General features: G+C 40.9%; 1 protein-coding gene across 1 annotated transcript; it reads right to left on the bottom strand.

The window, feature by feature from the left end:
- Window positions 1-244: 244 nt before the first annotated feature.
- On the bottom strand, window positions 245-88,754 carry CLVS1 (clavesin 1). The gene is given in 6 exon segments (XM_030230635.2): window positions 245-548; window positions 17,598-17,833; window positions 18,967-19,077; window positions 64,794-64,968; window positions 88,302-88,699; window positions 88,701-88,754. Coding segments are annotated over 6 exon segments (1,062 nt in total). The 3' UTR covers window positions 245-460.
- Window positions 88,755-121,896: the final 33,142 nt, after the last annotated feature.

Below are 121,896 nucleotides of genomic sequence, written 5' to 3'. Positions count from 1 at the left end.
TCTGCCCTCTAACTCAGATTACACTTGCTGATTACAGCGTAAAGTTTAAATTTGAGATGCTTTTCTTTAAAACTTTTACAACCTTCACTTCTATAAAATGAACATCCCTGATGGAGTCTTCAGAAACACTATGAACACACCCTGGTTTCTTTAAACAGAGAATGCAGTCCCACCATTTCCAATATTTTAATGTCACAAGTCAAAGAGAAAAAAAAAAAAGCCAGAAATCCAATTCTTTGTATATGGACAGACTGCTGTGTCAGTAGAAGTTTCTCAGATCTTGTTCAGCACCATCCCTGGGGACAGATGGCTGGTGACAGCTGTTACTGCTCAGGAAACACGAAGGACTTGTTATCGGGCGGAACGCGTGTGTGCGTGCGTGTGTCTGTGTGTGGTGTGCTCCGTGGGGTTCTGCCATGGTGGAGGTCTGTTCCTGGATCTCCCTGGGGCTCCTGAGAGCTCAGTCCAGAGCCAGCAGTGGCTGGGTGTTCTCACTTTCCCCCTGGTCTTCGTGTTTCAGCGTGCCGGCTTCCACCACAGACTGGGACCTGAATGCAGAAAAACACACATGAGAGCAATGACTGCTGCAGATGCACTCACCTCCCTGGGGTCCCCGTGCTTCTTTTTATGATCTTTGCTTCTGTCCATTTTCATCTTTATGGCTTTTTAATTCTTTTCTGTGGAAAACATAAGGAATTCGGGAAACTCCTTTAAATACAAGCAAGGAAGGGAGTTGTTGAAGTTCTCAAGTTCTTTCAAAATATTTAGTGCTTGCCTACTATCCCTAGTGCTGCACGCACTCAGCAGCTTAAAGAGCTTCCAGGACAGATCTTCCACGAGGTACCCAAGACCAATGAAGAACACGGGGTTACTGTGATGATGAGGGAGCTTCTGGTGTGCCCAGTCCTGCAGTTTATCTCCCTGCCTACACCCTTGAAGTATAACTTTATTTAAAATTCATTTCTGTCTCCAAGGTGGGAAGTGTAGTTTATACCTTGTTATTAATGGATTTTAAAAAATCCCAACACAGAAAAAATTAGTAAACATTAGAGAAAAAGGAGTATCATGATTTCTTGCAGTAATAAAAACTGAATGGGATCAAAATTGTGAGAAAATTCAAGACTATGAGGTCTGTGGGCTATAGTGTTTGCTTGCTGAGCTATGGAAGGAGGATTAATTTATTGTTACAGAGATTTGTTATCCTCCATTTTCTCTGTTTTGGGCTAGGAGTTGCTTCCCAATTTGGAGGTGGAGCTTCAGAGCAAGGTCTCTGAGTAAATCTGGTACTTTTAGAAAGGGAACTTTTTCATAAGTGATGATAGAGTCATCCAGACCAGGCATTCACATCGTGCATAGTATTGTTATAGAGAGCCAGTTTTCTCATGGGTAGCTTTTAGAATTAGGAGTAGCTGTCATTCCATGCATGACGCATTTGTGGTTCCCAATTGTTCATTTATGCTTTAGGTATTTTGTGACATTAGATGTCACCTCTCTTTTGATAAGAATCCTTAATAAATTACATCCTTTGGTACTGCAGGACTGAATATCGTGACTGTGAATAACTTGTATGATAATTATTCTTATTCTTATGCCTGGAGCTTTCATTAAAGCATAATAAAAAATTTTCATTTAAAAAAAATCTCAGAGGAAAGATAACAAAAACTGAATGCTCAATGGGAAGATTTTGTGCCGTAATTTTCAAAGACATTGTTTGCCAAAATGTTTTCACTGCATATTTTTTACAGATATGTGACATGAATAGTGATTTATGATTGCATTTTAATATGGAAAAGCAACTGATTTGGGAGATTATGCTAAATGGCAATTTACATATTTCTAGTATGAGGCAGCAAAAATAATCATGTGGCATTCAAACTGTTACGGAATGGATTGAAATTGCAACATCACCAGGTTTATAATTTCTTTTTGACTACCAGATTAAATTATTAATTAATAATACCTGATTAATACTCCTCACCAGTGTATTGTTTCTGTCTGACCCACTGCCCTTCAATGGATATAAAACGTTGCGTATCCTTTGCAGCATTTCCCAGCACACAGCTGAAAGTTTCTGCTCTAAGTCAACTGTGAAAAATCTGAAAATTTTTCCTTTTGTGATCACTGCTAATCATCTCTGCTTTCATCTTATTACACACTCAAAAATTCTTGCATTCTGTAACAGCAAGATACAGGGTTCTCCACCAGAATGGTACTTGGATGCACACCACCTTGGGAGCAACATAATCCCAAATTCTGTGTTCAGGTCCTCTGCTGTTTCTTTTAACACTGAAACAAAACATCCAGAGGACTGAGTAAATGTGTTGTAACCCACCTGACCTCCAAATTCCAAAAACCAAATGATTTAAAACTGCTATGCCCAGCCCTTCTGAATAATGTGGGGAGGGATCCAACTGAGATTTTTTGTATCTAATAAGCTCTGCAGCAACAATTTCTTTTCTGTTCTTGCTTAGATTACTATCCTGAAATAAGCAATTCTGATATCTATCCCTTGGGCACAGTCATGGTTTGAACAATTGTTGCTATTTTCTAAGACACCACAAAAAAAAAGGGTTTGTGTTTGGATTTCCATTTTCCAAATACATCAGGGTTTTCTCTGCTGAAAAGCGTTTCTAGTTTTATTTTTAACTTACTTTTTTATGTAGAAAATAAAAAAGTCAGTCAATTCCAAAAAATATTCCAAAATTATTTTTTTCATATTTTTCAGTTATGGTAAGTATTAAAAATGAAGATGGTCGGGTTTTGACGATATACAGCTCATAATCTAGTGTAATAACTTAGCATGAGATATATATTTCACTGGCCTAAAACATCCTGGATGCATTCTATAGCTTTACTTTATTTAATGACAGAGAAAAGATGATTTGCAGTAGGCCACTGCTGCAGAAAGCATTTTCAGCTGACCAGTAATTGTAGAATCACAGAATCACAGAATATGTTGAGTTGGAAGGGTCCCTCAGGATCCATCAGGATCATCAAATCCAACTTCTGGCCCTACACAGGACCATGCCCAAGAGTCACACTGTGTGCCTGAGAGCATTGTCCAAATGCCTCTTGAACTCTGGCTGGCTGGTGCAGTGACTACTTCTTTGGGGAGCCTGTTCCAGTGCCCAATCACTCTCTGGGTGAAAAATCTTCTTCTGATATCCAAAATAAACCTCCCCTGACTCAGTTTCATGCCCTTTCCTGAGGTGCTGTGACTGGTTAGGAGTGTAAAGGTATCACTACCTTCCCTTCCACTTCCCCTCATAAGGGTGCTGAAGACCACAGTGAGGTCTCCCCATCTCCTCCAGGCTGAAAAGCCAAGTGACCTTAGCTGGTCTTCATGTGGCTTCCTGTCCTGTCCCTTCACCATCCTCATTCCTCCTTTGGACACTCATTATTAGCTTAATAGCTTTATATTTTGGTGCCCAAAACTGCACACAGCACTGGAGGCGAGGCTGCCCCAGTGCAGAGCAGAGCAGGACAATCCCATCCCTTGCCTGGCTGTGATGCTGTGCCTGATGCACCTCAGGACAGGGCTGGCCCTCCTGGCTGCCGGGGCACTGCTGACTCATGTTCAGCTTGCCATCAACCAGGAGCCCAGGTCCCTTTCCACAGCACTTTTCCCCAAGGTCTCATTCCCCACGCTGTTCACACAACCAGGGTTGCCCCATTCCAGGTGCAGAATCCTTGTTGAACTCCATATGGTTGGTGATTGCCCATCTCTCTGATTTGTCAGCATCTCTCTGCAGGGCCACCCTGCCTTCAAGGCAGTCAGCAGCTCCTCCCATTTATTGCTGTAAGTATTCCTTCCAGCCCTGCATCCACCTCAGTAATGAAGCTATTGAAGGGGACAGGGCTGGGGATGGAGCCCTGCAGAACCTCACTAGTGACAGATTGCCAGTCTGATGTCACCCCATGCACTGTAACTCTTTGTCCCTGACCCGTGAGCCAGTTGCTCACCCATCACATGGTGTGTTAATCCACCTGAGTATTGGATATTTTGTCAAGAAGGACATTGTGATAGACAACATCAAAAGCTTTGCTGAATTCCAAAAATCTCATTAACTGGCTTTCCTAGATCAGCTAGGTGGGTTGCTCTGTGGTAGAAGAAAATCTGGTTTGACAAGCCAGACTTTCTCCTCATCACCACCCTGAATGTGACCAACGACTGCATTATCCTCCATGTGGTTTTCAGTACCACCCACAATAATTTTTTCTGTGATTCTACTGGGCACTGAAGGGAAACTAACAAGCCTGTAGTTTCTTCCTTCTTGCCCTGCTTGAAAACTGGGACATTTTCCAGCTTTCAGTCAGCTGGGACTTCTCCAGATCACCGAGACCACCCAAAAATCATCTAGAGAGGCATTGCAGTCACATCAGGTAACTCTTTGAGGATTCTCAGATTAATCCCATCAGTCCCCATGGATTAGCAGGGATCCAGCTGGAGCAGCAGATGCTGCACAAGTTCAAGGTCAGCTGGGAGTTATTATTGTCACAGTCATGGTCCTTCAGCTTTGGGTGCTGAGGTTCCCTGTAATTTTTGGCTGTAGAGATTATTGTAAGACAAATACTATTTGGAAGAAGCACCCTATCTATTGGTTTCATCTGGTTTTTGTGTATCCAGCACACATGTTTAGTTCAAGGGAAGCAATCACATTCTAGGTATGTGCAAGTTTACACACTATTTAGGGGGGTTTGTATGCTGGCTCTAGCACTGAGCCTAGGACTTGATTAGTTTTTATTTTAAAAGTACTGCTACCTGTTTTATCTGCATTAATGTTTTTTTCAGAGGACTTCACAACCACATTTCACATTTTTGAGACAACCTGTTCATGGTTCTTGAAAAGGTGTGTGTGTATCTAATTGCACCTTAACCTCCTATTGAAAAATAAATTGCAGTAAGACACCAAAGTACCTTTGCCTTGACTAGTCTTTGTAAATTGCATCTTTGCATTCAAAGCACCCTCTTACACAACAATTTAAGCCATTTTGATTTAAAATGGTAAATGAGCAGAACAAAACTTCTCTTGTTTGGCAAGCAGGGGTTAAGCTTTGGCCCTGTCAATGCAGTGGACACTGTTCTGGTGGTATCCCATGGCCAGCAGGAGTTCATGGCACCAGACAAAAGCATTTCTGTTTTGCTGTCTTTCCACATCAATATGTTCTGATGGGGTGGAGTAGTAGAACACAAAAGAATCATCTCATTGATACCCAGTGACAGAAGGAGCGACAGACATAGATGGAAATACAGGAACTTGCATTTTTTACTGGGGAATGCCTAAACACTGAAACAAATTGCTCAGAGAGGTTGTGGAGTCTTCATGCTTAGCGATAATCAAAATCCAGATGGACACAATCCTGGACAAGCTGCTCTAGCTGACCCTGCACTGAGCAGGGGATTGGGTAGAAGATCTCCAGAGGCTTCTTCCTCAACCTTTTTTTGATTCTGTGCCCACAGAAATACCAACTTTTCTGAACCACCCCAATTCATCTTTCTTTATCCTGACAGAGCAACTATTTTCTTTACAAGTCAATTATGCCTTTGAGGTGTCAGCCTTCACAGAGTGGATGACATTCAGCTGCTAAACATAGATATCTACAGCCATTTAAGGCACTGTAGGGTATCCAAAACAACTGATTAGATAACTGAAGGTTATGGCTCTCAGTTTTATAAAAGACTTGTAGGGGATTCATGTCCTCCTGGAGTAACAGATGGAGGCCAAGAGGCCATCACAGTGCCTAAAACCATTTAATTATACTTTGCAGGATGGATGCAGCTACTTTGTCATGTTCAAGAAATGTCCAAGTCATTTTGACCTGAGCCAGAGACGAACTAATCATCTAAGCAGGAAACAGAAATAGCACTGGCCTTCTCCTGTCAATACATTTTAGTCACTTGTGTTTTGATTCATCTCATAATCAGACATCTATGGTCACTCTGTGCTACAAATGGCAGAGAAATAAACATTCTTGGGGTGCTATTCATCTGATTTGTTCTAAACATATGGTATAAACATATGATTCATGGGTTACCTACACTCAAGTCCCTGCTCTGATGCGTTCTCATCTGTTAAAACCAGGGAGAACAGATTTCATGATTTATGAGGCAATGTTTCCTACTATCACAGCCACAACTGCCTCACACCTTCATTATTCACCTTCACTATATTACCTTCAGTACTCACCAGAAACATGACACTTGTCCTGTGTGTTCTGCAGCTCTGGAATGATTTTATGTGAATTCAAAACCTTCTGGTTTCCTTCCTTTCTCAGCTAAAAGTTCTCAGTAATCAGTTTGAAAGATACTTGGCTGTGGAGAATCTGTTTGACTTAAATTTTAACGCAAGTAGACAATTGTTTGTATCACACAGATAGGGTCACTGTCCTCAGCTGGCAGACACTGCCTGTCTTTCTTTAACGTGATCCCTTGATGAGAGACTTTGCTCCTGAAAGAGTACGTGATCACAGTGGACTAGGACCTAAATCTGAAGTAATTAAAAGATAAGTCAGTGCCCATAGACTTTACTAATCTAGATTCCAAGGCTAGGTAACCTTTCTTAGGAGAACAAAATGAAAATGGAAAGAGGAATGAATTCTCAGTCTCACTTCTGAACCCTAGGTACCACTTGAGTGTGGTCCATTTAAAGTGTCAATCAAACCCCCCATGGTTGTTTTACTGTTCAGCAAGAATATTTGGAAGTCTGGAAAATCAACAATACCCAGCTGTTTCTCCAGCAGGCTGGCCATATATTTCAGATGACAGCACTGCATAGGTATGTACATCAATGTCTAAGAGAACAGATGGCTTTATGTGTGTGGCCACTTTTATGCAACTCTCTCCAATTCAGGCAAAAACCATGTAAGAAGACTGGTTGCAGACCTCCTGGCTGTGCTGTTTTCAGAAGGCTCTTCTCAGAGTATAGCTGCAGTCAATCAGCTCACAGGAATTGATGTTTGTTTGGTACCGGGTTTGTTTCCCATAAAAAACACAGTACAAAATCCTGGGCTGAGCCAACAGTAAGTGCCAGTGTATCACAGCATGTTTGTCTTTAGAGATACCCTCCAATTCTCTGATCCCTCACTTTATGCTCTTCGTCACAGGAATGCTGATGTGCTGCAGCCCATAGGAGTGAGGACATCTTTGTGCTGGGCTTCTTTTCAGGGAAAGAAAAGAGGAGGAGAGAGGAAAGAGGAGGGTGGCATGTCTTCTTCCCTAAATTCAGGAGGCTTCAAGCTCTCAGAGTGACATGCTGCAGATCACATTGAGTGACTGTTTTCTACCTCTTGCCTCCCATCTGCTCATTTCACTTAAATTCCATTCAGATTTCACCAGTACCTTAGGGCTGTTCATCTCCCAAGCACTCATTCCCTTTACAGAACATATTTTTTTAAATCACACTCATGACTGTTTGTGCTGACAAGGTCTGAGGGACATTTTTCTCTCTGCCTTTCTCCCTCCATCAGACTGTAGAGGTGGGTGCAGCACCTCAGAGTGTGTTCTGCAGCACACCTCACTCAAGTGTATGGCTTCACTGCCCGGGAAAAACAAGGATTTCTCCTCAGTATCACAGAAACAGTGCAGATGTACAGGTGTGAAGTAACTGGGGCAAAAGGTGCTCTTTTGTTATTGAAGGTGCTAGGAAAGGAAATGCTCCCCAGGTGGCATGGGCAGATGAAGCCAGCCCTGCTCAGCAGTGCATCATCCCAGTGCAGCAGCCATGGTGTGGAGTTCTGCGCCCAGGCTCGCAAGCACTGCTCAAATCTCTTGCCAAAGCAATTTTACAGCTTCTACACTGGTGTTGGCTCGCAGTTCTGCATTAAGACAGCAGAGTTTTTTGCCACAGAGACCTGCCAGAGGGGCAGCTTGGTACACCAACCTCAGCACTGCAAAGAGATGCAGCAGCACCAATGTGTTGGGGGCCCAGGTGGGCTGGGAATGATCCACTGGCATGATGAGTCAGAGGCAAGAGCAGTGTGAAAACTCTGGCATCATCTTGCTGCCAAGGCTCAGCCCTCAGGACAGTGGTGCCAGGCTGCTGCACTTCCCAAATGGAAGCTGGCTTTGTGGCCACTCTGGCAGCAGTGACCATCTTTCTCCGTAGTGGTGAGCACACCCTGGTGAGAGGTCTCGGAGTAGTTGCCTCACTAAAGAGGCAACCACTGCAGAGTGACCCCCAGCACAAAACCCCTGATCCTCCCTGCACCCACCAGTTCTTCATGCCCCTTTGTCCCTGAGAGCTGGCCCCAGCTGCTTCTCTCCACACAAACCCTGAGCACAGCTCACTGCAGGGTGTGCACAGAGAGGGTCAGGGATGACTCTGCACAACACTTGACTCTAACCATGGCCTGGCTGTCTGAGCCCCCAGTCCTGACCTGTCCCTTAGCCCACACTGCTCTCCAAGGCTGCGGTGTGTATCCTTTGGCACTTGCTGTAAGGTTCCTGATGAACTATGAGAAGTTCTCAGCTTATTGCAGACACTCTGAATTGTATAAACATGCAGAAATGCTTAAGTGTGTGACACAGTGCACACAATTTCATGCCTTCAGGCCACTGAGACCCAGATGGAACCAGAGCATATGCAGGGAAAATGCAGCCAGACTCCTCTGGCAGGGTCTATCCCGAGAAATGAGGACAGGAGTTGGTCTGTCTGCCATCAGCCATGGAATTAGGGTGCACATCTCAGTCTTTTTTCATCAGTGAGGACTTGCCCAATATCTCCTTCTCCTAAGTGTTCTGAGCTTCTGGGTCAACATCTTGCCTCGGGCCAGGGCAGGGGAATGGCATGGGTGGGAGCTTTCCCTGTCCCTTTCCTTTCTCTGCTATAGACTGAGTTTTCTGCATGCTTTTTTTCTCATAGAAGGAATAGCAGCACCTGCTTCAGCAAGGATTTCCTGGAATACCCTTAGTCCTTTGGAATCCAATATGTCACCCATCACATGATAAGCCTAGTCACAGGATCAAAGACAACCCTGCAGCAGCAAACACCAATTTACATCAGATTCAGCAGAGCTGTCACGAAGCATGTAGAATTTGATATCTAAAAAAAGAAATTCAGACCAGGTAATGAAAAAAATTTCTTCTCACACTTTATGGATATTCACACATTAACACACATGCACTTGTCATGACCACTCATACTGTTCTTGCTTAACCCCATTTCCTTGCCCACCAAGCTCTCTGTCAAGACAAATGGCTTCCTTTTTCCAGACAACCCAGTGCTTCACTCCTGCCTCATCTTTCAGTCTGCCTTTTTAGCTCCCATTCCAGTGACTCCAGTTCTCAGCATCTCAACCAGATCTGCCACTGAGTCAGTCTCTTCACTGCTGTTGGCTACAGCAGGGAGGACAGAGTGCTAAGAGCAAAGGGGATAAGTCTTTCTACTTCCCCATCATACATCAAAATTTTCCTGTCCTTCAGAAGAGCAGCTCTAGAGCATGAAAGCAGCCCTGCAGATGTACTATTTAGAGTGGAAAGTCAAGCACCACTGCAGCAGGAAAAACTAAAATGTAGGTTGTGGGAGCAGCAGTCACTTGGCCAGGTGTGTGTGGGTGTTGAGACCTGTGTGTTGCACCCTGGCCCCAGGAGCACTCTGTTCTTTCTCAGAGGGCTCTTTGCTCCCTCAGTGCTCAGCGCACTCAGTGCTGTGCTAGTCAGTGGCTTTTCATTCTGCTTTCTTGTGGTGATTCAGCTCTGTGACACATTTGCTGCATATTAGTCCCAAGCCTGCTCTGAAGAGAGTCTTTTTTAATTCTCTCCTGAGCTTTTCTGTGGAGTTTATCAATGAAGTACTTATGTGCCTCCCAAATGCTCGTTCATTTACTGCCATAGCATGACTGTGAGAATTGGTGTTCTTTTGATTTTCATTTTGCATGTGGAGAGCTGAAACACAGTGAGGTTGGGTGCAAGTATTCCTCCAATGGGGTGCCCAGTGCTGAAGGTCTGATTTTGCAGAGCCCTCAGCCTTAAGTGGCAGCTTGTATGTTCAGAGCACATGACCCATGGCACTTGTTGCAGGCAAGTTCTGAGTATTTCTGGAAATTAGACCCCACAGTCTATAGCTTGGCATGTTGAAAATAAGCAATGTGCAATCTCACAGTCTGTGTGAAGTTTGGCTTGAGCTGCTTTCCAGGCTGACACAGGGGCTCAGGGGGAGAGGGAGAGCAGGGTCTGCTTCTCAAGGGTTGTATCCAACAGACTGAACCTGGTCTCCATCAGCCATTTGTTGCCCACCAAGTGTGTGTTCTAGTCCATCTTCTTCCCCCCCTTTGTGCCCACCTCCTCTTTCAGTCTGCCTTGTGGCTCCCATCCCAGTGACCCAAGTCTCCAGTACACAGATGGGTTCACCACTAAATCCTCTTCTCTCCAATTCTCCTGCCAACAGCAGGGAGGATGAAGCCCTGCAAGCAAAAGGTGTTAGTCTCCCAAATCCTGGCTCCATGCCATGGATTGGCCTAGTGCAGAGACAATTGTGATCACAAGCAAAATTGTAATTACAAAAGCCCTCTACACCCTAGGCAGGAGATGCACATTGTGGGCATTGAACCATCAACACAAGCTGAACAAGTTTATTTATGTTGGGAGGCTAAGCTAAAGCATGAGGCAATCTGTGAGGCCATTAAATGCTAAAATTAAATATGTTTCTACAGGGCATGTGTGAATTGCGCTTTCAAAGGCTTGTAACAGCCAGATGTAGGCAGATTTTTCACAGGACAGCAAAAGACATAAGCAGTGTAAAACCATTTGTTTTATTAAGTGTCATGTCTCTAATCTAAACTACTAAACTTTTGGCAAATTTATAGCCAGTTGAAGACATAATTTACAACACAGTATTTTAGCCAGCCTGACCAGCACTGGTTCTGCCATTCTCACCACTGGCCCGTGTTCATGCACCCATGCACTGGGAATTGAGTGCTGCAAACAGATGAAATGAAGCCCACACTGTCAATGCCCCCAGAGAGCAACTGATTTCCTGCCTCAGGATCCCAGGGCATCCCCAGTACCAAGGTACCCATCCCTCCTGTCCTTGGTTCAGCTGTGGCTGTGCAACTCACTTGGCTTCTCTCGCTGTGTGTTTCAGAGGAGGCTGCAGCCTCCCCTGTAGCTTCCCTAGGACCTGCCAATGTGCCAGATCCACCAGCTGCTTTCCACTTCTTTCTGAGGTAATCACTGGATTCTGTTTAAAAGCTATAAACTTTAAACAGAATATATAACTTTAAACTCTATACTACTAGATAATGCGTACACTACACGATATGCATATCCCTTTACTGCCAGTCCATGTCTCATTCATCATCTGGGGGTTGGGGAAGCATTGCTGCAGAAGCATTCAGAAATTCTCTTTTGTTTGAAATAATTTATAATGAAATAGTGAATGTAAGCCTTATGTTGTAGGTCTTGTGTATTTTAGAGTTATTTTATCCCGAGTTTTTCCCTTTTGCCCCAACTCAAGTAGAAATGCACCCCAGCTACAAGCAGAGCAGCCCAGCTGCCATCCATGGGCAGTGGGAAGTGTTCACACATTTTCATACTGATTTTTATATGCTGGTATTTTACTACTTCTGCAGTAAATTGGTGCTGACTGTGAACCGGCATAAAACATGACCCATAAAAGCAGAAACATATGGCGAAGGAACATTAAGGTCACACTAAGGATAACAACTAGAAAGGCCTGCCTTGCAGAGCCCAGCTGGGCATATGGAGAAACAAGTCTGAATAAATAAAAACCTTACATAAGTCACCCCCATGAACGGCCCCTTTTGGTTCTAAAACTGTTCCAGTCGGCATTAGTGGGGACCAGTTGTAAAATCCTTCTTTCTGGAAGCAGGATCCCATTTCTGAGAAACAGCAATTAGTTTCAGCAGCGAGTTCATTTGAATATCAGGGCTTTTGAAAACACACATGTCAGGAGGCAATAATGGCTAAACCCTCATCTGTACTTTAAAATCCTTTCACTCTAATCTGGGACATATAAATCCACATGCTATAACTCAACATCATGCATTCCAACAGACTTTTTCCACTGCATTTTCAAAATGCTTAATATGGGGGCTTTTGATGAGCCACTGGTCAGGCCATCGAGTCTTTGGGTGCTGAAGTCCTTTAGAAAACAGACTCAAGTTGTACCAGGAGAGGTTTAAATTAGATATTAGGAACAAATTTCTTTACTGAAGGGATTGTAAACATTGGAACAGGCTTCCCAGGGAAGTGGTGGAGACACCATTCCCTGGAGGTATTTAAAAGATGTATGGATGTGATGCTTAGGCACAAGGTTTAATGGTGGACTTGGATTAACTTGGACTTGGTGATCTTAAAGTTTTTTCCCAACCTAAATTATTCTACAGTTCTACAATTCTTCAAGTTTTTATTTTACAGTAAAAAATCATAATTCACAGATTGTACATGTTCATAATTAGTGTATTTGGCTCTACTTTAAAACTTTTACCCTAACTCTGAATTTACAGAGTCTCTGATAAGCCTGGCTCTGTGCTAGTAATGCTCTTGCAACCCATGTTATCCTAAGGATAATTTTTAACCCCAAATTTGAATAAAGTTATCATTAACTATATTTTGATTAAACAAGTTTGATTAAACAAGCCAGGTTGTTTAGCCAGACTATATATGTAGTTATTAGGTACAATTTTCTTCTCTGCAAGGCAATTTTAAATTTTCAAACCTGTTTGCCCTGGCAGCAGGTTAAAAGATAGTGCTCTTTTGATGCCTGGGAGGGCAGAGAAGGAACATTCAGCTCCCAGGCTGTGCTTGGTGCCTGTGCAGGGAGCAAGCAAAGGCAGAGAACAGTGTTCATCAGCTGGACTGAAGAGCAAGTTCAAACATCAAGAAGTGACCCAGAAGCAGCTGAGGAAGGGCAGTTCTTGTAAAGAAAAGTGAGTCACAGAGAGGGAGCATGCTGCTGCAGCGTACTTGCTGCTGCTGGACCCAAGTGTAAGAGCAAGGAGACATTGGAAAATAAAGGAAACTTCAAAGAACTGAGCTCTTTCACATCTTTTGCAGTCTCTGAATCCATCCCTCCGCCTGGAGAAGCTCACCCACTGCTTTTAGGTACCCAAATAGCTACAGACAGGGATGTCCTACTGCTGGGAGAATGGGGCTAAACTATTGTGCCCTATTGGCACAGTGATATGCTGAGAGCAGTCTCTGGCTCTTTAACTGCTAGGCTTAACCATCCACCATAACTATTTGTTAAACTGCACACCCAGATAAAACCTCCAGCTGCTCCTAAAAACAACACTTCATCAACAAAAGCCAGCGTGAATGCCTCAGGCAAATGCTTTGCTTTTGTGTGAGCTCCCTGTTGACTAAAGGCCCCTTTCTGACCATCAGAGATCACAGAAGAGTTGGCCACAGCTGAAAGGGAGGTGATATTCTTCCCTGTGCTCCATGTTTTGCACCATTTACATTACTCTGAAATCCCAAAACTCTTGAGTGACAGGATTACTGGATGGATGTGGACCCTTCAGAAGAGATGGCTCAAGACAGGGGAAGGGCCTGCTGCCATTGCTGCTCCCAGGACTGTCTATGGATACAGCCAGGCTCTCAGATTAAACTAGGTTTGCTGTATTAATGCTGGGTTGCATGTTTAGTACCTTGCACATTTCAGACTTCACTGAGCTGAACCTTAACAAACATACATTCTGAATGGATTTTTATTATTGTTGCTCCCCCTCCCCTCCCCCTGGTAATTAAGACTCATTATGTGGAGTCATCAGCTGTTTTGCTTTGTTTCCCATCTGTTCATACAGTCCTTGGGATTCCAGACAATACTGCAGATGGAAATGCCATTTCCACTGGTTTGGTTTTGCTCCATTGGGACTTCATGTGGCCACTGGTGGAAAAATTGCAATGGCTTTGATTAAAGATTTTCCATATTATAGACACTCATCAAATCTCAGCATTTTCAAGATTATGCCACTGACTAGAGTCAGTGGCAGCCTTTCTCTAAGAGGATTTTCAATCTTTTCCCCATCTACAACTTCTCCATTCTCTGAAGTCAACAAGGACTCTTTCTTGAGAACAAATCTTGTGCAAGTCACTGGGAAAATCACCCCTGCCTGTGGCTGGGAAGAAGATAATGTTCTGGTTCCATTGCTGTTAAATGGAGCAGAAGTTGGATTCTAACGAGATTTTGCTATGCAAGTTTAATCTCCTGTAGCTCCTCCACATTATTCTTTCACTCCTGCATCAGTCAGATTGTCATACTGGGCACACTGTTTCTGGCCTCTGATGGCTAGCAAACCAACTCTGATTTGTAGCCAAGGTATACTTTGATCAACTTATACCCATTTGATCTCATGCCTAATGCCTAAATTGTCCTTTTTCTCAAATACTTGTTCTCTCTCCCCAGATTTTATTCCCTTCAAATCCATTTCAACCTTTGCATTCTGAAGTTAAACAAACCACTGTCAGAAGTGGTTTGTTTGCTATCTTCTTTCCAGCAAGAAGATAGCTTCTTGCTGGAAAGATATGCTCTCTGCTTTCTTCATCCTCTCCAGAGTTCTCAGGTGAACCTGTTTCAATTTACATGTCCCTGCCATGGTGACAGGAGCCAAAGCACTGCTGTCAGTCCTAAAGCCAACCTACAGACAGGTACCTGCTCCAGCTTCTCTCACTGCTGCTTAGTGCCTCATTTTTTCCTGGTCTGCATTTAGAGATTTATTTTAGTTCTCTGTTTGGTCTCAGGAACATCTTGGAAATGGCCTCCTTCCCCCCCTGCATTCATTTGCTAATGTAGGTTACATGGCTATTTCAGTATTTTGGTCAGACATTCTCTGATTCCATTTCCTGGCAGTTTTCTTCCAGATCTATAATTCTTACCTTGATTTCTCAGCCTCTCTGCTACTAAAATTGCCAGACACTATTTTTGGAGAAGGTGTCAAGGGCCAGCTTCTCTCCAGGTGTAGAGAATGGTGGCATTTCATTTCACAGGGACACTCCTCTGTGGTCACAGTGCAAGGCTCTCAGCTGTTACAGCAGCACTGACCTCAAAGATTCCAGGTGCTTTAACACTCCTCTGGTCCAGTGGCAGCTTTAGCAAGGATGGGCTCGTGTGGCTTTACAGCAAGTGGCCACAGAGCTGGGAGGGACTGCAACCCTGCACCTTGTCACACAGCAGGACAGTGCCACAGCTGGGAACAGCCACTGCAGTTTCAGCCTCCCGGGTAAGCCAGGTCTCATCAGCTGTCCTCCCCTGCAGCTGGAAACTGGCCAGGTAAACCTGCAGTGATCTCTGGGCAGCCAGAGAGGAAAGGTCCTGTAATTGCTCAGGCTTTTCAGCCTTAAATTGCAGAAACCTAAGAAGGCTCAGCCTTTGCATATTTGCCCCTTTCAGTGGAATGTGATTGCTAAAGAAAAAGTCAGTGACCTTTACCTTTATTTTTTGTTAAACCAATCATTTCATCAGAAAAAACACAAAATTAACATGTTACCTGAGTGTATGCCAGGGCAGGAGGACCAGAGGAGATATTTTCAATTAAACTAGAAATTGTTTTAATAAGGGAAAGAAATGATAGAACATTTGTGAGGGAGTTATATTTAAGATGAAGAATAATGTCAGAAGATCGCCTATGCCCTAGTGCAAACCTCTCTAGAGTATCCAGAAATCTCAGTCATGGCCTGAGTTTCACATTGTGTTAGAGATAAATGAACCTAAAGAGGCAAGGAGGGGAGATATATAAAGACAGGTAATGCTGGTAGAAGTCTGGAGACCTTTTAAGATGTCTTAGATATAAATCTGGTAAAAGAAAAAAAACTAACAAAGCACACAATCATGCTTTTTAAACATACCTGTGATTGGGCCAAACCATAATTTCAGGAGAAGAAGAATCAAAGCAAATACTCATAGGAGAAAATCTGTTGAAGCTGTGAACTTTTCACCTTTGACAGCAAGTAGTGACCACGGGGTGCAAGATCAGATGGTTGACTTAACCACTGAGTAACGAAATTAGGCTAAAAGTTATATCTAGTCTGCCCAGAGGCAACATGACAAATTAGATTCATCTCCTCCCCGTATTTGTATTAGTGCACTTTTTTATTAGTGAACAGATTATAAAAGAAGGCTTTGCCTCAAGGCAGGGTTTTCAGGCACTGAACTAATTTTCAAGCTGAGGTTCTCCCCTGAGGGCACAATAAGACCCTCCCTTCTCTGCAGCCAAGGATCAGATCCTCAGCTAAGATTTACCTGTGAGCAGCTCTTAACATATTTGGAGCTTTAAAAAACTGCAGATTTCTTTCTATAAAGCTACGTAAATGGGGATATGGTTCATTAATAAAGAAATATTTTGTAGTTTTCTAATATAATTGAGTGTATTTCACTGACAATATTTATTAAAAATAAATTTGTTTAAACTCAGCTCTCTGGGGCAGGCTTTGTAAACTCATGGTGGCTCCCAGCCTCAGTTGGTAGTCAAGAGTGAGAACTGCTGACAATGCAGGTGGCCACCCCTCTTCAGGACAGGGCTGCAGGCTCATAGCCTGAAAGTCTTGTGGCCCTGAGAGCTCTTGCAGTCAGTCCTAAATAAGTGTTGGTGCTTCCAGCACGAGGCCTCACTTTGCAGACACAGCTGTGTGGCATCCCTCTGACCTGGAAGGGAGCTGTGAATCAAGAATGCATCTCTTTTTCCTCTGAAGATGAAAGACTTTCGAAATTAATTGCATGACATTATGGCCTGTCTGTGTTGTCAGCTTTGATTTTGCTGTGACGAAATGATGGCCGCTGCCTGTCACGGAGAGCGACGCCGTGCCTGTGAGCACCGCGCTCATCAAGTGGCAGCAGCGGGGAAAGCATCGCTGCCATCTGCATGGAAAGCAGCTTCGTGGAGGGGGGTGCCAAGGTGAGGCAAGTGCAGATGTTACACTCACACAGGGGAGCCTACACAGCCACGGCTCACTGCAGCTGCTGCTGGCTCAGCCATCCCACCCACAGCTCTGTGCCAGGTATCCGACTTCCTGACCCCATCCTCACAATTAGTCCAAACTACTGAGGGTAACGAGCTCCAGAGGTGTCATTCTGAGCATTCGGAGCTGAATGTACAATCACTAGAACTAAAATCAGAGCATTGAAAAGAGCAGCTCTGCAACTGCCTTTGCAGGGCTTTGCAGAGCCAGTGGGAGCAGAAACAGAGGGAGAAGACCAACTTTTTTTCCCTTTAGAGGGCAGTGGTGCTCATCCTACAAAAGCTGCTTTTTCCAGGAGGTGAATGCCTCATCGCTAGCAAGCGGGTCAGCAGCAGCAGAGCCCCAGCAGGGAATTGGGAGCAGTGCTGAAGTGGTGCCGCTGGGTGCACTGCACCGTGCAGGACAGCAGCTCACCCTGATGTACTTTCTGTAATGCTCTGTGCAGGGGCTCATTAATTTCCCCTCATTTTCATGCACAGTAATCAGACAAGTAATTACGGTTCCACCGAGAGGCTTCCCACCTCCCACCACACCATGAGCACAGCCCAGGGTGAAGCACTCCTCGCCATCAACATTTGCCAGATTACTGCCCCCCTTTGAGCCAGAGGAGCCCTTCCTGGGAGATTTAAGCCAAGCCTGTTCAGAGAGCCAAATAAGAGCTGATTTCGAAGGCAGCACCAACCTTTTCATGGGCTTGGGCGAGGCCTCCCGCTCCAGGTTGGAGGAGGCGTGCTTGACGTGCATGGCGTTGTAGGAGGTGTGGGTGTACTCGTTCTCGTCGCTGTAGTCGGGACCCAGCAGCGTTCGAGCCCACGTCCCCATGTCATAGGGAGGCAGAGTCCCCCCAAATTCAGAGGGCAGGCATTCGGGGTGTATTAGCTGGTGAAGGCTGTTCAGGTTGTTGCCGTGAAGAAAGATCTTTAACAAATAAAAAAGAAGGTTCAAAGTCATCACCGACTCCTTACTTCGTTAAGCACAATCATAGCAGCGCTAATGAGGTGTGGAGCGTCGTTAGTTGACACTGCAGTTTCAGGTGGGAATTTCAAAGCTCTCAGGGCTTACTCAGTTGGCAGAAGTAAGGGGATTAACTTCGGGGTGGGCAGCTGAAGAATTAGGCCGGCACTACTAACACTTCTGTAAACTCCCATTCGCTTGCTTTTAGCACTTGACAATTTCTTAAGTACCAGATCAGGAGAAGCAGAAGTCAGGAATTACGACTGATTATTGCTACTGTAAGAGGATAAAGGCTTACATGAAGAGCAGTGAGAAGAAAAGGGTGACAGTGGAGCTTAGTGAAAGCAGGCATAAAGAGCAGGACTTCAGCATCTGAGGGGGCCACTAGCCCTGCACCCCAGGACAGACATTTCCAAGGGTGTATCTGGCTGTGTCACCACTCGGTGATGCTTCAGCAACACTTGTGTATCTAATCCCTCTTTGCTTTCAGGTGGGTCCTACCCTTTTCCTGCCTAGTCAGACACAGCTCTGGGCTCTGGGGTCTCCTGAGGGGTTATTCAGCTGTTGCTTGACAGACTGCAGAGAACAAATGGCTGGGATGACTGCAGAACCACCAATTCTCTTGGGTTTCAGTGGAGAGGATCTGCCTCTTCTGCAGTGCGAGCAAACAGCCTTCAGGCATGGGTACTTTTGGTGGAAGCGAGCGAGTTAACCATCATGTGAAAACAGTCACCCTGATGAAGGAATGTAATATGAATTTTTACTCCTACAAAAAGAGTTGAACTGAATTTTCCCTCGCTTGCAAGTAACATCAGCCAGGCCTGATAGTCCCCCCACATTGCCAATTCTCTCTACCCCTGTGCATGTCCCGGTAAAATGTATCCATGCTTTGTTAGTGATAACAAATTTCTGGTCCCAGGCTGAATTATTGAATCAATCCAGACCATTCCAAACTCTAAGTTTTAATAGCAGCAGTGATTTTCTTGTACCATATGGAAAATGGAGAGAAAAAAACTAGAAAAAACGCCAGGCAGCTACTTGGAAAATCCAGGTCTGCAGGTTCCTCCCCAGCCCACCCCCCACCCCCATCTAGTTACCCTTTTCCTTGTCTTGTCTTTGAGGAATGGTTTGATTAGCGTGTACAGGGCATGGATGTACCAGGGCTGATTGACAAAATGGACTCCTCCAAAACGTGCAGGAAAGCTGTCCTACAGAAAGAAAGAAAGAAAGGAAGGCAGTTAAGAGATGCAGTGCTTTACTCCGGCAGTCGAAGGAAAAATCTGTCTCTTTCCATCTGCTAACGAGCACTGAGAGGGGGCAGGAGAAAAATGGAAAACCAAAAAAGATGCCTGTAAGCGTTTGTATGGGTTTCCTCTGCGGACAGAGGCAGTCCCTTCGCCCCTCCACACTCCGGCACGTCAATTGCCGAGGAGATGCTGAAGATTTAAAGTCTGGTCTCCAGCCACTTCTCATGAACATTTTTTAACTCCGTCAGGGCATCTGACTCGGCCGGCCTGGGAAGTGAGAGGGGGTTGACGAGGGGAAGCTTTCTAATTTCTCATTGTACAGCGCAAGGCAAGCCCCGGTTCCCACGCACAGCGCTGCTCAGAGCTCACCTTTTCACCCTTCGGCCTCCCTGCCTCCCCCTGCTAAAATCATCATCACAATGGCTGACCTTTCTGGGTGAGCAAGCAGCACATTACAGGGAGGAGGATGGGTGGGAAATGCTGATAAGTGAAGGTGTGGGGAGAGCGCACCATGACAGCACCATGGAAACTGCGGGAGCCGCGCTGCCGCTGCTGCCCGGCTCGGCACGAACACCCCGGGCATCATTAGCATGCAGGGAGAGTCCCGCCGGCCCGGCGCTCGCACGGCATCCTCCGCCAGCCCGGCACGCCCAAGAGAAGGCGAGGTGGCGGCTGGCCTGTCTTTACAGGTTATTGCACATTGCCAAGGGTGTTTTGTACCTACGATCTTATCTAACAAACGCCAGTCATGGAAGAGCCTAGGAGATGTTTTTCGCCTGGCATAAATAATGGGACGACCGCTGCGGCTGTGTGCAAATACGATTCCAAGGGGAGGAGAGGAGACTGTCTCTCCGCTGTGAAGGGAGATTTTGATGAAGCCGTCCTCATCCTGTGTGTGCTCCTAACCCCTACAGCTCAGCAGGAAAAGCAGAGTATAATCAGGTCTCTTCCTTCAGGGCTTTGGCTCTGGGACTCAGGCAGGTTCCTTCCCCCCACAATTAGCACAGGGTGTCCTGGGGCTTTCTCTCGCCTTCCTCCCGAGCATCAGAGATTGAGCACAGCTGGTGAGAATACGGGGTGGATTTGTGAGATGATATGAAAAAATCCCCTTATACACCTGCTCTGCAGAGCTTCTGTGCTGCTTCAAGGTCAATTTTTCCCCCAGATTTAGCAATATGTATGCATACAGCACCTCCTGCAACCCAGGGCACATCATCAGGACTCTCCGTACTCTTTAGCTGTGGTTTGTCCTGGCTGTCATCTAAAACCATACTGGGGTAATGTTTGTGAGCAGCCTCAGGCATTAAGTGATATCTTCTTCTTTTGGTATACAGTGAAATAAGCCACTTGCACCTCAGACAGGTCAGTATATCTTAAATCATTACAAATCTGCATATTGGATATACTGTGAAGGACTATGGGGTAATCAGACCAGCGCACAGAAGGACAAGCAGTGTGACATCACAGGTGATCCCATTTTAAATTCCAGTAAATGATGAATTGAGCTTTTGGGACCCACCAGGTCTGGGGCCCTTAGTCCAAGAAAGATGTCAACCTGTTAGAACGAGTCCAGAGGAGGGCCAAAAAGATGAGCAGAGGAATAGAGCACCTTTCCTACAAAAACAGGCTGAGAGAGCTAGGGTTGTTCAGTCTGGGGAAGGGAAGGCTCTGGGGAGACCTCATTGCAGACTTCCAGTACCTTAGGGAGACTGCTAGGAGGGAGAAGGACTTCTTATCTGGGCAGATAGTAACAGGACAAGGTTTTAAATGAAAAGAAGGCTGGTTTAGATTAGATGTTAGGAAGCAATTATTTTCTTAGAGAGTGCTGAGGAACTGGAACAGAGAAATTGTGGATGTTCCATCCCTGAAAGTGGTCAAGGCCAGGTGTAATGGGGTCCTGAGCAACCTGATTTAATGAGTGGCATCCCTGCCATGGCAGAGGGATTGGAACTAGATGTCTTTTAAAATCCTTTCTAACCCTACGTTTCTGTTCAGTGATTCTATGATTCTATAATTCTCTTTAAGGATGACATATGTCCTGTTGGAGTGTTCATTTTCAATAAAGAAGAGTGTGTTTCCACTGCTTTTCATGGGAGTTTAGGATCCAGATCTGACTGAGATAAAGTGCTGCAGTGCTGCATGTTGCAGTGACTTCAATTGACTGCTGAACAATTGTTTCAGAGTCTGAGCCCACCTAACAAAACACATGGACTGATAGAAGTGTGAAGCCCAAAGTGGTTTTCTACCATGTGATAACCTAAAATTGTGTTTTATAGCAGACCAGAGCCATAAAATGCCCATCTCATGCAAAATTCACAAATTCAGTTGCTTTCCTCACACATGGGAATGAAGCTTTTAAGATTTGGAGCTTTTCACAGATTATTTTTTAAAAAAACAAACAACCAAACCTAAGACAAACTAGAAAGTTCCGTATTTGCCTTTATTTATTTATTTATTATTAATTCTATATTTGTCAAGCTGTCTGCCATCCCACAAGCTGTATCTATAAGGAAGAAGTTTCTGACACCTTTGCTCTTTGGAAGTAAATTGTCACAGTTGTTCCCAGGCTGTACTGTAGCAGCTAATGTCAGTGTAGAAAATCCAATCTGAGTCTGAAGCACAGGAAAGTAAAGAAATGAAAGATTGGAAGCAGGGGAATAACTTTAAGACACAGAGATTTATACAGATCTGAAAAATAAAAATTTTTTGCCTTCCTGCTGGAATGCAAAAATTATATTAATAATTTTTAGTGAGAAACATCAGCCAGTCTTCATTTTCAAGGGGGAACATGTATTTTTTAGAACGTGTTGACCAGCTTTAACAATACCCAGAAAGGCCCAAATACTGAGAATTACAGGAACCACCCAGAGGTTCAACTTGGTAGTTGACTCAGAAAAAAGGAGCAGGATGCACTTTCCTATACAGAAAATTAATTTTATGTCCTCCCAACGTAGATTGTTAAGTCTATAAACTAGCTTCTGTCTCACACATCTGGGCTACAGGAAAGCCCTTAATGTAACAATTTTATTTAAAGGGAATTGCTTTCTTTTAATTTTGAGGGTATACCTAAAAGTGCGCAAAGACCTTGGAAAGGAGGCATGACAGTCAGAAAAAAAAAAAAAAAGCAACAAAAGAATATTTTTTTGTGTGTGTAACTTTCTTCTAAACTTTGTTCCTTGCCCTATTAAGCACATTAAGTTCAATTTGACCTTCATCCTTCAGTCCACCTGCTTTTGTAAGGCTGTCAATTAGAACAAGGACAAAGACTTTTTTTTTAAAGGAAAAAAAAACCTGAACCCAAAGAAATTTGATATGGGAATCATCCAGAACTGTTTAGAACTGCAACATACTAATTTTGTAGAAGTCCCTAATTAGAGCAGAGCTGTCTTGGAAAGAAAAGCTCCTGTCTGGAGGTCTGCCTTTTGCAGTTCCAGGAAGATGTATGAGACATTTCCCACACCCCACTTAGTGTCTCTGCTGCTTTCCCTGGGGCAAGGTGAAAGTAGCTGAAATTGATTTTCTGCTGGAGAGCTTTTGCTTTTAGGAATTCTCTTTTGATTTCTCATGTCTTGTGATTCCTTGGGAAGGTGTATTTTATAATGAGGTACATTTTTTGGAGTCTACTGTGAAATGGACTCTGGGATCATGGAGCCTTTTCTTAACCTGATTCCTTGTCAAAAATACCCAATCCTGAGGATATACCTGGGTTTTATTCCAATGGTATAAATGAAACATAGCACACATGAATTGTTCTAATTATTTTTGGGCACCACTGTCTTCTCCTCTGAAAACAAGGCTGGACACATTAGCATGTTGCTCAGCAATGAAATTACAGAGTAAATAAATGCATCCAATCCAGTCCTAACCAAGCTAACCTGCTCCTAAGCAATAGCAGGGAATCACAGAATGGATCAGGCTGGAAGGGACCACAGCCGTCAGGTCCAGACTCCCTGCTCAAGCAGGGTCATCCCAGAGCACACGGCACAGGACTGTGTCCAGATGATCCTTGAGTCTCTCCAGTGAGGGAGACTCCACAACCCCTCTGGGCAATCTGTTCCAGTTCTTGCCCTGGAGCCCAGGAAAGAAGTTCTTCCTCATGTTTAGGTGGAACTTCCCATGCATCAGTTTTTACCCATTCCCTCTTGCCCTATCACACTTGCTGGGGAGGCATCTTCCCCTTCATTAGAGTCACTGATGAATAAACCAAACTGAGCCTTGTGGGACACCAGTAGTGACAGGACCACAGCTTGGCCCTGTGACACTTATTATGGCCCTCTAGGATCTGCCTTTGAGCCAGTTCTCAATCCACCTCACTGTACACTCATCCAACCACACTTCAGTGAAAGAACTTCAGATATCTTCTTGGACAGCTGGCTCACTCCACAGTCAGACCAGGCCTTCGCCACTGGGACTTAAATTGATCTAAAATAAGGAATTTATCAATCAATGCTGCAGTGGCACCTTCCCAGAGCAACACAAGCAAACAGAGAGAGAGAAAATAGTTCAAACATAGAGCTTGAGTTGATTTAATGAAACTGGGGCCATTGATGAGCCTATTCTTTTGCCTGATTTGCCTTTGTTTTGCTTTATATATTTGCTTCTTTGCTGTTTTCAGTTATCCTCCTCTTTATCATGCCTAAAGAGAAAGTAATGAACACAGTGGAGCTGCATAAGACACCCCAAACCCATGCAGGATTTAATAGATCTTTCATTTCAGATAGAAGTGTCTCCAAGCTTGCAGGTCAGAGCAAAGTGTTATGGGGATCATCGTTTCCAGTCCCTGCTCAGACCTCCTGTGCAGAAAAATTTTTGAACTGAGCCTGGAACTGAAAACCTTTGGTACCTAATATTCCATTAATAGCTTAGGAGGGGTGCTTGGAAGCTACAAGGTCTATTAGAGACAATTGTTCTTTCTTTCTGGCTGTTCTTGCCATGAAAACACCTATTTCTTCTGGCATGAGTATGCATCAGAAACCTTTTGCTATGGTGTTGTTTGGAACTGGTGGAAGCTAAAAATCAACATGATTTCCTAGCATCTCCTGACACCAAAGTGTGTCGGGAATGCAAAGCCATCTTTGGAATATGAAAAATTGGAATGAATCCAGCCTGATGATCAAGGTCATTCCTTTCAAACTACATGAATTGACATCATAGACCAAAGACCTGAGCTCAAAATCCATATTACAGCATATTTCTAGGTTACAGAATGTCTGAATTTTGAGAAATAAACATTTTTAAAGTGCTTTCATAACCTTTACCCTTTCTAATCAGAAAACCAAGAACATACCCCAGTGAACTTCTATCTCAACCATACTTGACAGTTTACTACAAATCCAAATACAATTCCCCTGGAAGAAAAATAATTGCCCCCAGATTCAGGAAGATATCAGTCACAAACAAAACTGTTTAAAGTGAAATGTCATGTAAACTGAGGATAAAACCAGCATCTTCAGGCCCTTACATAAGCAGTTCCCAAGGTGGATTAAAGCTCCCAGTGATGGTATTAATAGTTCAGGAAGATTTTATTAATAGTTCAGTGATAGTTTCTCTATGGAGAATTTCCATGAGTGTGTGATTTTAATGAATTGGCACAATAAGGGAAGGAGGATTTCTACTCTTTGGCTTTTCAGCTTCAGATTCAAATTCAGCCTCTGAAAGAGTGACAGTGCTTGAAAGTCACTGTTCTCTGATTTTATGGCTTTGTCAGATGTTGGATAGGCTGTGTCCATCAACAACCTGCTCCTGAGCACTTTTGAAGGAATTCCATGTGATGCCCTAGGTATGGACAGAGTGGGTTTTTGAAGAGGGCATGCTAGGCAAGAAGGCAAAGTGTCCTTCCATTGCTGCAATTTCAGCTTCTAATTTTAATGCAGCTCCTAAGAGATGGATGTTTAGTTTGGCAGGAGGCAGTGGGAGGCGGGACCAGGGCCATGAGGATGCTGGGGCTGGGCTGCTCCTGCACCACTACAGGTGTTCCCTGGGGCTGCAGGAGCTGGGGCTGCTCTCCCTCACCTTCTGCAATGCCTCCACTGGTCCCAGGCACGTTTCCAATCTCCACCCCAACAAGTTGCTTGTCTTTCCGTTATCTCTTTTTGCTCCCCTGTGTTTTTGAAGAGATGGGAATGCAAAATTAATGTTGCCGGCGGCAATAATTGCAAACTGCTTGCTTCTACCTTGGCATGCCCTCAGAGTACATGGGGCTTGAAAATAGCTGCAGAGCAGGGGAAAAATAGTAAAAAGAAAGACATTAGGGCCATCAGTGTAGCAATCCTGACCTGCTTGAATATGACCATGAAAAGAACTCTTGCAATCGTGAAGAATTCACTGATTTTGGGTAAGCTGTGACTGTAACTGCTCGCACCAAAATGCTCTTTTCTTTAAAGCACATAATAGTAAAGGACTGGAGCAAAATCATGGGAAATTGTGAGTTCTTGGTTTATTTTTACATAGCATACCCATATATGTAGATGAAGATGCTCTGAAGTACTCCTGCCAGAGAACCAAAACTGCAAAATGAACACTGGGATACAATCTCCAAAGCATTTTTTCATTATGTTTGTTATCTCTCCTGCTACATTCAGTAACTTTAAAAATTCAGTCATTTGCAGTGGGTTTCTCCCAGTCATTATTGCACACTAGTGAGGTCCTACAGAGCATCTGTTCATGGGTATTGGCAGATGGCACCAATAAATCAGGTTATAGAACACAGATTTGCTCAGTAAACTTTGATTTGTCCTGATAGAATCATGCTGTCATGTCATCTGGTCTAAAAAAATCAGTTGTAACCTAGGGGCAAAAGGGGGATTTCTTCACTACCTTTTTGCAAGAAACCCTTTTCTGAACCAGCTCAGAATAATTAAGGAACAGAAAATTTCCCAGAAGCAGTAACTCTGTTGGACTGACACCATGTCCTGGTGCTACTTTTTTGCTTGGCATGTACCCCTCTTTTAGACACTAAAGGTAGAGAGTAAGGCTCCCTCCAGAAACAACAACAACAACAACAAAAAATAGATTAATAAATTGTGTTAATAGAGAAACAGCAGGTTCATTCAGGGGCTTGCTTTACAGGGAAGACAGGAATTCAAAATGTGATTTAAAAGTAAAACCTGGAGCACTGAGACACTAATTTGGAAGTAGCTCATGCCTGTATGGAACTGGGGTGCTGCATTTTGCTCTAGATTAAGTCATATTAGGTAAGGCCAGATCAGGATGCTTCTGGTGGAACAAGAAGAGTGACAGTCACCCACTAAGCTAAGGCGGGGTAGTTTGGGTCACAGGCAGCTTAGGAAGGGACATGAATTAGCTGGAGGCTATTTTTCAGAGTTAGTTTAGGAGGTTGGTGTGATCTTTGAAGTCAGCTCCAGCAAACCAGGCTGCATTGTGTTCAGTGTTCTGATTTTTGGTGTAAACTTGCTCAGAAACCTGTTTATATTCAGCTTTCCTAAGGCAGGGCGACTGCAAGCTGAGTTGCTTCTATTCCTGTATCTCACTGAATGTGAATGTCTGAAATTAGTTGTGGGGGAAGGAAAAAGCAGCAGGAAGATCATCAAAGCTGAAAGCAGGTTTGGGCTTAATTAGAAATGGCAAAACGTGCTGGGCACAGAGCAAGCCTGGCCTGGAGACCTGCTGGGTGAGCACAGCTCAGCAGGGCTGTGTCACACACCAAGCCCTGGGCTGAGTGTGACCCCTGAGCTTTGGCTGCTCATTCCAAATCATCATGGCAATGAGACCCTGTGCAAGCTTTGGGTTACTGAGAGAAGTGACCTCCTTTCAGTCCCTTCTCCCTGACACCAGGAGGTAAAGAGGGGTGTTTTATTTCCACTTGAGCTGTTGGTGGTGTTTGTGGGTGTGAGCTGCTCTCAGTTTTGGGGGTGTGGTAAATAAATAAGTTTCTTTTGTAGGCAGATTTTAATGCAGGGCATTCTGAAGTAAAATGCCCACCAGCAGAATGAGCACCTCCACCAAAGAAGGTAACAGTCAGCATTAAGACAGCTTTAATGAAGGAGCTTCCTAATTCCCTAGCACCTGGAAAAGAAATTACTCCGGAGCACTGGGGTTGAAAGTTTGGCATTGAAAACTTGACCCAAAAAGCCTTCTATTTTTGAAAAAGAATTGAGAGAATAAGGCTTTTTTTTTTTTTTTAGGTAATTTGTTAGAGTTAATCTTTAGACAAAATTAACTCTAGTACTATTAACCATTATAGTAAAGAACACCGCTGTTTTCTTTAGACAACCTTATTTGTAGCTCTCTCCTAGCTATTTCTGTTTCCATAGGCAGGCCTTGCACTGATCCTGAAGGACAGTAGATCTGCAGGACACTGTGACTGAAAGCACAGGGAATGAAGGAGTTAGGGCAAAGAAGATGGCACTGAGGCAAATTCAGCAGCATTTAAAAGGATCTTGAAAAGAATGAGTTGAGTGCATGCAAAGTCAGTAATGAAAAGCATAATATACAGCATTTATGCCTTATTTCTTGTGTTATCCTGAGATTTTAAACAAAAAACCCTGTACAGAGACTGTCTCTGTGGATATGCATTATTATGTTGAGATTCTATACACTGTCTATGTAAAACACTTTATATTTTTTCAGACTGTCACTTGTGTGTGTGTGTGTATATATATATATATATATATATATATATATATGCATATACACTTGCTCTCTTGCTCTCTATTGAAATAGCTGTGGCTGAGCAAAGGGCAATGAAGGCCAAGCTGCCATGGTGAGGACAAATGCCCACAGCATTAGTTAAAGTCAGCCAAAGAAAAGCAATTAAAAAGGTCTTGTGGCACTTGCATTACTTCTCAGGAGAACTATTGACTTTGCAGAGAAGCTTTTCATCTTTGCCCATGGAAGCACCAAGGCATTAAACAGAATTCCTAAAGTTTGCATTACACTTGTGTTGTGATTGAAAGCTGATGATGGAGGAAAAGAGATTTTGTTATTTATAGTGCTAGGAAACCTATTTGCTGCTGAACAGAAGTCTGATCTAGCCTGGCTTGAACAATGCATGGAATCATCTTAAAAGCAGCATGGAATGAGATTATAAACCATCATTGTGATGAGATTATAACCTAGTATGGTCAGAAGAAAATGATCAAACCATTTTTTAATTGGCAATTGTTGATGGGTTGAAACGAAGTATTTAATGGAAATCATTCCTTTTCCAGTAAATATCTTTGCATCTAGCAGTAAATTAAAATAATCCTTTGTGTTGACTCCTCCGTACCAGTCCTTGTGGGTATCACAGGCTCTTAGCACTCATTTTCTCAGAGCTATCTGTTTAACAAGAGCTTGATTCCTGTCTTATTACACTAAGAATTTTGTATTTTACTCCAATTCATTTGAGACGAAACCTTATTTTAAAATTCAAGGTTTCCCTTCACCTAGCACTTTCACAACCCCTTTTTAAAACAAGTTTTTTGGAACTGTCAGCTTTGATAAATATCCCATAGTGATAAATGTCCCATGGTGAAGATACATTTTCCACTTTTTATTGTCTTTCAACAGGAGTGTGTGAATATGTGTGTATGCATGTGAGAGCAAACCCCATGAGCTACTTGGTTTTAAAGGGAGTCAAAATGCCAAATGCCTGCATGCTGGGGGAGACACAGCTCTTGGTGGGTGCAACATGAGGCAGCTCACACTGCCTCAGACTAACACCTGATAGCAGCATCACCTCTACCTCATATTCAGCCTCTTATTCTTCAAACCAAGAGAAGCCTAAGGAAAAAAACACCTACCCTCTTATTTTTTGTGTGATTCAGTCTCTGTCCTTGTTCCAGTCTCTGAGTGAGATTGCTTTGCTGTCTTATCCTTTCATGCTGAAGGGAAAATTGTTTTGTGTATTTGTATTTCACAAAGTCCCACATAGTCACCAGACTGATTTAACAGAAGCAGACCAATGTGTCAGGTCTGCAATAAAATATAATCTCTTTGTGTCTGCCCTTTTGTGATCTCTTTCTCTCTGTATTTTTTTTAATAACAGAGGTAATGAGAAACCTGACTGTAATTTAATGTCCTTGGAATAAGTTTTGATAATAAAAAAATACGAGTCGTGTTAAAAATACATGTGGAAAGATTTAAAGATACATTGTGGAAAATGTATTTTTAGGAAAGCTGTTCTTACAATGTCAGACTGCAATTCAAGTTTCATGACATTTTCAACAGCACGCATTTAAGAAACGCATCATGAAGACCATTTCCTTAGTGAAGAGCCTTGTACTGTGCAGTACAAAGAACTGATATTTTTCACTGATGTTTTTCCCCTGTGGTTATAAAAGCAGGCATTGCTAATAGCACCACCCATTGTCTGATTGTCTGACTTGTTGCAACTTTGCTGTAGTTACACATTTTGGGCCCAGAAATTTCAACAGAGAGCCAGATATATTTTTATGGGAACAGTGTTGGAGATCGGGGGGTGGGATGACAGTTTCTCCATGGGCTTAGAGAGAAAAATATTGTTTTCTGCATTTCAAAGTATTTCTATGATTATTGGAGGGTGGAGATCTTAATCTCAGAGCTTTTGGAGCATGGACCCAACCTTTCACAAAAGGATTTCCTGGCACACGTGGATTTAACGACAGAGAGAGAATTTGCAACTCTGTGAATGTGTGTATCCAAACTCACACTCAAGGAAGTGTGGGGGCTGTTTCATAGGCCAACTAGTCCCAGTGATACACTCTTGCCTAAAAAGCTATGATCAGTCAAACTTCTTGGAGTTCATTAGCTATGTTTTCCCAGCAGAGAGGGAGGCTGCAGCCCCAACCCACAGGTGGGAGGCAGAGCTCTCTCTGCAGTGGTTTCTCCCAGAGATGTCATAAAGCACAGGTGTGGTCAGGGCCCCCTGAAGCTGTGTTTGACACTCAGATTTTTCCTTTCCTAAGTGCGTGACTTTGCCATTTCGATGTTCTTTTTTTGCTGTGTTCACCACCTAAAGCAATGCTAGGCAGCAGTCAGTGCAGCTCATTGCATGATCACTCAGAATCAGGGCTTTTGTCAGTTTGGCAGCATTAAATGCCACCTAAACTTTGTACTCTTTGCTACACGAAATACATGTTTATACTCTCTGCAATGGCTCTTTCATTTCTACAACACATCTTCCCTTCAGTTCACACTTCTTATTCCTCACTACCTGGATTTATTGCCACCTTAACTCTGACTACAAAGCAGCTTTAAAAGAGAGCAGTAGAAAAATGTTTTCTGATGTCTGTGTAGGTGCAAGAAAAGCAGAGCATTAATGGGTGCAGTTTCTCAGTCTTTCCAGTATCATTATCCAAGCATGGATATCAAACTGTGGATGTAGCACCAGGTCACTGTTCAGCCCTTTGGCATCCTGTATATTATCACCTGCTCCCACTGCAGACCCTAACCAGAGCAGTCTGAAAGTTACCAGTGAAGATTACTGCCTGAGTAGTGCTTGCCCTGCCTTCTCCAAAAAGTTATTCTAAATTGTGTTTGCAGCACCACAGCATCATGCAAGCTCATGATTCCTTCACACTCTGGTTCTATTCCTTAAAAATTTGCTCGGATTATTGTTTTCAGGGCCAAGAGCAGGGAAAAAGTTTCTCTGAATTTGCGAAAACTGCAGTTCAGAGGAAGGTGTGACCCCATTTCTCAGCCACCTCAGATTAAAAAGCCATACAAATTCTCATTCTCCTCTTTCTTTTTGTATTTTGTTGAAGTCACACATTAAGTACTGCTACATAAAATCTTAAATGAATTAGGTTTTTTCCATGCAGAGACTACAGAATTCTCTGTCATATCTCTGAAGGTCATTAAATTTGCTAGGTAGGTACTGGACAGTCTGTCTGTACCTTCTTTTTTGAAGGCTTCTCATCAAGAGCTCTTCCCACCTAATTGTAGGCAGCAGCACATCCTCCTTATTAAACTCCAAGCACTGGATGCCAGGGCCAATTTGCAAATTACTTGGTGTCATTAACGTTGACTTTTGCAAGATTTTTGGCACAGTGGCATGTAGTGTCCCTCTAGCAAATGGCAGGGATTTTGTTTGGAGTGGTAGTGCTTAGTTCTAATTTCAAAGTTTGCCCTGCTTTAAGCTGTGAGTGGGATCTGATCTTTCAAACTTACTTACCCCATGATTCTGTGGTATTCCACATGTTAAGGTACATGTGCATCTCAAGTTTTCAGACTGTTCCTGCCCTCTCATGTTCCACACTTACTGTTGACTGATCACTGGTTACTCAGGGCTTCAGGTTACAGCTTCCATTTAAAGCTGAAGCTTTTATCATCTTTATAATATGCCACAGAATTTATTATAGAAATGGGCAGGAAGGTAAGGCTTATTTATTATCTGCTTTGCTGCAAAGCCCATATTATGAGCATAAATGACAGCAATAAACAAAAGAAAATAACCTGTTCAGACCAGAAGAAAATCTATATCACTAACTCGCTGCATTGAACGGTTGTTCCAAGAATGAAGGATTTCCTTGCTATTAGGAATGTGCCAGGTGAAGAGAAGTTATCAGAAAAGCTGCATTCCCTATTACCTGCTACAGAGTGTTGCACATGTGCAATGCATATTAATCCCACTTACATCCACCAACTCAATTAAATCCTCCCCATTACTGAAATCTATAACTGGCACAGAGAGGTACCTGAGCTTAGCAAAGAGTGTTCATTATGCTGTTCACTGGACAGCTCTCCAATAGTGCTAGGTTGTTTCTGGAAGGAAGTAAAGTAGTTTGGCTGAATATCCAGAAATTTGAAAAACATTTGGAGATTACAACTAAGGCAAATGTTTGTCTGCAAGTGTTGGTGAGAAGCTAATAGTATTATTGAATGCTTTGCAGATGCTTCATCTGGGTGGTTTTACTTGTTTGGTTTTGGTTTTTTTTGGCAATGACACACTTTTACCATATATATATACTGTAATGTACATGTACAGTACATTTTTGCATAAAAAATTGAAGATAAGGTCCACTGACAACACACTTACTATGCAGAGGTTACTTTAATGTATTTCCTCACTTCTGTCAGGATCTGTTTGGGAAAATCAGTTTACCACTTTTTGGTAATTGGTACCATCATCTTCAAAATTTTAATTGTTGTTTCAATTTTTCAGTTGCATCATAGATGCACTGTGTTGTACAGCTTGGGAGATCTCTTAAATAGGTTCTGCTATTTGAACTGACTGAGCTGTGAATGGGTTCAGGCTATGAAAGTCTGCTCAGTGTGAAATCCACCACTGTATACAGCAAATTCCTCACTCAGGATGGTTATTGAACAAGTGACTTTCTCAATAATAAACAGCAAGAAAATCTCCTAACAGAAAAACAAAGAAGTTAAAGGATTTGTCAAAATCAAAACTCTTTCAGACCACAGAAGGCAGTTGAAGTAGTTTGCCCAGTACTTCAGTCTGTATCCATAAAACAGAAGTGCCAGTTTTAAGGTAGCTCAGTTTCTGACAGGGAAGTTGTGAAGCACCTTGATTATTGAAATTATTTTGGGAAAAGAAGGTTTATCACGAAAGATTATAAAAGCAATTTAAGCACCAAGGTCAAGATAAAGGGAAACATGTGAGATGTTTGTTTTCAAACAAATAATTCAATATAGTAAAAATAAAAAATTGGCTGTGATTTATAGAAAGGTAAAAAAATTTAAAAAATTTTGGAATTCAGTCTGTGACAAAATCCCAGATTCTGGGAAAAACTATTCAAGGAAATGCATACTGAAATACCCAGAATCTTCTTAAAACAAAGCATTCAAAGGACCTGCCTGAAATTTGAGAAGGTTAAATGCTGCTTTGAAGTTGTGGACATGAAAATATACCCACAATTTTTCTGCAAATGAGACTGAGGCAGGAAAGCAGAACACCAGCAGTGTGGGAATCCACAGAACCCATGATGGAGAAATGCAGGATGGACAAACAACCCACACAAGATAATATCTGCAGTTTGTAAAAGGATCACGGCACCTCACAGGCATTTAAAAGCATCAGCAGAGATCTGTAGAGGAAGGAACACACTTCCTCTTCATGGCAGCTAAGGAAATCAGCATAGCATCATAGAATCACAGGATAAGCTGAGTTGGAAGGGACCCACAAGGACCATCAAAATCCAACTCCCAGGCCTGCACAGCACCATCCCCAAGAGTCACGCCAGGGAGTGGGACTGAGAGCACTGTCCAAATGCTTCTTGAACTCTGTCAGGCTTGGGGTTGTGACCACTTCCCTGGGGAGCCTGTTCCAGTGCCCAGCCACCCTCTGGAAAAAAACAACCCTTTTCCGTATATCCAGCCTTAACCTCCCTGGACACCCCTGCAGGTCATTCCCTTGGATCAGGTCACTCGTTACCATAGAGAAGAGATCAGTGCCTTTCCCTCCTCTTCCCTGTCCAAAGAACACAACTGATTTTCCATGATATTTAGGTGCACCAGGGACACCAGTATGTGCAAAGACAATTCACTTTTGGTAGGAGTGAAACTCTGGTCATATAGAGGTTAACTTTCATTATATAAAATTTGTGCCAGCAAGTGCTTGGACAAGGAATAATATTAAAATATATAGAAAAGTGAAAATTTCTAATAGTACCAGAAGTAAATAAAATGCTTATTATTGAGCTAAAAAGATGCCAGTTTTGGATTTCAGAGACTCAGTTCATGCAATGAACATGTTTAGTTGTTGGCAGCAACTAAAAAATGAACCTAAGGATGCTTCTGGGAAATAAAGGAACTCTCAACAGAGTATGAAATAGAGATGAAAGGGTCAAGAGGGTCCACAGCTCATCTACCCAGGAAAGTTTCTCTTGCCATAATTTGGGCTACAATAAGAGAAGTCTATTGCTCTAGGGAGGAAAGTATAATGAAGAAGAGCAAGTGAATGCATTGTGCTTACAGATCATGCAAGCAAAACATTGAAATATTCCATTTGTATACGAATGACCTGAAAATGGCATTTATCACAATGTCTCTAATGAGAAACTGAAAAAGGAGTAACACTCTGGGAGGTGACCTTATGAAACTGAGGCATCCATATATGCATGATCATAATCTCTTCATGAAATTATTTCCTTGGAATGCCATTGGGTTGCACTTGGAGCCACAAGGCTTTTTCTTGGAAATACAAAATATTTGACAGTGCAAACAGTACTAAGTTACACACAAATGATGGGGGGAATGTCTAAAAACTTCCCATCTGGAGGCCTCGAGTAACTCAGAAATTCTGACATAAACTAAACAAATTAAATGCAAAGTGTAAAGATACATTCCAGTGGAACTCCCTGGGAATGTCTCCCTCAGCAGACTCCTCACATGAGGGAGCCATAAGGAAATTTGCACCTATCAAGCTGCCTGCAGGACCAGCTTGAGAGAGCTTCTAAGACACACAGAGGAAGGGTAGGTCACAACCCAGTCTGAATTTAACGTTGTGAATTACCGTGGCACCAATGATGCACTGGAGGCCAAAGGAACTCTGAAGACAAGATGCCTGTGCTTGTCAGGCAGCTGTCAGAGTCACTTTGGTCTCACAGGTATCTTGAGACAGATAGAGCAAAGCAGCAAGTCCAGTATGGTTTGTGGAATGTGATAAAGGTGGGGAGCAGTCATGCCAATGTGCAGTGAACTTGTCCCGGGTGCGAGTGACACTGCTGCACCAGATGGACACAAGCTGAGGTGGAATAGGTTTTCTCATCTGAGACAGCTGAGCTCAAGGACCTGGGACAGCAGGAACTGAAGGACCTGGCTGCAGCAGAAATGACAGCATGGATATTAAAACTGAGATCCAAGGGTCCGTGTGAGGCTACAGCACACTTTAGGAGTTAATTGGACATTGATAGCTGATGGTCTTTGGGATTCCGAATTACACTGGAAATCACTGATGGCATGGCTAGAAAGGGGAGTTGGGGGAAAATAGCAAACTTGCAGGAGGATCTTGAAATAGATACATGGCAATAAATGATTACTGGTTCCTTTCCTACTTCCATCAGTCCAGACGTAATGGGTTTATAGCCCCCTCTGTTGCTGTGCTCACAATTTGGAGTGGAAATGTGAAACAGCACTGTCTTTGTATTTCCTTTAAAAGCAGCAGGAACAGCCTCTTCCCTTGCAGGGAATAGGATAAGGTCTCCCACAACCGCTTACAGAAACCACATCAGTAGGAAGCAAAAGTAAGGAAAAGAATACAAGAAGGAGGCAGTAAATGTGTTCTCCCCAATGGCATTTTCACAACAGGATAATTTCTCTGGCTTCAGATGCCCTGATCATAACAGCAAACCATCTGCTTGTGGAAAGAGGACACTTCAAGAAAGGATATTTGGCTTAGTCATCCTGTCACACCACAGCTCTGCAGGGTTTCTTTTATTCTAGTAAAGAGGTTTTCATTTTTAATCCTGTTTCTGCACTCTTCAAAGAAATATTTAGATGTTGTTTTCATGGATTAATCTGACAATTCTTCTAAAAAGCATCATGAGACAAATAATCAAGCATCCTACAGAAGTATAAAGCTAGTAGCACCAGCAATTGCAGTAACAATAAAGCACAACTGCAGTTAAACTATTATGGAACCAGGTACCCCAAAAGACAGTTTAAAGCGTGCCTAGACTCTTTACAATAGGAATATCAGCCATGTTTAACACCAGTGACAACCAAGGATATGCACAGCACTGGTGTTTACAGGCGTGCAGGACTCAGTTCCCTGTGGCAAATCCAGCACCTCTCCAGAATGCAGTCCAAACTATGGCTCTGTGTGGGCTACATTCATAGGGCCAGCTCCTCCCTGTGTGATTGGATTTGTCCTATGCTCATGGATACATACACTTGCATGCTGCACAGTCCTTAATTTTCTCTCTGACCCTCCCTCTTGCCTCCTCTGGCCTCTTCTCTCTGAGCTGGCAGTGTAATGGAATGGCAGTGCTGGAGGCAGAGGTGCAGGCTGGTCAGACACTTATTTCATTTCTCTACCTTTTGCTGCCTTTTCCTACTCCTCCAATAAAATGCCTCTCTAGTAGATAAGGAGTCTTTGTTTCTGCTCTTCTCCTAAATTTGTCATAAGTTTCAGACTGCAAACAAGGACCTGATGGTAATGTTCATGTGCTTTTTTTGGTGCCTTCCCCACTGCCCATGTTGTCATTCCTTCACACTTCCTATCATTAATAGTCCTCTTCTGGCTCAGCTAAGTTTGTTGAAACAAAATCTGTGATGCTATATTTCAGTCTGCATTCTGTATTTCATTTGATTGACTTTAAGTGTGTTTTTAGAGCTGCAGGTCAAAAGCTTCATTGCCCCCCACTGCTTTATAAAGCATTCTTCTAAATAAATAGCACATACCACAGACATGCCTGATCATTCTAGCAAAATATGAAGCTATCCACACCAGCTGGAAGCTGAAGAAAACAGCACCTGCCTGCACACAGCAATTCTGTGTAAATCTAGAGACAAAATGAAAAGCCTTGCCTCTGCTCAGACATGGGAAAATTTACTGTGAAGTGAGGTTCAACATGTAAAAACAAGCATTTCTGAAAAAACAGGAGAGGTTACTGTCCCAGCACTGCTCATAACCTCCTTGAAGCTGCTGGTGACTATCCCTTGTGGAACCTGGTCCTCTGAGGGTGTCCGTAATAATTACATATTATCCTTTCACCTGAGGATGGCTTAGGTGAACCTGATATTTCTGCCCTGAGATATCAGAGAGTACTTATGATCCACAGCTGCGGAAAACTGCAAGATGAGGGGTGGATACTAATATGTGCCCATCTCTGGGATTCCTCCAAGTGTACACTCATGAGGTTTGAGTTCCTCAAACCAATCTCTGCAGAATTGTGCTGGATGAAAAGTAGCTACTCTATCATTATTCACCTTCCCCAACTAAAACATGGTAATATCTAAAGTCTTTTTGATTTATATCTGTTCAATCATCTTTAAAAGAAAATATCTTCTCCTGTGCTTGAGTACTTTGGAAGCCAGGTAACTGAATAAAATGTTAACATCTAGCACTTGGTCATTTTACACACAGAAGTATGGACAGTGCTTTCTCTGTTTAGAAGAGGACCTGAATATAACACTTGTCAGTGCATGGAGCAGTGAAAATTGCTGTGTATTAGGGGTTTTTTTGCCTGTCTGATGAGTGTCTTGGCTTTATGACAGATTTTAATGTCAGTAGAAACTGTAGCTCCAAAGTACAGTCCCGGCCCCAATGGCTTCAGTTTACAGATTTGTTTGTCAAAACAGCAAAGTTCTGAATGACTCTGGCCTTGAGGCTCTGACCAGTGAGCAGAATTAGGAACTTCTTCATCTAATTCTACTTTCCTTCTGATTTTACATATTAAGCTTTTCTTCAGCCTTGTACTGGTTTTGCTTCTTTTGTAGTATATAATACAAGTCAAGTGTGTTTTGGTGGAACTGGCAACAGAGCAGGAGGGAAGATTTGAGCCCTGAGTTTTTGTCATGCTGTTCAGCATTGTGTTGTGACTCCAGACATGCTGACAAATGCAGCAAGCAGGACTCCAACATCAGGGGGATTTCAATGGTGAGCCAGGGGGCTGGAGAAGTGGCAGATATGACTTTGCATTTTAAACATATTTCAGTGGCTCTTCCTGCAAGAGGTTCACTTGCCCTCCCCTAAAGAACCTGATATTTCTTTTCATACTTTGTGGTATCAGACTTTGAGGAAACACCTGCAATATTAAGGCAGTGTATTTTAAAAGGTGCCTTCATTGTCATGGGTTTGGAATGATGAAATAATCTGACATTTAAATGGAACTAACACCATATACTGATCACATTGATATCTTGAAGGACTGTGTTCATTGGTAGATGCCCACAAAGGAGAGCTGACAGGTCATCTCTATGTGAGGGAATATTCATCAAGCAAAATGAAAGGGATCAAACATGTCTGTCAGAAGAGTCTTGTGATGGCTTGACACCTTGGACATTTGCATGAGAATCTGCTCACCTTCTGCTTGACTTTGCATTAAATCAAAGTGTGCATTGAAAACTCTGTCTTGCCATCTTTGCAACTCCTCTCCATTGTCTCAGTGGTCTCTTGTAAGGCCATGTTCTCAGAAAATTCTGAGGCTACCTTCCTCTCTAAGATTGCCTTCTACATTTTTCCCTTGTGCTGCCTCCTTTTCTCTTCAAAGGACGTATGGCTCTGGCAACATTTAAAGGTGGGCCTGCACAGGTGATGAACAACCCAGGTGCCCTTGGGTTTGGCACGTGAATGTTACTTGGTCTTTTTGTTGCCAGGGAAAGCAGAAAATATAAGATCAGAAAATTTCAGAAGTCACACAACTAGATCTAAACATTGCTTCCTTCTCTTCCATCCTTTGACTTTACTTGCTTGTGTTAATGACTGCTGACACCAGTGTGATCTCTGATTGACTTTTATTTGCCTCTGAGTAATTAACAACAGAACAAATGCTCAGGACCACAACACTTTCATGCTCAAATTCAATTTTTGAAAAAAAATCATTCATAAAAGAATAGGAAGGTCCTTGCTGAGCCAAACCCAGCAAATCCAACACCCTATCTCTGGCAGTGGCTAAAAGAAGTAGCACAAAACCAGGATAAAATTTGGTATATTCACAGAGTACTCTCATTGTTCATTTAAGGGCTTCCTGTGTTTGGTTTTTTCCTGAAAGCTATTTTTCTGTCTCAAATGATGTCTCTTCTCTAATGACGATTAGGTCATAACTCTCCAATCTATGGATGGAAAAAAAAAATAATTAACTAAAATTATGAATGTTTTGAAGATGTTTTACACCTCAGGAGTCCAGACAGCCTGCCTGGGAATGAATTGCAAGGTTTAGCTTTCTTAATCAAAACATTTCTTACTAAAACAGAAGGGACCCAGTCATCTGCAATGCTGTCCTGGGTTTGCTATGAAAAAGGGAAGGGGACACTGTCATGATTTCCTTTTCTCTGGTTTTGCCTTTTCAGCATATTTTAGTATTGCCAATACTAATCGCTTGTTTCTTTGAAATATTCCTTTGGGACTCTTTGGATCTTGTACAAGATTTTCCACTGGAAAAAATAACAGAAAGCAATACTGTGGAGGTGGCCAAGCCTATTACTTCCTGAGAGCATGAATCAGGATCCCAAACTTTGTAATACAAAGTTCTTCCAGTTCCTCCTCCTTCATGTCTCAAGTCAGGTACCATCCTGTGAATAACACCATGTGTGCTCCAGGAATATTTCAGTGCTAGCCAGGAGAATTTTACATGCACTCCTCAGACACTAGTGAATCCTGTGAGAGCTCTACATTCCCATACTGCTTTTAAACAACAAGATATATAAACTTATTAAAAAAAAATCAAGATCTTTACTATCACATTGGTCATTTTGCATATATAGTAGATAATTTTGCAAGTCATCCTTGGAGCTGGGAGCTGCTGAGCAGATTTCATGGTGTGACAATGGCCTCAGGACCCAATAGTAGCAGATCTCCTTGGACTACCTGAGAGCCTGACCTGGCTCAGCACTCTGGTGTTGAACATTTACAAGTACAAACTGTGACTTTTCAAAACACTTGCTCGCTTTTCATTAGGTTGACATTTCCTTTTTAGATTCACTTCTGAGCCTGAGGCATGTGGGCTTTCTAAGATGAAAAAGGGTTGAACAAAAGCTGATATTTTCAGCTTTTTTTCAAGATTAATTGTAAAAAAAACAAATTTCAAAGAAAGAAAAAACCACATGTCACTTCACCTGGAAGCACTTGCCATTTGAAAGCTCAGCACCTGCCATTCTGTGATAATCTGCTGCAGTATTTCTGCACCTCCTGATATTGGTAAGTGTTTAGGAGAACTCAGCGTAAAGTGAAAGGGTTGAAAAATGTATTAAAGCTATCTCATTTTACCAAAATATGATGTATTTAGGAATTCCTTACAATTTTTTATACTAATGTACCTTGAATGGTAGAGGAAACGTTGATTCTGAAAGATCATGAAGATTACAGTAATTTCTAGAAAGTAGAATACATCCCTTATTCCAGTGCTCTTTGTTTTTGTAGCTGTCTTTGTTCCTGGAAATGCAATAAAATGTACTTTCTAAAAAGTCCACTAAAAACCACTGTTGCATTTGCAGCTACTCAACACACTTTCTGTGCAGTTTCCAAACAGGTGAAGATAGAAACAAGACGTCATTAAAAAAAAAAAAATCTATTCTTGTAAAACAGAATGTCTCATCCATAAAACCCTTTAGGTTTTGGAAAAAATCCACAATCCACAACACCCATAAAGCTTAATTCAGCCTCTTGGTGGAAGCAATTCACTGAAGCCTCCCAGAATGCTGAAGGGTTGCAGTGCTTGGTTGAGAGAAGCAGCGTGATGCAGTCTGCCCTGCTTACATAGGGCACATGCAAGCCTTCCTCATTAGACAGGAATATCCTCACCATAGGTCACCCCTCTGCCTCAGGACTTCTCTCTGTTTCCTGATCCGCAGGGAGCACTTAAATATTCCTCTCCCTTGGCCCTGGCAATACCATCTATTCTGCAAAGTAAACAATCTCCAGACTGGGAAACCACAGGAAGCCCTTTATAACACTTAAGCATTCCTACGTGACCATTTAACCCTTTAGATAGGCAAACAAGAAATTATTTTGCCTACAACATGACCAAATTGAAACTCTGCATCCCTCAGTGAAGGACATCTACTCTTCCACCCAGTGCTATCCAGTTTTTTCACAGTGCAAGGCAATACAATTTGGTACCAATTTGTTTCAGGCAGCAACAGCTAGACCACAACAACAAAAAAGCACTTATTTTGGAAGATAGCTTCTAGTAACATCGAGCATTTGCTGTCTGAGTCAAAAGCTGTTCAGGAAAGCTACACAGCTACACCAACATGGGAACATATTTTAAATAACGTATTTACACACAGCTCGAGGGGCTTTCTTAGCTCGAATGGTTGTCACCAGAGAAATTATCCCATTTTCAGACTGGCACTAGTGAGTGGGGTGATAGAGCATCTGTCTGCTTCAACTGTAGAGACAAGACCCATGTGGTCAGAATTGGTTAAGAAAGTGCTTTATTCACTAAAGTAACAAAAGATTGATGGAAACTACTTGTATTTATCTGATGAAGCATCTTGCAAAAAAAAGGATGAGGGAAAAATCAAGCAAATGCACAAACTGAATTATTTCTAAGTTTTGTTTTGATGTGTAGCTTCAGTGTGATATGAAAAGGGAGAAAGAAACATTCAAAAATGACAGAAAGCCTTTTTCAGGTCAAAGATTGAACTGGATGTTTTCTGTTTTGTTTTGACCCACAACAATTGCTTTTCCAACTGTAATAGTGGGACAACGACTTAGAAAATCAATTTGTTCATCTCTAGTCATTAAGTGTGTAATGAAGCATTCAGTGTGGTTTGTGGCCACAATGAATAAACAACTTATTCAATGTCATTAACATTTTTGGTCTATGAACTCATGAACACTCGATAGTACTCTTTGTTGTGCAGATCATGTGAGCTGCCGTCAGTATGAATCACTGTCAAAATTCAAGATAATACTTTACTTTTATTGAGCATTAGATGTACTTCTTTATGGCAGAATCTGAACAAAACAGTCTGGGAATGTGGTCTAATGATATACATGTTTTTTTGGCCAGTGGAATATTTGTTGGATTGTGCTGAACTGTTCGTTTAATTAATGATAAAAAAACAGGTATAGCAGGTATAGCAGGAAAAAATGTCTGCATCATCCTGCCATGTGGTTTTGCTGCATTATGTAGATGTCTCCCATATTAAGCTGGTGCAGGTATCCTATTGTCACCCTGAGGATGAATTTTAATTAAGCACTGTATAGAATAGTTTAATTATTAAACTTATGGCACATATTTTACATGGAAAAGGTGATATGTACAGCATGAAATTATAATTTGATTTCCAGATCACCTTCTCCATAATAGCACGGAGGGACTTAGGTTGGACCCACAATCCATCTAGTCTGGTATTCTGTGATAAGCTCTCTCAGTTACTGATTTTAGTAATGATATTAAAAATTCAGCTATTATTCACAACTCTATAGCTGGTATACATTCAAAATCTGTCCAGACACCCAACACCCTCAGCATGATTCAGGCATATGACTTGAATGCATGTTAGAGGGTAAGTGCTGTTCCTGCTATTAAACACAGTGGAGCTGCAGGCTGTGAAGTTCTAGTGCTAAGCAGACAGGTCTGACTGAAAACCTTGGAAACTGGGAAGCAATCCTGTTCCTGTTTCTCTCATTTGTCTCCGAGCACTATAGCATGGATTGGTCTAAAGTTGGAGTTATTCTGACTGGACCCTTTTTTAATATTATCCAGCAGTCTTAACACAGCTTTACTTGTCATCGGGACAAACTAACTTTGAAATGTACTGATATTCTTAAATTGGTCTAAATTTTTAAATGTGCAAAGTTGCTTGGTTGAACTGACGAGCAATCTCATAATCCCATTGGCAAATAAACTTGATTGGAAATAAATTCAAATCTGCTCTTAAAAGTCCATCATTCTCTGTTGATGCCAGAAATCACCTGCCCAGACATGAACAGATAAGGGATAAAGTTTTGCTTTAGTAACAATATTAACACACGACTTTGAATTTATCAGGCTGGTTATTATCACTTGCACCATCCCCTGTTGAGTTCAATTTCTGATATAATGAATACATATCTAAGCATCTTCATTTTCTTTCTTGTCACGGCTGTTTTGCTTTAAACTATTTTGCCTGGGACATTTAATACATTCAAAATAATTTTACAGTCTCTATTTCACTTAAGAGACAAAGATCTAAAAATCCTGAGAATTATACAACAGAGGTACTACCTAGGCACATTATTTTAATATACGTAGTTATAAATCAGCATGCTCAAGGACAACTCAATGACAAAGATTTTCCTCAAAATCCCTGGACACTGGGACAGGGATGACACATGCCCAGGATGGTTGCACATAGCTGATATTCAGAAAAATAATTTGACTTGTAAAAGGGAAGGAAATGAGTCAACAAGACAAGTCAAAGAGTACCAAAATCATCCCTACACCTCATCATGGAGTGCATCCCTCAACTACACATGGCCTAATTTAGTAATTCCACATGATGCTGTGGGGATGTGCCACACCGCACCTGAAGCAGCACTCTTTCCTTCACATCAGTCTCACTTAGCTCACAGCTAGGCCTTAAGTTGATTATCTTTTGTCCCTTCTCTGGCAGTATAGATAAGCTGTACTGTGTACCTCTCCTGACTCAGTCTCCAGTTCTAAATGACCTGTTTGTCTCTCCCAGCATCTGAAGTTCCTTAGGCTGTGTCCTGCACAGGCATAGGAAGACCTCCTGATGGGAGAAGTGCTGAGTGCTTTCACCCTGCATCATTATTTTCTGAATTAGTAGGCATAGTTTGCTCTGTGCCAGTTCAGTCACCTTCATGCTAGAATAATGGGGATTTTAATTACATGATGTTAAACCTCTCTCTCTGATGTTGCCGTGTATTGGAAGGCTCATCATCAATTCAGCAGTCGATTGAGGAAACCTTGGATAATGAGAGTTTATTAACCCAGGTTAATGAGCCTCAGGCAAAAATGAGGGATTTTGCCCAGCTGAAGAGGAGCACTGAACACAAACAAGGCTACACGAGCAGAACTCAGCCCTCTTGAGATCTGCCCAGGCATTTGGTAGAAATACCAGCAACTGGATGCTGAAAGTGGAACATCTGTGTTCTTGGGAGCTACATTTTTTAATCATGTCCTCCAGACCTCTGAGGAGAGGCAGTTATTCCAGCAAGTGCACCGGCAAACAGGGAGGAGAATGCTCAGAGGAGCAGCAAGCAGGATGAGTGTTTCTCTTAGACTCTTCCCTCAGGGTCTCCCTGAGGGGGCTCCTTCTGTTGTGCACTCTGGAACTAACAACATCTGTGCTCCCTCTTAGTCCTTGGATCTCATATCCTGTCCGAGGTGCAGAGAGGTGCAAAAAATCTGTGCAACAAGCAACAAGCTACTTCCTTCTCTGGGACATAATCTTCTGATAAAACAATGTCCCTCTCCCATGAATTCACACAGGTGCAAGTGCTGTGGAATGACTTACCAGGCACAGGGAAAAGGGAGAAATCCCATGACATCTGGAACCACTATCAGCTGTACAACTTTAGCCTCTTATGCACATCTGTCCTGCTCTTCTACCCTGACCAGACACCAATAGGTAAGGAGGTGAGAAACAAAGCATCATTGCAACAGGAAGAGCATTTATTTAATTACAGCTACCACTCTCAGTTCATAAAGAAGTATGGATTTTTAAAATTTGTTTTGGTTTTTTTCTGCACTTTTTTGAATAGTTGTATATGCAGCTGAAATAGCAATAATATTATTTCAGAAATTGTTTATATATTTGCAAGCTGTCATAAATGTGAATCACAGCTAGAAAGACAGACATTAGCCAACAGAGGAAAAATGCATGAACTTCAGTGAAGTGGAATACTACTCTTCCCTGTAATGAATGTATTAACCATTGAAAACATAAATGAGTATCTGCAGTTCAAAAAGATGGTACCAACAGTTTCCTGGATTCACATTTTTATGTCCAGTCCCTTTGCTATGAAGTCTGAGAATGGCAAATAATTCAAAATTACTTACTAGGCTGAAATCTTTGGTTCTGAAGTCAGCAAAAGATTTGCTCTTGTTGTCAGTTCTGAGAATTTGTGTATGTGTTACATTTACTTGTCAGCTCTTGCTGTTGGCAAAATTCAAATGGATACAAATTCTTTAAGCTAGTGGATGGAAGACAAAATGACCCTAGAGAAAATGACTCTCGATTGTATGAACTTAAGGAAAAGGAAGTTTCTATTTCATATTTTTGCATCTATTGCAAAATATAACTCATGAATCAAAGTATCTTACCACTTTCCCTGTAGGGAATCTTATCAATATTCAAAGAAGGAAAAAAGGACTGCCTATAATATCAAATGCTATGAAATACCTGCAACTTTTGAAATTAAAGTAGCTGGTAAATGGCTGAATGAATTGTATATGGCCTAAAGAAAAATAGTTGCATGTTATTCTTATTAATCTTAGTCTTAATGTATGTAAAATTTAAAAACTGTGATTCAGTGAAAATAATGGCAGCTATGGCAAAAATGTGTCTGAGACATATTTGAATAAGTTTATTGTAAAGTCAGCAGTAAACTTCCACTGTGCTGCTTCTTCAAAAGGCAAAATCTTGCAGTTCTTATTAAAGACCTCTGCTAAACAAAGCCCACACTCGTACATACATAGAAATGGTCCTCAGGTGTTTTCCAAAATTAGAAACTTATTCATCAGGTAAAAAAAGAATTATACAGCTTGTCATACAGCTGATGACAAACAGAAGCTCTGCAGGGGTAAAACCTTGCCTGCACAGGAAAGTTCTCTTTGTGCAATTTTTCTCATAACATTTGTGCAAATCTGTATTTGTGAGCAGTGTATTTGTGAGGACGTGACACTTTGAGATGACAGCAGATCCCACAGGGCCTTTGGGCTCTTGGAGAACATGAACTGAGGTGGCTGATCCATGTTCCTGACAGTCCTGCAGCAATTCCAGTAATGCAGAGAGAGGTCTGTGTGGAGCTCACTGGAGCTGCAGCAGAACATCAGTGCTGGAAGAGACCTCCATCGAGCCACCATCACCCTATGTATGTGCATATGTATGGATATATGTTTGTATTTATAAAAATATCTGAACAGACTGGTGTTTGTACCTCAATTACTGCTGTCAGGAAGGTGGCTACTGCTGAGCAGTGCCATTTCATGACTTGTGTAGGAGTATTTAGAAAGGCACAGGGGATTAATACTAGATTTACAGCAAAGAGATCCTGCAGCCTGGACCATGACTGCAAAAAGGGTTTTGCTTTTCACCCCTCACACTCTAATCCAAAAGATAGAAAATGTAATTGCTTTCCCATGCTGTAAGATGTGTCAAAAGCTTTACAAGCCCATGTGGCAACCATCTTTTCTATAGTCTGGGGTATGTGTGCATGTTGTAGAATAATTTTCTAGCTCTCCATGAAAGATCCTAGCAAAAAAGTATTTCTGTGAGGTAGGGGGGAGGGGGACTCTAGAGGCTGGAGTTGGAGGATATAAGGAACAAAATAAATAGAGTAACACAAGGCGTATTTTCCAAATCTAGATTAAAGTAGCCACACATATCTTCAAATCTTCTGAGGAACTTTTAGAAATGCACCTGCACCATGGTATTGACAATACAATTTATAAAATCCAAAGGTAGAGAAAGAGCTAAGGGTATTGATTAAGCTATGAACAAGCATACCATTCCTATTTTTATGGCTGTAGCTACAATAAACATAGGGCAAATCAAAGTTTTAACCTGTTTGTTACCAGCACCTGGGGAAGGCTCCCGATCAGGAGGTGAGAAAAATGAATAATTTAGGAATGCAGAAGCATATGCAGCCAATCATTAGGGGGTTTGAGATTTCAAAGCAGAAATCCTTCCAATCTCAGTAAGCAAAAGATAATATACAAAGAAATAGCAGTCCTTTAGTGTCTACATTATTAAGAGGCTTATGAATTTGTGGGCTCTTTAACTCTAGGAGGCTGACTGGTGGAGAGCAAGGTACTGCAGCAGAGAGGCATGCTCGCTTCTGTCCTCAGAACTTGTTCTGGAGCTGACACTGCTTTCAACTCCAATTAGCTTATTCAAAATCATAGCCTTGACCTTTTTTCAAAGAACTGTTATGTATGAATACACACAAACTGTGGTAGAAAAAATGATGATTCAGTGAAATGCGGTGCTGTGAGCTTTGGTACTAGAAAGGCTCTCCTAGGAGTGATGGAGGCCAGCTGGTGCTGAGCACTGTTGCCAGAAGAAGATCTGGGGAGTGAGAAACCCCCCCCGACTGTTCATAAGGATGGTAGCTACTTAAAATACTGATGACATTTTCCTTCGGATGTAGTGTTAAGATCCTTTTAGCTTCACATGCTAATTGAGAGAGTGATAAAGGGAGGGCAACCTCCATACCCCCCTCCTGTTTTAAACAACTCTTTTCTATATTTAGGGTGATCAGCAAGATCCAGATATAGTCTTCGTGCAATATTATGAAATTTTAAAGCTGACTAAATGCTTAATTGCACTTGCAGGCTTCTTGTAGACCATCTGACAGACCCTGGTGATATGGAAAAAGGAAGATTCTTTTGCCAAAAGTTGTTATGTGTGTTTCCCATTTCAAACCAGGATCACTGCAAGAACACCTGAGTCATGGGCCACAGATATCCCACACAACCTGTTAAGCTTTGCCTATCCCTTTTGGCCGAACAATCTTGGAGGCCCCTTACCCATTCCACTGAACCACAGCCCACAGCCCTTATCACACCAAAGTTCCAGTTCCTGGTTTTTTATAATTCCACATATCCATCTTGGATGGATTTCCATAAGTTCTCGGTGCATACCAGATCACCCATCCTCTTTGACCCAAAAGGCTATCTGGAGCACCACCTAACTCTGAGACTCCTCAGTTCTTCCAACCTTCTGCTTCAAACCTCCTTCTGCCTAAACCCCTCAGCTTCCCTGCTCTTCCCTTCCAGACTGCCACTGCCCCTGCCATCCCTCACCACTCCATGGTCAGGAACCCCAAACTCTGGTCTCCTGGCAGTGATGGCTGCTCAGCTCTCCGTCTTTGGACCCCTCATCTCTGCTTGAACCATCTGCCAACATCTACACCCACCACAATGAACTTCCATGGGATTTTGAGCCCACCTTCCTCCACTACAGCACCTCTTCCCCTACTACTCCCCCAGAGGGAATGACCCAACTCCTGCATCTCACAGGGAGAACCTAAATACAGGTTGCAGTTTCTAGAAATATACTTTAAAAAGATGGAAAGACTAAAAAGTAAGATCTATTTTAGGAAAACCAGATGCATTTAGACCCTGTATTTCCTTACTTTTACTCTACAATTAGATCTGGGACTTCCTTTTTTATAGGATTTAGAAAATAAAACTGCAGAAAATGAACATGTAAATTTTTTTCCTTCCCTCCACCCTTATCTCTAACAACAAAGAAAGCATTTTTAGGTTCATTTTCCTCTCTTTAGTTCTGTGTTTGTGAAGAAGGTGGGGGAGGTGAAAGGCAACTAAGACCCAAAGAATTAGAGGTTACTTGTTCTTCTTTGTAAATAATTGCCATGCCATTGACTGAGTGCCCTGAAGCCCAGCTGCCTGCTGACAGACTCCTGTGTCAGCAAAAATCTCTCTTGTTTTGCAGGAGGCTTTAAAGTCATGATGAGTGGAACACAAGGCAGAGCACAAAAACTCACTACCAGTTCTTGATAGCACACAGTTGCTTTTCAAATTAAAACATTTTTTTTCTTTCCACTTACACCGGGGGTGCTACCTTAGTGATGCTTGCTTATCCATTCTGCCTTTCTCATGGAGGATGCAGAGTTCTCACTGAACCATTTTTTTCTTCCCATTGAGATCTATCATTGCAATTCGAATGCAGCTTATTTCATTAACCACTTTATTAAACCTGTTTTCACCTTTGGAAAAGACATTTTGTTCTCTTCCATTTATAGCACACTAAGACACTCTGTAGATACAGTTATGGATCAACATCTTATTACTCCATGTTTTTTGTGATAAAATAGCTGTGTGAGGAGGTACAAGGATCTCACAGATAACAAAACCCTGCTAGGTTCCTCATTTAGACCTTTTCCTATTCAAAAACTCCTTGTTTTGGTACAGGAATTCATGTGCTTCCTTTTAAGCTGTACATGTTAATTTTCCTCCTAGCCTCACATTGCTGCCAGTGTTAAAGACTGGGACAAAAAAACTCAGGGTACAACAGAGCTTACAGCAGTAGAAGTACACTGTGCATTTGAAAAGCTATGGAGTGGAACTGAACCAGTAGAAGATCTTGTTTTCCAGCCATGTAGAGCTTTAAATGCTAGAATAAAGCAAGATGGAAACCTGGTCTGGACTTTCTGAATTTTGGTTAAGCAAAGGTCTGAACTAAATTTTCAGGAAGTGGAGGCTGAAAACTGCCCAGTAAATCCAGCTAGGGCTAGCACACAACTTCAAGTAAGCCTGAAAGCCTTCACTAGCACAGCTCAGGTGGTGGAGGATCTACTGCACTCCTAGACAAGATGCTGTAGTGGCTGATAGCACACATCACTCTTTTCTGGTCAGAACTGGTCTTTCAACAGGAAGGCTAAGGGCTCTCTAATATCACTAGAACAACTTTCTGGATTCATGGTCTCCAAAAAAAACTGTGTCCATTTTTTAATGGACAAGATGAGCTGTTTTTCCAGCTAAATCAGCAATAACATCAGGCTCTTCCCTTTTAAGTATCCCCATTTCATGGGAGTTCAGAAGCTGTGCAAGTGGCAGTAAAATCAAGCTTGATGTTTTGGTCTGATTCTTCAGTGCTAGTGTGAACAAATGACAACATAGCACTTCATGCTCAAGGTAAGCCCCATTCCTGTGATGTAAAGAGGAAAAAAATTATTTCCTAAATATTGACCTTTAAGCCCCATTCCTCTGATGTAAAGAGGGAGAAAATAATTTCCTAAATATTGACCTTTCAGTCTGAGAGAAAAAAACACCCCTCATTGTCCCTGCAAAAGTGAGTATTGAGGGTCTTGGTAGATCTTGTACACCCAAGAGAGTCCTTTGGACTGCATCCAAAGGAGGATGTCTTTTGTAATGAGCTACTTTAGCTGAAAATAAACCTCATTTCCAATTAGAAAAGACACTGATGTGAGTTTGGCAATGAGGGAAGTGATGGAGCTGATCACAAAACCTTGCTTAGGGCAATGGATGCTTTGTGTTATTTGGCTGAGAGAGGTTGTGCCTCTCCATCCATATCTCCTCTTCCTCCATCCAACCAAACCACCACCCCATTCCCATCACAACCATATCCAACACAGCTGTCTCTTCGGTGAGGCCAGCAGCAGCAGCCAACTCTCAAGTGGGCCTTGCAAAGGAGGGAGGATGTATGTAAAACATATTTTGTGGAGACACAGAATCAGCGCTGACAATGAACTTTGTGATTTTCAAAGATTCTCTTAAAGACTGAGCAATAAGTTCCTAGGATATTGCATGAAATCTTGGCTGGCTTTTGTTCAAATGGGGAGAAATTTTTTCTGGTGTTCACGGAAGCCAACAAAATCTTGAAGGCATTAACTGCAAGCACCTCAAAGACTCAAACCTAGACTGCAAATGCAAAATAAGGATTTTAAATTTTTTTTTTGCACTTCCATATCTGTTAAAAAAATCCATGGGGCTAAGGAGATAAAAGAGAGGAGGATTGTTGGGTTTTTGGATGTTTTCAGAGGGAGACAGTAAGCATATTATAAAGCAGCTGCTTTGACTGGCAGTCTCTTGCCCACCTGGAGGAGAGGACCTGCTGTGAGCTTTCCATTCACTACTCAAAGAGATCCAGGTAGAAAGAAGCAGTAGCAGGAGGGGTCTGGATGAAACTCTCTCCCCTTTGATTCCTGTGGTTTGTGCAGAACTCCTGTAAAGTTGAAAAGCACTGGGGAAGACTGTGTGGTTTTCTGCCAGAGCGCAGCTCCAGCTGAGGAATTCAGGGGTCTTTTGCTGCTCCTGGTTTTTGGTCAGAGGAGTAATAGTGCTGAGTCCACCTTTCATCTCATGGTCACAGTCTCTGGTTTCCCTGACACCAGGACACCGGGGGTGTGTGTGGGGCTGCTCAGGAGAATGGAGAAAAAGACTCTGTGGTTCTCCCCTCCCTGCTCTTCCCATTAGCAGCAGTGCTCACTCCAGCATTACAAAAGGATAAATAGACCTTCAGCTCAGCAGCTCCTGCCCCCACCCACCAGGCCTTCACTCTGTCTTCTGCAAACGAGTCACAGTGCCTCTTAGGAGCAGGTGATGGATCAGTGGGGGTGACTGGATGCTCCATGCCTTTGATCCACCAAACTCTGCCATGGTTATGCTTAGATAAGCACAGGGAGAAACACTGTCAGCTTTCCACTGAATTTCAGAATGTACTACATTTTTACTAGCATCTTGTTTGCTTGACTATGTTTATTTTTATCCCTCAGGCAAATATTTCTGCCTCCTGTGAACCTTTCATGTAAATCAACAGAGGCATTTGGCAAGCTATATCAAAACTGCAGCTTTACATATCGCTGAAGCAGAAAATAAATGGAAATAATTACTGATGTCTCCAAGTACAGATTTGTTTCAAAATGAAATGTGTAGCTTGGAGAGGGTGGGCAGCATATAGCTAATGATTTCCTGTTAGCTTATATAGCATTGGCTCAGACACTTTTATTTCATTCCAGGATTAGTTTTTTTCCCTCTTTTGGGGGAGATCAGGGAGAGATAGTAGCTGTTTGTTTGCTCATTTCAACCATATTGAACAGTATCAGATCTTCAGTTAGCTGATAAACTACTTCCCAAAAGGAAGTTTATGTTTGATGTGTTGCTGTGGAGCTAATTCACATCATTCTGACACTGAACAAAAAACTGCTCAACTAACAAACCAAAAAAAAAAACCCCAAAACTCCGCTAAAAAAAAAAAAAAAAGAGAGATGGCATTAACTGCTCTGCTTCACAAAATGTTCCATCATGGCAGTGTAACAACACTCCAGCTTGTGAAGCTCTGCTGTGTTTTAATGATTGGAGAAATTCAAGGGAGAAGTCAGCTCATGACTGAAAGTACAAAAAGGTAGATGAAAAGAAAATGACAAATAATTTTCAAGTTGATGGTTTGCTGCATTTAGCATGTTCAAACAGCATTTTGAATCTTTTAAAGGATTCAAGATCAGCTTCGCATGCAACAACAGCTGAATGGCAAAGAAATCAGAAGGGATGAAAGTCTTCACCTATGTCACATCTTCTAAATCTGTCCCTACTGAGGTGGCAGGTTTCTCAAAAGGATGTAATCTACACAGAAATCAACAGATGTTTCATTGTTAGTGAAATGTTCCTGCCAAGAGTTATTTCACATCTTCTTTTAGTGCGCCAACCAGCCCAGATGAGAGAGGTCTGCCTTGAAAACACAGCCTCCAGGCTCTGGGGAGAGGTGGCATGGGCTTGGCTCTCTGGGTTTGGACACCACCTCCCAAATATACAAAAATACAAAACAAAGGAGACAACGATTTTTTGCCTGTCACTACCACAATCAGGTTTCTTTTGCTGGTGACACAATTGAGCATTCACTGCACTGAAATCCTGATTGCTTGCCCCTGTTTATGCCAGAGGCATGGTTATTTACTGACCAGTCCAGGGCAATTTGAGTAGACCCAGATCTGAGATACTGCTCTGAGGGGAAACTGCAGCCTGACAACAAACTGCTCAGAAGTGCCTTTAATTCATGTATTAATTTTCAACAATGTGAGTGTCCAATAAAACACTCTGTTGTTGACAGCTAATTTCTGAAAATCATGTTCTGATGTTATTACAGAATTTGTAGTATGTAAAATTTCCAATTTAAAAAAAATCATCAAAGATTACTAATTTGCAAGATCTCGTATAAGCATGCAAGCTTATTTCCTGACTTTTTCTTTCATTCTGTCTAAACCTGACATCTTTCAGATGTACTTTCTGCACAGGCTTCAAAGAAAAGGAATGCATTACTACAAAGGGTTGTTTTTTATTTTTTTTCCCTGTATGCACACACAAAGCTGGGCAGTCCTTAGAGGTAGATACCAAATAAATTTACTCAAGCTAATAAAAATTAACTTATTTTGTTAGTTTAACAAACATTCTGGAGCTATATTGCCTAGAATATCTTTGCAAAATAAACAAGCTCAAGGGAGTGCAAGCAGTCAAAAAAAATAGTTTAAACTTTTGAATTAATTTTACCACAGATGACAAGAATTTACTGGTAAAGTTATTTATACATTCTCAGGCAATACTATTCAAGTGTAACATCTCTGGAGCAGAGACAAATGTAAGTTATTTTCATTGTCTTTTAAGACAGTTCAAATGGAATGTATTTGCCTTCCTCACTCAGCTAAGTGGGTAAAAGGTCTAGCTCTTTAAATGCTGTTGTTCCAGTTTCAGAGTAGAGAGGTTATAAAACAGGGGTGCTTCATTAAAATACCATAGCTGGCACCTCTCAGAGGCACAGGAAAGGAATATTCACTGAGTAAGTAACACATTATAAATTATAATTGAGATTCAATTCTCCCAGGGAGAAGAGAAGGTAACTTGTCATTTGAAGTGTTGTGAGTTTCTGAGAGTGGACCAGGAGTTTAGAGGGTATAATGATATAATTAAGAAATGCCCTTGCAAAGCAAGCAAAATTATACTGTGCTGTTTCTTGAAAACCACAGGAACTCTTTATTGTTCTGTCAGCAGCAGTTCAAAGAGCTATGTGACCCCATTAACATTCATTCAGGCATGTATAACAAATTGGAGGGGGGAAGCTTCTTGAATAGTTAATTATATTTTGTATGTTTGAATACCTCACACTGTTAGCCATAAGAGCTCAGCACCACAGAATACACACCTTGCACACCTGGTTTACCTCACAGCTTTACTTTTCTTTTAATATTTAGAGGAGAAAGCGGCATCAAAGGTAAGGAAACAGCTGGGATGTTGGAAAGTAGAAAAAGTAGATAATGGCTAGCTGATTTGATGGCTGTGGTTGAACTCCTCTAGTATTTGCAGTCCTTCTTCCATGAGCAGCTAATATTATAAGATGATGAGAAAATCCTTTGAACATACATCCATTTCATTTAGGAATATGTGGAGTGATAAACTCTAAACATAAATTAGAATCTTGCAGGGAAACTGACTTGATCTCACTTTTTATAAGGCACAGTTCTTGTGGCCAAAGTATGTATGCATTTATTTCTTTATTTCTTTATTTATTCATTTATTCATTTATTTATGTGTGAAAAGTTGTCCCAGAAGCTCTTTCACACCCAGTGGCAAATGACTATAGTCCCCACACTGCAGTGATCAGGGACTCAGTTTAAGGAAAGACAGTGGCCAGCAACAGAAACTGAAGTTTGCCTGGTTCGTTCTGAATGCCAAAGTTAATTTTAGTTTATTTTTTTTTAGAGAGTATGATTGGTAGATATTGTCTCCAATGTTAACAGGAAGCCCAGTTACAGTGATTAATTAAGTCAGAAGCTTTATCTGTACCAATTAATTAATTTCAGTTCCACTGCAGATTCAGGAATCCTTATCTCTTTAGGACTGTCTCCTTGCAGCTTCCCTTGCACTTAGGAATGAGATTGATAAATTATGTGATAAAGGCAAGGACCATCACAAGGAGTTTAAGGCTGTCTGTGTCATACTGAGGAGATGTTGTTTCCTCAGAATTCAGTTCAGGTTCTCTGTATTTCTAAGGGACACCAAACAAAGATTGGATTGTCAGTGGGACTCTTCAGGAAACTTCTGTGTGAAGTTGCACCAGGACCCTTTGTTGCAACTGCAGGTGTCCATTTACATAAACATTCCCACCAAGCTACAGGAAACCATGTCTTCCAGACACTGGGCATATATGCTACTGAGCATTCTTGGAATGCTTGGAAATAAGAAGAATAAAATTTATCTTACCCTATAAACCTAGGCAAGCTTGCCTTCTATTTTCAGTTCATTGAAATTTCTGCTGTTTTCCTCTGTAATTCTTACACAGCCATCAAGCACTTTGCTCATCACATATATATTCATACTTCTGCCTTTCTTCTGAAAAACTGTCAATCTAATGACCTTCCAAATGTATCTGCTGATTGAAGAATATTTGCATTGGAATTATACTTGTGTTAGCTATGTTGTTTCTTTGCTGCATTTTTATTGCATGCAGATTGGAGTTGGTCAGAAAGCCTCCTCTGAAATGGAAATTATTTTTATTACCCTTTGGCCTTGCTATAAACTGATTCCACTGCAAACAGTTTGTAACATTGGGAGTGTGCTCAGACTGAAAATCAGAATGTACATTTGAATGGTCTAATGGTCTAATGTGTCTACGAGAAAAGGGATGAAAAACACATCCTGAACTAATAATAGGAAGTATTGAATTACAGAGAATTTCCACTGAAATGCTTTTTTTTCTCAACTTAGTGAGGCAAAGCTTAGTGGGGCAAGGGACAGAGATGAGGAGAGAAGGAAATAGGTTGAATATTTCTCTTGGTGTTTTCAACATTCCTTGGAAGACTGTGGTGTTTGAGGTTAACATTTTTGCATCAAGAAACTCCTGCTGTTCAGGAATGCTTGCTTAATTGTAAGGTTCCACATGGTTAAGAAGAGACGTAAAAATATTTGAGAACAAAATGGAGTTCTTCAAGATCACTAGGCAAATGTTCCTATTGATGTACAGAATTTCCAAAAAGTGCTCATACATTGAGGCACACTTTGTGCAAGCCTAGAAATCTCTCTTGAAGTGGAAAATCACTTTCTGCCATGGTTTAATAGGGATGGAATTACAGCCTCCATCAAGACAATGGTAAAATTTCTATTTGCATCAGCTGGGACTTCACCTCAAACTTACTGAAAGCATTGTAGTCTCCTTTGACCATGTTGATCATACACATATTTGCCATACAAATATGTATGGCCATACAAATATGTCTGACCATATAAGGTTTGAAGAATTTATAAGTTCATTTTTTGAGGAGGAGATAATAATACATGAGGCTTTAAAGAAAATGGTTATGTGTGCAGAAAAGTCCTAGTTTTCTGCACGTAAGTCAAACAACAAGTAGGCAAATGTTTGTAAAAATCATTGCCTTTCTGCAGAATTTTAAAATGTTTCTGACAGCAGCTTTTTGTTAAAAACTTGCACCAGAAATTACCTTGCTTAGAGAAGCAGAATGAACACAGAGCCCTGCCAAGAGCCCTCTCCTGCATCTGTGTGAGCTGAGCTGCTGGTTCTTCCACAGCAGCAGTCAGGGACCCACAGGCAGTTCCACTGATGCAGCACGTCCTTGAAGGCATGTGCTAAAGACAGGGCTGTGAGCCAGGGGTGTAAAGGAACAGCTGTCTTCCCTGGAGATAGGAATTTCAGTTCTGCAGTTGTTAGTGAAGGCTCCAGCATGAGTCTTCTCCTAGAGAGAGCCAAGTCCTTGTCTGCCTGTGCTCGGGGGATGATCTATGCCACTGTGTACAGTCATATCAGACTCCTGCTCTGACTCCCTCCGTCTCCCTATACACGTACCTCCATTGCCACCCCACATCTCAGACAAAACAACACCTATTTCAACTCTGTTGTCACACTGAACTGAATTGTCACTACTCCTGTCTCTTTCTAATCTAGTCTTGTATATGCAATCTCTTTTCTATTTTTGCATAATCACTGTGTATATTTGTCACAGCAAGAAATTACCTGTAAGTAAATACTCTCTTCAGGAAACATTCCCTCGTTTCCCATGTTAAAAAGGAGAAAGCTTTTGGAGTTGCAAAAAAAGTTAAACATATTACAGATGCATCATTCCTGAAACTTTATGAAATTGTGAAGGACAGGGATAATGTAATTTAATGCAAGTACATTAGACCAGGTTCATATTTTATGAGAGAAAGAAACATTCAACATATAACATGATCTATTTATGCCTATGTTGGTGGGAAGGTTTGAGTATGACTGATATTAGCTCTAGGCTACTTTTTTACTGTCTAGCACTAAGAAACAGCTACTTTCTGTTCAAGGCAGACACTGCAATAAACATTCACATTTCCTTGCTGGGACTGAAAGAGTATTTTCTTTCTTTCTAATGCTTATCAGCACCTTGGTGAGATCTTTATTAAAATGGAAAAACTGGCATTAAAAAAGACTTTCCATTTAACATATGCAGCTTGTCCTTTACTTGCAGCCAAAAGCTCCAAAGCATCCAACTGATAAACATGGCAGGGCTGATCAATCCTACTAAGCAGTTAATTCCAGTTTTCAAGTGAAAAATGTGAGTCTACAGCCTGCTATCCTTTGCTTTTTCCTTGTTCCAGTCAAATCCCTAGAGATGACAGACACACAATGAACATAGGCCTTTTCTTGGAGAGAGCGAAGTCTGTTTATCTACCTTTTTTTAATATAAAATGAGTCAATCCCTCTCCTCAACTCCTTTAATTTCAAAGACTCCCTCACTGGCAGCTCAGAGAGTACTCACTCTACATATCACAACAGCTGCTGGAGACAGATAGCATGAGCATTTCTGGAATGATTCAAACCGACCTTCTTTCAATGGATACTAAATGCTCATCATTAGCTGTGGCTTCATGGTCCAACACAGGTCTATGAAGCACATTCTAATACTGAGGGAAAAGGTAGCAAGGTAAAGAGATTTGGGAACTTTTGAGGCAGCCTTTAATGAAAAAAAAAATTGTATGCTTTTTATGTGAACATACTGCAAATTATTTCATTCAAATACTTGTGTATACATGCAGTCTGATGTCTCATATGAGTAGTGGACTTGAAACCAAGAAAGTTTAGGAAAGAGAATATCCCTTTGCATCTTACAGCATCTGATAAATTCTGATCTTAGGCACTTTCTAGTTGCTGAAGATCATTGGAACTTGAAGTTATCATTTTAGGAACAGTTCAATAATTCTTACTGAGAGGAGGTCTCTATTTCCCTCACAGACCAGATTTGTAGATCCCCTTCTACAGGTTAACCCATGTTTATATAGCTCATATTGTCTCTATGGAAATAAGCTTCAGTTACTAGCAGATCTTCTGGAGTTACTAACAGGGGCTCTTCTTTGGACACGTGAACATACTGTGATTACAACACAGGAACATTCTGTTTTTATATTCTGAGGAAATCACTTGTCCTCTGGTAGGACACTACTAAAGGTACAGTTATCCATCTTCAAGAATCCAATCTAGGATATCCCCTTTTCTTCAATTTCCATATCCTGGGGAGAATAATGACAAGGCTTTTGCAAAAATCCAAAATCTAAGTATTTCCCTAATTTTTTACTGGTCTTTAAATTCTGTACATAAATATGCAAAAAATGTCTGCCTTTAGGTAGATTTCTTTCTAACAGGAGAAGTAAAAGAGGGGCAGATTCTCAGCTGCCACAGATTATACTTTCTCTGCAGATGTGCACAGAATCACAGCCAGTTACACTGTTCCAGCAACTGGCCTCAGCTCTCTGCTCACTTTTGTCAACATGAAAAACTGAGGAGAAGACAAGCAATTGAATGAGCAACTTTTGAATCTGCAGTCAGTCTCCAAGAGATAAAGTGTTAAATCTACACTTAGGGTCTTTTTATATGAGGTGCTAAGGGGTCTTTTTGGCTTGTCCTTGTGCAAGCCAGTGGATACACGAGCCTGAGCATGGTTTTCTTTGAATAGCTTCTGTCACTGAGGATTTTATCTGTTCTGACTTCAGGAGGCAATGACAGAGCTCTGTCTTTCTATTAATATGACCTGTTATAACTACCAGTGGAGACATCATAACATCATAGAATATTTATAGCACAGGCAGACTTAACCTTACACTACAGATTTCTGCAGAAAGGCTGAGTGTTTATCAGCTTTTTACAATGAGAATTCTCACTCACTCTAAATTTTCAAGTAGCAGCAATATTATGTTCAGAAACTCTGTGGAACATAATATTGCTGCATAATATAATAAATCTGTAAAACTCTGTGAGTTTTATCTTATACTCACTATGGCAGGCATCTTATTCCCTACATCCTTCACATGACTCATGAAGAGCTCCACTGGAAGTACTTATTTAGACAAAGGAATCACATTCACCTCGGGTTTCTGAGTACAAATGTGTTTAAGTAAGGAAAGAAGAGTCAGTTCCTTGCTCCAGTCTGGAGACTCCAGCCCAGTCTGGGCTGGTGAAGGAGACATCAAGTTTTCAGGGCAGAGGGCTTGGTGAAGTCTCCAAACAAGCAAGGACTGCCTTGATTCTTTTCAGATGCCCAGTCTCACCATAACAAATATTAGATTATGCCTATTAAGCTAGGCCATGATGCTCTGAAATACTGTTCCATTACCTCCACTTGAATTCAAACCTCAAAAAGCAAGAAATACTAAGAAGGCAGAAATCAAATGCTTCCTACCACTCATAATGAAGTAGATTATTGAGCATTTCGATTCCCAGATTAAAATTATTGAAACAAACATACTTCCAGATTATTTTGGAAATCTGTTCCACTGTAATAATGCTATTCTGAAAATATAGCATAGTTCCAGGAAAAAAAAAGGTTATGACCTGAAAACTTTTATCAGCTCTAAAGACTCATATTTTTCAGTAAGATTTAAAAAGCACACAGAAATATTACACCTTTGGCATAATATTGGACTACCTTTTTTTTTCTTTAAGATCTACATTCTTCTTCACTTTTGAGCATTTTTTTATATTATAGCTCTTCCTTCTGAAGCACAGCATGAAAAATATTTGATTGTATAAGATAATGCCAAAAGACAAGTAATTTTCTGCTATAATTCAACTGACATTAGGTTTCTTGATCCTACAAAATTACAGTAGGAGGAAATAAAAAAAAGACTGTTTAAATGTATTGCTTATGTTAAAGATCAAAGAGCTTCATATAGTTCTTAACAGGCTGAGTTTTTCATAAACAGGCATCTCATTCTAGATTTTGAAGCAGAATAATCTCCAAACAAACTTGTTAGCTTGATTTTCTGATTTCATCTAAACATTAATGCTATTCTCTAGCATTAGCAAATGTACCTTTGACAATTTTCTAAGAGAATTTAATACAATTTTCCCATATTTGAAGATTTTTTTCAAAGATTTTTATCAGTACCACTATCTGATCAAAGTATTCTAAAGCTAAGCATTGATTTATTTTCCTTTTCCCCTCCTCATGAAAATACTAGCTTCAAATTTTGGCTGGATTATGATAAACTGAAGATAGCTTAAAGAAATTTAATTGTTGTCCTAATGTTCTTTGTTGGTCAAATCTTCTGTCAAGTTATTGCCAATAAAATTCTGGACACAAATTCCTGTTTGCAGATCTCAGTTGTTCCCTCTTGTTACTGCTGTTCAATGCAATGATTGTGCAATTTCAATCAAAGCCCTATTGAACCCTAAAGACCACTCCTGCAGTGATTCATCATTGTCACAAAGTGGGAATATGCTTTGTTTCTAAAGAGACACTGTAATCACATTTGAGACACCTGTGTGTGACACAACTATCAGAGAAAGAAAGAATACAGCCAGGAAATACCCATTCACCCTATTTTTTGTTTCACTACCTTGAGACAGCCTTGGGGCAAGTTACCTGTTAGGTAAGGCAGTACTGGGTATTCTGGAGTGCAAACCTGATCTTCAGGTCAGTTTTGAATCCAGTTTGGTGATTTGTGTCATAAGCCACTCAGCTGGGTCTTGGTAGACCATAGCCTTCTGTCTTGGCTTTCACCAAAGAAATGGCAGGCAAGGTCAAACCTTCTGCTGTTTGAAGGTTTTGGGAGATTTCTGGATGCTCTTGAGAAGTTATTGTATTTCAGTTCAAAGCACTGGCTGGGGGAATTTCTAAATTGCTACAAGCACGCACATACACAAACTGCAGTACATAGCTCTGGTGTTGGATAGGGCAGGAACAAAGAGAAATCCATACAGAACAAGAAGTAGTATTGAGCAAAATGTGCATTCAGCAATGGTGATGTAACTCCTACTTCATCTTTCTAAGTATTTACAGATTTTACAGTGTTTGGAGCTGAGCAGCCTATATAATAGCAATATATTAATTTCTGCAGCCAAGTTCACTAGATTTGACTAGTGTTTTACAACTCAAGATGAATTAATATGTGCACCTGTGTAATGCTTGTTGCATTAGTGGTACTGCATTGTACCACTTTAGTGGTAATGCATTGTAGCAGTGATTTGAGAAAAAATAAATTGAAGGAAAATGCAAAAACATGGAATTGCCAAAAGATTAATTAGCTGAAAGCAATTTCAAAGTAAGAAAAAACCCAAATGCACAAATTATTAAATACTATTTTTTAAAAGTAATTCTATGTGTCAGAATCTGATGGTCTGAGACACTGAATTTTAGTTTTAAAAACTATAGGAAAATTGTTACAGTATGGCATTAAAATTGCCATTACATACAGAGAGGCTAAAAGCTCCTATCACAAATAGCAACATATGGGTTCAGGTCCAGGAGAAATTGTAAGAGAGAATTATTTTCCTTCCATCTACTTAATTACATTTACACAGGACTTAATACAGCCCAAAATCTCTTCATAGAAAGGAGGACTGAGATAACCATGTAATCTGCCTGTCTGAGGATTTGTACTTGCAGAGTGCCTTAGCTATGAGAAAAAACAAGGAACTGAAACAATCTGCTTTTATTTCTGGACATCATCATCTCATGGGAGCAGGACCTGACTTTTTTACTTTCAGTGACCTCCAATGCAGTGACTCTTTTTCTAAAGTATGTAGGTCTCGTCTGCATTTCAACTCTATTTCATACAAATTTTACATTAGGATGGCACTAGTTCTTTTACAATAGTAACAGAACAAAGTCTCAATGAAGGGACTTCAACAGCAATGGTGAGAGTCAAAACCCCCCCAAACTTAAAAGCCCCCAACATCATTGTATGCTAAACATGTGCTTTATAAGCATGAATGTCTTGCTTTCAAAACTGGTGAAAAGGAATGCAGCATTCACAACTCCTGCCACTCCTACTACTCACCAAGCCAGTGGTCAGCTAAGTTTAAGACATGTTATCCCAATTTGTACTTTCAGAGAGAGTCCTATTTTTAGTAATCCTGGAGAAGATAACAGTAACTCAACTTCAAATAGGAAACGAAATGCACACTCAAGTAAGGCAGTGTCGTAGTTTGAGAAGGAGTGAGTTTTTAAGATGCTGTAGTCAAACCGATAGGTGCTCAGATGTGAATATTGGTGTGGCCACTGAGGGCATGGATACGCCTCTGAGAACACAGGGGGGTTAAAAGCTGAGAACTCCCAGGGGAAGCTCTCTTTTGGGTTCCGAGGGATCAGCCCTCCCCTGCCGGCTCCAGCTGGGTGAGGGAGGGGAGGCCACGAGGCCTGGCTGAGGTAGGCCGGGCTGGGACAGAGAAGGGAGGGGAAGGCCCCTGCAGGATGGAAGGGTGGAGGAACCCTGAGAGGCTTCAGGCAGGCCCCCCAGGAGAGGGAGAGAGAGAGAGAGCTGGTGTCTGTGCCTGTGCCACCTTGAAATTTGATAGCACGGCCGGGGTGAAAGAGAAGGGGGGGTTGTGGTGAGAAAGTGCCCGGCAGGGCAGCGTGGGAGTCCTGGACAGGCAGAGCCTGAGACTTTTAACCCTTTTCTTAGATGAGAGAAACCTTGCAAAAACTGATTCCTCCTGGAGTTGAACGAGAAGAGACAGAGATGAGATAAGAAGAAATAAGCCACGAGAGAAGAATCTAGTTGGGAAGAGATGATAGAGTGGCCTTTGGCTAGACTTCTCTTGTATAGCCATAGACAGAACCTTTTCTTTTTCACAGAGACTGCATTTAAAAGAGAAGCAATGGTTTAGAGCCAAGAGAGTGCAGTGATATGATGTGAAAGTGTAGCGTGAACAGAGACAACGGGTGAGGAGGGTAGTAGTGGTGCCCTCCATCTTCAGAGAAGAAGAAGAAGATCTCTGTTCTCAAGACCCCTCAGCCGCAGGGGGTGAAATCTGGGGGAGACAGTGTCCCAAAAGTGAGAAACTGTGCTTTTTTTTAGAACTGGGCAAAGCACCCTTTAAAAAGGAAAACCCTAGAAGCAGCTCTGGTCCATGCACAGTGGTGAGAGCACTGGGCATAGAAAGAAGACCTCATGATGGCAAAATGATCTCCGGGCGGTGCCATGTGTGACATGGAAACACAAGAGGTTTCAACTGTGTTTCCAAGAGAAGCCTATAGTACAGAAGAGACTCCTCTCTCCTTGATGAACTGAGAATTGATTATATGAAGAGTAGTGCTAGACTGAGAGTTAGTGATCTGAGAGGTGGATGTATTAGAAATTTAGTAAGAACAAGAAGAATGTCTTCAGAAAGTTTTCATCCTGAGTTCTGTGTGTTTTCTTTTATAGTTGTAAGTTAATAAAGTTTTTTTCTCTTTTATTCCTAAACTAGGGCCTGCTTTGCTCTATTTCTGATCACATCTCAAAGCAGACACCAGGGAAGAAGCATTTTCATGGGGGCACTGGCATTGTGCCAGGCTCAAACCATGACAGGCAGCCTCCTTCAATTGCACAGAACAGGATGTCAGGCTAATGACAGAGTTTTAAGATCAACTTTGGTACTTCCAGGCTTCAGTACTTCCAGAATTGCTGCTGACAAATGCAAACAAACTGGAGGCAGACAACTTGGCAGTGCCATGGCCAGAAATTGGATGGGATGAAGGCTGGACTGGCCTAGTACTGAATAGATGGAAAAGCTAAATTTGGACATGCACAAGGATGCTTTGCTAGAATTTGATTTACTTATGAATGTGACTTGGCTTTATCTTCCTTCTGACTAGAAGGGTTTTTTGAACCACAGAATGTTATTCTGTATGAAGTGATAGTATCTGTAGGAGAAGATAAAGTATTGTGCTAAGGACTAATTGCACAGTTTGATTTTCTAGTTTGTTAGAATAGATGAAAATTCCTCACAAAGGGGAACACAGGCTTAAAACTGCTAGCAGATTTTTCTACCTCATTTTTGAATAATAAAACAAAGCAGACACAATCATGATCTAGTTGTAGATAATTTGCTAGTCAAAAAATTAGTTGAACAAATTGTTCCTTCTGGAATGTAAGTTAAAATAAAAATGATCACACCAGAGAGAATTTTTCTTGAGGTGTTTATGACAACAGGATATCTGATAAGTACTAAGTAAGAAAAAAACAATTCTTTATCTCTCCTTTTAAAAAGGGAGATAAAAGAGAGATAAAAAGAGACCAGCATGAAAACATGGTCCTTAAGCAAACTGGTATAAGATTGAAGTCATCCCTGCTTTGAGCAGGGAGTCAGACAAAGTGATCTCCAGCTCTCCTTCCAACTTAAATAGCCCTTGGATTCTATCAAATGCCCTCAAATAGTAAGATTATGTAAAAAGTCCTTCTCGGGTCTAACACCAGAGATGGGCTCGAACTTTAGTGAAAGGGGCTGACCACCACAGTTTATCCTCATCCTCAGGTTGTCCCATCCTCAGGCTGTCCCATTCTCATGTTGTCCCATTCTCAGGCTGTCCCATCCTCAGGTTGTCCCATCAGGCCCCAGCTGCCTTGCCCTCATCCTACCTAACCCCGTGACAGCACATGGTGTTAGCTTGCTCCTATTTATCTGCAAGCGCCACGTGGATGTGTAGCCCCTCAAGAGTTTGAACCATAAAGCAACAGGATCCTGTGTGACAAATGAAGGCAGTCAGAATGAGGCCACAGCAGGGAGCCTGTCCTCCCTCTTCCTCATTTCCGTTCTTCTCAAACGCATCCCCGTGAACACAGCAGCGCTCTTCCATCTGCTGAGAGAGCTGCTCTCATCTCCTGTTACCCTCCCTCTGCACACACATGTGCTTGCATGTGGACTGCACACTCCAGAAGGCAGACTCTGCTGGATTCTAATCCCCTCGAATTCTCTCAAGGATTAAACCTCAGATCTCTAACCCTCCTTCTTAATGCTGTGGTAAGTAACACAAGTCCTGGCTACATTGATTTACAGCTGAAATAAAAGTGAAAGACAGACAAAACGAGATGTCTGAAAATCGATCTGTGCAGCAAGTGGATGGAACATTAAAGCATTCTGGATTATTGTCTCCTCCCTTCACTTTGCCCAGGGCCTGATGAAGCAAAAATCACTGTCTGCAGCAATAAAAGTTGCAGGTACATGTGTTACCCTCCACCTACCTGTAACCCTTCAATGGCCAGTTTGAGGATAGATGGTGTAAGCTTGGAGGCTTGCTTGAAGGAGAAATTGCTCCAGTCTATAATTAGAATGAAGCCATTTATCTGAAGCTCCTGATCCTCAATGAGCACTTCCAAGGAAAGCAGAATAGCCCGAAGGATATCTATGAAGGAGTTCCTAAAGTAAAAGCAGAAAAAAAAAAAATCAATGGTTGCAGTAGTCTTCAAACCTCAAGATACTCAATTTTGGTATGGGTGGGCATGACTGAGGGACAGGGATTTATTCTGGTAGAATCCTGAAGAAGAGTTGTTTCAGAGGTGGCTTTAAAGAGCTCCTGCTCCAAAACTGCTTGGTGTGAAAAATCCTGCTCACTGATGGATAAAATAAACACTGAGATCTCCTCAATTTTGCTAGTAGTCCTTTCAATAGATTTTAGCTAAGCTACATTGGGAAACTATTTTTCTGTGATAAAATGAAACAAAGTCAAGCTATCAATTTAAATCCTTGTTTGTTTTGATATACTTTACCAGTTTGTTCCCTTTCTCCTTACCAGTTTTTTCTTTCCCTTATTTTCAGAAAAGGAAATAAATCAGCATAATATTAATATAAAAGATATCATACAACTGGGTTCTCTGCCTTCCTTCTTGAGTGTAGGGAATGATCCATGGCTTTACACAATACAGTTTGACAGTTGCCTTATTTTTGCAAACCAAATACAACATGAAAAATGGCTACATATGCTCAAAATGAGAGCTCTTTATTAATTATCAGCTACAGTAGGCTGGCCACAAGGCTTCCCTCAGCTCTGGGAAAATAATTAAAAACCTTGCAGAGCCTGAAGCAGATAACAAGTAAAAGAAAAGAAAGCACTGAAATGTTTTCTTTAATGTGAAAGTGTGCTCTGGGAAGTCTGTGCTGCTCACTACTTCCACTTCCTCACTACTTCCTTTTCTTCACTACTTCCATTTCCTCACTACTTCTATTTCCTCACTACTTCCTTTTCACAAAAGCAAGATGTGTTGTATTGCACTAAAAACCACGGATTACCACAGTCATGGACACTTTAATGACTAGTCCATAATTATACTTAAGTAAGCCAAATTAGGTGCTCTCCTCATCTGTCCTTCTCATTAGGATTCTTTAAAAACAATACATTCTATTAGAGAGCAACAAGAAAGGAAAGCTTCACAAAGTGCAGCTTAACCTTGTGTAAAATGAAATTGTAATATACTGCTAGTGCAATCTGCTTTACCTCAGCATAATTCTCAAGTTTTCATGAGGCCTGAGGTCTTTTACAGGGAAGGTTCAAACCATGTTCTCCCATGGAGATTTTAAATTAGTTATTTTCTGCTGTTTTCATCAATTTAAAACAAATCCACTCAAACCTTCAAGAGCATTGTTTCAAATTCTGCCTGAGAGAAACAAACTCATGTGCAGCCAAAACAAATTTCTCTAACATTGGCCTCTACCCCTGAATGTCATCAACACACATTAAATTTCTATTAAAAGTAAATTTCTATTAAAAGTAAAAGTGAAGCGTTCTCTGATTCTTTCTCTTTTCTCTCAGTAGGTTTTGAGTGGAAATGTACCTTCCTTCTCTAAAGACCTGATCTCTTGTAAAAGCTGCTTCTGCACTCTGCCTTTCTGCAAAACTTAGAAGCTTCTCTGAAGTATAATTGTTGGTGCAATAAATTGAGATTATTAAGCTTAAAGATACATAATATTGTTCTTGCTGCATACCAAGTCACCCCCCCCCCCCATTTACAGTTACAAGACAACCTTGACCTTTTCAAGTCCTATGAGGAAGCTCTGCTAAACATCTAAAAGAAGGATATTTCCTTAGCAACATCAGGTGAAAATATACTGATTGGATTGGCAATTGGCATGTACTTTAAGTCTAAATTTAATTTGAAAAACTGTGATATACTACCTACTACTTAGCTGAAATGGTGATGACTTTCAAGCAGCAGTATCAGATGACCACATCTGGTGAAAAAAACCCCAAATATACCCTGTTCTAGGGTGACTTTATGATGCTTATGTCCCCAGTCATCTCCTCTGTTTATGCTAGATGTTAAGTTCTGCACCTTTAAGACTGGTTCTGAGAGCAAAGCAGGGGAAAAGAAGCATGGAGTTTGTTTTCAGAACTGCTCTCACTCCTCCACATTCCTGCTCCTGGGCTGTGTTGTCTGCGGCACGGATGGACAGTGGGAGAGAGCTCTCCTTTGCTTTTTAGTTAGTTTTTAGTTAGCTGAGGCAATGAAGTTCCATAGACTGTGGCTTTCCTTTTTCTTGGAATTGTTCAAACCTGCCCTGCACTGAAAACCCAAAAGAACACCAGGAGCTCACACCTGTAGCCCACTAGGGCCTGGGATGTGGCATTTCCAGGGCCAGAGGGACTGATAAGAGACTGAGTGAGCTGAGCTACAGACCACAAAATGACTTTCTGAATTTGCCATCTCTTCAGAACAGTGAGAGGTTTTATTGCTTAATATTATTCATTTTTTCTGCTTGTGAATACTTTGCTGGTTAAATAAACAGGCAGTTTTCCACTTTTCTCCAACGAAATCTTTTCCTGAACCAGTTGGGGGAGGGGTCACTTGAATTTGCTTTCTAGAGGGAGATCTTTGGAAGTTTCCTCACAAAGTTGCCCTAAACCAGGACACAGCCCTAGATTATGTCAGTGTAATATATACTGTACCAGCATCCTCCTTCAGGGTGGTCAGCCTGCCGCAAGAATTGCCCCATGGAAGCTCCCAGATATGTACAGTGGCTCCAAAACTGTCCTTACATACATGCCAGCCTCCTTTGCACTCTTGCTGGCATCAATTTAAAATTATATCATTGACTGGCTCCATTAGGGACGATGAAATAATCATGACCTCAATCCCACAGCTGGAAAACCTAGAATGAACTGGATGGTTTTTATTGACAAAGGTGTTAAACATGGCTACGTTGCGACAAAAAAAGCTTTCATCCTTCATTTGTGGGAAGAAGTTTTCTTAAGAGTACATTCAAGCTTATATTCATGATCCTGCTAGCACTGATGATTTTAAAGTCTGTGTAATGATTCCAGTGAGACTGTCTGGAAATGGTGGATACATCTTCTGTAATCCACTCAAACTCTAAATGACAATGGAAATATTTCAGTGTAAAATCTTCCCCTTGGACTTTGTGCTGAGGAATCCCAGTCTTTGCTTGAGTGTCTACATAAATTGCCGATTTATCAAACAATTACTCATCTGTACCTTCCTGTACTTTCAGTAAAAATTATTTACCTGGGAGATACGACACTCAATTTTCTTAGTTTGTAACTAACCTGTCTGTCCCTGCCTACATCCCTCCTCTCTCTACGTATTTGCAATTTGCAGACATGGTATAGGAAATAGCTCAGAGTAAGTGCAAAGATGTTTTTCTGATGAGTACAGGGAGACATAAAAGCAGCACACAAGTCCTCCAGGTGGATTGTTTGCAGACACACTGTTCCATGAATGCAGAGCCTGGATAGAAATCAGACAGAGTGCCACTTGAGTCTTAAGCCTTCTGCTCTCAAGTCTTGGGGTTTTGAGACAAATCATTCAGCTGTGTGACTGATTTGCATCCAAATAATTTTCTATGCATGAACACAGAACCACTTTTTATTAGTCCATTGCTTTTGTTCCTTTTCTCAATGTTCCCTTCCCCTCCTCCAATGCCCCTCCTCACCAGTTTAACCCTCTCACACAGAAAAAAATAGAGTGAAATAAATTACAATTACACAAAGGGAAATGTGTAAGGTCCTGTAAGGATTCAGCATGGAGCCTACTGAAATGAGCCACTAATGAGTTACAAAAGATTTGCACGAGCTCCAGAAAGAGAAAAAGGAGGAGGGAGAGAGTGTGCCTATCTGCCTTGGCTGAATGGAAAGGTACCACAAAAGAGACTCTTCAAATACCCTTTGGAAAATGGGAAGTTAGCCCAACACAAGCTAGTGGTAAGGAACAATAATGTAACACAAAAAATGGAGATGGTTTAGCTGAGGGATTTGGTGGGGAGATTAGCCAAAGGCATAACATGAAAATAAATAAGAAGAAATTACTTAATTATAAGAAGTGTAAGCAGGCTGTGAGAGAACCAGAAGGCTCAGTGGAGTACCAGGGTGCAATGGGAACAATTAAAGGGGATAAAGACATTGCAAGGAAATTAAATGCTCTATTTGCATGTATCTGCCACCAGTCATTTTGAGGAGATCAGTGGATAACAAAGCTGAGCAACTGTTGGAAAATAAGGGGGCAACTAAGACATACTGAAAGAAAGTGCTACATTTTGGAGAAGACAGCATCAGTAAAGGCTTTTGACATTACTCCTTCTGAAAAACTAAGCACAGGCTCTGTTTTAGGCATGCTAGAGTAATTAATTGGATTATTCAGATAGTTAAAAGTACAAATGTACAGAAGTACTGGCAGCTGAAGCCATTAAGATTGCCTGGTAGTAAGCAAAAACAAACTGTAACTACAAATCCCTGACTGTCCCATGAGGCAGCAGGCTAAAAAAGTTTAGACCAGTGCCACTAACTTGGCAGTTGCAGATAATTCAGCTTAATATCCCTCAGTTAATATGCAGTAAGAGCCTCTCTCCTCTAATACTGAAAAGGTGGCCAAACTCCATAACATTTGGCAAGCTGCAAACATGGCATAGATACAAATCAGGTAAGAGATCATGTCTTGCTTTGTTCCCTCCATACACAAAAAATCACCAAGAGAGCAAAAATGCATATTTAACTTCTAAGTGGGGAGATCTGAACTGCCCTGCAAGGAGGATTCCCAGTGAGAGTAAAACATAGAAGAGGAAGCACAAAAAAAGGACCAGAAACACATCTTCAGGTTGCCCCAAATTATTTGAGCTAGTCCAAGTTCAAGAAGCTGGTTGCATCTCAAATTCTGTGTTTAGTTCTGGGTCTCTCACTACAAGAAGGACATTGAGGTGTGGAGCAGGTCTATAGAAGGATAATGGCACTGGTGAAGTGTCTGGACCACAAGTCTTGTGAGGAGTGGCTGAGGGAGCTGAAGGTGTTTAGTCTGGAGAAAAGGAGGCTCATGGGAGGTCTTACCACTCTCAACAACTACCTGAAAAAAGGTGTCAAGGTGAGGGTCAGTCTCTTCTCTCCGGTAACGAGTGACAGAACAAGAGGAAATGGCCTTAATTTGTTCCAGGATAGGTTTAAATTGGATATTAGGAAAAGCTTTTACTCTGACAGGTCTGCCCTGGAGACATATGAAGATGAGTAGATGTGGCACTAAAGGGCATGGTTTAGTGGTGGACTTGGCAGAGCTGGGTTAACAGTAGGACTTGATGATCCTAACGGACTTTTCCAGCTTAAATGATTCCATGATTTTGCGAAAAGCGTAGAAAGGGATACATGAGCAACACAGCAGATCCATGCAGGTGGACAAGGAGAACCTAGGAAGGCAAGTTTTTAATTGTTCCCGAACACAGCTGAGGTATGGTATCCATGAAATATGAATTAAAAAAAGCCCCTGGAATCCAGTCAACAGTGGGCTTTGAAAAGTTGTTCATAAGTCATATGAAGCAATTTATCTCATGAGATTAAATTCTCCTTTCTGCTCATGAAGTATTGATAAGAAAGCCCCAAACTTCCATTGTTGTATTTTTGGAAAACATTTGTGGTTTTTTAATGTGCATATTTATTTTAGAAAAATAACCTCACTCCTACTGAAATCAGTACCTGAAATTATTAACACACAGACCTTGAGGATTCATGTCTTGATTCAAACTCATGATCCTGAGTAACTACCCTGCCTCTCTGGCACCAGAGGGAAATGGCAATCGCTCTAGGTGCTGCAAGACCTGATCTTCACAGCTTATAACTTTTGGTGAGGAAAGGTCTCTCATATGCACAATTCAGGGCAGCCCTTGGCTGAAGAATAATCAGGAAAAATAAGTTCAGGATGAAGAATCACAAATGAACATGGTGACTCACTTGATTAATCCTGCTCTAGAGAGGATGAACAGTCAAACAGAGGAGCTCACAGCTGAGCCATGCACTTTTCTCCTCTGTCAGAGGTCTGAATAGCACATATATGTGCAGGAATTAGCAAGGCTTGCCTGCAGCTCAAGGAAATGGGTTTCATTAGCAGCAAACCCTCACAAACAATATTTTGACCTGCTGTAGGTAACTTTCTTTATAGATGGTTGACTATGATGCTTTTATCCCAAATCGTCTTGTTCTGTTTATACTGAACTGGGCCAGTTCAAAGCCATAAAAACTTGTTAGCTGCAAGAAATATGAATAACTCACTGACATGCAAACTGGAAAAATTATTACACAAAAATATAAGGGCAATTTTCTTATTTTGTGGGGTACCAAACCCTTCTTCATCATGCCCAAGCTAAATTACATTTTTTTTTTCTTCTCTGTCAAAACAGAATACATGCACAGGAAACTCCTACTGAGTAAAACACGGGTTACATTAAGTTAATGTCAGAGCTCCAAATTAATTCTTCTGTAGCATCTAACGTAGCTATCTTTGGTTGTTCCAGTATGTCAGCTTCAAACAAGCATCTCCCCTGTTTTGTAATGATAAGATAGCAAGTTTTTCCCCACAGCATCTGTGTCAGTCTATAAATAAAATTCACAAGTAACTTTACATCCAGGACAACAGACTGGATAGATAGATGTACTGCTTTTTTTCTTCAGAAGTGCTTGGTCCAGCAATGCATTGGATATTGGAAAGTATAGCATAGACCAAGCTGAGACCTGAACTGCATTTCACATTTCTAATGTTAGAAATGCATGGCTTAGTTTATAACTGAATGAAGGCCATTCACATACAGATATCTGCCTGGCTTTGAATTCCTGCTTAAAATGAGCTGGAAGCCTCTGCCACAGCCAGTGAAGAGGAAATGTACAAGCCTGAGAAAAAAATAAAAAAAATATTGCATCTTTTTTTTTCCTTTTTATCATGCAAAAATTGCCTCTCGGTGACTTCCTTGAAGATATAAAAATTTTCCCTTGTTATGTTTCTGCTAGAGGTTCTTGTACATAAAAGTGTTATGGGTTGTTTTTTTTTTTCTTTTTTTGCTGTCAGTTTCCACTTCAGTTGGACTCCATAGCAACCAATAGCCCACGAATTACACATTCTGCATTCAAGTCTGTGCTACAAACCTCCTCCCACATGCACTCATTCATATTGCAGGCACCCTTACCAAAAGAATACTTTGTCCCTGATGTTAATGTGACTGAGCAAGGACCATTTCTTACATGTAATTTGACTGACAAACAGGGACCTTCACAGACCCTGGGTTTTGGGAGGGAGACTTCTGGTGGTGGGTCTCTCCAGACAAATGATAGAACCAGCTTTCACCAGAGGGAAGCTGGCATCTGTTCTTCCCTTTGCCTCAGCCCACAGAAGTGTCACACCATTTAGCAGGGGATGAGTCCAAGATAAAGCACAGAATTTTAACACTCCCAAGACTTAAAAAAAAATCTCTCCCAGAGCTCTCCAGAAACTTGATTCCAAACAGAGCAGGCAACTGATTGCAACCTATCACAGCACAAGTTCTTTGACTGCTCCTAAGGAGTTCTTGTGGATGCAGCAGGGCTTGGCTGGCCTCCCATGAGCACTGTACAACTCTGCTCAGCAGCCTGCTGCTGAGAGAAAAGGCCAGAATTCAATCTCAAATGCAATAGAACTGTTCCTCTGGCTGTGGGTTTGGTTTATTCCTTTAGGAATTAAGTATTTCTGAGATTGACATTGGTGATTTTCTCACCTTTTTAGCACCCAGGGCCATGCCAGGCTAGCACACCATGTAAATTTCTCTGTTGAGAAGGAATAAGTGACAATCACAGGCAGTGTGTTATGATATAGTGGAAATTATTATACGCCCTATACTACAACCCCTAAGTGCAATCAATAAATCAGTTTGACAGAGCCACTGCTGTAATTTGCCTGGCTATTCCCAAAGGCAGTGTCCCCCACAAGGAGCCTGGGGAAGAGAGGCAAAGAGTTCATACCAGCGTGAGCAGAGCCAGGGAGTCTGCAGAGGTTTCAGGTTAGTGGCCTCACTATTGGGAATTTAGGAGATGACTTGTGGTAACACACAGATCAGGATCCCATTTAGGAGGCAGTTTTTAATCTCCTGTGGTGATCTCACCAATGTTGTGATGGTTTCCACAAAGCACAGCTGTAGTAGTAATGAACGAAACGAATGGCTGGCACAAGAATGGCTATGGCCAGAATCATTAGGATTGATGACCTCTGTTGTTTATTTTACTCTGTGTGATTGCATAGCCTTTTCCTATTCCCTCTTGCATCCTTGCATCACACAAAGCTATTTGCTCAATTTCTTGCACCATTGCCTTTCACAAGTTAATTTTTCATTACAGAAAGGGAAGGGATTTTCTTTTGAACATTATGAAGATACTGCTTAATGGCTGAAAGCAATTGTACAGTTCCTCTGCTTTGTTGTTGGAAGGTACAAATGGTACCACTGATTCAGTTTCCCTGGCATCACATTTTCTCTGTGTGATTCCACTATGTCCCCTCTAGCTATATCTCCTCTGCATCTTCAACATCTTCCCATCTGAAGTAGCCCTGAACTTTTTGTTCTCTCCTGATGCTATCACCTCACTTGTTCATAACACTAATGAATTCCTTTCGTTGCCTTTTCTTTTTCTTTGGTCAGATAGATGCATTTTTTTACATCCCCTTCTTTTTGAAATAATACAGTATAAAGTGGATTTCATATTCAAGGTGAGTTTGGGATATCAGCATGCATAACAGAATTCATTATCTTTTCCTATTTGTTCTCCATCTCATTCTTAATGCAGCCTAACAATTAACTTTTCTGACCACCTTTGCACAATAAGTAAACTTCTTAATTATGGTGTCCATAACGACACAATGCTTTTCTTAAAAGGTTAAAAGTAATTGAAAATCCAGACAAAAGTGCACAGAGTTAGGAAAGGATGAAAGATCTCCATAGCAAATGTAGCCACATGCTAAAATTCAACATTTTATTTGACTACTTTGCACAATGCTGTTTTTCTAGGTCATTCTAGACTTTTCCACAATGTTTGCTATTCCTCACTAACCTACATGACTTTTCATTTATTTTTTGTCACACCACCATTCACCTCACTTGTCTGCCAAAAGATTACTACTGGGTGTTATGATAATATAATTTTGCCACTTGCAAATCCTACTCTCTGTCCAAAGTATCAGGACCCCTTTTATTTGCAAAATGAAACTTCAGCTGTATTTATAAAAAATAGTTCACAGGAAGAGCTTTCATTAGCTAACCAAATGGCCTATTTGCATATTTTACATTAAAGAATTCCAAGAAAATTATCTAATTGTCCCTTTGCTTGCAAGTATTCACTCTTACAGCAGACTTCAATGATGACTAGATCAAATAGCAAAGCTAAAATCAAATCACTGCTCACCAATGCACGTATTTTGAGAGGGCTGTGTTCAGAAAGACAAAAGTCATATTATTGTTTGTGGACATTCAAACATCACCTGGTTACTCATCCCAGAAAGTCTCAAAAAATGTATCTCTTGAGATACATTTGAGGCAAGAGGTTACCAGGACATGAGAAGAAGGGGCAGAAAGTAGAAATGAAAATATACATTAGTGTGCACCTAAACTGGCTGTTAAGTCAGGGAAAGGGCATATACTTGGCTGATGCCTGGACTTAAATCCAGGCAGTGAAAATAGCAGACACTAGAAATATGTACAAAACTCATGTCAATCACAATAAGGTTTATAATTTGTTTTAGTTAGAGCCCTTCAGGGCACATAAAAGATAGACACGAAAATATTCTAATAATTTCTTATAAATAAATGAAAAATTATGTCAAGTATTATATATCATAGAGGTTTCCCACTGGAACAATAAGCAACTTTGATATAGCTGACAAGATGGAGGAACTTGATATTATTGATGTAGAAATAATCACTGGGGAACTCAAAACAGATGCAATAAAGATTCATAAGACAGCAGTCTAGAAAAAATTACCTCATGTCTCTGCTGAAACAATGTTGAAAACTTGTTATGATCATTCGAGTGAACAGGGAAGAGGGACCAGGGAAAAAAAATGAAACTGTGTAGATTTATGTAATAAAGACTGATAAAAGTTTATAGAATCATGGTGCTGCCAGCCACAAAGAAACCAGTTTGCACAGTTATATTGAAAAGGATATACAGTGCCATGAAGCTCAAGAAAAATGAACATTTTCACCCTAGCCCATTTTGAGTGGATCATATTTCACACAACTTCATTGAAGAAAGTGAAAGAATGAATAGCAAAAAAACATTCCCCCTTAAAAAGCAGATTTATTTTTTCTCCACAGAAAGAGAAAATAAACCTGTTCTGTAGAAGACTGCAGAATTTACAGATACTTTAGCAAGGTAAAAATAGGTTGTGATCCAACCAGCAATGAAGAGTCTGGAGATATGTCACCAGTGGAATTTAAAAAATGTATGTCTCTTTACTCACATTCTCCTCATTTGCCCCAGATTTCACTGGGTATCCAGCCTCCTGTGTGGACAACAGCTGGAAGAAGTTGCTCTGGGAGGTCTGGATTCCACAGACACATGACTCCCTAATATGTCAATCAACAAAATATGAAAACTGAATGAATTTTCTAAGTAACTGGTAAGAAATGAAAATTATGGAATGACACCATCAGTCTCAACCATGTTGCAGTAGAAACTTTAGGCGTGTAATTCTGTAGGCAGCATAAATGACCACCACTGTATCATCTCTGGCAAGTGCAGCAATTGCTCTTCTTGAAGGGGAATTACTGAATACAGAAACCAAATATCATCAGTGCTGTTCTGTGTGGTGTTAGAAGCTTTTCACCAGGAGTATTTTTGTGTGGCTGGCAGCAATGGAGCAAACCCAAAGCATAACAAAAGCTAAAAATCTTTTTTCTGTGGATTTTGCTACCACTTAGGCAGAATTGGTTGGGTTTGAGGAAATAAAAAATGTTGGGATTCTGAGACAGTTGCAACCACTTGATGCTGTGAAAGTGAGGATGTGAGTATTCCTGGGATGTGCAAGGTTCCTTTGAAAAAAATAGTCCTTTGTAATGAATTAGGGTTTTGGAGGTGATTTTTTGGCCTTCAAATTGCAAATTACAGTTTCCTGAGAGAACTGAAGGTCAAAGGGAAAAGATGTGAGCCTAGCATAACTCCCCTGAAATTTTTCCAGAGCAGCAACCTGAACAAATTAATGTCACTGGCCCAGCTCATTTAGAAATACAACAGTGCTGAGACTGGCCTTCTCAAAATATATGAAACAATTACAGACCAAAAATCTTAATGTTCAGGCTGCAGACTGAAAATTAGAAACTGCCAGGGTTGCAGTTGTTTTCAAAATGCCTTTTTCACAGGATCAGCGGACAAAATAAGCTAGAATCATTTTTTAAAGTATGACTTTTGGTAATCACAAAATGGAAAATTAAACTTATTTTAAAACTCTAAGACCAGCATTCATAATTTTTGAGTACTTCAATTTATGTGAATGCAGAGGCTTAGTACATTATTTCTCCATTGTTAAAAAAAATAAAAAAGAAAAAAATAAAAGAAAAAGATCTATCAATCTACCTGAAGAAATTGATCAATGCTTTACTTATGGTTCATTATCTGGATTTGAAACCCTAAATTTCTGAAATAAACTCTGCCTTTTAACCAAGGTTTCTCATTCTGTGATCTAGCAGCATGAAGGGCTTTTCTTGAATGGGATAGGGTAGACCTTGGTGTGACATGCTGACAGCAATAGTGGGTAGCTACTGCTTAAGCTGGGATCCCAAAGGCAACAGAAATAGAATTGTGGAGCCCTTCATTGGCTGTATGGTAATGGAGAAAGGAAGCCCAGCCTGATATCCTTATTCCCCTGAAGCCAGTACAGTTTCATGGCACATGCCAGCAATTCCCAACAGGGTACAGATGAGGGTTGCAGGTGCAGTGTAGTCCTTGCCTTGGAACAATAATGTTATATCATTAGTTTGGTGAGACCATAAAATTTTCTTAAGAATTTCCAGAGAAAAGTAACCTAAGTTGTTCATAAACTATTAAAGTTGAGTTGAGCTGAAAAGAGAATTTCATATGAATTGCAATGTTAGGGATTCTGAAACAAAAGTTCCATTAATTTCATATTCAAGAAGTTATCAGCAACCTCCTAAATTACTCTGACCTCTAAACAATAGAGTATATTTATATGTGTGGAGATTTAGTCTCTTGTTTCTGGTAACTGCTGTTTCCAGTTTGTTTCTGGGGAAAGGGTTACATTTTAAGTTTCTAACATACTGGAAGCTGCAAAATGACAGTGTAATTTATACTCTTCTATTTCTGTTTGTATTTCTTTTTATTATGAAGCTAAAATAATTAATTTGAAATAATTTTTTCACAAGTCTAATAAGAATTTTCATATAGTCAATATAGAGAATTACAGAAGAAATGTGATTAGTCGAAGTCATGACTGTACTGCTAATTCAATTATAAATCATTGTTAATGAAGAAACATATGCAAGATTTAAGTTCAGGACATAATAGGAAAAAAATCAGTGCCTTTGAACTCAATGCACATGATGTCCTGCCAGACCCTGCGCTGGTATTTGAAGAAAGCAGCTCTGGAACAAGACAGCTGGAGCAACCAGGACTTCTACTCCAAACACAAGCACTGAAATGAAGATACAAGACAGCAGGGAGGGCCTGTTTTGTCAAAAGGTAGCCAGAAAGAGACAGAAAAAGGATCAGCAGAAATTGCCACAGCAAACATAGTTACATGGCCCTGAGAAAGATTTCAGAAGAAAAACTTGGTATTAGGGGCAAATGTGTAAATATTGAACAAATAAACCACTGCTTGTTTTTACTTCCTCATGTTTGTGGAAAGCATTTACATGTTTACATTTGTACTAGCTTTTTTACAGAGAATCACCTAATTTTTTCATCTTTTCCTTTCCATAAAAAAAAGAAAAGAAAAAAAACACCTATGAAAAAAAAGAAACAAACAAACAAACAAAAAAAAACCCTCCAAAAAACCTTTAATTCTTTTTTAACCTTTAAATTTTTAACTTTTTTTTAAGTTGCAAAGCCTGCTTTTCAGGAAATGTCATCAGAGATGTTTTCATGGTATCATTGGATGATTTGTTAAAATTGCCACGTTTCTTAATACTACACTGATTATCCTTTTTTTTGTATGTTATTGTCTTACAGTTTGGACGATATTGAAAGGGGAAAATCAGGTAGGGACAGTCCATTTTATAGATCCCTGCACAGCCTTAGGATGCATTCATTACAACAGCAGAATTAATTTTCATAAAAGTAACTGTAGTGCATACTTTTCTTTATTCTAGACAGGATTTTTACTTCACCAGATTACTAAAAAGGCCTTATGCAGTATCTATGAATAACTACAAGCAATCAGGTCTTTGCAAAATTATTCCAATTATGTTACAATTAGTTTCACTCCACAAAAACAGATTTCAGACTCCCTGTGATTGTTCATCTTGATCTGACAGAACTGTTGCCCACTACATTCTCTTGCATTAGGCTGACTTAGCTTTGGTCAATATTTTACAACGGTGTTTAATGGCCAAGTAAATGCAGTGCTTTTGTTTCTGCATGAGAAGTGTATTGAGTCATAAGATATTTAAGCAAATGTCTTAGGCAAATCATATCAGCTGTGTCACTGCTGATGAGGAGCCCACAGAATACCACAATTACCTGTATCTTAGTCATTGCAAACTGTTTTCTATTATTGGGGAATCTAATTCTGTTTAGGATTAGGGATAATTTTGCTTTTATTCTCCATATCCACTGTTTATTACCACATTTTGTTAAAGTAAATTGTTATATATAGGAATAATTGAATCCCACCTCTTATTATCTTCAACTTGTTTGACATTGTCTTATTTTTCAGACTTCTTCTTGCGCTATTCTTCTGACTCAGCTCAGACTTGTCTCTTGTGCTTGTACTTAGCTTTCAGGACAGTTGAGGTGGGTAAAGGTGAGTAACTCCTGCTGTCCTGCTGGCAATGTTCCTGTAACACAGCCCAGACTCTTTGCTTCCCCAGTGGTATCACTTTGCTGTATATAATTTCATTTGTAGTCCATTCTTCACCCTCAAATCCTTTTGTGCCCAGTCAATATTAGTTACCCATGAACACCTGATTTAAGAATCAAGAGGTAAGAAAATCCCAGTAGAGACAAACCTGTCAGCCAGGACGAAACCAATAATGGCAGGTGTGCCTGGTGTCTCACAAGTCTCCTTGGCTTTTAACCTAGAGCCTACATCTGCTAAGCCTCCTTCTGAAGTAAATCCCAAGATGATCCTGAAGTACTTTTAAATGATTCATGTCAAATGTTCTCTGAAAGAAAGTGAATGTGCATGTACCTGCGTATACATTTCAGCAGAGAATAACAGTAAGATGCTGGAAAAAGAAAAGACTCATTGGCAGCACAGCATACTTAAGTTGCCATTTTCCCCAGACTTGCAAAACTCTTTTATTCAAACAGAATTGAAGGCTTTATCAGAATAAAAGTGAATTTAAATTGCAGGACCCAACTAGAAGTGGCTTACATGTAAATGAGAGCTTAAAAAATGGAAAGATTTCCACCATCTCTCCCTAGGTCGGAGTTTATTCCTCCTCTTTTTTTACTTAGTTTTCAAATGAATATTGCAGTAGATTTGGAAGCAGGATTTTTCATTGGTCTCTTTCTCTTTCACTATAAATCACATTTCTTTTTGTACCTATACAACAGACAGGTAGGATTAACCCTGGGAAAGCAAGGCAATGCACACTTATGGAGAAACTTTGCCAAGTGGGAACGGCTTAGAGGAGCACAGCTTCAAGATAACAGGAGAGGACGAAGATGATTTAGATAGGGTTATCACCCCTAGGTGTAGTTTCTCCTGGTTAGAAATACCCATTCAAAAGCAATCCTGGGTGCTATCACATAGCCTAGCACTCTGAAGTGGTGTAGGCAGCACACATACTCTGTAGATTGATCTGTGCATATCTAAAATACATGACTGGCATCTCTTGAATTTGCTGTGAAAGGAAGCCAGGAGGAAGGAAACAGTGAAATCTTTGGCCCTGGCAAGGTGAACAAATGTTTCTGATCACATCATAGCAGTGGCCTTGTGTTGTTTCCCCCTTTCTTCACCTATGTTAAATCATCCATAGCTGAATTTATGGAATTGAGTTCCTCTGCTGACATGTTATAAAGCCAGAGAAGCTGAGATTGCAACTTTGTGGAAAGGAGCACAGGACTATCTGTAGGAAAGGAGGAGGAAGATGTGAGGATGTTCCAGCCTGTAGCTGGAACACAATGAAGAAAAGCATATTGGTTTAAAACACTTTTTAAAAAAAGTCTTCTTGCTTCATTAATTCATACCATTAGGTCTTGGTGCAGTGTGTGAGAATATGTGTGTTTTAAAGTACACTCGAGAGTGGTTCTATGGGATCAGACCAGAAGTTCTCCTGCCAGGAATAATAAGAGGTTTGATACACAGCTGGTTGGCAAGGTTAAGATAGAGATCATAATAATCTTACACTGAAAAGAAAGTGTTTTTTCTTATGTATGTCAATATGACAGTCAGTAGCTTACACTTTCAATCAAATATTCAATTTTGGTCCCTAAAGACGTATTATGGGATATTACATAAAGGCTCCATATACCCTTTTGAAATAGGTTGTTATTGGACCTCTAGCACCATAACTGTACATGGTGCTGTGATTTATACTGCACGGGTGAAATAGAACTGGCACCACATGTGCTCATGAATGCCCAGACAAGTGCCATCCTCTGCAATGGAATAGTGGGAAAGAGATACCATCTCTCTACAAAGAAAAACATATTTGCATGTTACCTTTCTCCTTAAAATGAATATTTACTAGCTTTAGTTTGCTCAGCATGGACAGTTTTCATAAGCAGTTACATAGGAAATAGTGTCAGCAGGAGGCTAACTGGCTTGCTTTGCCCTCTGTCCCTGCAACAAATGGACCCTCCAGGAAGTTCCCAGAGCTGAGATTATCATGGTCTGTGAACAAGGGATGGCTGCTTTTTGCTGCCTCTGTGGTTGCTGCACTTATTAAAAAGAAAAACTGTAAGAGTGCAATCAGAATTTAAGACCAAAATTTCCTCTTTCTTAATAAATGATTCCATTTACTCATTTTTACGAATCAAATCTCCCTTCATGACATATTAATTGTGATGCTCCAACTCTTTTATTGTTTTAACCGTGACAAAAGAGGCAAAATACAAAAGACCTTTAACAATTCAATTTTTTGGTCTGATTTATTGGAATGACTTAACTCCTCCATCCTTTCACCTGCACTCTATTCTATCTGCTTGGTTAAATTTTAAGGTGTACATGGCAGCTGGGTGTTTGTACCACTTAATTTCCCACATCACTGAGAGCTTCTTATGGTCATGGCCCTCTCACCAGCACAACCACAGGACCAACCACGTCTCCCTCACCCTCCACCCTCATCATGGCAAAGAAATGCCCTGCAGCAGGGTGACTGTGGTGACAGGGTAGAATTTACCCCAGTGTGCTGTTCAGCTATTTTACAGAATTGAGCAGCCACCACAACATTCACATCATGACCAAACTCGTGTTCTCTGCGGTAACTCCTGTGGGATCATCTGGTCTGCTAACAGCACCAGTTCCTAAGCTTCCCTTGTGTTGTTCTGAGGGTGCTGGAATTGGAGGATGCTCAGCACTTGCCAGAGTGAAAAAAGCAGATATTTCAATGTAAAGTGCAATTGATACAGGGCTTAGAGTTCAGAGGAAAGAGTCTAAAACAAATCATGGCTTGGGGAAATAATATATCAAGGAAGAATTAAAATTTTAAAATTTCAATTGCATTTAAGGATTCCAGCTCAATATTTCCATTCTTTTCTGATGCTTCTACTTCATGTAGCTTATTAAATAACTGGCCAGAGAATTAATATTTTTTCCTATCTCTTTTCAGACCCTTCCTACTGCAATGCCTGAATTTGCCTTGGCTGCTTTTAGTAAGGTTGGCAAGTTAGAAACTGATCAGAGTATTATCAGAAACTGGTCAGAATATTTAGAAAACTTGATTTGAGGAGTACTGTGACAAAAAAGGATACTGGTCTATTCCTACAAAGCTTCACCTTGAAAAGCTGCAATTTATAAGAGCATTCATTCATGGTTTCCAGCACTTTCCAAAGCTCAAAAGGGCAAAGAACCTTTGCTTGGTTTCCTACTTTCTGTGGCTGTAACTCTGTTGTGGTGCTCTTTTGCAGATCCCATCTTTGAGGATGGCATATACAGCCCACGTAGGACTATGGGTCCTTCTTTTAGAGACAAGTGCAATCACAACTGTATGTAGTTTCTCTTTTCTTACACCAATACATTAAACCTTATGCAAAAATTGAGTCTGAGAAGAAAAGCAGGGGATATGTATGTGTGCCTATGTGTTTGCTGTGTATCTGTCTTTGTATATTTTTCTTTATCAGCTGTCCTTCTTTCCACTTTATAAAGCATGGGAATTGGATTGGTTTCTTTTTGCCACAGGAGGAAGGTGACACAGAGCCACTTTCCAGTCTGCCCTACATTTTCCTGTGTTATTCTGGGGGCAAGCTCCTGCAACTGAGTTTCTCATCCCCAGGCACTGTCCTTCACAGCTCTTCAGTCAGCCCTCAGCCCAACAGCATCCAGTCACCTCTTCCCTCTCAAAATGGCAATCAAAAGTGTTTGATTGCCAATCCCTCTCCATTTATTTTTTTTTTTCTTTTCAGTCAGGCTTCTCTCATTCTTCAACATATGCTTCATAACTTTCCCAGCTGTTGTTTTTCTTTCTCTTTTTTCAGACATTTTCTCTGTCTTCTTGGATTCCCTTCACAGCACAACACAGGACTCTCATTTGTGTATGTCATCCTGCTGTCATTCAGATGGGTTACAATTGCCTTCCCAAATATGGCTTCCTTAATAAATGGCACTAACTGAATTAAGTTGCTGCCTGCAAGCAAATTAAAACATTTCAAGACAGAACTTCTTTTCTTCTTTGACCAACATTTAATCTACACATCTGTTACTCTTCCAAATGAGTAATATGCTTATGCTATGCTGCCTTCCCCTACTATCCTGAATTCTGCTACCATTTCAGATCAGCTCAGAAATGTACTGTGAGTTATTATTTTATGCAGCATGCTTCTAAGCTTTTTATGGGTTAGTGCAATGCTTGAATCACAATGTCAGTCTGCCTTACTGTAAGCATCTCCCAACACAGAATCACTAGCTCCTAACCAAACCCAAAGACTTGCTATGTAAAAATCATTATGGTGTTAGGGCTGGCTGCACTTCAGCTGTAATCTCTCATGATAAACACACATGAGGCTGAGTTACTGCCACAGTTTGACTGTGACTATAAATCAGTCTCAGCAGATGTTTATTACCTCATATTCTATTAAGCATCTGAGACTATGTTTGAAATATATTAGAACAATCAACACTTGAGATGTATTCTTTTATACCAACAGGATCTGATGATGATAATATCCTTGTAATTACAGCACTTTGAGCATTCTCAGGAAGGACATACTTGGGTTTTATTATGGTCCTTTAAATTATTTATAGCTGTTGGTTTACCAATGTGTGAGAATATTTCCTTTCCCTTTAGCCTCAGTACACTGTCCTACAGAATGGTAAGTATCTGGTATTTGAGGTTCCCTGGGTAATAAAAGACAGTTTATGGCTAGCAGTTGACTTGGTATGTTATAAACAAAGCAGCAGGTTTTCTCTGTCTGACTCACAGAATTTTTGGAGCTATGTGACAGCTTCTAAGGCACAGACATGAAGACAGAAATTAATTACTGTCTTACTGAAAAAAAAAACTATGAAAAACATTCTGCTCCCTACCCCAAGCCCTATTTGCAGAGTATTGTGATTGGAGTCCTTCTTCTGGCTCTCTACACAAAAATAAATTTTATGTTGGCTGAATAACCTTGAAAGAAACACTTTTGCTTGGAAGATTAATGAACACCTTCTGCTGAATTACCTGTTCACCCAAAGTTCCATCTCCTTGGTGTATGAGCAGCTTGTATTAGAAGACAGTAGCAGACATAGGAACAGCTGTGGAAGTTACTGAAGGCTTTCCTCAATCCAGCAGCTGAGAAGAGCCTCTTACCTAACTTCTTTAAAAGCTTCACATTCACTACAGGTGGATCAGAGGTGTTAGGGCTTAGATTTGGTGAGAGTGAGGAAACAAAAATTGTGAGAAAGAGTATTTGTTTTCCAGCACATGGAACATTTTTTTTTACATTAAATCCTTGTCCAGATCACATTAAAACAGTGTGTATACATTTGTTTGTTTTACAAACTGGAATTTTTTATCATGCAAACTATTCAATCAAAAAATTTCATTACATGATCAGTTTGACATCCTTATCTGTCTTTATTGCTGCACAAATTTGCATTCAAAATAATGTGCTCTGTAAGAAGCAGTGTAAATAAAGTCTTTGTGGATTTCAGGTGGGTCCATACCTTGAGTTTTGATCAAAGTGAAAAATGTCCCTCACCTGTACTAGTTTACAGTAGTATAACTCGACAGGTTTTTTCTCCCTCACTATGGAACTTATCTGATCTCTTTCTTTTCTATTTATCTGCTCATTTTCATTTATTCAATACTGAATAAGTGAAAATGAAGGTATTGAATATGTGATTAACTTTAACTAACAGATCCAAAATATACCATGCAGGACCTAGAGAGAAAGTGATGACATCATCTCTAAGAAATCTGCCTGAACAATGGAGAGAAATCAAACCTATGCAGAGCATGCTAAATGAGTCTAACTCTGGAACTGTGACCAATCTCAGCTAGTGATTTGGCAAAAAGAATTATCATCCCCTGTGTTTTTTTTCCCTGTCATCAAAGAGGTTTTGGTCAAAACAATCATCATTATATTTCTGAACTATGTGGAAACAAAAATAAAATTCTTGCCAGTGAACTTGGCAGATGTCACAAACCTCTTGAAATAATAACTGGGGAGAAGGAGTTGTTTAGTTCTGCACTAGAGCATGAATCACATGCAAGACTCTGCCCACATTATGGATGAGAATGTATGACACATTTACCAGTGGCATTTGTATTTTAGGAAACTGACTTGGAAGCAAATTTGAGCTGAACATGAGCTCAAAATGGGATAGAGTAGTCAAGAACAGAGCAACAATCTTGTATCTAAAAGGAGGAAACTACTGAACAGATGAGATAAGGTTATCACTTGATGATTTATTAGTGAAAATTTTTATTTAGTTCATCCACCTGCACCTTAGCAACAACACTAAAATGATAGGAACAGTCCAGAAAAGAATGATGAAGAGTGTTTAAACCTGGAAACTCTCCCCAATTCTGAGAGCAAAGAAGTTAAAACTGTTTAGGCTTGGGCATCTTAAATGTATTGTGATACATTAATCTAGATGATTGATTTGTGGAAAATTATCTTTGCTGTGCTGGCTGCTCAGAGGTGTGCTCTTTACCTTGTGGACAACACACAGTTGTTTTTTGCCTTGAGGACAAGGGTGTTAGCTGTTTTACTTTCCCCATCCCTGAAGGTGAACACAAGAACCTCTGCTGCAGAGTCATTAATGCAATATCGTCTTGCCTGACAGTGACTTACCCTACAGTGCTGCCTCCCCAGTGAACTCAAAAATAGGTTAAATGTGACGTGGTCAGGACACAAAAGTACAAACATGGGAAGCTGTCATATTTTTGTGGTATATTTAAACTAACATGATCTAGCAGCTGGAAGCTGAAGCTGGAAATATTTAGACTGGACATTAAAACCTAGTTTGCTAGAAATGTCAGGTCTATCAGTTACATTCTGGTGGCTGAAATTACAAATGTTTCTAGAAGCTTACATAGAAATTCTATCTTTGATACGGGAAATACCTTAGAAACATCTTGGGTCTGATTTGTCCAAGCAGTCATATTACACAAATAATGACATTTCCTGTTAAAAATCAAGGTATTTATAAGCACAGAAAGTTTCAAGGTTGGCCTCGTTGACATGTGCCAACAGCAACCATACTCCCAGGCACATAAATGGTAAGGATGTCTGGACTGAAAATCAGCTTATGGACTACAGCAATTCTGATTTTAACAGACCCTTTAAAAATTATTATTTCTTTATAAACAATCCCTCATAAATTAGAATTTGATCATAAAGAAAGAGAAGGCAAAGACAGTGGCAAATGAGATTAAAGTAAGGCAGGGCAGGCTGAAGGGTCAGCTCCTACTCTTGCATCATGGCTGATTCCATTAGCATTCAGCTGAAATGTGAGCTTGTGAACATCTTGCCATCACTCAGAAGACATGTCTGCAGAAAGGTTGCCCAAGATACATTTATGTAAGATGTGCACCATGCCTTTTTGAACTTCTTTGTAAAATTTGTGTTTCTTCTGGTCAATAACCTGCTCCAATGCTGCTTAACAGGACATTGCACTCACCATTTCCTCTCCTTTACAGCTTTCCTCTTGTTGATGTCTTTAGACAGCAAAAAAAGAAGATGATATCCATTTACTTACAACCCAAATCCTGTCCCAAATCCCTGTTGCACCTGGAGTGCCACAAAAGCCCACAGAAAAAATATTCTTGTCATCTGAATCGACAGAAGATATGAGGTTCAGTGGCTGAACTGAGGTAAAATTTGTGCATGATTTTTAATGTCTCTGAGGGTTCTTGGGAAAATATATCCTATGGTATTTGCCTCAGCTTTTCTTCTTTGAAAGTTAAAATTATATTTTCAAAAATATGCAGGGTTGCTTTGGTTTTTGCACACACACACAGACCCACACGCACACAAACACACACACGGATGCATATTAAAGGTTTTGCAGAAAATATGAGCCAAAATCTGACCAGAGTCATTATTCTGTCAAAATTTCATTGCAGGAGCCTTAGACACCAGCACTCTCAGCTTTCCAAGAGCAGGACCTGATGTACAAGGTTAATCACAAAGATTCATTTTGTTGAGGGATCAGAAACCCAGAGCTGGCTCTATGTAATAGCTAAATCCCTTAATGCAACCAGCAGTTCCACTGTGCTTCTGTCCTCTAAAGCTGAGGCTTTCTATTAATTCCAGATACCTGTGCATTCATCTTTCTTTTCAGGCCAATTGCTATCAGAAGAGTTCTGTGGTTTCTGAAAGAAAGGCAAACTTGCAGTTCAGAAAGACAGGAGATAAACTGCTGGCCTTTTTGTAGGTAATAGGACTTTCATTACCGCCCTCAGTTCACCATTTACCCAAACATGTTTGATTATGCAAAGTCACACTTCTGTATCATTTTCTGTACATTTATTCACATGTGAATGAAAATCAGAAACACTCCTGAACTCTGCTTTTCACATGGTGATGAAAGGTTTTCCCAGAAAACAAATAACATGAAAAATTGCAGGCATATGTGTATTGTTCTCTAATAATTTCTATGATGTAAAATCAAAGCTCCAATCTACTGACTCCTAAGGATAAGACTTTTTCATCAAAGACTTTAGACCATGGCAAGACAAAATCCTACCTGGAAGTCATCAGAACTGATGGTACTTAAAACCTTGAATCCGAATTTTGTTCTTACTTATCAAGATCCAACAGAACACATGGTAAACCTACAGGTGATTACACTTCTCCATCTCACCATGAAGTCAGGGAAAATGGAATGGAATAACTTACAAAGATGAGGACGATGTGAACATGATATTCCTGGACCAGCCTCTTTTCTCTGTACCACTTCAAACAGGCAGTGAAAGCTGACTAATGGCATTAATTTAAGGACATTGTTTTATAATAAAGGTTAGGAGGTATCTTTGTTAATGCCACTCTGTAAAAAAATGGCCTGAACAGAAAATATGCTTTGTGTGACTCTCCCATTTATCGGACTAACAGCACAGAGCCACCAGAGTGTGTAGAAATCTCAAAGCAGTTTGTGGAAATAGAGCAGAGGCTGCAATTCCCAAAATGGTACAAACAAACAAACAAACAAACAAACAAACAAACAAACAAACAAACAAACAAACAGGCAATCTGTTAGAAAGTCTGAAGACAGACTTTGTCATTATCAGTTTCCTCTGCACCAGGAGAGCTACAAGAATCTCTACATGTTTTGGGGTGCTTTCTGTCAACCTGTTTGGCTGGTCCATCATGCAGCTGAAGTAATTGTATGATAGACGTTAATGTACATATAGCAAAATACATTATCTGGATAAAGTTTGGAAATATTTCTTTAAAAAAACTTAGCCATGAACTACTTATATACTGACACACTAATATAGCCTTAACTCTTAAAGGCCCTGTGTCCAAAGTATGAGGACTGACAGGTGATCAGGTGAGATGGAAGTTATAGTGTAATGGAGATATGGTTACGAAATATTTTGCTGAAAATGACCTCGCTGTTTCAAAGATGGCCACAAATATTCCATTAGGAGTTGAGAGCGAGTGTGTGTAAAAAGATAAGGACACTATCTACATTTACCTACTCTGATCCCAGTTGGCTGCAAAAAGCAGAAGAATCTTCCTGCCACAGTGGTCACGATTTTCCAGCACTCCCGGAAACCCGTCTGTCAGAGCCCGTTTGATTCCTGGGTCATCAGCCTTGAAGTTTTTGAACATATCCAGATTTAATTGGCGGTATTGGAAGTACTGAGCCAGCAGTCTGAAGGCCTCAGTTTGGTGAAACTTTCTGGCTCGGAGAAACCTTAAGATGAAGGCATCATCTGTACGTAAAAACCCAATGTCAGGCCTCGTGATGATCATGTCCCTGACTTGCTGGATATCCTGGTGCAAAATGTCTGGGTTTTCATTCAGTTCCAGGCGGGCTTTCTCTATGGTCTCTGGACTAAGTCCAGCTTGTAAATGGGTCATCTCTGCAAAAACCTCTTTTCCAAATCCTTAACTTCGGATATTTTAGTAGAAGTGCTGATCCCATTCAATTGATGGTCTGCTGTGAGCGTGAGCCATTCAGATGCTTTTTGCTATCAAGCTGATATTTAGCAAGTAAAAGCAAAGGGCTTTTCTTATTCTTGCAGAGTAACAGGCAGTTCACGTGTACTATAATCCATCCAAAGGAAAGTGTTGTTTATTCCACCACTTACTAAAAGAAAAAGAAAATATATAAAAGAAAGATTAAATGTGTATATAAAGCTTGTAGGAATGCATTTCTGAATTTATTTAGCCATAAAATGTCTTTGTGTAGGAGGATACCAGTCACATAATTTCAGAATGGGTGCATTTAAGATAAGGCAGTCACTAACATCTTGAATGTATATTTTCAGGCTTTCAGAAAAGCAATCTGATTTATTGACAATTAATACTAAGATGCATCAACTTGCTATTAGAATATACTTCTCAAAGCTGTTTTACAAAAGTGTGGGAACTGCAGCACCCCTAACTTCAAGCCAAGGATGATAGCAGCAAAAATAATAGAATTTTTTTGTCCACCATTAATGGGAACAACATTTCAGCTTCATAAATAGACAGATTTACCATCATCATACTAAGCAGAACACCTGTTTGATTTGGCTTTATCACCTGTACTATCTGCTTGTAGCTCTCCTTGAATAAGACCATGAGCTGTCTGTAAAGCTGATTGTTAAAAAACCCAAAACTCTACCAATACCAGGGATAATTTCTACTTTTAGAAATTCACTGAAAATATTTCCCATTGAGACTCAATATGTCTTCATGAGAAACTTCCCACAAATAAGGTTCTTGATGTATCCAGTCTGGCAGGATTGGTGTTTTAGTTGAAAAGAGACGTATTTTATTCAAAATTCCCTTTTCAGTATGTTGTAGCATTCTTGAATACATAGTTCTGAATTTCATTTTGATTTTGGTACTTTACCTGGAATTTGTTTTTACAAGTGTTAGAAGAAAATCTGCTTAAGCTGTTATGTATGAGCAAAATGGTACAGTGAATCTCTTACATTTCAGTGACATAATTAGCAAGAGGCTGTCACCGAAGTCTGTGTAGCTACACTTGTGTGAAATAAGATCAAGGTCTGTTCCAATGTGATATGTGTGTGAGGAAAGATCAAGATCCATACAATTTTTCAGCCATCACAGAAACAGAGAAGCAAACTACCCCCACCCCCCGCCCCAGCTTAACAGATCTCTCTTTCTAATTTCTGAAAAAGAAAAATGGGTTTTAAAAATTTAAAGGGAATCCCTCAGTAAAAGACATACTTTTTGTATTTGAAGAAAGCTGTTTGGAAAGTTATGAATAATTTATAGCAAAACAACGATTTCATTCATCTACTCCCCTGGGTTCAGCATTCTCAGATCAAACAAAGGGGAGAGCAGCAGCCAAAGCATTTCTTGGTCCCGGATTTGCTCAAAGTTATGTTGCAGGACCTGGAAGTCAATGAGCTCAAGGGATGCCTCAGTTCCCTGCTTTGTGACCTTGCATGTTATTGATAAAAAACTACATTTTAGACGCCACAGCTGCAGCCCCAGGATGAAATCCCAAAATTTAAATACAGAGTGTTTCTGCATATTTGTGCAAAGGACATTTGTGGTGGGAGATAAGCTTTTCATTTAACAGCAATACGAATTGGCCTTTTTGTGGGTAACACAAAAGAGAGTTTATTAAGCATCCTCTTTCTGTATTCACTGTGGAGCTGGAGTTGAAAAGAGCTACCTGCAGAGCAGAGTATCTGATGATTGATCAGCCTGGGAAAACTCGAGGAAAGGCAGCGCTGAGAGAAAAGAGGGCTTTGAAAAGGCGCTACAGTGTGCAAATGATTCCAGAAAACAAGTCCCCATATTTTGAGGGGTAGTGCATGAGTGCAGGCTATTCAATTCTCAAAGAAATTAGAGCTGCAGTAAATGTGGATTCCTTATATAAAAATAAAGTAACAGTTATTTTCTTTACTCTTGCCTTTATTAGACCAAATTGGAGTAATTCCAATGGTATTAGCTGAATTCCACTGATGTAAAATTACAGTAGGCCATAGAGAAACCAGGCTAATATTTGGTGACAGATCTCAAATTAATGGTGACATCAGCATTTCCTTGCATAAATCATGGGTTTATTCACAACTGCCTCCCAGAGCTGGTTAGGAGAGCTAGGGGTATTTAAGGGTGACACTGTCTTTAGGGGACTGTGGTGCCAGGATTGGTCCCTCCCTAGTTTTAACAGCAAGTGCAGAGTATGGAAACTCTTTGGTCCCAAGGGTGTTTAGCAGAGATCTGGAAGCAAGAAGCTTATCTGGGGTCTGCTTAGCTCTGGCTTAGGACCTAGTATGGATTACAACACTTTTAGCGTTCCTGTGGCTTAGAGTCACAAAATTGTGGAATCACAAAATATTTTCATTTGGAGAGGATCTTTGAAGGTCAGCTGGTCCAACCTCCCTGTTGTGGGCAGGGACATCTTTCACTGGATCAAGTTTTTCAAAGCCCCTTTCCACCTGGCCTTGAACACTTCCAGTGTTTGAGCATTGACAACTTCTCTGAGAAACTCATTTCAGAGATTCACCACCCTTATCATAAAAAAAATTTATTCTTTATATCCAATTTGAATCTGTCCTCTTTCAGTTTAAAAATGTTAGCCCTTGCCCTGTTACTACAGGCCCTAGTAAAAGTTTGTGACCATCTTTCTTGTAGTCCCCCTTTAGGTACTGGACAGCTGCTGTAAGGTCTGCCTGGAACCTTCTCTTCTCCAAGCTGAACCACCCCAACTCTCTCAGCCTGTCTTCACAAGAGAGATGCTCCAGCTCACTGGACATTTTTGTAGCCCTTCTCTGGATCTGCTCTAAAGCATTCAAGGATTAACAGCAGACAACAATCACACACACACACACAATTCCCAGTGCTTCATCCATCTTCTAGGAGTTTATCCATCTTCTAGGGATTAAAACTGCCCCTTCCTCTGCTACTTTGTCTCCGACCTGCACCAAGAGGCTTCTTTGGCAATAAGGCAAATGCTTAAAAGGTCAAATGCAGTTTGCTCCAGAAGGAAGGATATTCCTCTGCTCCAAGGAAATAAAGTCTGGTCTTTTTTATTGGTTCCCCAACTATTTAATGTCAAAAATTATTCTGCTCATTTTTATTAAAGTTTTCATAGTGTTTTAACTAAGTGTTTTAACTAGTTAAGTAGTGTTACCTAGTGTTTTAACTCTTTGCCTGCGAGACCCTGTTTTAAATGCTTAGGATTATCCCAAGGTGAGGTAGACACAGTCCTTTCTTGTCAGATGTTGTTGCCAAAAAACAACTTGCAAATACTCATTCTATCAGAAGATCCATTTCTAAATGCATTTCAGAGTTTTCTGATACTGAGCTGAGCTATAACCATGGATAAGTTATCTATAGATTATCCTGACTATCACCTGGAACAGACTGCACTAAAATACTTTATTGGTGTGAAGTTATATATTGAAAAATAATCTAAAATATGTATGAACAATTTTGTCACTCTCAGAATCACAGGGAACTCATGAAGATAACAACCCACACTAGCACCACTGCCTTCAAGGAGCCTGATATACATCAGTGAATGATTTGGTTCTCCCACTGCTAACCTTGACAATAAATTTAGTGCTCCATAACTACCCAGTTTAACTGTCACTGCACTTTCTCAAATGGTTCTGATTTATTCTGATTCCCAAGATATAACAGAAGCTTCATCTCCATTTTCACCTCCTCCCACACATGGCAATTTCTCCTTCTCTTCCAGTGTTGCGTACAGCTCTGATCCATCTGCCAATTTTTTAGATGTTTACATCTTTGTTCAGTTTGGTGCAGAGTTGTTTTTTCTTCCAAATGAAGATACTGGCCTTCTTTTCCTATTGTGAATATTGTTGCTGTGTATTGGCACATTAGAATGGGTTATAGTCTCAAAAGCTCTTTTTCTATCTTGTGACTCTTTGTTCCCAAGGGACTATTTGCTCTTCTAATGTCTTTTCACAGCCACTTATAATAAATCATCCCTCCAAAGGGAGAGAAATTCAGTCTTAAATGAAAAAAAAAATTACAGAGTTTTGAAACACAACATACTAAAATCAAAACAAGGAGGGAAATTTCCACCAAAATTGTGGTGTCACATACAATTTTGGCTGATTCATTTTCAGTCCCAGCAAGGGAGTGACAAGGGACAGTGAGTGTTCAGCATGAGTAACACACTGCAAGTGGGATACAATTTTCAGACAAGCAGCTTATATTTTTTGCATAATCCTCAAAAAACCAAAGTTAATAATAAAATGGTAGTAATATTTACTATACAAACTAAAATGAAAATGATACTTTTCCAAAGTATACAAAGCACTTTTCATTCAAAGATTTTAACATGCCTTACTGCTCTCTCTTCAGAGACAGTTTCTGGGTCAGCATTCAATCCCTGTTTGCACTGCATGCCCTGGAAAATTGGTCAAAACCTGCCTGCAGTGATGATGACAATTGTCTGGATCATTTTGTTCCTGCCCACTTACTAGTCCCTGCAACACCATTTGCTTCTTTAAATGCCACATGTCCATTTGGCCCTTTCCCATCCAACTCAGTTCCAGAAAGATTTTAGCTGACCAAATGTTTTCCATCCAGTCTAAAGCTATCTGCATGTGAAATTTCATTACCACAATTTTCAAATTGAGAAGGCACTAACATCTCATCCTCACCTGGTATCAAGAGGCATCACTGCTAAGGTTTGGCTCATTATATAATTCCTAATTCCTAGCATTTATACAGATATTAGCTGCTGAAATCATGCCAGAGAGGAAGGAAGTGGGCAGGGAGGGAGGGAAAATGGTAATATAGAATGATTTTATCTCAGAGCGTGGGTGTCACCTCATTAAATTTCTTTTTGAAAAATATTTTGATGTTAATTTTGGAACATCTCTAAGGGCAATGTTCTGCTTAGCAGGGGTTGCTCCATGAGGACAGGCGAGGATGAATCCATTACTGTACCTGTAGGAATGGTTCCTTTGGCCCTTTGTGACCTTGTGGTGCCTTAGTAGAAACCTGCACTGGAAGTGGAGTAGTCAGACCTAGAAAGGAACCTACCCCAGTTCCATGAAGCAATTTTAAAAGAGCACTGAGCAAAACTCTTTCATCTTTGCCTGCGAGACCCTGGCATTCCACAGACTGTGGGGAGAAGCACAGCCCTGAGTGATTTGCCTGAGATCCCAGAGGACACATTTCACAGACCTGGGAGCAGATCATATCCCTCCTGAGCCATAAGCCTACAGGTTAACATCCAGGTGATCCTTCCTCATCATCCCCTGGACCCTTTCTCTTATATGTTCATGTCTCCCTTGTACTGAGGAGCCCAGAAGAGGACCCAATATTCCAACTCTGGCCTCACCACTACTTCTCTTTAGTCTTTCCCAAGGGACTGGATTCTCCCAGTGAACATTAATGAGTTAAATATTGAAAGTCTTTCTGCTCCAAGTACTGCTGCTCCTGTAAACCTTCACTAGGGATTTGTTGCTTCTTGTCATTATGAAAATAGTGACTGTTTGTGACTGTAACAGCTGTGTGGGGAATTTTATGGTTTCTCACATTTTCCCAGGGTAGAATCTCTCAGCTCAGGTACAAAAACTAACATTTCCTTCGCTTCAGTAAAAACAACATATCATGAATTCCTACTCATTCTACAATTTTCTTGCTAGTTTGAGTTAGTTACAGATTGCCCTCAGGCTACATCTAAATGTCCAGTGGTGTGCTAATTTAGCCATGGCACAGCACAAAACATGGCAGACACTCAACTGATCTTCACTGCACTTTGCACAGTATGTAGGACAGGCATGTCTGCAGCGCCAACCTGAAACTGTTCTGCTATTCCTACAAGCTGCCAGGCAGGAGGAGAGACAGACAAGGTTTCTTAGAAAATGTAAAATAAAAAACTGCCCCGTTGTCTTTTGACCTAAAATGTGCAAAACTTAATAATTACCTGAATATTAAGGAATTGGACCACATGCCAAGGAGGGGAACTTATACAACACAAATAAAAAAGTTAATTATAACAGCCTTAACCTCAAGAGTTTGGTTAAATTTTTCTTCAAATCAGATTTAAGTTGCAAGTATTCACCAATCACAGAAAATCTGCAAATCCCTATGGGAGCGTCTGGCCTGACCTGTGGCAGGACAAAGAAGCAGCAGTTTATGAAGAACTTCCATGTCAGTCACAGTGCAAGCACCACCAAGCATAAGCACTCTGTCCACTCCATAGTGGACAGAGGTCAGTTCCTGCTCCAGATTGCAAGGCAGGATGTATTCTATTACCATCTGTATGGCAGTTGTCTTTTGTCAAGTGGGCAATTTTCCTCATCTCTCTCTGAGTGATCACAATCACTCCTCCCTCGGGAGGGGAGGCTGATTCAATTCAATATTGATAACAGGCTATTGAATGTCACTGCATGGCTGATAAGAACTATAACATCCCATTGTGAGATGCTCCACCCAGAGGGAGGAGCCAAGCATTCCTACCCAGATATAATCTGGAGGTTCTGACACCTCAGCACGGCTTCTCCACTGGATTCCCCAGAGGAACAGCAGCTGCCTCTTCTTCCACTGGATCTTCAGAGGAAGAATACATCCTTTTCTACAGGACCCCCAGCTCCAACAGAACCACACCTGACACTCCAGGAGGACTGCAGCCACATTTCCAATTGGACTGCTACAAACACTCTGACCAACAGGGTGTCAGGTTGAGTTCTGACGCTGTCAGTGTTGTTCTAGTGTACTGCATTGTTTATTTTATCTTTTTACTTTTCTTCCCTATTAAAGAACTGCCATTTCCTGCTCCCATATTTTTTGCCTGAGAGCCCCTTAATTTAAAATGTATAGCAATTCGGAGGGGTGGGGAGGGTTTACATTCTCCATTTCAGGGGAGGCTCCTGCCTTCTTTAGCAGACTCCTGTCTTTCCACACCAAGACAGTTCCTCCAATAATATAGAAACATCTTGTAGCAGAAATTAACAGCACACAAAACATGAATTCTGACCCTCAAGCCTCACAAAGAAGCTATATGTAGAAATTTGACAGCACACAATCTGTGCTATTGGTGTCAAAAATGCCTAAATGCTGTAGGAGTTGTGTTACAACATCTGCATGAAGATATACAGAAGAAAGAACAAAACATATTAACAAGATATTCAGTATGGCATGTTTAATAACATGAAGTTTATCGAATTTTGCACTTCTTTTACTCCATGCTTTGGAAAATTATGTTCTTTCAAAAAATATGAAATGCAATGGTGATATATTACTGTTGACTTCTGTCTGCTTTATATGTTATACCAGAGAAAAATGTCTGTGGCATATCATTGTGGGAGAAAAGGAAGGGAAGGGAAGGGAAGGGAAGGGAAGGGAAGGGAGGGAAGGGAAGGGAAGGGAAGGGAAGGGAAGGGAGAAGGGAAGGGAAGGAAGGGAAGGGAAGGGAAGGGAAGGGAAGGAAGGGAAGGGAAGGGAAGGGAAGGGAAGGGAAGGGAAGGGAAGGGAAGGGAAGGGAAGGGAAGGGAAGGGAAGGGAAGGGAAGGGAAGGGAAGGGAAGGGAAGGGAGGGAAGGGAAGGAAGGGAAGGGAAGGGAAGGGAAGGGAAGGGAAGGGAAGGGAAGGGAGGGAAGGGAAGGGAAGGGAAGGGAAGGGAAGGGAAGGGAGGGAAGGGAAGGGAAGGGAAGGGAAGGGAAGGGAGGGAAGGGAAGGAGGAAGGGAAGGGAAGGGAAGGGACGGGAAGGGAAGGAGGGAAGGGAAGGGACGGGAAGGGAAGGGAGGGAAGGGAAGGGAAGGAAGGGAGGGAAGGCAAGGGAAGGGAAGGGAAGGGAAGGGAAGGGAAGGGAAGGGAAGGGAAGGGAGGAAGGAAGGGAAGGGAAGGAAGGGAAGGGAAGGGAAGGGAAGGGGAAAAGAAAGGAGAAAGGAGAAAGGAGAAAGGAGAAAGGAAAGAGGAAGGGATTTCTGCCCCCAGGAATTAATGCAGTCCTTCTGGGGTTTTTCTCTCATTTCTACTGAAGTCTGAGCACAGACACAAAGTACATAAAAATTTCTTTCAAACTTGTAGAAATAAAGCTTAATATAATTTTATAATACTGTTTTCTCAGTAGAGAAACATATCATATTTCAAGGATTTTATTTCTACAAATATTACTGAAGGAAAAAAAAACAAAGCAAACCAAAATTCTACTAAAGTGTTTGGAAATTCTCAAATTAAATCAATGGAGCAGCATTAGATCAAGAGGGAAAGGAATTACAACTCTTCTGATGAAAACCATGTCAACTTCTGTTCAGTTTTTCCACTCTATAAGAGACTAATGTTGCTTTTTTTTTTCTTGTTTTGTTTTGCTTAACTAGTAGCACCTAATTGTCACATCTTGTTTGTGTCTATGCCAGAGCGACACTAGGCTCTCACAAGGCTGTGAGAGAAAATAAAACCCACTTTCTAAGCAATAGCACAATTGCTTCAATAATTGCATGCTTAAGTTAACAACTGCATGGGTTTACATCTTTTTGAAGGAAGTATTCTCCATCCTTTATGAGGCAGATGATTACTATTTCAACTGCCACGGGCCTTTTTTGGAAGATGAGGAGGATGCTGTTACATATTTCAGTGAAATGACGCCTGTGTTCAAGGCAAGTAGAGTTTAAGGAATTATGACCCAGTGCTATGGCGTGGATTCTGCAGTTCCTCCACTGCTGAATTCAGCTGCACTGCTTACATTACTACTCAGCAGCACTCAGTGCTACTCAGAGCATCCCATCTCTGCAATAGATTTTAAGTTATAAATTATGATATAATAAATTAAGAAGGTTTTCTTGAAAAGGTTGCAGTATCATTGTTTTGTTTTTGCCTTACAAAAATCTATTTTTTAGAAAATACTCAATAGTTTTTTAGAGGTAGATGAGTCAACAGAATTCTTAAAATAATCATCAGCACAGATACATGACAGCATGAGCTGGCTCTGTAAACTTCAAGGTAGGATACAGACTGCAAATGAGGAAAAGCTCTACAAGGTTATCTGACTTATTAAAAGAAAAATTAAACCAGTACCTTTGCTATGCAGTGCATGGCATAATATTTTTACATAATATCTCATGCAAATGTCGGCATTGTATTAACTTTTAGTACTGGAGATAATCTATGTTATCATCTGATTACTCAGACAGCACATGAAAGCAGACTTTCTGTAATTTAATTTTTTCTTCCAAATATAATCCTGTCACTATTTAGTGATGGACAAGGAGTAGCCATCTGCTTCTTAATTTAATTATTCACAGAGCTTGTTAAAATCAAGGAATAAGCATTTTGAAAAGGGAAAACTCCCTTTTTCCTATGACCTTCCTCAACCTCTCAGGATTAAACCAATGCAAACAGAATTAAAGTCAGGCCAGTAGCATGCATGGGGTTTCTCCAGCTGTTATTTGCTTTGCATTTATTTTCTGTATGAACACCCTCACTTCTTGCAGAGACCAAAACTTAATTATTGACTTCCTGCAGCAAAGAACCCACATGCGAGATGTGATTCACCTCACTTCTTCCCTGCACCCATCACTGTTTGCAACCAGGAAAGCAATACCATTGACTGACCTGGCACATTCCCCCTCCCTTTAATCACTCCTCTCTCTTTGGAATGAGTGCAACTGGTCAAAACAGGCATCAATGTGCTAAGGAGCAAACAGGTATCTGCTGCTGTATGTACATGCTTGCCTGTAGCCCTTACTTCATTAACTTAGCTCCCAGTTTTAGCCCTTTCCTCTGCACGCCTCTCGTCTCTCCCGGGTCTCAAATTGGATCTGGACCTTCCCTTCCAACTCGTGCTCTTTTCCTTCCTAGCCCAGCACCTGGGCTGCTGAGCTGATTTTTGCAGTCCCATGCCCCCTTGCAGGAAGGATTGAGGCTGGTGATGGAGAAAGAAGACAGGAGGGGAAGAAAGGGCAGGAAAGTGAGAAATGTGAGGAAATGGGAAGGGAGGAAAGGAGATAAGGGAGTGGGGCAGGGAGGAGAGCAGACAGGGAAGGCAGAATGGAGGAAGGCAGAGAGAAGAGAATCAGAGAAGCAGGGCAAGGATGACTGGGAGAAGAAGAGGCAGGATATATAGCAGGCAGGAAACAGTAAGCAGGGCAAAGAGAGACAAGGGAGACAGGTGAAGCAGAAGAGGGAGGGGAGGTAGGGGAAGTAGAGGCAGGAGGGCAAAGAAGAGGCAGGGAACAGGATAAGGAGACAGGGAGGGAGCAGGTCAAGTAAGAGGCAGAGAAGGCAGAGAGTAGGGAGTCAGGGCAGGCATGAGGCAAGCAGTGGAGGCAGGGAACATAGAGACAGGGAAGGCAGTGAGCAGCAGAAAGAGGCAGTCAGGGCAAAGAGCAGGAAGGCAGCAGGGATGTAGATACAGGAGATGTCGGTTGGCAGACAGGAGAGGTATGTTGGGAGGCAGGAGGTAGGGCAGTCAGGGAGCTGGACAGGCAGGAATCAGCAGCCAGGGCTGACAGGAGGCAGGGAACAGGAGGAGTAGGACAAGCAGTAGGCTGGGCAGGCAGTGGGAAGGAGGCAGCAGGCTGCACAGGCAAGGAGTAGGGCAGGCAGCAGACAGAGAGCTTGGCTGGAAGGGGGCAGGAGACAGGAGGGAATTGGGCTGGCAGGAGACAGGGAGCAGGATAGGGAATAGGCAGAGCAGGCTGGGGGGAGCAGGGCAGGCAGGAGGGGGCAGGAGGGAGCAGGGCAGGCAGGGGGAGCAGGCAGGGAGCAGGGCAGGCAGCAAGGGGGAACGGGCAGGGAGCAGGGAAGGCAGAAGGAGCAGGCAGGGAGCAGGGCAGGCAGGCAGGGAGCAGGGCAGGCAGGAAGCGGGGGCAGGCAGGCAGGCAGAAAGGGAGAGCAGGCAGGCAGGGGGAGCGGGCCGGGCAGGAGCAGGAGCAGGAGGCCGGGCGGGAGCGGCCGAGGCCGGAGCTGTCCGCTCCGCGGTGCTGAAACGCCGCATCCCGGGCCCGGCGGGGCGGGGGGAGCGCCGAGAGCCGCCCTGCGCAACCCGAGAGAAGGCAAATCCAAATACCTGCACAGCGCCGGCAGCTGCCGTGGGGCGGCGGGGGGCTGCGTGGGGTGGGCTTTTTCCCCCTGTAGATGTCCTTGCTGCTGAGCTGTGTGGGCGAGAAAGATCTCCTGGCTCCCGGGTTCCGGCTCAGATCTCTCTAGAAAACTGAATGAGCGAGCGCCAGCTCCACGGGGCTGTGATTTTTTTTTTTTTTTTTTTTTTGGTAGGAGGCGTGTGCGCCAAAGCCTGGGTCCTTCCAGTGCCGTTCCCCTGGGTCCTAAGCCCTCCTGCCGCCCGCCCGGCTGGCTCCGGCGCTCCCGGCACCCCGGGATGCAGGCTGGGAGCTCCGCGCCGCCGCGGGAGGGGTGGGAAGGGGCTGCTGGCGGCCGGGAGGGCTCAGCTCGGCGGGCTCCCACCCAGCGGCATTGGCTCCACCGCCTGTTTTCCAGCATCGCCTCTTCCCCAGTGAAAGTCGGGCAGAGCACAGCCTCCTGCGGCATTTACAGCAGCCATGGAAAGGTGATCTTAATGGGCCGTGTGTTGTCCGTGGGCTGCTGTAATGAACATGGCAGCCTGGCTTTAGAAGAGAAGTTTGTCTGGGTCAGACTGCAGGGACTGTCATCAACAGCACCCACGGCAAACGTTTAGTGAAGAATGTAAAAATAAAGGACAAGCTTCACATCTGAAGTCTCTCAGCCCCTCTTCCAAGTACTTCAGGTTCAGGAATTTCCCCATCAATGTAGTGCCTGAGTTTTCAGGATGAATTTGTCCTCTTTGAATTCTCACAGTGTCTCCTAGGAACACTTTTACATTTCTAGAATATCCTTCCATAATGCCCTTTGACTAGGCCATCTACCTACTTCACAAACTATCTCTCATTAGAGGGATGTGTAAACTTCAGCTGGTGGTGTGGAAAGAACAGGAGAAGGGAACTTCTGTCATTAAATTATGTTCTGAAATCACTTTCTGTTCAAGCCACATAGGACCTATATTAAATTGTACTTGGAAGCCTTTGGGTAATGCAATGACCACCCATCTGCTCCTATCAATATCAAAATAATATTAAATGTACCAGCAAAGTGCATTTTTCTTTTGTTATCCCTGTGCATTGAGGAGCATAATTCTTGGGAATTGGTGGATTAAAGTCAACTGATTTTGGTCTCTGCTTTGGACATGTTTCCTGAGACAGTTACTGAAGGATCTTGTGTAGTGAAGAACTAGGTGGTAAATGAAAAAGATATGCTTCTTCACAAAATATTTACTGAATCTCTGGAATTTATTTTCACAGGAATTCACACTTCAGAAAATTGTAGGACATATCTGTGGAAGAAAAATTCTTTAAGACCCTTTAAATGTGAAATCATAACCTCTGGCTCAAGAAGACCCTGTTCCACAAATTACTGAAGGCTGGAGTAATATTTGGGAAAGGATAATTATATCTATGCCTTGCTCTTTTTCTTTTCTTTAACCATCCAGTGATGATCACTGCTGGAGGTAGACACTGGACTAGATGGACCTTTGATCTGACCCAGTACTGGCTTCTCTTATATTCTTACATACAAGGTAGACTTTGAGTATGTGAACACAATTGGATTCCTCTCAGCTTTACTTTCCCTTAAAAGGGGAAGATCCAGTGGTTTTGCTCTTTTTCAAATACTGTACATCCAGAGTCACTTGCTTTTTAGAGGAAACACCCCAATATTAAAGAGCAAAGGCAAAAAGAATCTGTGGGGACATGGACTTGTGCTTTTAGGATGATTTCCATGCAGAACCATTAATTTAGCCCACAGAATGTGTAAAACTGGAATATGAGGTTTTTGCTTCCTGTGACCCAACCACATTGACTGGAAGAGAAGAAGCACAAGCTCAAAGGCTGAGAGCTCAAAATTCTCACAAGAGCATTTGTCCCAGCACTTGATGGAAAAGCATTTCTAGCCCCAGGGAAGTTAATACTCAGTTAGTAAGAAGTCTCATTAGATCATTATTTTCTACATAGAGATCAGTTTGGAGATAAAAGAATAAGCACTCTGTTTTCATAATCCTGTTCCAAGCTTCCACTCTTGCACATATGATAAAGATTAATGTACTAGCTACTGTAACTATGCAGTACTTCCCTGGGAATTGTTAATAATGTTAAGTGGAATGAACATGACTCTATAAACCAACTGCCTTAGGCAGTCAAATGAGTTGCCAAATTGGATGTATGCTTAATATTTGGGGATTTAATATTTTTATTCAGTTTAATTGATGTGGTTTTTTCCTCCCTTACTGTTGCGGTTAAGTGACCAGTGCCTGCTGAGGCCCTGGATGTTTGACATGTACCACAATACTATGATAGAAGCAGATCTCTAAACATATTACAGCAGGGCCTTATATTGATCCCAGTGCAAATATTCTTAGGTTTCTTTCTCATCACCTCTTTATCACTTCTTCATCACTTTCTTTGTACAAAATCTACTCTGTACTCTGAGACCATGCTCCAGGTCATATCATTCTTTGCATTGTCCTAGTCATTACACCTCATCTGACATTATAATCTCAGAAAAAAACAGCTTTGAAGGTATAAAACTTAGAGTTTCATAAAGGTATGTCTGGGACATTAGGAACTCCCTTGCTGGTGTGCACAGACTGGAGCTGCAGCCCTTTCTCATTTGCAGTAGAATGTACACAGCTAAGGGATAGAAAAATGTGCTGGTTATCAGTTTGTCACTGAAGACATCAGAACTGACTGCACACGTGGAGGAAATAGGTCACTTTTAAAGGGAGGATGTTTTATGCAAAAGAAAAGTGAAACAGGACATTGATATTAAATTTATTCTAAACTGACCTTTCCTACTGCCACACATATTAATACTCTGTTAAAAAAAACAAACCAAAACAACAACAAAACAAACAAACAAAACAAAACAAAAACAAACAAACAAAAACTGTAAGAAACCCCAGGGAGATAACAAACTTGAAAAGAAAATGTATATTTTCACCACCATTCAAAAGGATCCTAATATCTTTCCTAACCAAGGAAACCATGGAAGGTCAGAGATTGCTCCATAGTCTAGGCATGATAAATAGTTTCTACTCTCTTTGCAGTAAAATATTTTGTCTTCACTCAGTTGGACTAGACACACAATCTCTTGCAGAATTTTTGATTCCCAAGATGTGCCATGAAACTAGGGGCTAGTCTGAACATTTATGTATCTCTGATATCACTGATATTACTCTCTCATTCATACAAAGCCCAAAACCATTGAAACATTTTAATTTACTACAGTAAGGAATTAATTTTTTAACCTTAAAAAAAATCCAAGTAAGTGGAAACCTGGTTTCACTCTGCCTTAAGACTGAAACAGAGATATGTATCTTTGCATCACAAACACAGCATCTGATCTTCAGCATTTTGTAGGGTTAGTGTAGGTACATGTATATTCCTTAAGCAGGGACATTGGACAAATTAACCCTACTGGTTGTCTCTTCCAACCTTTCTCATTCTGTGATTTTCTGATATAAGAAGGGGAATAGATCCTTGATGCAATTCAGTATGCAATTCAGTGGTGTCATTTACTTTCTCTGTGTGATTTCTCCAATATTTAAAATGGTTTTTACCTCTTTGAGAAATAATATAGTAATGGATGTTCTTGTAGCTTTAAATTTTCTTTTGCGAACAATTTGCTGCAAGTTTCTAAAATTAACAGTCAATTTTAATAATTAATTGGGAGTTCATTCTATTTCTCTAATCTACAATTACCATCTGGTTTTATTTCCTTTGAAAGTAACTGTATTGAAAACCCCAGTAGGTTAAAAAATAATAATGCTAAAACTGCTTAGACCCAGTAAAACATTATTCTTAAGGGACAAGTAACTCTTAGATCACAGTTCAGAGGGATTCATGTTTTAAATCCTCCCAGGTTTCCTGAACCTTTAAAATATTTTAAAATTTATGCCCAAAAAAGCAAAACATATGCAAATTGATTGTTCATATGATTTATTTAATGAGAAGGGTCCAATTTTGCCATTTTTAGCCTTGATGCAGAGAATTCACTCTTTTGCTGAGTTCACATGCAATCACCACTTCTGCCACTCTCAGAATAGCATACAAGTGGGACATGAGGAAAGCTTTGGCCTTGAGCACGTAGAGGGGTGAAGATGAAATGTTCCCAGCTCCATGGGAATTACAGGAGCTGGTGATGAGATCCAACACAGAGCTGGAGACCAGCAGCAGAATTCAGGTAAAGTCAAGCTCTCAGAACTGTGATCCAGAACTTTTCCTCAGCTCTTGCCTGTTTCTGAATCAGTCTAAACGCCATAGATGGCTTATTTTGGGATTGTAAGGTTCACAGTGTAGACCTAGACTGAGTAGCTTGGATCTAAAGATCAATCAGCATTCAAAAAACTACAGATATCTCTCTGACATTTTTGTGTTGGAAACGTTGACTTTAGGCCCAGATGTGCTGTTAAAGTAAGGAGCAGATTTGGCCTCATATCTTCAGTCTTTTTAACTTGGCAGCACTGAGTGTGCTGACTTCAGTGAGATAACTGGGATTTAGATCACCTGGGGACCTGCTTCTATTGAGTTCAGTTACTTACAAAGTCAGTGCTCCTCTGTCTAAACAATAAGGCAGTGTCTTGCTAAAATCTAAGTGTCCTTTTGCAGAGAGAAATAAATAGTGAGTTTTCAGGTTTTGCATTGCTGCTAACTAAATTATATGACCTTTAAAGAATAGCACAGCAAAACTTTGCCAAACTGTCTAAGATGAATATCAGAAAAAATGTTCTTCCTGATGCAGAGGTAAGGCAGCCTAAGGTAGGCTGGTAGGGCAAAAAAATAATGTACAAGGAGGTGAGTAATTCAAAAAGTAGATGAGTTCCTCAAGGTTTAGGATGATTGTTGAAGAATCAATTCAGGTAAGTCCTCTTGGGAAAACCCTGGCTGATAACTGCTGCCTTGCTGTGTTGGGATCAGTTTGCACATAAACACTTCAGTCTGATTTGTAGCATACTGATCTCATATATGATTTGTTAAAAGCTTGAAATATGTAAGCTGTTCAATGTCAATTCTCTAGTGTGTTAACTTCTGTGCTCCTTAGCTTCCCAAAGTCTGTTGTATATTTCCCTTTCTGTATAATAATTGCAACTTACTCCAATGCATTTGGCCAAAGTAGCTTTAACAGTGAGCTCAAAGTGTGAGAATGGAATTGTGAAGATAAAAGATGATTTTATCAGGAGGTTGGTAGTTGGATTGGAATAGTTAGAGATGAGGCAAATAACAGGATAGTCCTCTGATTTCTTAGTTTGTTACGTGAAGATTTATTTCTGAAATGGTTTTAAATTAATGGCGTACATAAACACATGCGGCTTTGGATGGCAATACCATAAATCAGCAGCAGTAATAGTGACTGTGAGTTCTTGCATGTGTAAACAAGCATATGTGCAATATAAATTCTATTATCTCAATGCCACTGAGGATATAGAATAATCTCACATTTGTGACTGAGTAAATGCATAAATTTTTGCTGGAGATATAAACAGATGGAGTACACAATGCAGCTCTGGACAGTTGAAGTCTGATGAAAACTGAAGAATGTGAGTGTATTTGTATACATGTACAAAAAATAGAGACAAGAATTATGGCTGCAATCCTCAGCAGGTATAAATCAACACCATTTTGCTGACTGTGGTGGAGGTGTGCTAACCAGCCAGCACAAGAGTAAATCTCTGTATAGAAAACAACTGTTACACTCATCAGCAGTCTGATGTTTTACATTACTACTTCATCCAGGAGCATAAACAATGTATCAATCTGCTGAAGCCACTCCACAGAACCATTGTACTCTTCCTGGGATTCAGCACTGGAATCAGGGTGTAAACAGCTCCAGACTCGTCTTTCAAACACTGGGTATGTTTTAATGGCATCGAGGAGCCCTGCTACAATCCATCTGCAATATATATCCAACAGTGGGGCATACAGCAATCATGTCCTTTTTAACAGGAGGGAGGTATTTTGCTTGTCATAGCTGGTGAGCCCCGAGGGAGGTGAGGCTCCTGCCATCCAGGTTCCCAATATATGCTGATTCAATCATTAAAATGTGCATTCATCTTCCTTCTCCCAAGACCTAGCTGTGCACAGCAGGTTTAACTAAATTGCCAATAAGAAAGCCTCTTAAATCATCTGCAGTCCTGACTGGCAGCCTCACAAGCAGATGCAGCAACTGATCCTGAGGCAAACGGAGTCTGTTCAGCAGCAGCTTTGCACTTCTGTGTGCACCAGCTAGGTTGGATTTTTTTTTTTAAATCATTAATGGGCAAGTACCTTGAAGACATCTGGGAAGGGAAAGGTGAGACTATCGGAAAATCCACACTTTCTTTTCCGATGTGGCACCCTCTCTGCAGCTGTAGGACAAAAGGAAAAGCCCTTTCTCTTAAGTGCCCTTAGCTTCAGGGTATGGAGAACTATTAATCAGCTTGTTCTCATGCAGCAAGGACCTGCAGGAAGGCTGGCTGGAGAACTGCCAAGCACTGTCACTTCACTAATCCTGAGAAATCTCCTCCCTTCAGCCAAGATTTTAATGGCTGTGGGACATGCCTGTCTGTGTATGCATGTAGAAGAGAGAGGAAATGTATTCTCTTGTCACTCTTCCATCTTTCACATACACTGCTGCAAATACCTGTTTTTTTCCTATGTGTACTCATGAAAAGTGGTTTCAGCAACTGTTTGCGAGAGTGCTGGAAAGACCTGGTTCTGGCAGGAAGCCCTCACTGTCAGGCATTGTTGGAGTCTATCACAGCTGCCAGATCATCTCTGGAGAGGCATAAAATCCCAGAAACTCTTTAATCAGGTGTTCAAGCTCAGTTATTGCCTAACTAGCTGGGCACAGTTAGCCTTGCTTCTCCTTTAGTAAAAGGTCAAGATTTAACTGGGGGCTGTGATTTTTCAGAGGGGACTGTGTCTGGCCCTCCTTGATACAGGGTTTACCATCAATCCCATGGAGGCATTCAGCAGTTTGCTCCACACTAATGCTAAGGTTAAATTATTGGTCTGTCACTCTTTCTAGGATGTGGTGCCTGCACTGGACAAAAGCTGTGAAACCATCATTAAATTGAATTGGGTCTCTCCATGTGCTGGACATCTCATTGCAGAGCAGAGGCTGTCCAAGTCCTGCTGTTGAATGTTAAGTGCCACAGACCTGCAGCAGTCTTCAGGACATGTCAAATACCCTGCATGGGTGAATAACCAGGTGGTGGGTGAATAACCATATGATGGAGTGGCTCAGCATGGGTATTTGTGTGTGACACAGTTGCAGTCTCTCTCCTCTCACATGTATTTTTTCCTGCGGAACTGCAGTAAAATGTGAAGAGGTGGCAAGTATCTACTTGTCTTAGATTGTGCTGAAAACCATGTGCTTTTCAGCACCTCTGAAAAGCTATAGACAAGTGTAAAACCTCAGGAAAAAATTGGAAAGCATGTAGCACTCAAAATATATTTTAAAAAAATCCCTCCTTGAATTCCAAACTAATCCCCTTAATCACATAAGCTTATGAGATCTGGAAAACATGAAAAGGAAAAAAAGAAATGAAATGTCTTCCAAAGAGATACTCAAGATGGAAGGAGTTTGCTAGCAGATTTATACATTGCCCGGCAGTAACTTGTCTCTAGTGAGATCAGAAGGAAGACAGGTACTTTAGATCTCCAAAGAAATCCCTCCACTCTAAGCCACTGAGAGGGAGGCATCTGGTGAAAAAAACAAGCCCAAGGGAAACCTCATGAAAAACATTTGTCAGTATAATTGGTGTCCTAGTGATGAAAGCATCAATAGTTGATGGTAGTTAGTGGAAAAATTATTTTGTCTCTTTTGCACCATCTTTAGTGTGAAAAAGGCTCTGTTTGCAGACAAAAGATTTCCATGCACTTGGTATTAGAGTCCTATGTCTGATTGCCCAGTTATGCTTGCTGACTTTTCTTCCTATAGGCAAATGTTCATTGCATAAAATGGAAGATCAGAGATTCACAGAATCACTCAGGTTGGAAAAGACCTCTCAGATCATCGGGTCCAACCTGGGACCGAGCGCCAACACATCCACAAGACCATGGCACAGGGTGACACATCCAGTCTTTCCTTAAACACCTCCAGGGATGGTTACTCCACCACTGCCCTGGGCAGCCCATTCCAATGCCTAATCACCCTTTCTGTGAAGAAATTCTTCCTGATGTCCAGTGCGAACCTCCCTGCTTGAGACTATGCCCTGTCATCCTGTTACTAGATCCCTGGGAGAAGAGGCTGAACCCCACCTGGCTACAACCTCCTTTCAGGTGCTTGTAGGCAGTGATAAGGTCTCCTTTATCACTTATCATGAGCCTCCTCTTGTCCAGGGTAAACAATCCCAGCTCCCTCAGTTGCTCCTCATCAGATTTGTGTTCTAGACCCTTCATCAGCTCCGGACCTGCTCCCACGTCTCAATGTCTTTCCTGTAGTGAAGGGCCCAGAACTGGCACTTGAGCTGTGGCCTCACCAGGGAGGAGCACAGAGGGGAAATCCTTTATAGATCACTGTAAAAGGTGTAAAAGCTACAACACAGCTCCGGTAATTTCAGTTTGTTTTCTATGACAAAATTTCTGTGACAAGGTTTTTAAAAAATCAGTCACACAAAGCTTGAGTTAAATGTGTATTTCTTTCCCATAAAGTAGTGATAACTTCTTGAAAATTAGCTCATTCCCTAACAAGTAGGAGATTTAAACTAATAAGTTGGCAATTTAATGTTACAGAATAAATCAAAGATTAAAGGCTTTGTTGAGACCATTTAGTAAAAGAATATGAATAGAGGATGCTAAGGATTTTGAACAAAATTTTAAAGCAAATTTGTTTTCCTCCTTAAGTTCATAGCCTAATCTCTCTTTTCTTTGGTTACAAAGCTCTCTTTCTTGTCATCCTATGTTTATTTGATTTTCTCCCTGTTTGTTGGGGTTTTTTCCCCTTAACATTGCTTTTCTAGGAGACAGGACAGCTACAAATGACAGCGTATCTTTATAGACAGCAATGAAGTTTCCAGCTACTTTTACTTTTTTAGGCCAAGGTAACTATCTCAGGGAGGACACACCTTCATTGCCCCATGGACTTGTACTGTCTGGGGCCTACAAATCCATCAAGCAGGGCACAGCACTGTACAGGGAACCACTCCAGACCCACAGGCATGATAGGGACCTTGATGTAGCTATATTCTCTTTGCATTCAAAGGGAAAAAAATCCTGTCTCCAGCTCTAATAAAATCCCAGTAACTGATTTGACATAATTTCCCATTTGAAACTTTTCAAATAAAGAAAATAGGTGATGTTTCCCATGATTTTTGATTAATGCCTTGCACATTATGCTATACCAGGAAATTTTCCAGCTGTGGCCCTTGCTTTTTTCATGACCACACTCGACTGGTGGCTCATAATCTTCCTGTAATCAACAAGTGCCCCAGGGTCTCCCTCCTTCTCTGTCATTTTCCTATGAAACTCCCAATTTGCAGAAGTTCATGTTATAAGCTCATTAAGTGTATGACTTTGCACATTATGCAATTAAATTTCATCCCATTTCTAATACTCTACTCTCAAGGTCATTTCATTTTTCTTGTACAACATTACATTCTCCCTCTCTGTTGAGCTTTGTGTCATCACCAAACTTCATTAGTACACACCGAATTCTTATCAGGGTCATTAATGAAGATGTTAAAAAATCAATCCCAGATGTTTAAGGATTTCCACTAGTGGTGGTTTTTTTCCAGACTAATTATTGTTTCTTTTCTTTTGCTGATTCTGAACTCATATTTCTGTTAGGTGTTGGTAGGTAGCTATAATTCAGGTAGATGAGATTTAGTCTTTGATTTAGTGTTTTTTTAATGTATTTTTGTCCAATAATTTACACAGATTTAGTCATCTTTGGTATCAAAAGGTAAAATAATCATCTAATCAAACTATCACTATCACTACTAAATCCATATTATATGTTGTCCTGATTTCTCCTGAATTTCCTGCTTTTGAATATTCACCACATCAATATCAGTCCTAATCTAACATCTAATTCAGGGTAAATTCTTGATTCTGGATTATTTGCCTCTCCCTGTTGTATATATGGGTAGTGTGTTTGGTGTTTTCTAGTCAGATGATGCTCCTCCATACTCCATTAAAAATTCACTTTGCTTTTTTTCACATTTCAGTGTGTAAATCACCTTGTTTCTCAAAGGAGCATATTAAGCATTCTTACACCCAGACGTGGTCATCTCTGTCTCTGTGCATTCCTGCCCATTAGCCATTTTCCCTCTTCATTCATCCCATCAGTGTCATATTTCTTACTGAAAAATGAGGCAAAGTATTAGTTTGGATTTTAAGTCCTAACATTATTATGTTTCATATTTAGCCTGTACTCATTACACAGAGGATTCACTTCATTAGCATGATGAGATTTTCATTATTTATTTTCCTTTGAGTTTCAAAATCTAACCTTGTTTTTCTTATCTGTTTTCTTATCCATTTGTACTCCTGCTGCTTTATTGTTCAGAATAAGCATGGATTACAGTCCTTTGTCCACTCCAAATGATGTACAGTTCTTCCCTCCACTGTTACTTCTAGTGCACTTTCTCCATCACCTTTTATTATTAATCCTCAGTGAGACTGCTGATTTGTGGCACGTCAGTAATGCAGCTGGAGCTACAAAGGTGTATGAACTCCCGCCAGCTCTCAGAAACTGCTGGGGCTGCCTTCAGCTCCCTTTGGATCCACCAGCCTGTGGCTCCCAGAGGAAGGCAGAGCGAGCAAGAATTTCTGGGAAAGGGTGGGATCGTATGAGGTGTGGGCTTAGTAAAATCAGACAACCTCTTCCAGTGAACACTGGAATGTTTGAGGTTTGTTACATCTACCCCAGAACCAACATTTTCTCTTTGCTGCTCTTGATATTAAGATATTTAACACAGGCACATCACCACAGGGCATGAGAATGTGTTGCATATAAAGGCTACTACTCAAACATTTGGAAATGCTTGGAGAGCCTGTTGGCGTGACACGTTTCAAGGAACAAAATTAAAACACTGGTTTATATTCAAGGCTCTGAGGGGTGGCTGAGCATATGCCATGAACACATAAAGTTGCCACCTCTCAGCAGAGAAACCCTAACATATAGGATACGAATATACTCACCAATTTAGCTTGTTTCCTTTGACTTTAAAGCTCAATGGAAGAGCAACACTTCATAGATGAAGTGCTCTGAGAACCCACAACTGACTGGTCATTCCAAATTCCCGCTAACTTGCCATAGCCTGATGGAAGGCATGAGTCCTCAGTGTAGTTTCTGATAATTCAGTGCCAGTTGATACTGCTTATAATAGTAAAAGGAGAATCTTGAAGTACTGACACCCCAGTTGTGGGATTCAGAAGGTCTGTATCTTATCTGTGAGATCTGTCTATCTCACAGATCTGCTAAATGACAGTGAATAAAATTGTTACTCTGACTTCTTTACCTTTGCTTCTCTGTAGACTGAGAATAGCAATGCTAGCCTATAGGTCCTAATTCTTTAATGGGGTAATGTGATTTCTGAATCATTAAAAAAAGTGAAAGGAAAAGTAAATATATTATAATGGTAAATAAGCTACACATTTTGGGGATTCAATACATTTTTTTTTTTTGAAAGCCAGTGTTTTAATTCTTAAATAGCAGTTTATCTTAAGCAAATGCTTCTGTGTCTTATAATAGTAAGAAGTGACACTACAAAACAACAGTTTGAGACAGAGCCAAGATAATTTCTACTCCTTTAAACTGGAATGAGAATTTCTCAGCCTTGAAGCATGACAGCTATTCGGGAGTCGATTTTTCCGGCTTTGAAATCTGAGTTGTACTTAGCTATGGGATCTGACAAGTTTCTGCTGCCTTATATCATCCCTGTTCACCTGACAGCACAGAAGAAGGTGTCTCACACTAATCTTGTCAAGCTGAAGCTCCACTGAGAGGACAGTGATGAATGTCAGTTTGAGTCTATGGAGCTTGTGGTGGGTGGGCAATGGATAAAGGTTAGATAAATAAAGCAGCAAGAATTATAAAATGAAATATAATTTATTCTTTCTAGTGTATTGCATATAGTCTGATTCTTTGTGTAGTCAAAATGAGGTTTTCTTGACCAAACAGTGATCTTTCCTGAATCAGCTGTCCCTACAAGCCCATGTCCCGATGAGGTTTCTGTCTACTTGAATTACTGGCCCTGGAAGAGAGGTCCATACCTCTACTAGGAGGAATATGGTTTTGGGAAAATAATAACCACTCTGCAAGAAAACAATCATCCTTTGACTTATATATCCCTACACCCCGCTGGCTGTTCAAGTGAGTAATCTCCTACTCTGCATGAAGGCTCAGTGTATCATTCCTTGGGCAAACAAATTCCAACAACAAGATTAGCACAGTGAGTGATTTTTAAACATTTCTAATGTTGCCAAACCAAATAAAAATTCCTCAGAACAAGGCTGCTCACTGATGCCCCTTCAAAGGTATTTTCATAATGTCTTCAATTAGGTTGTGGATCAATACAGTTGTACTCTGTGGGAATATTTTAGTTCATCACATAGTGCAATTATCCATGACCACAGACACAAAACCAGCAATCATTGGCCAACTGAACATGTGTTAATTGGAAGCCTGAATGCTCTAAAACAACCAACAGCACCGGTTCCTTACATAATCACTGCTTTTGTATTTCCTTTTCGTTGTGGATATCTCTTTGTTGTGGATGCAGCTAGGGTGTGGGGTTTATTCCCTACTTCCCTATCCCCAAACTTTCCAGTTTCCTTACATGGTACAAGACACAGCCTTTCAACTAGATCTCATCAGTCACTTTCCATAAAGGGCAGTGCCACAGCTACCACTAAGTTTCAACTTTCTCTTCTTGTCTGTACACACTCTTCCCTGTAAAAAAAAAAAAAAAAAAAAAAAGAGAGGAGGCTGTTTCATTAAAGCAGCCTATTAAAGCAGCCTGATAAACTTTTTCACAGTGTTATTTTTGTTGAGCATATATAGCAATAAAAGTTTTTATATAATAATAATAATAATAATAATAATAATAATAATAATAATAATAATAATAATAATAATAATAATAATAATAATAATAATAATAATATCTTTCAAAAAATAAACCCTGGTGTGTTTCAAAGCAAGGAGAAAGGCATCTCATCTGCACAAAATAAATTCAGTTAGACATAACCCCCAAAATCTGCTTGAGATTGAAAATGAGAGGAAAAGCAAGTTCAGAAAATGCTTTCAATATCAGAGATAACTCCTTTTTACTGGTACATTTATTGTGAAAAGAGGAAATAGTCAAGCCAGATGATATGTCAGAATGATGATCAGTCACAGATGACAGGTTCTGGCTAGATAGGGTGGATCTGCCACTTTTCTAGTGTGGAATGTGTCTGAGGGGTTTTAGACATTAAATCTGCTAAAACACCCACTGAAAGGCATACCCTGTTAACCAGAACTGTTCTTACCACATAACCAAGACGTGGATAAGGACCTATGGGCCCAAGATGCTCTCCTCTCCCGCTTTTGGCTCTGGATCGCTGATCTCTGGGCAGAACTTCCCCTGGAGTTCAAGTTCTATTCCCTCCCCCTGCAGGAGGCAATCTAACTAAGTTAAGAAGTGTAATTGACTGTCTCCAAAGTCAACTCCCTCACTCATAAGAAAAATCATGAAGAAAGCTGGAAGAAATATTCTGCCCACCAAGCTTTCCCTTGGGAGCTGGGGCTCTTTAGTTTGGCCACATCTCTTCCTCATTACAGGTCTGTGAGTCCAGCCTAAATGCATCCTTGGTCCTGACCCCAGCCCTGATCCTGGCAGACTGACTTGACTTTCCATCTGGATCCTGGAAAAGCCTAACTATGGTGGGCAAGCAGGGCTGTCCCTGGGCTAATGCTGAGCCTCATCACTGTCCCTGGACCTGGTCCTGACCCTGCCTGGCTAAACTTCCTGACTTCTTGTTGGGGAGGTCACAGACTCTGCTTGTCTTGTTGCCACCCTCTGCTCCTGCCCTTGCAGAGCAGCTTGTCCTTGCTGCTCCCTGACATCTGGAAAGCATAAGCCCACATTCCTTTTTACAGAAAATAGATGTTTAAAAGACATTTTGTGGCTCTAAATATATACCAAAGCATCCCAGAGGTCACAATCTAAGGCTCTGTGGTTGAATCATGAGAACGCCAATGCAGCAAAATATCAAAGACTCATAAAAGCATTTTCTGGGAAGGACTTCTTGAGAAGCCTGATCCAGTCTCCTGTTAAAAGAGTTAAGATCATTTCAAATCAGCTGTAGCTTTGTCTATCTCAGTTTTTGAAACATCCAAGAATGAAGAGTCTCTGTACAACCTGTTTCAGCAGTGCATTACCCTCTTTCTTCTCTTAAACTTCACCTCCCAAGGTGCAATTTGTGGTCATTTATAGTTGTAATCAGCACAATACTTCAATTTCTCAAGTTCCCCTGAAATCCTTCATGTCCCTTATTTATAGAATCATTAAAGTCCTTCTGGTACAAAAGTCTGAGTTATCCTCCAGGTCATGTCAATGCTCTCTTTCATTCTGGTCACCTCAATGCTTGTTTGGTGCTTGTTTTTTGGTTTTGGGGTTTTTCTTTTTTAGTTTTAAAAAGATTCAAAGGTTCATACTTTCTTTTAAAATACATATGGAAAATGAAACCCCTGCAGTACATTTATACCTTTCCAGCAGGCTGCTGAGAGGGTTCACTGCATGTAACAGGCTAGGATGTTACAACATATGGAAAGGTCCATCATACTGGGTACCTGCTGGAGTCCTGGGCTGGCAAGAGAGACAGACACAGCCCTGGCCACAACACCTGGTGGAATTGCCTTTGATGGATCTAACCATCAACCCACTCATGGGTTTTGTTTAAGAGATACTCATTTGTTCCCATTCAGAACAGATTCCAGGACAAATCTAGTCTGCATGCTGTGCTCCTGGTCAGGGAAGCAGGACCCCGGAGTGAAACAATGAGTAATCCAAGCTGACGGGCCAGTGACCTGCTGACCCTAAGATAAAGAGCTCATTATTGATGCTGTTAACACAGGGAAAAGAATGATCCAAATCTTCTTAAGTATTTCCACTGGATGGACAGTTTGTCAGGGAGCAAGACATCTTGATTGACATCTCTTGGTGAGTGAAAAGGCTGCATTGGCCAAGTGTCACTTTTATTTCAGTCATGTGACACTTAAGGTGTACTTTACCAATTTGTCACTGCTGTATTTTGCTCAAATGCTCTGTTAAGTATTTAGTAAAAGAAATATCATAATGCTGCTTATTCTTTTGGAGTCAAATGGAATTGGAAAACTGCAGAGTTTACTTTTGATGAGGACTTACTACAGCCTGATATGGATGTTTTGGAGCATGGGAAAAATAATGACAAGGAAAACCAGCAAAAGCATTCCCTCTCAGTATTTCCTGTGTCAGAACTCTGAATAGAGCCCTCCATACCACTTTCTTACTGAAAACTTGGTGACAGATTTTGGTAATGCTGAGATGGTTTTTGCTGATGTTGTAGGACCTCATCAACATACCTGAAGGATGTGGTGAGCGACTCTCCAGTCAGTTATCAAGCTTACAACTATTCTTTCAGGAAGGGACTCCATTGCTTTGAAGAATTCCAGGCCAACTGCTCCGAGGGGGCTAGTGGAAATTCTTCTTGAACTCTAAGTTTTAGCAGCACTGAATACCAAACCAACATTGAACACCAAACAGCAAGTGATGCAGCTGAGGAAAAGGGAAAAGAAAAAGCACAGAAACATAGTGTTGGGTGCTTCAGACTATGACAGTCAGACTGTTGCCAAGAGTGAAAAAATGTGAAAAAGCTTATATAATAGACATTTACAACTAATATTATCACTGGATTTCCCAAATGTAGGCTGTGTTCCTTTCAGGCAAGCACATTCAGTTTCTACCTTATTTTTGCCCTCAATGAATCATAAATACTGACTCAGAGAGACGGGAAGTGCTTGATAGCTATTTCTCTTCCACATTTGGAATAAAGCAGGCACACGTTTCTGTCCCTTAGGATATGCTGGATAAAGGACATCTGTGACAAGGAAGGATAAGAAATCTGTTAAAGAAGCCCAAAAAATATAAATTAAAGTGGAAGTTGGTGAGGATCTTCCTGAGCACACATACTCTTCAAGTTGCTTAACTTGAAGAATGTAGTGTACAAAAGACAGAAGGATTATTGTGTCAAATCCTCATATTTGAAAGGGGCTTGAAGACATTGGCATTTATTATTGGTTAGCTTAACATTACCAGCATGGAAAACAAGAAATTTCATCTGAAGCAATGTAACATAGAACTTAATTTCTAACTCCCCCCAAACAACCCCTCCCACCACAAATCCCCCAACCCTAAACCTTTGGAAAGACTGCAGCATAAAAACTTAAAAGTTGAGGTTTTTTTCTGGGAAAAAAAAAAAAAAACCCACCAAAAATGGGTTCATTAGTTGATAAAGACTCTCTGTTGACTATCCCAAGGCCATATTATATGTTAGCTAAAATGACACACCCTAAGAATGAGGTGCTTTCTTATGATGTGATGCATTGCTACTCTCCACATTTTTAGGAGACATCTCTTTGAATGGATCTGCTCTTCCTATCTGATCTTGAGGAAAGTATAGTGATGAATAAAAACACCTTTAACCACAACAAATGTCTTTCTATTCTATCCAGAAAAGGAGGGGAAAAATTAAGGTACAGCTATGTAGGCTGCTGCTCAGCTCAGCTCAGCTCAGCTTAAGTGTCTCTCTAAACTGACAACATTTGCTTGCACTTACATGTTTTTGAATCTCTTACTTGTATTTATCCAACAAGCCTTTTGTTCACATGCCAATAGAACTAGAATCTTGCCTCAGGATTATTTTATTTTATTGCTGTAGTGCCCGGAACAGCAGAAAAAGCCTCTTGTAAATTATAAATTCACACAAATAAAGCAGCTTAATTAAGTCTCCAAAATGGAGACCAGAAGTCAGCTGTAGATTTTATGGACTCTTAAGAAGCAGTGATGGTTTTGAATGTTGGGTGGTCACTCTTCAGGCACTGTCTTATTTTAGAAGTCTGAATGGAGGAAATGTGAGATTTCAGATGGGGATCGCTCAACAATGTGCCCTCATAACTCACATTAAAAGCAGTGGCTGAATTCTGCATTTCTCAGACATCTGGGGAAGCATTTAATACAGACCCTTTAAGGCCTCTTAAAATCCAGTGTAATGAGGGACATGCAGGGATGGGCTGACACAGCCTCTAGATGTATTCCTGGAAGAACATGCCTCCGTATAAAAAATGTGAGGAAGATTTGACAGTGTGTTCACAAAGGTAACAGCAGGTTCTGAAATTAAACAAGGCAATAAGCTTCCAGCTCAGAAATCTCCTGTGAGGTACTGTAAAAACAGCCCCAGCACCAGGCAGTGCGATATCCTCTGATCAAATGAACTGTAGACATGAACACAGAAAAAAACTGGATCAGATAAGCAGCCTGCTCCGGGCTGCTTCCCTCTGTGACAAAAATATATGCTTCAAACCATGACTTTCCTGCATTGTCTGCCACAATGGTTTCCTTTGTTAAGGACAGGAAACACCACACAGTAATGTGTCACTCCCCACCTGATGATGCCAACATCCTTATCCTCAGCAGCCAAAGGGCAGCTGCATCTGCCTGTGTCTGCAGTGTATCATTGTTGAAAGCATTTCAGATGCTGTGTTGGCAAATGCTGGGTTGGCTAAACCTAGCTGTAGGCATGAGGTAATTCTCAAAGTGAATTCAGAATATTCAAACAAATACACCTTAGCATGTGTGAAACCATGCTGGAAAGGCGTGCACACTAGCTACAAAAATAAACACAATGATTAGATGAAACCACTCTACCTCTGTCTTAAATACAGGAAAATCAAACCTAAGGAGTCCTGACTGATTCCACAAGTTAAGTCTCAGGAAGCAGACTAGAAATTTCTATCTTATATTAAACACATAAATATGTTACAACCCTCCTAACTAACTGCTTTAGGCCTATTCTTTCTACTTTCTTCCATGTTGAGTGTCATCAGTAAATTCCAGCATGAGCAGCTTGCTGACACTTTGATTAATACTAAACTGACTATAATAGTCACAACTATATCTTCACACAGTTATAGCCATGTCAAAATAGTCAAATAACCAGCCAGTTTGGCATGTTATATGCTGCTAGTTCAATATGGCACAAAGTTGCACAGCCCCCAGCAGAGCACTGAGCAGGGTTGTGTATCGCATTGCACGCAGAGCCAGGCATCAGCTGAGACACTAAAAGCAGTGGACACACTTAAGCTGAGGTAAAGTAAAACCCTTAGAACGCTGCTTGTCACTCCTCAGTCACTGTAAATGTAACCAAACAGAAAATACTATCAATCTATCAACAGCTACAATAAGGAATGTGTTGGCATGTTGTGCTAAAATACCCTTGTGCCGGGCTGTTTTCAACACAGTGTGTTATTGCTGGTAGCCTTACAACCAGGGACAGGTGGGAAAAGAAAATATTTACCACAGGCTGCTCCAAAGAACTTCCTAATTGCTTTTCATAGCAGTGAACACCCTGTTCCCTGGTTTTCAGAGCGGTTGCTATAGACAGAGTTCTACAGCAGACCACACAAACCCTTAGGTCACAGTACCTTGTACTGTGATAGATACAAGAGCTGGATATAGAAATGGGGTTTAGAAAACCCCCATTTTTTGCATTCTTTAATCTGCTTATGTTGAGAGACATCAGTTTTCTTCTCATCTATAAGATTTCCTTACTAGAACTTGATTTCTTGCAAGTATTAATCCAAATTGATTTCATTATGGGAGCTCTTTGGGATAATGGAAATAATTTCAAAGCAAAACAGATGCAAGCAAAGAGTGGTTGTAGTCAGGTGGGGGTCGGTCTCATTCTCCAGGCAGCAACTGACAAAAAAAGAGGACACAGTCTTAGCTGTGCCAAGGGAAATATAGATTGGATATTAGGAGAAAGTTTTTTATGGAAAGAGTGATAAAGTACTGGAATTGTCTGCCCAGGGAGGTGGAGGAGTCACCATCCCTGGATGGGTTTAAAAAAAATAACTGGATGTGGCACTCAGTGCCATGGTTTAGTTGAGGTGTTGGGGCATGGGTTGGACTCAACAATCTTAAAGGTCTCTGCCAACCTGGTCATTCTGTGTGATTCTGTGTGTGAAGCAGATGAGGAAAGAGGAACCTGAATACTTCAGGTCAATTCCTTTCTGTATTGTTCCAGCTTTACACTAGATCACAAATCTGTGGTGAATGGCAACAGAAAGGTGAAGACATCTATTTCATTTTCTCATATTGTTATTTGCAGAATCTTTTTGTTAAAAGACAAGGGGAGACATATTAATTTATGTTACCACACCAAAATTTATCCTCCATTATAGAAATTATTCTCTCATTAATTATTAGGGAAACACCACTTTTATGGTGAGGTTATTAGAAAAAGGAATTGGAGTATGTTTCATGTCATAAATTTAGTACATTGTAAATGAGCAGTCATCTATATTAACATTTAAAATAATCAGTCCGACTTAGCAATAACCCAAGAGGTGCAGGACAGGTTCAGTGAATTGATGGAGAAGTGGCAATACTTGGTCCTTGAAGCAAAGGCCACTTATCCCACTCAGCCAATAATCCTCAGGAAGAACACTGTGCCAAGATTTGAAAAGATGGAAGAAGGGTCTGACTTTTTGGTGAGTGAATCTTGCATCTTGAACACATTGAAGAACAGATGCATGCTGTCTCATAGAGATGTTGTAAATTTTTCATGTTTTTACATTTATAAGCTATTGGATAGAGCTGGCTGAATACTAGCTGATGTTTAGGGCACCTACCTTCTAAGTTCAAAGATTTCCACCATTTTTGAAAGCAGAATAGATGTTTGCTTGTAGCTTACAAAGCACTGGAATGAGAATCAATAATGAGTTTTTATCCAGAGCTCATTTGTGACACCCTGTAAATAATTCTGTGAGTTCATTGCTAAACACCTGCAGAATGAGGATCAATAAATGCAGAAAGAGAATTTTAACAAATCTTGGTTATTATGTTAATGAGCAAAGACAGTTACAAAGGATTTTGTAATCTGTAGAAAATTAAATACAGAATAAATAACCGGATAGGATGAAAACAGAGAAATTCAGTTTCAATTGATACAGTTATTTCATCTAATACAGTTGTGTCAAAGCTCTGTGGAAATCATTGGTAGTTTTTAGAACAGTACATATGAATACAGATTTATAGCAAATATCATATTCCCCTGATGAATTTAGTCTCAAAAAGATCCTAGAAAATGCAGAAAAGGTCTATGGTAGGATAGTGTGAAGGTTAAAGCTGTAAGGAGGACTAGGCACAAATTAAAAGGGAAAGGTACAACTGAGAGAGGCAATGTCCTGAGTGTGTGAAACAACATAACATGAAAAACAGGCATGCAAATATTGTTTAGCCTATAGATTATGACCAGGAAAAGAATGAAATGCATAGAGAAATGCAACAGACATAAAATAGTACAAGTACTATGTTTTCTACCATTTACAATTAACCTGTGTGGATTGTTACAGCACTCCACTGAAGGTAAATAGAGTAGTAAATTCCTGAAAAGAGGAGCATCTGCAGCTCAGCCTGAGATGGCCATGGAATAAGATCCATGAATCCTCATGTGTTGCAGTATCAAGCCAGGGCCAGCTGGGTCTCAAAGTTCTTCTTTTGTGGCCCAATAAGAGAGGGAGCAGAAGTGCTACGGCTGAAGGACAAATGTTACAACAGAAGAACTGCTGCTTTGTAAGGGCATCAGAGCTTTTGTCACTGTTTTTACACATCTGGAGGACAGGATTTGGTAGTTACTGAGAAATGTAGTATTAAAATGCCAGCATGCATGTTGCTCCTTTTTAGTGCAAGTGATTCATATTCCTCTAAAACACTAGAACTATAAGAATATGTTTAGCTTTTTATTGATCACAGGAAGTGAAAAAAACTTAATGGCACTGAGGAATTTGCATTGAACTCAAGTTAGCTATGTATTGCAAATTACATTGAGATTTTTATCTTTTAATCCAAAAACAAAAGCTATCTTAAAACAGATTGTTGCTAAGTGGTTAAAACCAAGATGAGGTCTTGGTTATTCTAAATTATATTCTCAGCTTTGAGTCAGAAATCTTGTGTGAATTCAGACAAGTTATTTAACTTCTATGCATTTAAACTTCCTCATACCTGAAAAATGGCTCTGCCAAATGAAGATGCTGCTGAATCATTAAGTGCATTCTGTGTTCCAGACATGAAAACTTTATGGAAATGCAAAGTGTTATTACTGAGCTTTGTTTTGAAGTTGACAAATGAATCAGATTCTTCTAGCTGTCACCCCACATAAAACAAATGTAATTACATAGTAACGTCATAGCTGGGAACATTTATGTGAGTGAAATTCCAGAGTTGCCGTCTGGTATCCCAGATACATCTTGGCATAACTACACAGGTGTACAGTGGGAATTATGGTAAACTGTTCCCTTAAGATCTATGCTTGGGATTTATTCTGCCTGTCTCTCCCTTAATCTCTCTCTCAGGTCATCTCCAAACAGTTCCCAGGTCACTGGGCTAGTCACAGTTTTTACATTGAAAAAGCACCAAAACAAGGTATTTCCCCTGCATTGCATGAAGCAGTGCCATGGATGTCAGGTGAACTCAGGACAGGAGCTGCATACCTGTGCTATCCTCCCTTTCCTATCAGTAGACAATGCAGTTCCTTAATAGTGAGGGATATTATGTGAGTGCTGCTGATTTTACTGGTGTACATCATGCAAAGGTGTCCTGCAACTTGTCTGCTCCCAATTACAAAAAAAAATGGAATTGAAATAATAATCCTTTTTGATTTGGCAGATTTTTTTATACCTTGCTGCCATGCCTTTGGATCCATGTTGGGTCTTTTTCTCCTTACAGAGAAATCTTTGCCTGCATCCTCACAGGTGCTGAATGATGTTGGAGGGGGCATTTGGGCAACCAGGAGGAGACACACAAGGCTTGATATCACAGCTGGGACCCAATTTACTTCTATTTGCCCAAGCTTGCTGCA

Source organism: Serinus canaria, chromosome 2 (genome assembly GCF_022539315.1).
Source record: "Serinus canaria isolate serCan28SL12 chromosome 2, serCan2020, whole genome shotgun sequence".
NCBI lineage: Eukaryota > Metazoa > Chordata > Aves > Passeriformes > Fringillidae > Serinus > Serinus canaria.
This window is presented reverse-complemented; position numbering and strand designations above follow the sequence as displayed.